This window comes from Stenella coeruleoalba (genome assembly GCF_951394435.1).
Source record: "Stenella coeruleoalba genome assembly, chromosome: 7".
Taxonomy (NCBI): domain Eukaryota; kingdom Metazoa; phylum Chordata; class Mammalia; order Artiodactyla; family Delphinidae; genus Stenella; species Stenella coeruleoalba.
In genome coordinates this window covers 53,212,732-53,355,304 of record NC_137153.1, presented here as the reverse complement: position 1 = coordinate 53,355,304, position 142,573 = coordinate 53,212,732, and the positions used below count along the sequence as shown (strand labels likewise).

Genomic DNA, 142,573 nt, shown 5'->3' with positions numbered 1-142,573 from the left:
GAAAGCTTGGCAATACCTGCCACTGAATGGGAAAGGCTTCTTGGTGCTCCTAGAAAAAGCAGTTGAGATGTAATCAGACGGGAACAATACTCTGTCTTGTATAGAAATAGATTTATACCTTGCATGTATATAGAGGATGTTAATCTCTTCAGATGACTTCTTGTGCCCAATCTGTCACCCATAGTCCCTGCTTTAGAGACACCTCATTAGCTTTATGGTGAGCTGAAAAGAGGTTCTAGGGTTATAGGGGTGTTTTATTAATAACACCAACTGTTGTTTCTCAGTCTGATTAAGAATTATAATTTCATTCATTTCAAAAATTAATCCCTGTGATGTTGAAGTTGTGAATATGAAAAGAAAAGAGCATATTAAGGCTGAGAGGATTATGCAGAACTGAATTCCCATCATATGTGTCTATAAACTGACCCCTTCTCAGTCTTAGTTCAGGCCAACATCCCCTTGTGCTCAGACCCTCAGTAGCCTCTTGACCTCCATCCCCAACCTGCTCTAATCCACCCCTTCCAGCTGTGACAGAGTCTCCTGTCTTAAAGAGATCTGACCAGGCCACTCCTCTCCTTAAACACCCGACTCCCCAGGCCCTCAGCATCTATCCCAACTTAAATTCCAGCTTCATTTCCTTCTCACTCTTACCCAATACCTGTTACACTGTCCTTCATGACATCTCCTGAACAGGCCATGTGTTTTCATGACTCTTCTTTTGTTCAGATGGCTCTTTTCTGAAATGTTCTCTCTCCCATTCTTTTCATTTTTAAATGCTACAATCTCTTCAAATCCAAGTTCAAATACTTTCTATGTGAAGGCTGCTCAAACCATCAGACAGACAAATCTGGGCTTCTATAGGAAACTGTTCATTATGTTAAAATGACATTTATCATCATGCTATCATTTTTAGTCATAGACTTATCTGTTTCTTTCCTTGAAAATGAGCTTCTTGAGGATAACATTTGTACCATGTTTGTCTATGTAAGCCCAGTGCTTAGCAGTGTCTGGTGTGGTGAGGTTGTAGGAGAGTTCATAAATCACTGACCTTGGTTAGTGTGTAAACAGCAGCTCACACAGGAAGAAAAAGGAAAAAACCAGTCAGATAAGTACCTCTCCTCACGTCTAAGGATGGGCAGATCTACCTGCAGACCTTCACGAAAGTTAGCGTGAAGGAATGTGTACAGGGGTTACTTTCAAAGGCAGGAGAGGTCAGTGAGGGAGTGGGTGGGTTTCTAGTTTATTTTCCAGTTCCCTATAACCCTATTTCAAGGCTCATATAACAAACACTTTAGAAGTTCACCTGGCTTCAGGCATGGCTGAAGCAATATATTCAGGAATGTGTCTTCATCTATCTTTCTCTTCTGCTGTCCTTTCTGGCTTTATTCCTCAGCATTTCTTCCAGTGTGGGACATGTCAGGCTCCCCAGAGAAGAGCACCATCTAAAGGTGTGCAGAACATAAGCTGTGCAGCCGGACGTGGCAGTCCTGGTTCCAAGCTTACACTGAACCAGGCACCTGCTACCACAGACAGAGACTCCTTTTTCCTCAGCGTTCCAGCCAGAGTTCTTCTTGTCACTCTCATGGCCTCTGCTTGTGTCACTCAGCTCCTCCTGACCAGTCACTGTGGCCATGGAGATACCAGTGCTCTCAGTGCCTCAGCTTGGGTCAGAGGCCCATTCGCAGAGTTGGGCATGGCCCCAATCCCACAGCTGTCAGTGGTGGTCCTAGATGCTAAGCAGACCACAACAGATGTCCAGTGTAACATATAAACAGCTGAGCACAGTTCAGGCCCATCACAGGAGATGAACAAAGACTGACTCTTCTTCCTACTCACGCTTTCCTACAATCTGTTTTACCGATCTTTTTTCTTGACATTTCAAAGATTTGCAAAACAATTGGTCTTGTTTCTTAAATAGCCTTGCAGAGGCCACTTATAGAATGTTGAAGTTGGAATTTTAGAAGTATCTTATTTACACTTTGTAATCAGAGATGCTGAATATCCTTTTCCAATATCTGTCAATATGACATTGGTAAAAATGACATTCATTTTTATCCCAAAGGACTTGCTTTGTGTATGAGATTTTGGGAAGGGCGCTCCTTAAGCTTGCTTAATTTTATGTAAGGAATTTCTACAATTTTTACTCACGTTTAATTAAGTTAAACATTGGGCATCTTCCACAGGCAAGGCCCTGTGCTAAACCAAGTCATACATTCTGGACATTAATTTCTCAAGAGTTTGAGGTATGATTATCTCCAGTTTGCATAACTTGCCCAAGATCATACAGCTAGAACGTGTCAGAACCCTCATTAGCTCTCAGGTTTATAAAACTCCATGTCCTGTGCTTTTTCCACTACAGAAAACTTTTTTTTTTTTTTTTTTAATATTTGGACTTTCAAATTCACAGATTTCCATTTCTTGCATTTCTGGATTAGTAAGTCATTTTCTGCTTTGAAAACTATTTGTTTTACCTCTGGGTTTTCATAAAAAAGAAAAGGAGCCAAGAAATTAAAAAGTGAAAGGAAAGAGAAATTTGTTGGGTATTTCCATTAAACAACACAGGCCAAAGAGGGAAGGGATATGGGAACATATGTATATGTATAACTGATTCACTTTGTTATAAAGCAGAAACTAACACACCATTGTAAAGCAATTATACTCCAATAAAGATGTTAAAACAAACAAAAAAAACACAGGCCATTTTTTGTTCTTAAACATTCCTGTGAGATAATGAAAGCAGCTGGTGTAAGACTTGAAACGGAAACTGCATACAGAGCTTTCTTGCTGGTACAAGGATAAAAACATAGTGGTCGAGAGAAGGAAATGCAGCCTTGCCAGGGAAAACTATGACTCATGGTTCAGACAATTGCCTCCTAAAACCTGAAGAGAAAATAGTCTCTGTAGAGTCTGGCGAGGGAGCAGATGGGAATTTCCTACTAATCTCCAGAGAGCAAGGGAGAGAAAGTTCTTTTATGAAAGGGTGGGGATGGAAGGGAGACAAACTTCTTGAGGGAAGAGAGCAGCCCCTTCTGCAGAAGGTCCTCATAGGCATTTGGAGCAAAGCCAGGAGCCAGAGCCACTTGGCCATAGAGCTCCTCGTGCTCTCTTTAAACCACAAGATCAGTGCTATGTTTTTGGATAAAAATAACAGTTTGGCAGGTAGTAGATGATTACAGGTAGTTGAGAGTATGGTGTCGGGTTCCAAATATGTCTCTGTACTTACCAACTGTGGACTTGGGCAAGTTACTTAAGCTTACTGAGCCTTGGTTTTCTTATGTGTAGAAAGAATACAGTAATACTTTCCTCCTAGGGAGGAATCCTCTCAGAAGGATTAAATAAGATGGTATATATTTATAACACATTTAGCAGAGTCCCTTGCAGAATGTATATCCTTAAGAAATGTAGCTATTATTGTTGTGTTTGCATTATGCTATTATAACAGATGTTTGCATCTTAAAGAGACAACTTAAATATAGTTACCTTGATGATTCCTCAAAAATTAAATATGGAATTACCATTGATACAGCAATTCCACTTCTGGTTAAACTCATGTCTTTATGTAAATTACCCCCATGCCACTTTGCTCTTGAGGTCTAAAAGGTAACTAATGCAACAAATTCAGGTTACCATGCTCAATTAGAGATTTAGAAAAAAATACAAATACCTGGGAGTCAAACGGGTATTTGTACACCCAAGTTCAAAGCAGTACTAATCAAAATAACCAAAAGGTGGAAGCAACTCAGGTGTCCATCAATGGAGGAATAGATAAACAAAATGTGGTATATACATACAATGGAATATTGTTCATCCATAAAAAGGAAGGAAATTTTGACACATGCTACAACATGGCTGAAACTTGAAGACAGTATACTAAGTGAAATAAGTCAGTCACAAATGAATAAATACTGTATGAGTCCACTTATATGAGGTACCTAGAGTAGTCAAATTCATAGAGACAGAAAATAGAATGGTGAAAAAAAAAGAAAGTAGAATGGTGATTACCAGGGGTAGGGGTAGGGGGAAATGGGGAACTAGTGTTTAATGGGTACAGAGTTTCAGTTGGAGAATATAACAAAGCTCTGGAGTTGAATGGTGGTGATGGTCGCACAACTATGTGAATGTACTTACTGCTACAAAAATGTACAGTTAGAAATGGTTAAAATGGTAAATTTTATACTATTTATAAAGTGCTCTAGGCTTTTTTTCAGAGTTTTAGCATGAGAGGATATTGACCAACTTCTTGGGCAACCTTTTAAAATATGAAAGACTATTGCAGTGTGACATAAAAGCCTCTTACAATCTAACTGCTGACAACGTTGAACTTAGACTATAAGATAATTTTTCCTTTCTGAGGGCCTATTAATTTAATCTTATCTTGGACTCTTATTAAGAGATCTTAAGCCATCAAACAAAGTATGCTGATTCTGACAAAGGGACACACGATGCGTTGGCTCCATTCTACTTTGTATTTGTTTTCTTATATATTTTTAAGAACTTTAATGAAGCGTAACTGACATCCAATAAACTGCATATTTAAAGTGAACACTTTGATTGGTTTTGACATATATGTACACTCCTGAAACCATCGACAACAACACAGAGAACGTATCCATGTCCCCCCAAAAGTTTCCTCATGTCCCTTTGTAGCAAAAGTTTCCTCATGTCCCTTTGTAGTTTCTCCCTCCATCTCGTTCCTCACTCCCACCACCCCCATCCTCAGGTAACCATTGATCTGCTTTCTGTCATTATAAACTAGTTTTACCTTCTAGAATTTTGTATGAATGGGACAATACAGAATGTACTCCTTTTTTTGGTCTGTCTTATTATACTCAGCATAATTTCGAGATTTATCCATGCCATTGTGTTTATCAAGGATTCACCCTTTTTAATTGCTAAATAGTATTCATTATCTGGATATACTACAATCATTTTATAATCATTCATTTGTGATGGGCATTTGAGTTGTTTCTAATTTGGGGATATTACAAGTAAAGCTCCTACAAACATTCATATACAAGTCTATGCATAGAAACATGCTTTCCTTTCTCTCTGGTAAATAACCGAGTGGAATGGCTGGGTCGTATGGTAGGTGTATGTTTACCTTTTTTAGAAACTGCAGAATGATTTTCCAAAGAGACTGTACAGTGTTTTATTTCCACCAGCAGTGTATGAGAGTTCCAGTTGCCCTACATCGTTACCAATTATTGATAGGGTCAGTCTTTAGCCATTCTGGTAAGTATGCAGTGGTGTCTCATTGTGGCTTTAATTTGCATTTCCTTAATGCCTAATGATGTTGATCATCTTTTCCTGTGCTATTAGTCATCTGTGTATCTTCTTTGGTGAAATGTAGTCAAGTCTTTTACTGGGTTGTTTTACCATTTTTGAGTTTTGAGAGTTCTTTATGCACAGATGTTAAGTCCTTTATCATATATGTGAACTACAAATATATTCTCCCAGTCTGTAACAGGTCTTTAATTTTCTTAAGAAGGTCTTTTGAAGGGAACTCCATTTTTTTCTTATTCCTAGGCTAATTGTTGGGGGATATAATTTAAATAATGCATTTTGAGTTTCCTAAGAACACCCTACACAGAGAATTATAAAGTAAAGCAAAAATTTTGAAACAGAATGCCAACTGAGGCCAAATTTGCTGATTTGGTGATAATTATTTGATGGGAACAAGTGTTTGGAGTACTATCCATCAAGTCAATTAACAAATTAAGTGATTAACGTGGTCCTGCTAAATTAAGAGTACACTTCTGTGCTGGCAATTCTAGTCCTATCTCAGAGTTTGATTGTTTTAAACTAACTATTCTAAGAGATTTTAGACAATTAAACTCATATTTATAAAGCAACAATTAACATTGAGAAAAAAAAGGATACATTCATAAAACAATTTCTTTTTCAGGCTCAGTAAGCACCGGTACGACAGATTTAGAGAAAATGTTTGCAATTAGCAAGACCTGGTTCTGGATGCCCTTCACCTTCCGACTCCACTACCAGCTGTTGACTCTCTGTCTCATAACTAGACTAGTCGACACAGAAGTCCGTATCAGTGAGGGCCTTGCCTTCTCTGCTGGACAGACCTCAAGTGTGTCACATACAGAACTGGACCAGGATGGCTGCTGGACATTCCTCAGGAAGGGTAGTGGCTATGGTAGGTCCTCATGTAATCAAATGGGCTCCTGTGTAATTAAAAACCATTTCACATTCATTATCTGATCTAAACCACACACATACACACAAGCACACACAAAAAAACCTATGAAGAAGGCTTGCATGTTTCCATGTACTGATTTACTATTCATCTATCTCTTTGGTACAGTATTCATTCAAATATATCACCCACTTTTATTGGGTTATTTTCTTATTGTTGAGTTTTGAGAGTATTTTTTAATATATTCTAGACACAAGTCCTTTATCAAATATGTGATTTGTAAATAGTTTCTCCCAGACTGTGGCATGTTCTTTTCATTTTCTTCAGAGCATTTTATAAACAAGGTCCTGCATCAGATATATCTCAGGGCCTAAAAGTGCCTAATGACACCCAAAATTCCTAAATACCAGCTTTGTTAAGTGCGAAAAATACCATACAAATGTACACTGATATTACCCTGTATCTACATGTCCATATGGTTAGGCAATATTTACGTAATATTTATGTTAACCAAGATGTTCACCAGGCCCTTCGAACGGCTTAAGAGTAGATAAAACTGCTCCACCCCCTAATCCATGTCCTCTCCACGATTTCCTTGGGAGGTAGATGGGTGGAGGTGGGAAGTGGCTCTGTTGTCATGGCTCTGCCTGCTGTCCCCACTGATTTGGTTCACGTATGGACATCTAGCCAACGTCTGCTTGTTTCCCCATACCATTTCAACCCTGGACACTCTATGATTTCTACAAACACGGGGACTTTGTGTGGGTAGCCACCTCTACTGAAGGTTTGAAGAAGATGGAGGACAGGATTTCATCACATCAGTGCACATAATTTCAAGTTGCCTGTGAGACATCCTTGTTCTTAAAAGTCCTTTGTTTGCCCTCATCAGAAATTTTTCACTGCTGCCTTATTCCAGGGAGCATCAGAACTCCAACACCATCGGCTGTGTTTCTCTCTCTTTCCTCCTTAAAAACAGACACCCAAAAACATGCTATTGATGTTGTGCTGTCTTTTGTGTTGCCACGTCCACAACCTCAAGATCTCACCTTGTATCTCAAGGGGCCCATTCGATATTCTCCTAAACAAGTGCTTTTCTAGGGAGGTATTCTGGTGCCAGCTAAAATAATCACTTCACTCCTCATATGTAGCTATCTATGAAGATATGTTGCCTTATATGTGGCATAGTTGTTTAACATATGCAAATACTCAAACATGAGGTTTTAGGTTAACCTCCGGCATTCTTATTAGAATTAATATTAATTGTCATTTATCCTCTACTATGATGAACATACTTTTGATATTCTGGATGGACCAGAATGCTCAGCAGTGGCACAGTTATTCACAATTCTGCAGAAGAAGCCTCTCCTCTGTCCTCTAGTCCCCTGGACACACACAGAGAAGGCCTTTCTAGGGCTGCCCCAGCCTCTCACTTTCTCGGCCAATTTAGCTGTTCGGTCCGGGTGAACTTCTTTTTTAATTTTTTAATTTTTTACTTTTTATTTTTTTAAAAATCTTTATTGGAGTATAATTGCTTTACAATGGTGTGTTAGTGTCTGCTGTATAACAAAGTGAATCAGCTATACATATACATATATCCCCATATCCCTTCCCTCTTGCGTCTCCCTCCCACCCTCCCTATCCCACCCCTCTACGTGGTCACAAAGCACTGAGCCGATCTCCCTGTGCAATGCAGCTGCTTCCCACTAGCTATTTTACATTTGGTAGTGTATATATGTCAATGCTACTCTCTCACTTCGTCCCAGCTTACCCTTCCCCCTCCCAGTGTCCTCAAGTCCATTCTCTATGTCTGTGTCTTTATTCCTGTCCTGCCCCTAGGTTCATTAGAATATTTTTTTTTTAGATTCCATATATATGTGTTAGCTTACAGTATTTGTTTGTCTCCTTCTGACTTACTTCACTCTGTATGACAGACTCTAGGTCCATTCACCTCACTACAAATAACTCAATTTCGTTTCTTTTTATGGCTGAGTAATATTCCATTGTATATATGTGCCACATCTTCTTTATCCATTCATCTGTCGATGGACACTTAGGTTGCTTCCATGTCCTGGCTATTGTAAATAGAGCTGCAATGAACATTGTGGTGCATGACTCTTTGAATTATGGTGTTCTCAGGGTATATGCCCAGTAGGGGGATTGCTGGGTCGTATGGTAGTTCTATTTTTAGCTTTTTAAAGTAACCTCTATACTGTTCTCCATAGTGGCTGTATCAATTTACATTCCCACCAACAGTGCAAGAGGGTTCCCTTTTCTCCACACCCTCTCCAGCATTTATTGTGTGTAGATTTTTTGATGATGGCCATTCTGACTGGTGTGAGGTGATACCTCATTGTGGTTTTGATTTGCATTTCTCTAATGATTAGTGGTGTTGAGCATCCTTTCATGTGTTTGTTGGCAATCTGTATATCTTTGGAGAAATGTCTATTTAGGTCTTCTCCCATTTTTGGATTGGGTTGTTTGTTTTTTTGATATTGAGCTGCATGAGCTGCTTGTATATTTTGAGGTTAATCCTTTGTCAATTGCTTCATTTGCAAATATTTTCTCCCATTCTGAGGGTTGTCTTTTGGTCTTGTTTATGGTTTCCTTTGCTATGCAAAAGCTTTTAAGTTTCATTAGGTCCCATTTGTTTATTTTTGTTTTTATTTCCCTTTCTCTAGGAGGTGGGTCAAAAGGATCTTGCTGTGATTTATGTCATAGAGTGTTCTGCCTATGTTTTTTCCTCTAAGAGTTTTGTAGTGTCTGGCCTCACACTTAGGTCTTTACTTCACTTTGAGTTTATTTTTGTGTATGGTGTTAGGGAGTGTTCTAATTTCATTCTTTTACATGTAGCTGTCCAGTTTTCCCAGCACCACTTATTGAAGAGGGTATCTTTTCTCCATTGTATATTCTTGCCTCCTTTATCAAAGATAAGGTGGGTTTATCTATGAGTTTTCTATCCTATTGATAAGATAGAAAACCCCAATATATCCATTGATCTATATTTCTGTTTTTGTGTCAGTACTGTACTGTCTTGATTACTGTAACTTTGTAGTATAGTCTGAAGTCAGGGAGCCTGATTCCTCCAGCTCCATTTTTCTTCCTCAAGATTGCTTTGGTTATTTGGGGTCTTTTGTGTTTCCATACAAATTGTGAAATTTTCTGTTCTAGTTCTGTGAAAAACGCCATTGGTAGTTTGATAGGGATTGCACTGAATCTGTAAATTGCTTTGAGTAGTATAGTCATTTTCACAATGGAGACCGGGCAAACTTCTTTAGCATCCTCTTGGCTGCTCTAGGCATGCCTTTCACTCTGCATTTTGATGTACGGATCTTGTTTTTGACTCCTAGGCAAAAGGAAGCACGGCTGTGGAAGGGCTTTTGGCAGAACTGGGGTGTGGAGTCTCAGACTGTGGGGAGTTGTGGGGAGAGGGAAAGTTATCATTTTACGGGACCTTGCCTGGCTTGGGAGGACAGCAACAGCCGCAGACCCACCAGGATGGCACTTCTCTGTCCCACAGCTGGTGTTTTACCCAACTTGACTCACAAGGGGGAGCCCCGAGCTCATTGTCTGCACGATAGTGTCTGCTCTGAAACTTTTGACTAACATTTCTTCTCAAAGCTGAATCCCTTAAAGGGAACACAGACTTCTGTGCTGCTCTAGGAGAAAGCTCGTAGATACAAATAATGTTGTATATGATTCTTACCTTTGTAATTCTTTTTTTTTTTTTTTTTTTTTGCGGTACACGGGCCTCTCACTGTTGTTGCCTTTCCCGTTGTGGAGCACAGGCTCCGGACGCGCAGGCTCAGCGGCCATGGCTCACGGGCCCAGCCGCTCCGCGGCAGGTGGGATCTTCCCAGACCGGGGCACGAACCCGCGCCCCCTACATCGGCAGGCGGACTCTCAACCACTGCGCCACCAGGGAAGCCCTGTAATTCTTTTTTAACCTCCACTCACTAGCTATATGAGCGGGGGCAGTTACTAAACCCCTTGGAGACTTGGTTTTCTGTAAAAAGCAATAACAGTATTATGCCTATCTGAGGGATGCTTTTTTTTTCTTTTCGGTTCGCGGGCCTATTAACCATTGAGGCCTCTCCCGCTGCAGAGCACAGACTCCAGACGCTCACCCAGCCGCTCCGGGGCACGAACCCATGACCCCTGCATTGGCAGGTAGATTCCCAACCACTGCGCCACCAGGGGGGGTGCTTTCGAAGAGACTAAATCCAGTTACATAGGTAGGAGCTCAGCTCAGTGCCTGGATGGTAGCTGCTAATGACAGGAACAATCAAAAATTCAGATTCCCAAAGGGTTCACTACAAAGACAGAAACCCAGCCATGCTGGCCAGGTTCCAAAGAGCTCCTAGGGAAACTTTATTTCCTCAGGGTAAGCCCTGGAATAAGTGAGTGCCCCCTGTCTCCCACCCGAATTTCCCTTTCTCCCATGCTCCCTGGTTTTTCACTTGGCCTAAAACAACTTAATCTGCTGCACCTGTCTTGGATTTGACTTTAGAGGGTATGTAGCTTCAGAGATGCAGAGCAGCAGAAAAAACAGATAGTAGTCCTGAAATTCTGTATGAACAGGGAAGGGGGAACCAGGAGCAGACTCGCTTTTCTGAAAAAAAAATGGAGAAAACCTAGCCAGACAGCAGGGGTATCAGGCAGAGTTCTTTCTCCCTCTGGTGTCTGTACCCTGGAAGTCGACAGAGACCCCAGCTCTCCTAAGACACCCATACATCTTGGCTGTACCATGAAGAGTAAAATAAAGGGACTGCTACTTAACAGTGTCACAGAAGTGCCTGGGACTTCTCACTCTTAGGCTTGGCCAGAGGAGGGGGATGGGTACATAAATATTTTAAAATCCTGTGGGGCATGGGGAGGGAAGCAGAGCACCCCACAGATAATAGGGATGAGTTTAGGACAAACACAAGAGCTGAAATATTCCCCTGGTTACCCTGACAGCCAGTCAAATTCTAACTTTAGGGCCAAAGAGCCTGGGGCACAGTGTAGAAGCAGTAGGCACCCCTGCTCCTAGTTCCACAGTCACTTACCTGGCTCTCCCATTTTAATTCTGTAGAGGCTCAGGCCACATTTCTTCTCCTAAAATCCCATCCCCTTATCATCTTTTACCTTGTATATTCCACACGGCTTCCTTGTATTTCAAATTCCTTGAAGGTAGGGCCCGGAAATTCTACTATTCTGCAGGCTTATTTTAAAAAGAACGTCTCCTAGGTGATCTGCAATTTTTAATATGATGGTTACATAAATCAAATTGAAATGAAAACTGCCATGTTGACTTTTGTTTCATAAAAACTTTATTTCCCATGGTAAAATTTAAATAAATAAATAATATATAAATTAATTTTAAAAAAGCTTAAAGTCTTTAACTGTCCTTTCAAATCCAGTGCATTGCCTGTCAGTTCCTTAAAGAACCTCCCCTGGCTGAAGAGGAGGAGCATTGTCAGCATTGTCAGCATCATTGGCAGCATTGTCCGTTCCCATAGCCACAGGGGGGAGTTCTTCAATTATGGAGGTAATCTGTAAGGCGGTTAAGGAAGAAAAAGTTCCTGAGGATTTCCACTCGCACTACTGTCCAGGCACAGTTGCTGTACTCCTTGGACTTCAGGTACTGCATGATCTGCAAGTAGTATTTCTTCAGGTGAAGAATGGTCACTACACTGGTGAAGTTTTCCTTCTCCATTATTTCCTCCAGGATTGTCTCCAGACGATCCATCTGCCCATTGACTTCCACAAGGAGGTTCTCAGTGATGGTCTCAGTCCAGCCGGTGCTAGAGAAATTTCTTCTGAGAATACCAAAGATCTGCTGGAGCATCTCATAGGTGACCAATACGGTGTCTTCCTTCCGGAACTGCTGTGGTTGCTTAATCTCCTCAGGGACCTTGAAGTCCATCCTGTCCTCGAGGCAATGTTGAGGCATTCCAGGTAACCGCCGCAGGAGTTTCTGACATGCCAAATTGCTGCTCCTTTGTTGGAATTGAAGCAATCTGTAGCTCATGGAAAGAGCTGTGGTGGAGAAGCACAACAGGAGAGCAGTTTGGAGGATGCACCTGTGGGTCATGATGAAAACAGGAACAGCGTTATCTGGTCTACTACTAGATGCTGAAGCCAAGTCTTCAGGAGTTTGCAGTGTGAATGTCCTTTCTCCATGAGTGTGGTCTACTTATATAGCATGGCCCTCCACTCTTTCTGTCGGAGAGGAATTTCCCACTTTCAGTTCTCCCTTTCAGTTTTCCTATGTCATTTAACTTATTAGTTGTCTCTAAAATTCTTTTTCTTTAAGCTCCTTGTTATTTTCTTTTATCTATATTAGGGGGGAAAAGATATACAAACAGTGAGGATTTCTAATGTTTTGTAAAGTTTCAGTGAAATGCTAAAGAAAAAAATAAGCCAAATCATTTTGAACTTGACTAGTACAAGGTTCTTTAATTTGGAAAGGATAGTTTTCTTTTTCTTTTTGCATATTTTGAGATTTGGGAGGTAGTCTTTGTTTGTGAGAGAGTTTTCTTTTTCCTAACAACTAGATTTAATTCCCAATACACTATTACAAATCAATAAATACATGCAGTTTATTATTTTTAAAAAGACACCTATTTTTCTTCTAACTAAAATAGAATGATGTCAAATTAAGTTGATCTGAATTTTTTTTGTAGGGCCTTAACCATAAGCAACGAGACAACACATAACTTTTTCATCCTTAATTTATTGCTTTATCTGGTAATCTCAGCTATCCAGAATATAACTGAAAACTAGAAATTAAGTAATATCTCTAAGCAGGCAAAATGAATGTTACATGGGCCATGCATAAAAGTCCATGGTTCCTCTTTAGGGGGCCTTTGTGACCATTATTGAGGGCCAATGTATTTTTTGTACATACTTCTAACAATCTAAGTGTCTGATTTTCCATTTGCATGAAAATCTATACCTCATATTAAAAGAAGGTCCAGAAGGAAAATGGAGGAAAACAATCAAGTAATCAGGGGATTTTACTATTGAGACAAGTGGTTCTAGCTCAATATTTCTGAGACCGTTTTTGAATTCGAGTTTAGTAACTGATTTTGATAAGAGAGGACTCAGTAAAAAGAATCAAATTATGATTTTTTGTCCTGCTTATATAGACAGGTAGATGTAGAGTACATTTTTAAAGATTTCAAGACAAAAATAAGTTCTAATAATTATGATACTTAAAGTAATAACTTTCAGTTTTCAGGAAACCTTGCATTATCTTTCAGCCTGAATTTACTAAATCCACACTGTGGGCAGCTGTAGCATGAGCTGCTGCAGATTGTAATCCTCACTCTCATGGATCATACAGTTAAGCAGGGGACAGAACATTTATCAAAGAAATACACAAAACTAAAAATGCAATGGTAACAAATGTTACAGAGGAGGGGTAAGTGATATTGTGTGTACCTATGATATAAGGGGACCTATGATATAAGGACATAATGTAGTAGAAGAAATCAGAGAAGACTGCCCTGAGGTAATGACACTGGAGCTAAAATCAGAAGGAAGATCAGATGGGACTGCATATGCAAAGGCCCTGTGGTGGGAGGATGCATGGTAAGGTAAAGGACTAGACTGAAGACCACTGTGATTTTCAAGTCAGAGATGGTCAGAGAATGTTTGTACCTGGATTTTTCCCCATGATAATAAGATAGCTATGAGAACAAAAAAATAAACTCAAAATGGATTAAAGATCTAAATGTAAGGCCAGACACTATAAAACTCTTAGAGGAAAACATAGGCAGAACACTCTATGACCATAAATCACAGCAAGATCCTTTTTGACCCACCTCCTAGAGAAATGGAAATAAAAACAAAAATAAACAAATGGGACCTAATGAAACTTCAAAGCTTTTGCACAGCAAAGGAAACCATAAACAAGACCAAAAGACAACCCTCAGAATGGGAGAAAATATTTGCAAATGAAGCAACTGACAAAGGATTAATCTCCAAAATTTACAAGCAGCTCATGCAGCTCAATATCAAAAAAACCCAAACAACCCAATCCAAAAATGGGCAGAAGACCTAAATAAACATTTCTCCAAAGAAGATATACAGATTGTCAACAAACACATGAAAGAATATTCAACATCACTAATCATTAGAGAAATGCAAATCAAAACCACAATGAGGGGCTTCCCTGGTGGCGCAGTGGTTGAGAGTCCGCCTGCCGATGCAGGGGACACGGGTTCGTGCCCTGGTCCGGGAAGATCCCACCTGCCGCGGAGCGGCTGGGCCCGTGAGTCATGGCCGCTGAGCTTGCGCGTCCGGAGCCTGTGCTCCACAACGGGAGAGGCCACAACAGTGAGAAGCCCGCGTACTGCAAAAAAAAAAACAAACAAAAAAAACAACACAATGAGGTATCACCTCACACCAGTCAGAATGGCCATCATCAAAAAATCTACAAACAATAAATGCTGGACAGGGTGTGGAGAAAAGGGAACCCTCTTGCACTGTTGGTGGGAATGTAAATTGATACAGCCACTATGGAGAATAGTATGGAGGTTCCTTAAAACACTAAAAATAGAACTATCATACCACCCAGCAATCCCACTACTGGGCATATACCCTGAGAACACCATAATTCAAAAAGAGTCATGTACCACAATGTTCACTGCAGCACTGTTTACAATAGCCAGGACATGGAAGCAACCTTAGTGTCCATCAACAGATGGATGGATAAAGAGGATGTGGCACATATATACAATGGAATATTAGCCATAAAAATAAACAAAATTGAGTTATTTGTAGTGAGGTGGATGGACCTAGAGTCTGTCATAGAGTGAAGTAAGTCAGAAAGAGAAAAACAAATACCATATACTAACACATATATACATATATATGGAATCTAAAAAAAAAATGGTTCTGAAGAATCTAGCGGCAGGACAGGAATAAAGACGCAGATGTAGAGAATGGACTTGAGGACACTGAGAGGGGGAAGGGTAAGCTGGGACGAAGTGAGAGGGTGGCACGGACTTATATATACTACTAAATGTTAAATAGATTGCTAGTGGGAAGCAGCCGCATAGCACAGGGAGATCAGCTCAGTGCTTTGTGACCACCTAGTTGGGTGGGAGAGGGAGGGTGGGAGGGAGACGCAAGAGGGAGGAGATATGGGGATATATGTGTATGTAGAGCTGATTCACTTTGTTATAAAGCAGAAACTAACACACCATTGTAAAGCAATTATACTCCAATAAAGATGTTTAAAAAACAAAAGATAGCTGGGAGACAGGATTATTAAGCATTTTCAAAATTTTGTGCACTTTGTTTGAAAGAATTTAATTAAGGTTACTTAATTTTTAGCCTTTCTTTTGTTTTATTCACGTCTAAATTTTTTTCTATAATGACCATATGTTACTTGTGCCATTAGAAAACAAAAAGCACCTAGTTATATTGAAGAGCAGGACACAAAACTGTACATACTATGTAACTATGTAGAAGTATGTACAGAAAAAAAATAAAAGGAAATATACCAACATTTTAATAGTGATTATGTTTGATTTATGAAACTAAAGGATGATTTTTTTTTTGCGTGGTTTTTCAATTTTCCACAGTGAATGTATTCTTTCATTATTGATTAATCTACAGTAAAGAAACAATAAACCCAGCATTTCTGGTTACTCTGCATCTTATGTGGGTTTCTGCGGCGAGCCGTTTCTGACCGGCAGAATAACGAGCCGCCACACGCAAGATTCTTCTCGTATCACACTTTATTGGAGCACAGCTTGGTTGAAGAAAGATGGAAGGAAGACCCCGCAATCCTATAGCAGTCTGCTTATATAGGGATTAAGAACATGCGTCGCTCTGTGATTGGCTTTCGCCGATGGTGCGATTTGTGAGCCAGCATCGGATAGGTCGCTACTTTAAAACCTCATTAGTATACTTAGCGCAAGCGCAGTGGCCACAGGAAGGATGACTCAGCTTATTTCAGCTTCCTGCCGCGTAGCAGTTAGCTGACCGCGCCCTACATCTCCCCCTTTTTTATTTATTAGAACACCAAGCAGAACATAGCCCGTACGAGGGCAGTTTTCTGTTGGCATGTCTGAGGCACCCTCCTGCGTGCAATGCCAACAAGGGCCGCAGGGTGCAAGGGCTGCCTCAGAATAATGGCTGATTCCCTATAGAGGTGCGATGGCGACAAGGCCTCTCTGTGCAAGGGCAATCAGGACAATGAATGACTCCCTATAGAGGTGCAATGGCAACAAGGCCTCTCTGTGCAAGGGCAATCAGGACAATGGATGACTCCCTATAGAGGTGCAATGGCAACAAGGCCTCTCTGTGCAAGGGCAATCAGGACAATGAATGACTCCCTATAGAGGTGCAATGGCAACAAGGCCTCTCTGTGCAAGGGCAATCAGGACAATGGATGACTCCCTATAGAGGTGCAATGGCGACAAGGCCTCTCTGTGCAAGGGCAATCATTTCGAATTATTCAGGGCGGAGAGCCAGGCTGCGGGAGAATCTCCTTCCTTAATAGCCAGAAGTGCCTGAGTGAGCAGGACCCTATCTCGATGTGCCCTGATGCGCACACGACAGACCAACCAGAGACACAGCATAATCCCAAATACACAGCAGACTCCAAAGATTCCTACCCCCACCCACTCCCCAAAGAAAGAAAAGGCAGAAGAGAGCCAAGAGGCAAAATCTCCAAAGGCAACGGGCTCCAGCCCGGCAGCACTCAGTTGCACAATTTGAATAATCCTTTGTGGAATTCCAACTAATACAAAGACTTCGATTAAGAATCATCAGGAACATCCAACTCAGCATCTTCTCTGAAGTTTTCTTCAACAATTCTCGTCAGTCTTGATGGCACCCAGATCGGATCTTGATCCTGACTGGACTACTCACCGACGGTTACCACTCCGTGTGTCGAGTTCTGAATCGGTCCTCCATGCAGGGCGCGAAGTTCCCGGGTTTCGGCACCAAATGCGGCGAGCCGTTTCCGACCAGCAGAATAACGAGCCGCCACACGCAAGATTCTTCTCGTATCACACTTTATTGGAGCACAGCTTGGTTGAAGAAAGATGGAAGGAAGACCCCGCAATCCTATAGCAGTCTGCTTATATAGGGATTAAGAACATGTGTCGCTCTGTGATTGGCTTTCGCCGATGGTGCGATTTGTGAGCCAGCATCGGATAGGTCGCTACTTTAAAACCTCATTAGTATACTTACCGCAAGCGCAGTGGCCACAGGAAGGATGACTCAGCTTATTTCAGCTTCCTGCCGCGTAGCAGTTAGCTGACCGCGCCCTACAGGTTTCATTCTTTCTGGCCTTTTAATCTTTGCATGCCATCTCTGAACAGAATGTCAACCATCTCATGAGTTCTGCACAATGGATTTTGGAGAAAGCTGTTCCACTTTTTTTTTTTTTATTTATTTATTTATTTTTGGCTGTGTTGGGTCTTCGTTACTGTGAGCGGGCTTTCTCTAGTTGCAGTGAACAGGGACTACTCTTCATTGTGGTGCACAGGCTTCTCATTGTCGTGGCTTCTCTTGTTGCAGAGCACGGGCTCTAGGTGTGCAGGCTTCAGTAGTTGTGGTATGTGGGCTCAGTAGTTGTGGCTTGCGGGCTGTAGAGCTCAGGCTCAGTAGTTGTGGCGCACCGGCTTAGTTGCTCCGTGGCATGTGGGATATTCCCGGGCCAGGGCTCAAACCCGTGTCCCCTGCATTGGCAGGTGGATTCTTAACCATTGTACCACCAGGGAAGCCCCTCAGCTGTTCCACTTTAAAATGCCCAGTTGTGTCAGTCATTGAATAATTCCTCAAGGTTTCTTCTTTTTTAAAAGGATACTTGGATTAGCCTGGAATCATCCATGGCTCACACACAAAGGCCAATGCAAGGAGTCACAGAGGTCAGTCAACCTAGAAGTGGTCCACTGCACTCAGGGAAGGGAGGTTGTCTGAGGAGTCTGGTCACTGGGGCCTGCCCCTCCAGGTTGACTTGCAAATTCATGTAGAGCTGACCTCCCCAGGTGTGACAAAGGGCCTGCTCATCCTGCCCACATCCAACAGCTTCTGATCCTCCCTGCTAAGAGAGTTCATACCCTAATGGAATAAAAATAATAGCAGTGGCATTAGTAGCAGTAGTATTAGTTACCATATACTGAACACTTACTATGTGCCATTCTCTGAATAATCCTCATAGTAAACCTTTGAGATGGGTTATTGTCATCCCCATTTTAAAAGGGCAAGACTGAGGCTCAGAGAGGCTAAGTAACGTGCCCAAGATACACACAGCTAATAAGATGGGCGGATTGCAGTCAAAGCTGTGCTCTTTCCTTATGCCACAGTTAGAATATGAAGCAGACCATGGCCAGTGCCTTCATATAGATACATGGTACAAACCGTGGTGGCAACGCTAACTCTCAAAGGAAAAAGGAATTATAGCTGATGGAGAGGATAAGGAGGCAAGCAGTGCAACTTAAGAAATGGTGGCCATGGTGCAGACAATATGGTGGAGGTCACTCTAGATCAGCGCTGCCCAGAAGAAATATAATGTGAGCCATATATGCAATTTATTTATTTATTTATTTTTGGCTGCGTTGGGTCTTCATTGCTGTGTGCGGGTTTTCTCTAGTTGTGGTGAGCGGGGGCTACTCTTCATTGTGGTGCGCGGGCTTCTCATTGCGGTGGCTTCTCTTGTTGCGGAGCATGGGCTCTAGGCACACGGGCTTCAGTAGTTGTGGCATGTGGGTTCAGTAGTTGTGGCACATGGGCTCTAGAGCTCAGGCTCCGTAGTTGTGGTGCACGGGCTTAGTTGCTCCGCGGCATGTGGGATCTTCCTGGACCAGGGCTTAAACCCATGCCTCCTACATTGGCAGGCGATTCTTCACCACTGTGCCACCAGGGAAGCCCCCATACATGCAATTTAAAATTTTCTAGTATCCACATCAAAAGAGTAAAAAGAAACAAGTGAAGTTAACTTTAACTGTATATTTTATTTATCACCATATATCCAAATATTTTCATTTCAACATGTACCAATATAAAATTATTAATGAGATAGTTACATTCTTCTTTTTCACACTGCCTTCAAAATACTTTTACAGTCATAGTACAGCTCAGTTGGGACTAGTCAAGTGCTCAGTTGGCCACATGTGGTTGATGGCTACCATGGTGGACAGCACAGCTGAAGACAGAGGGAGCAGCACGAACAGAGCCAGGAGAATGGACGAGTTTGCAGGGAGCACATAGAAGGAGCTTCAAATTGTGGACAAGCTCTGTGCTAAGAGTCAAGGGGATTGAGGGTGGAAAAATCAGCTCGAGATGTATTGTGGAGGCTCTTGAATACCAGAATGTGGCGTTTGTACTTAATTCAAGAGGTCTTCGGGCGTAGAGGGCACTATGTTTTGCTCTGGGCAGAAGAATAGGCAGAAATGTTGGAGGTGAACTGAAGCAGGGAAAAGTCCCACCCAGGGGCTCTCATGGCTGTAGAGGCTGAAAATAAAGATGATAGCTAAGGAACTGGAAGAAGGGGGTGGATACAGAATTATAAAAAAAGAATTCTTTTTTCTGGTTTCTTCCCTTTGTCGTCTTTCCAATTTCTGCTGTTGTGTTCATGAGGTGCTTCCTAATATTTCTCTTCCAATTGCCTTTATGAAGCTTCTCCTGAGGATCGGGTGATACTCACTGCAGAAGTCCACTTATGAATGGATTAAAATCTGTTCCTTTGGAAGACACCATCTTTCTGTTTGTGTTTGTTTCATTTCCCCTAATTTATTTGAGTTTTATCAAAATAATCAGGAAAATTCATATAGCCTTATCTCTGTCAGGGAGATCTATTTTTGTATACCTGCATTGCAAGAATGAATGCGCTGGCCCTTTTCTTTCATCTTGTCCTCTGTTGTTGGAAGCCATTTTTCACTTCCTCCCTCTGTGGAGACTTTTCTTTGTGCATTCTCTCCTACCAGCTTTCTGCGGTCCAGAGAACTACTTCCAGTCCCTGTATCAGTTTCTTCCGGTTAATGAGGTTTTTCAGAGAGGCAGAGTGACATTTAGAAAGTAAAACTTGAATGATGTTTCTAGCCATTTGAAATCTTTTGAATTCGGAACTGCTTTGCTATAAACCTCAGAGACAGAAAAACCTCAGAGACAGAAAGAGTTTCCTTCTCTTTTTTGATACGATTATCTATGGAGGAAAACTATGTCTCTAGAAATCAAAATTACAGTTGTCTTCTCTCTTCCTCATCTCTTCAAATATTTTTTCAACAAAAAACGGCCCTATAAAAGATGATAAATTAGACAAGATGAAGAGTTAGCAAGAAGTTCGTGAGCAGTGGCAAAATAGAAATTAAGGCAAAAAACAATCTTTCACGGATATCTTGGAAGGGGCAACAACGTGTATATTAAGAGAGTGTTTTGATACATAAGGGGAGAATTCCCCATTCCTCCTTCTGAAAAAAAAAAGTTTACATAATATACATAGGAAGTCATGCACAAATGTCAAGTATACAATCAACAAATCATAAAATATAAACTTCTGCACACCTTTGAAACCACAAACTAAGTGAAGACATAAACACTACCAACAGACAGAAACCCTACCTGGCCCTTTTCCCCTCCCCCATCACATTCCAGTGCCCCTCTCTCCTCCCCCATCACTAAGCTCCTCCCCCAGCATCACTACTGCCTTTTAACAGCCTAGATTCTGCCTGTTTTTGAACTTTGTATGAACGACTTCTTTCACTCAATAGTATGTCTGCGAGATTCATCTATGTTTTTGTGTGCAGTTATAGTCCATTAATTTGCAGGAATGTGTCATATCCATGTAGAAATGCCACAGTGTTTTATCTTTTCCACTACTGATAAACATTTGGAATTTTTTCCTCCTGATTTTGTCATTATAATTGATTTTGCTATGAAAAACCTTGTTTGTATCTTTCGGTGCACATTTGTACAGCCTTCTGTTGGCTATATGCCTAGGATGAAGTAAATGGGTCATAGAATACGCATATGTTCAGATTTAGCAGTTAATAACAAACATATTTTCCAAATGTTTGTACCAATGTATATTCTCACTATCAATGTATGGGATGTCAGTTGCATTACACTCTTGCCAACACTTGGTATTGACAGTCTGCTTAATTTTGGCCTTTCTAGTTATGCATAGTGATATCACATTACAGTTTTAATTCGTATTCCCTGATTATTAACAAGGTTCAGCACATTTTCATATGCTTATTGATCATTTGGCTATTTTCTTCGTGAGGGGCCTAGTCAAATCTCTTGCTGACTGTCTCAGATATTTTTTTCATTATCTACAGATGATGTAATTGTGTACATACAAACTACAAAAGAATACATAAACTATTAGAATTAAAAAATGAATTTACCAATGTCATTGAAAATAAGATCAATATTAAAAATCAATCACCTCTTTTTATACTAGCAATAAAAAATTGGAAAATGACATTTAAAAATGATACCGATACCGTTGATGGGGCTTTACTGGTGGCACAGTGGTTAAGAATCCGCCTGCCAATGCAGGGGACACGGGTTCGAGCCCTGGTCTGGGAAGATCCCACATGCCATGGAGCAACTAAGCCCATGCACCACAACTACTGAGATTTTGTTCTAGAGCCCACGAGCCACAACTACTGAGCCCACCTGCCACAACTACTGAAGCCTGTGCACCTAGAGCCCATGCTCCACAGCAATAGAAACCACCACAATGAGAAGCCCACGCACTGCAACGAAGAGTAGCCCTGCTTGCCACAACTAGAGAAAGCCCGCATACAGCAACGAAGATCCAATGCAGCCATAAATAAATATTAAAAAATAAAATAAAAATGTTACCATTGACAATAACATAAAACGTCTACTACTGAGAAACTGTCATAGTCAGGAGGAGCCTAAGGAGACATAGTAATTAAAGGTAATGCGGCATATTCTAAATGACATCCCAGAACAGAAAAAGAACATTAGGTAAACACTAAGGAGATCTGAATAAAGTGTGGACTTTAATCATTTAAAAAACTAGCATTGACAGGGCAAGTTATCTTCACCTTGGGCCTCTAAGTACAAGTTTATAGATGAATTTTTGATTCAAATAAGATGGCCAGAAACCAATGAAAAATATAACTTTTTTTTCTCTTACACTGAGGTTACAACTGAGGTTGTGTTTTTTTTTTTTCACCTTGACCATCAATGAGGATTAACCAACTTCTCCAACTTATTCTTTTTGTAAGTGAGCAACGGACATGTAAGCACGTGATGAGGCGGTGAGCATCAGTGAGAAGGGAAATCAGAGTCTGCGATAGGAGACTGCCAAGGCCAGCCTCCTCCTGAAAGACACACATTCATTTAGTGAACAAATATTTATTTAGCAAACATTTCTTAACCACTTCATAAAGAATAAAAAAGCAAATATTACCATTTCATTGGACTTTTAAAAATGTCTCTCAGTAAAGTTTTGCTGCTGGCTTGATTATATATCTTGCACAATATTTCTGAGGTTTATTTCAACATATTTATGCTTTATTATTGTTGCAAGTATGAATGAAATGATTTTTTCATTACATTTTCTAATTTTTAATGGACTAATGTTTCGTTACATTTTCATACACACACACACACACGAAAATAACTAATTCTGGTTTTCTATCCAGCCAACTTTGCAAACACTATGTCTAAATGTTTTTGGTTGCTTTTTCAAATTTTTAGATAAACAAATACATTGCCTGCAAGTAAAAAAATTAAAGGACTGAAAATCTCAAGTGTGATGACCATATGGAGCAACTGCTGTTTGGTGTGTAAATTTGTACAACTACTTAAAAAACATTATCAGCAAAGCTGAAAATATGCATGACCTATGACCCAGTAAGTCGACTCTTAGCACTTACCCTGGAAAAAAATCATGTAAATATGCATCAGGATATAAGTAAAGAATATTCATAGCAGCATTATTCATAATAGTCCCAAACTAGAAACAGCCCAAATATTCCTTAAAATTGTATGGATAAATATGTTGTTATCTGTGCTTATAATAGGGGTGTTAATAACAGTGAAAAGTAAGAACCGCAACTGTCTGCACAAACAGGGATAAATCTCACAAACACAGTGGTGAGTGAAAGAAACTCAACTCCAAAGCATACATATTGCATTTATATAAAATTTAAAAATAGGCAAAAGTAGACTGTATTTTAGGGTAAAATTATAAAGAAAAGTGAAGAAGTGATTACCATAAAATTCAGGATAGTGGTCACCTGCAATGAGCAGGGTAGGAGTTACGTTCATGAAGGGGTGCACAGGATTGTGATCGGTGGTGAGGCTTCCAGAATGTTGCAAAATCTGACTGTTTTTATTGGTTGGTAGTTACATGAGTATTTGCTTTAATTATTCTAAAATTTGTGCTACTGTTCTGTGCACTTTTGTGCATGATTGTTATACTTAATAATAAGAGAGGTTAGTAAACAACAATCAAAACTGTGCACGTATACTTACTCTTATCTAAATCATTTAGCTGATAATCCTGAACAATAGCAACCACAAGAGTATAATGTTTTCCCATACTTCTTACTTGTCTAAATTATAATGAAAATAAGCAGAAATGGACAATAAGAAGAAGATGAACAGAAATTCAAACTCACTCTGGGCAGTAAGTATCCTTTCAATCTGGTATGATAAATGTATATGAGTGGCTCTCAAAGTGTGGTCTGAGGACCCCAGGGGTTCCCAGATACTCTTTCTGAGGTCTTCAAGATCATCCATTTTCCAACTGCACGTCTGTGTGAGACTGGATTTCCTTCAAAGACTTGAATCAGAGCGATGCATCACAACAGATTGAATGCAGTGCAGATATGAGAACCCAGCTGCCTTCTATTAAGCCAGGCGTTCAAGAGATTTGCAAAACTTTAAGACTTTTTTGTTAATTTTTTTTTATTTTGGAAACTGTAGTTATTTTTCATAAAAGTATGTTTTTATGTTAAGCTATAATGGGTTTTTGTTATTTTTAAAAGAATAAATATTTAAAGCATTCTCAGTTTTAATTTCTAACATGGTAAATACCAATGAATATAACCTGCATAAATACAATCTCTTTGAGGTCTCAATAATTTTCAGAGTATCAGTGGGTCTTGAGACCAAAACATTTGCAAACTGCTGACGTTGATAATGTTTACAAGTACCTATTTGGGTGGTTAACTAAAGATGAGTATTATGGGTTTACAAGAACATTCATCTTTTTCTTTATTGGTTGTTGTATTCAAATCACAGGATAACAAATGTGACACTTTTTCCTGACCTTGGGTAGCAACCGTGGTGTGAAATTACATTTGGAGTAGTAAAGTCCATTAAAAAAGGCTGAGGCTGGGAGGTAACGAGGACACAGGAGAGGAGGAAGAGCTTGGTTCCAAAACAATACTCTCCACACTCATCAGTGGTAATCTTACCAAGAGTCCTAATTTCACCGGAGAAATTTTGCTCCGCGGCCTAGAGTTCCCGTGAAACTTAGGGACCACGATGGAGAAGTCCGTATCCAGCCTGAGGGAAGAGTCTGTCTTCCCAGTCTTCCACCTGCGGCCTCGCTCTCACCCTCACTCAGCACCCAAGGCTGATTCTGCCCAGGCTGGGGCTTCCCTGTATCCACAGCCAACAGCTGGTGACACACAGACCTCCACCTTCAGGCCTCCAACCTGGTGTGAAGAAGTTGAATATGCAGATAAGATCTAAGTGCCACTGGTTTCAGCCTCTTCTCTCTTCCCCTTTCTCACACCCTGGATGTCTTGTCACAGGCCTTTGACTAGACTCATTCCACAGTTTTTGTCCTGGTCACTTCAGCATGCAGCTGGGACTAGGCCACTTGGCTCGGGGCCCTGCCTAGTTCTAGCAAACTCCCCCAGCACGTGCACAACCAGAGGATCCTACACTCTGCACCCCCCGTCACCCTCAGAATGCTCCCATCAAAAGGTTCATGGCCCAGGAACACGCAGGAGCTGCCCATCCCGTGTCTCTCACTGTTTGCTGCCAGGACCCCGCTGCTGCTGGACACTCCAGATTGGCCCTCTCTGAACATGCCCCCATCTGCATCAAGCCTGGATTTACTTTTCCCTTCAAATACCAGGCCATTCTCTGAGCTGGACTTACTTAATTCTTACAATCACTCTCAGGGGTGGATTGAGCCAGGCCAGCCTAAGGTTGAGAAGAGAATTAAATGGGCAACACATTTCCAGCAGCTGCTGAACAAGCATCAGCTGCCTTCCCTCTGCTAACACGTGGGCACGTCTTACTGTATGTGTTGTGTGTGAGTTTCCTGTCTCTGAAGCAGTTTCTGAATCTTCTTTAAAGTGAAAGAGCGAAAGCAAAACCGTCTACATAGTCCAAACTTACAAGTAACTTTAGCTTTCTTTCATCTTCAGAGATTGCGTAATGAACCGAGGAATGCAAAAATAGCAACGAACTTGATGCAACAAGTGAAGGAAACTGAATGCAAGTTGCCAAACTGGATTTGGAGAATTGAGGTTGGGATTCCCATCTGACCTAGCTTCTTGGCTGAGTTGAGTGCACAGAGCAGAGGATTCCTCCGACTGCCTGCAAGATGCCTGCGTCATTCTGGTGGAAACTTTTAGCTCCTAAACTCAAGGGATAAACTTGAGTTTAAACTCAAAACTTTTAGCTCCTAAACTCAAGCAAGAAACCAGTGGAGGAAGGGGCGTCCTTGTAGACAGCTGGCGTGTGAGCCAAGTATGAATGCTTCTGTCTGGAACTCTGGGATATTTGTTGCAACGCACTTGGCCCAGTCATCCCAGTGAATGGCTATTTCTCCTCTCCCTTGTCCAGTGGTTGACCTGGCACTAAAATGCCTCCTGAACAGCTCTCTTGGAACTGCCTCATCTTCCTGACCACAGACCCAGAACATCAGGAACTAATCTTCTAACCAGGTTCAAATAGAAGAGCTAATAAGTAAGGAGCACTTAGTAACTGCCTGGTACCATTCTGAGCACCTTACATAAATTAAAGCAATTAATCCTCACCACAGTTTTATGAAGTGGTTTTATGATGATCTCAGTTTAACAGTTAAGGAAACTGGACCCAGTTCTCCCTCCCTCTGGTACGAAATTTAACAATAGCATCCTGGTCTCCAAGTTTCAGCAGGAGCATTCAAGGCCTGGTGTAACTTTCCCATCTCTCATTTCAAGATCCCTGGTAGGGAGGAAAACCTGGTCTTGCTCCTAGCCCTTATTTCTTTTTTATTTCTTATTTTCTAAAAATGTCCAATTTTGTCAACCCTTTGATTTAGCTCTTGCTTCCAAATGGCCTGCACAGTGTCTCTGGCCCTTTTCTCATTGTCCAGTTCTTTAAGTGTCTTTCTATATCCATCTATCAGTCCTAGAGTACCCATTCTTTGATAATGTCTCTCCATTTTACAATGTGGCTCCAGGCCTATGCGTTTGCCTTGCAAATACAGTGCTTCCCTTAGAACACTTATCATTCTGTTGTGTAACTGATAGCTAATTTTTGTCTCCTCCAGCAGATTAGACTTTTAAGTCTGAATTTCGTATGCCCAGTCATTAGCACAGCGCCCAGCCCATGGTAGGAATTTAAGTATTGTTGACTGAATAAATGCTATGCTAGGAATATGTGGTTTGATGAGCTTCTGACTATCAAATTGCAAGGGGTTGTCTCAGCACTGTTTGCTGAGGGTTTATTTCATAAGTTCTCCTGACAAGAATTCAAGCACCTCATATATTCCTGAGCACATTCCTAGGCAATGTAAACAAAGGGAGAAAAATAAAAATCAAAATAGAATACAGATTAGGATTGACATATATACACTAATACGTATAAAATAGATAACTAATAAGAACCTGCTGTATAAAAAATAAATAAAATAAAATTCAAAAAAGAAATAGAAAACAATTTATTTTGATAAAACTTAGATACTGTTTTAGACAAGTTTAGCTCCAGTGCATGAGGATCTTCTTAGACTCTTTTCAGCATGGTGTGCTGTCCAAAAGAAATAGAAATTCATTATCAAAAGTCTTTAAAGAACAATATAGGTCCTCACTGAAGTGTCTTGAAGAGAGAGCAAAATGGGAAATTATGTCATAAAACTATTCAGTAAAACATGTTTAGTTCCTATTTTAATAGGACATGGAAAAGATGGAAATTTGATCAATTCACTTTACAAGGCTATTATAACCTGGTTAACAAAATCAGAGGAGAAAATCATAGGACATTCATTATGGTCACCACTATATCCTGAGGGCAACATACAACCTGGCTTAGACGATGTTTATATTTACTTCTAACTAGAGTATCATAATGACTCTAACTAGTGTATCATATCATTTACATAATGATGTAAATGAATTGCACCATTCTTTAATCAGATTGCACATTCAGGTTCGGTGTTTCTTTTTTAAGAATAAACAAATATAAAAATTTTTCTATGGTGAAAATTTACTTAATGCACAAAGCAAAAAATAAATAGACTAAATACAAAGAAAGTGTTTTTTCTCTTAACCACAATTTAAAGGTGCACATAATATTATACAAACAAAAAATAAGTTAAAACTTTATAAATAGTTAAATAAATAAATTTTTAAATAGATAAATAAATCATCTGTAAGGAACTAGTGCCTGCAGAGTTGAACATGATGTTGCTTAATATTCCTGAAAACATGTGACAGATTGATTCAATTCAGGGCATGATGAGAGCAGAAATGAGAGTCTTTGACATGGCAGCACAGGTGGAAGTGTGGTCTTGTTAGTCACTGAGAATCATTTTGGTGTTGAACCAGGTGTGTGTCATTCCTTCCTCCTGAGTCTTTCTTACAAGTTCCTTGATGAAGAGAAGGATCTCATGACTTCTGCTCTGACAATCTCCCAGGCACAAGGGCTGTACTTCTTCTCTTGCAGATAGACAGTGATTCTGTGGAAGTATTTCCTCACAGCCAGGATGGAGTCCTCCTTGAGCAGGGGAGTCCCTTCCAGCCCCGCCTCCTGCATCAGACAGGCTTGCAGGTCAGTGAGCTGCTGATAAAGTGCAGTGCAGAACTTGTCCAGGAGGGTCTCATCCCAAGCGGCAGCCGAGCCCTCTGTGCTGAAGAGCTGGAAGGTCTGCTGGATCATCTCATGGACGACAGCGATGGCTTGAGCCTTCTGGAACTGGTTGCCTCCAAACGCCTCCTGGGGGAATCCAAAGTCATTTCTGTCCTTCAGGCAGGAGAAGGGGGAGATTCTCCTCATCTGTCGCAGGAGCATCAGGGCCCTCATGTTAGCCAGGCTGTGGATCTGAGGCAGGTCGCAGCCCAGAGAGCAGTTGGAGTTGCAGCTGAGCAGCACCAGGGCCAGGAGTAAGGACACGGTTGGGGCCATCGGGGACCCTGCAGATGCTGCCGGCCTGGCTGAGGTGGGGACTCTGTGAACCCTGCTCTCTAGGTTCTCTGAAGACCTTCCTTCAGGCCTGGGTCTTAAATGGGAGCGAATTGGTTTCCATTTTCTGAATGTTCCCTCTTACTTTCTACTTCTGTTTTTGCTTTTCATTTTGCACTCTCCAGATAGGTTAGGGCAGTGTTTCTCAACCACTGTTTTTCATCCTTGCCTCCCCTTCTCCTGCCCACAGAACCTTTCTAGATATTTTTTTCCATATGGCCCCCCTATGAAATTTTGATACACAGATATACTGGGTACATCAATATGTACTCCATGCATACCTCTACTTTATAAATAGAAAAAGAAAGTGAAAAGTTTTTTCTTTTTATTCGATGCAGGGGTGAGTATGACAAAAAAAATTAGGCTAAAAATTAACTGTAAAAGCTACTGCAATTAATTTAACATTTTGGTTAAGTGTGCAGAATGACTTTTAATGTAATACATTTACTTAATAAATAGGAATGTATCAAATTACATATTCAATAAAAATTTATACAAATACTTCATAAGAATACCAATGTATAGATATATTTAAAAATCTATCAAAACTGCTAAAACCATTGACAATTTAAATGATTTTCTTAACATTTATTTTTAAGTAATTCTTAGTTTTGATTCATATCATAAAATGATTTCTTACTTCGCTAGCTGCTAGATATTCCTCTAGATATTGTCAACAACTTTTTCTCTTTAGGACTAGACGTAATTATTGATCTCCTAGGTAACTTTTTTAGAATTAAATAATAAAATACAACCTATTTGTGCTTAATTCCCGATGCCCACATCACACTGAGGCTCAAACATAAGCAAAATCCACAAGACAGACAAGGACACCTCATAAGTAAGCAGAGGGCACCTCTCACATTATGACTTTGAGTTCAAGCATATGATGGAGAGAAAGTCCTCTAATGAAACATCAAGCCACCATGGCTTGTAGCACTGATCCTGCATATTGTGTATCTTCCATGCACTCAATGTCAATGCCTCTCGTCTCATACACAAGAAAACCCAAAGAGAAAAATGAATACAAAGGATAGGGTTGGATAGGGTTGAGCTTTGGAGTGCCACCCACCATTGTAGTAGCTAAGATTTGTTCGCACCCCTAACAACTACTGTTTGCACCCGTGGGAGCGATCTGCTCCCAGATGATTTAGGAATCATCATCGATTTGAATCTTTCTCTGTATTTTTGCATTGAATTTCAGATTCCCCAAAGGACTGTCAGAGGTTCCAATCCAAGCCTATTCTTTTCAAACAAAAGAAAACCATCTTTGTAATTAATTGAGAACTGGATAAATATTGATTGGGATCATGGAAAGAATTCACTTTCAACTCTGATCATGAATTCTTTTATTTTGCAGTGGATGTTCTGTGGCCTCAGCCCCCTCTAATACCGATCTTTCAATAAATAATAGGTATGTGACTATCTGTGGCAAATCAGCTCTGTAGCAACTGGACTCTGTCGTATTCTCTGTGGTATCCTCGGCACCAGGCCCAGTGTAATCACGCAACACGTACTTTTAACGAAAGCAGTTTCTCAGATGGTCTCCTCCCACTGGAAGGCAGTTACGAATGACCAAGCTATTTTCCTTTATCACGGTCGTATTTGCTGGGATTATAATAGACAGTGGCTGGTATTCCCACTCTACTCCTCCTGGTATCAGTCATGCCTACTGAGTTTGTTGCTAAAACCACTAGGATTCTCTTTCCTTTAAGGTGCCTATGGCTCTGGGGATTCAAGTTGTAAGAGCAGCACAATTTTCAGCCGTTGCCCGGCACTCTATTAAACTCAGGAGGATGGCCTCGTCGCTAATTTGTCCTCTACTAGGTCATGACAGAAAATAACCAGCTTGATGTCACATACAGAGCCATGTATCTGAACTCAAATTCTCCCTGATTCACACAGGTCACAGCAACCAGACAATTAACCACGTTACTCTTACTGAGATTCTTTGGAGACTCCTCACAAAGACTGATGAATGATCATGTTCATCCTGTGTCTTCATTCCCTTTCAAGGGACGATGGGGTCCATTTCAGTTTGATTTCCAAATTCTGACACATAATAATTAAAGCATTACTGCAGGTTGGAAATGAAGAGTTTGGATTCTGAGTCCTCGGTCTGCTCTTTTGGCCTGGTAAATGGCTCATTCTTCTTTATTTACATGAATATATTCTCTCTTCTGGATGCCAAGACATGTAGCCTTCAATGCCCTTTGTGGTCTGAATGTTTTCGTCCCCACAAAATTCGTATTTGGAAGTCCAAACCCCCAAAGTGATGGTATCAGGTGGCGGGCCCTTTGGGACTTGATTAGGGTGTGAAGATGGAGGCCTCACGATGGAATTAGTGCCCTTATCAAAGAGGTCAGAGATAAATGCCTCCCTCTCCTGCTGTATGATGATACAAGGAGAACTCTGCAGTGTGAGACCTGAAGCAGGCTCTCACCAGAACTGGACCACGCAGACACCCAGATCTTGGATTTCCAGACTCTAGAATTGTGAGCAATACATTTCTGCTCTTTACAAACTACCCAGTCTATGCTCTTTTGTTGAAGAAGCCCAAGTAGTAAGACATGACCTGACCTATTGTGTCCTTAGAATACCTCCCAGAAGTCTGTAAAATACCTAAAGCAAGAGGTACCATCTTACCCAACCCCGTTTCCTAGACAGCTAGTCCAGTCCCAGCATTTCAGGAGCTCAATCCATACTCATGAAGGGACCAGTGATGATAGTAATAGGAGAAGGAACAATACCAACATATATTAGATAGATATGGTATGAGAGGATGATAATCTACAGAGACTTTGGAAATTCTTCATGGTTCTACAAGGGAAGTGATAATGGAATATTGTGTGAGATATTTTTTTAAAGATCATTTGCAGGAATATTTTCTTCTTCAAGTTTGCATTTTCAATACTTAGAAGATCAGAATGAGAATCATGGGCCTGGACGCAAATGGAAGAGTCACTCTCCATTTTTTCCTCAGTCATCCTCAAGTACTTACAAGGAGCTGCCTGATCATACTTTTCTCGTCTCCCTCAGGCAATAAGGAAACAACTTGTGTCTACATTTGTGAATATTTTCCTCGTAGACTATGCCTTTGGGCATCAATTTGAATGCTTCTTTCCAACAGTCTATGATGCTGTGAACTCTGAGTGACATCCGTGTGATCTTCCCCAAGCTGAACTTGTGAAATAAGAATTTGGGTCTGATTGTGGGTTTGTTTCTTTTTTTAAATTTTCTTTATTTCAGCAAATGAACAATAAATATACCTGAAATCATAATACCACTGAGTCTGAGAATAAATATTCAAACTTGACTCTTTTCTTTCTTTTAAGGCAGAACTAGAGGATGAGATATTTTTTAACTTTTTATTTTATACGGGAGTATATTTGATTAACAATGCTGTGCTAGCCTCAAGTGTACAGCAAAGTGATTCAGCCACACACATTCATGCATCCATTCTTTCTCAAACTCCCCTCCCATCTAGGTTGCCACATAATATTGAGCAGAGTTCCCTGTGCTACACAGTAGGTCCCTGTTGGCCATCCATCCCAAATATAGCAGTGTGTACATGTCAATCCCAAACTCCCCAACTATCCCTCCCCCACCCTTCCCCCCTGGTAACCATAAGTTTCTTCTGTTAGTCTGTGGGTCCGTTTCTGTATTGTAACTAAGTTCATTTGTATCATTTTTTTTAGATTCCACATATAAATGATATTTCTCTTTCTCTGTGGGTCAGATTGTTTTTTAATGAAGTGTGTGCAAGCAAGAACATTAGTTGTTCCCCTCCACCCCACCCAGAACTTCATTAGGACAAATAGTGTAAAGATGAAAAGTGGTCTTATGCACTGAACTTGTCTCCTCGTCTATTAATCATCCAATAATTTCCCAACTTCCTTGCAGTGAGATTTCCACGAGGATAAATCCAGGCCCTGTAATGTGAGCAGAAGGGCTCTTGCCCTGTATAGTCCTGGCCCTTGAAAACGTCCCATGTGATGCACCGGACTTTTTCCCTTTACCACTGAGTGGAATAGACTCAAATACTGCAGAAAAATTTGCAGTCACCTGTTGATGATGGAAAAATCCACAAAACAGGGGGTACCCATGTCCCCGAATCACTCTTTGGAGAGCAACTTAGAACATCCATCTGATCAGGAATGCCTGCCTTGTGTTCTTATACCAGGGAAAGATAAGATTCTATTATGATCAAATTCCTGACAGCATTCTCTTTACCCGTTACAGCAGTCAGCATTAAGTTAACTGACAAATATCTTTAACACCACACTATCCAAAAAACCTTTCTATACTTCATGTGTTGAAAATAGCAAATACCTCTCCCAAAACTTAAAGTGATCTTTTAAATTACGTTATAAAATTATTTATACAAGAAAAGAGATTGTGTTCTGTCAAAACCTTTTTTAAAATCATGATTTTCTTTTCAGACATTTTTCAGCCTGTGAGGAAACACAAGTCGAGATTGCTTTGGACTTGAACACTAATGTAATTGAATGAGAAGTGTCACGAGTATAAACAATATTCTGTATTTGTTGACATTTCTTTGAGGATTCTTACATAAGGGAAAGGCACCTTTTAATTTCCACTCTGACAACCTCCCAGGCACAGGGGCTGTATTCCTTTGCCTTCAGATAGACATGGATTCCATGGAAATACTCCCGGGCAGCACGTCCCAAATCTCGACAATCCAGATTGTCTTTTTTCATCTGCTCCAGTCGGTGCAGCCTCAGATGAAGGCTAGAGAGAAGTTTATCGAGGAGGGTGTTGTTCCAGGCAGCACGGCTGTCCTCCGTGGTGAAGAGGTTGAAGATCTGCTGGAGCATCAGATGGTGGTGACAGGTGCCTTGAGTCACCTGGATTGGGGTGATATTCTCTCTTTTCCAAGGAAATTTGAAGTCGGTTCTGTCCTTTAGGCACCACTGAGAGGGGATCCTTTGCATCTGTTCCAAATGTTGGAAGACGTCCTTGTTTTCCTGGCTATGGCTTCTAGGCAAGTTCCAGCCAAGAGAGTAAGCAGGGATAGAGCAGAGCAGCACTCCTGCCACTAGCAAATAGATCTGGGCCATTAAGAAAGGGTGATTCACTAGACGGCCGCCAGGAGAGGCGTGGGCACCGCCAAACAATTAATGAGTGGGAAGCTTCCTTCCCTGGAACTGTGGACAGCGTCCTTCCCTAGGAGGCCGGTAGAGGGCGCAGGGTTTGTTTGGGAAACGCCGACGATTAAGTTTGCCTTCTGCAGCTGTCTCCTGCAGCTCGAGAGACAGGGCGAAAAGTAGTCCCTGAGGCTGCTTTAATAATCAGCATACGCGAAACACCTTGGTTTTCTCGGTGCTGAGCGTTGAAGAGGAAGCCTTGTCGCGGCCTCGCCAGAGACATTTTTGTGTGGCTGGGAACAAGAACCGTGCATTTTCAGGCTTCCCCTGAGTTTTGCGCTTTATTTTCTCACAGAAACTTGAGCGAGGCAATTTTTGGGAAAGAAGCCTTTTTCTGAGCGGTCTGAGGTGGGAAATCAGAGCGATTCCCAGCCGCAGAGAAAGGGGAGCCGATTTTTTAGATTCGGGCTGGTTTCTGGCGCGAGACAGCGAAGGCCCAGAGAAAGGGGAAGGCGGCGGCGGCGATGGGACGACAGGACGGTGTCGGGACGCCCTGAGGGTGAGTCGGCGCGCGGCCACCACCGGGGCCGAGGACGCGGGAGCTGAGCGCCCCTGTAGATTCTCTGGGACTTCATGGAGTCTTTCAAGGATACAGCGTTAAAGTGAGGGAGAAAGTATTGAATACCTGAAAAGTAGGAATATTAAAAAAAACTCACAGCCTTTTATTTTTTACATTTTAAAATTAATTTTATATTTAACTTAATTCATATCATATTTAAATTAAATATTTTAAATGTTTGATATTTTTATAAATTTATGTTAAAATATTTTCAATATTAAGCATAGAATATTAAAATATATTTTCATATTAAAATATAGCATTTTATTAAACTTTATTTAAACTATATTGTCTTTCTACTAAAGTAAGTATTTCATATAATTATTTGTTTATTTATTTTAGGCTGGGTTTATTTATTTTAGGCTGGGTTCAGTCTTCATTGCGGTGTGCAGGCTTCTCATTGTGGTGGCTTCTCTTGTTGAGGAGCACAGGCTCTAGGTGCGCAGGCTTCAGTGGTCGTGGCTCGCGGGTTCCAGAGCACAGGCTCAGTGGTAGCAGCACATGGACTTGGTTGCTCCACGGCATGTGGGATCTTCCTAGGCCAGGGCTCCAACCCGTGTCCCCTGAGTTGGCAGGCGGATTCTTAACCACTGCGCCACCGGCGAAGCCCCAAGTGTTTAATATAGTTTTACTTTTCTATCTTTAATGGAAGCCAACTCATTAATATTGTCAAGATTACTTTTTTGCTTGTTTTTAATTGAAGGAATTACCATGTTTGACAATTTCTAATGACCCCATGATAGTCTTAACTGATTTTCAACTCATGTTCCTGAAATGTCTTTCCCAGGACCTCACCTTGACTATAAGGTTAGAAAGAAGAGTTGGTGTGTACAAGCAATTGAGGACGTTTAGCAGGTCAGACTTTTTCATTTTTCTTTAGTAGGAATTTTATACACTAAGTGGAATTTGCCCAGATTTCATTTACATCAGGAAGGCTTACTTAGTAAGACTGTCAGGGCCATGCAAATGGAGGTCAGCTTCATTTCTTTACTTAAAATTTTTATATTTTGTTCCTCGTGCATATTTTGGTATTAATTTTCATTTTAAAATGTTGCATTAAAACATCCTTTACCTTGATGACTTAGATTTGGTGCCTTCTTACCATTCGTGCTTAAGAGAAGTACTAGCTTAACGTTGCCCTAATGCTAACCCAGGAAATAGCTTTTGAATTAGAGTATTGTGCTGTTCCATGGCTGAAAATCTAGGAATGCTTTAATTCTCATCATCTCTCCCCCATATATATATTTCTTACCATTTTCCTGGTCTCTACAACATTATTTTAATGTCTTTTTTGAAAGGAAGAAAAAACCCTTTTGACTGCCTTCATCTGATTTTCTCAACTCACACCCCCTTGGCTATGGTAACCACAAATCTGATCTTTTTCTCTGAGGTTATGTGTTTGTTTTTAAAGTATAATTTAATCTGTGTCTTAAAAATTAACACCAGAGGTGGTCTGAAACAAAATAAGGTGAGGAAAAGGACTATTTATCTCATTTATACTAGTCACAGAGCAGCCTTTTTTTTTTTATTCTTATGGGGAGGAGGTCAAAACACTTTCTTAGATGCTGCAAAGAGCCTCAGGTGCCGTAGGATTTCTCTCCTTAATGTACGGGGCACTGCTCTAAGGGTGGAGACTAGGTCTCTACTCCTTCGCAGGCCTACAGGCAATCCCTCTCCTAGAGTTTGCATTTGGGGGCCTCAACATGCAGACCCCTGAGTGTTAAGGAACCTGTATTCAGAGCTTCTCTTGGCTGGGCTGAGGGTGGACTCTAGAGGTTTCCATTTGTTATATTAATACAAAAGCCTTCTATCATTCACTCTGTTCAAATTCTCAGCCTGTACTTTGCAAACTTTATTTTATTTGATCTCGGCAATGTCTTGTGTGACCACAACTAACGGTGTCTCCATTTTTTAAAAGATGAAATGAAAATCTGATGTCATTTAAATTCAGGAGCCCCAGATTTTTGTCAGAGTGGAGCCTTCTGCTGCTCCCAGGCCCTCCTCTTCATCAGCTCTGAGCACTGGCCCTCAGCTGCACTGAGCACGTGCTGCTTCCTTCATCCTAATCCTGCCTCTAAAGTCTGTCCTCCCTGCTCCCTGGAGGGCAGTCACCATCCCTGCCTCACTTTCCTGGAATCCACATTGCCAAGCGCATTGTCACATATATACGCAGTCAGAACATTTCTGGTGACGGAATGAAGAGAACTGCATGAATTCACCCTTGCTGTTCATTTTTATGTCACCATTATCTGTAAACTTTCAGAAAATGTGAGCTATGGTCCTGTAAGGAAATGTGGAAGAATTTAAATCTGATGTATGAGTCCCTTTAGAGGAGAATGCAGAGAGGTGAGGCTAGTTGTATTTTGGTGCAATTTAAGAAGTGGCAAAACAGAGTACAGGGTCAAACCTCTAAGTATTCGTATTAGAACTGAAAAAGAGATATATTGAGACTCAGGTTTTTATTTCAACCTTGGGTCTCATTTAGATGAATACATCCTATTGGATTGATACTCTTTCATGTTCCAGGAATGTGTTTAATTTCCAGTGTAATAAAAGAATTGAAGTTGTGACATTCTATGTTGCCCATAAATGGCTTATTTAAGAATCTCCTTTGCAGGCAGGTACCCACAGCAGCTGGATACAGGCTCCCACAGCCAGACACCTGCATCACCAGGCTCACCGGGGCCTGCCACCCTCCTCACTGAGGACACCCAGGATGATGTTCTCCAGCCCTGTCTGCACCCTTAGCTGTCACCTGGCCCAGAACCACACGCTGCCAAAGCAGGAGACCCTCACAGTCCTGCTCCTAACAGGGAGAATCTTCTTTGTTTTCCTGCCTGAAGGACAAGGAGGTTTTCAGGTTCCATCAGCACCAGCTGGCTGACAGCCAGTTCCCAAACGCTCAGGCCGCCTCATTCTCCATGAGATGATACAGCACTTCTCCATCGTCTTCAGCACAAAGAGCTGAAATTCCTCAGTGGGCTTGATCAACAGTGGGCAGATCTGGAGACTAGTTTGGTGCAGGAGATGGAGAGGAAAAGACCCTGCTGGGCAATGAGGACTCCAGCCTGACTTTGAAGAACTTCCAAAGGACCAGGCTCGATCTGAAAAGAAAGTCCACAGCTGCTGTGCCCAGGACAATATGAGAGTGGAAGTTAAGGCGTGAAAATCAGAGTGTGCTTTCCCTGTATGTTCAATCTCAGAGAACCCAGGAGTGGGAAAAGGAGACCTGGACCCAATCTTCTACAATGGAGTCTTCTCTGCTTAGAGGTAGCCTCTAGTGCGTCCATATTCACTCAGTTCAATGACTTTTCTTCTGATTCAGTTGTAAATGCATCGAGTCTTCTCAGGACATTGTTCTTCAACAGTAAGTGGAACAATACTTTTGAATGGGGAGAAAATTTATTTTTAATTTGTAATAATTAGAATTTATTTCTCTATGATGATTGTTATATTTACCAAATTTATTCTTCATATTATGATATGGTCAGCTTTGTGTCTTGTTTTCCTTTGCTTTGGGGGTGCAAAAGGTGTATTTTAAGTGTTAGGTTTAACTCATACTCTTAAGGAGAATCAGAGTGTCCTTAAACCTTTAATCTGCCTTAAAATCCAACAGGAACATAAATCGTTTTATTCATTTCATTGGTTCTTAAAATATTTTGAAGTATCTCTGCTTTCAGGATTTTACTTGTGTTTTTTAATATATTGGTAGATAAAACAAAGATATTACTTTCTTAATGGAGCACTCTGTCAGAGAAGACAGGCCTTAAAGAGTAAAAAATTCGCTTGAAACCCTTTCTAGGTTATGAGGGAGATGCACAAGGCATTATGACAGGTTATAGCAGATGGAGCTATTCTCTTTTACTTGTTCTTTCTTGGAGAAAGCATGTCTAATGGTTGCTGATTCAGTTTCAGCAGTTGCATGGTCAAAAAACTGTGAAATACATTATAGAATCATGGAATTTAAACTTCAACAAAGAAGTGTGACTATCCCTTGTATTGTTGGCACTGTGGTGGGTGCCAGGTGCAATGAAAATAGTAGACACATTGCCCGCTGTCACAGAGCTTGCAGTCTGGTGGGGATATGGGTAACTAGGTGTTCAATGAAAGGAATGCTAATGCTGTGACAGGGAAAGTACAGGTTCTTGAGAGTATGTGGGCTTGCATGGATCAGGGAAAGCATCTGCAAGAGCAGTTGGTAAGCTGGCATCCCAGGGGTCTGCAGGAGTTTGCCAGGTAATTACATGCTGGTCAAGTTTGGCCATGTGTGGAGATTATCTAGGATAGCAGGTAAATATGAGGGTTTGGAGCTAATGACATTTGTTTGGAGATGTGACCCTGGGTAAAGACATGCATATGGAAGTCAACAGTCATAGAGAGGACGTTTGGAACTATTTGGGAGATTCAGACTATATGTGCAGAGAGGATGAAGTGTGGGACTAGCATAGATCGTTGAGGAACACCAATTCCCTAAGATGAGAGTGTGGAGTCAACAAAGGAAGGAGAGAAGGAGGGGCAGAAAAGCAGAGGACGGGGGTGACAGGGAGACCAGAGGAGCGTCAGAGTTTAAAATGGCGGGTATAATAACAAGTATCTGATGCTTCGGACATGTCAGCCAAGGCTGCTTCACGTTGATCTCTAACCTCAGTAAGATGTAGCTTATTGGCAATATCTTATGACCTAGTAAGTATGTTAAGAAATTAATCTCAATTTTCAAGATATTTTTTTCCTCTCATATGTTTTAAGCAAGGGTCTTAGAAGACCCTTAAGGCTTCATCGATAAAGCATTCAGCTTTATATATATAATCAGGGTTTTTCCTTGGAGAGTTTTATTCACTACTTCGAAATGTCATCTTATATGGATAAATTGCATAAAAATTTGTAATCTGCATCAAAATGCTTTTAATTTCAGCATGATGTAAATTTAAATTTAATATATTACTTTCTACTTAATATTGATAAATATCTTCTGTGCCAATGCACTGACTGCATTTTGTTTTGATGCCCACTAGAGATCCATGGGTATTTGCAATCTAGTGTTTGGTACATCTGTGAGAATATTGCATTTGCTCGTAGAATTTAAAAATGTGTTTGTATGCTTTGCACAATACTTAAAAAGATGATCCTATTTTAATTCACAGAGGTAGAATTTTTGCATAACAAAATTATGAGCTCAGTAAGGCACAAATATGGCATTATATCAATATCTTCTGGGGACTTCCCTGGCGGTCCAGTGGTTAAGACTTCTCCTTCCAATGCAGGGGGCGTGAGTTCGATCCCTCGTTGGGGAGCTAAGATCCCACATGCCTCAGGGCCACAAAACCCAAACATAAAAAAAAAACAAGCAATGTTGTAACAAATTCAAGGAAGCCTTTAAAAATTGTCCACATCAAAAAAAATCTTAAAAAAATATGTATCTTTTGAGTGGACATGAAATAATGGCTTTTACTCCTTTGTGCATACCTGTCACTATAACAACTATCATTGCTATGTTTAATATGTCCCTGGTGCTTAAAATAATCTGCTCACTTAAGATAAGTTTATGACTTGTTATATTCTCATGATATAGAGCATATAACATGCGATGGTATGTTGAATGGAATATAGTAGTCTCATTATCCCTATTCTAAAGCTGAGAAAACTGTACTGTAGGAAAAAGAAAACAATTGCCCTAATCATGCATGAAGCCGAAGGAAGACTAAGGAGATGCCGAGCTAACGAATTTACTGGTCACCTGAGAAGACAAGAGTAACCCACAAGAGAAGATGCAGCAAGACTGTCATTTTCAAACACTTTTACTGACACAACTATGTTCAGCTTATTACACTTATCGCTTTTATTAACAACTCTGAGGACCAATGATGTCCCTAACAGTGTGCAGGTTACTGGGTGGGAATAAGAAGTGTAGCTGGAGAGTGAGCTGAGTGCTACGGTACCTGATGTAGATGGAGATCTCTTTCCTAAGCCTGATAAGACTATGCAGTTCCACTCCCAGGTTTGCTACGACCCTATACTGCTCTGCCTCCCCTTTGGCCTCCTCTTGTCCCTGCTTGCTCAACCACAAACATGGCCAGGAGTTCTGCATCCCTGCTGCTACAGAGCCTGTCCCATGAGAAAGGAAAGGCGAAAAGTCCTCAGCTGTACACTTTCATTAAGGCTAAATTGAGAACTGGGGAGCTGAGCTGCTTTGCCCAGCCTTCATCAGGACGCAAGAAGGCCTTGGAGTTAGATGAAAGTTATTCTCCATCAAAATATTTGGGGTCCTCTGGTTTGTTCCATTTCCTTCTGAACTTGAGACCTCAGGAATGCCAAATTCCAGTGCTGTTTTGGGGAATATGTGAAGTTTCTTGTCTCTGTTCCTAGAGGCTGATTGGGACATTTGGGAATCTATGTGCCTGTGTAACCCGAAACATTCCAACCCACGGCTGTTTACAGATCAGTATCATGATGGAGAAGGGGAAGGACTGGGAAGTCCAGTTCCTGAGACTCGTTCTTTAATGGATTTTCTCAATTTGTAAAGCCCCTCAGCATTTGTCAAATTCCTATGCTTTTGTATTTGCTTTGTGAAGGGCTGTATTCATCATGACACAAATGAAGGTGGCTGAGATGGTAGAGGGTGTGCAAGGCCACTGTCAGACTCTCTCCCTAACCTTCCTCTGCCTCAAACACTCAAAGTCAGCTCTCAGTCAGAACTGGAGAACCTGTTCCTTTCCCTAAACCCAGTTCCTGGACTACTGCCTCCTTCCCCGAAATGCAGCGGAGACAAAAGAAAACACTCCTTTTTAGAAGAAACGATTTACTTGTGAAGAATGAACTTTGCTGTTTTTGAGAGAGACCATTTTGTTTTCAGAAGATGCCTTACCCCAAGGCTTCCTTCCATAATCTGTTCCCAGTGGGACTCCCTCGTGTCAACCTCTTGCTGGACTAGGACCCTGGAATTCCACAGGACCAGCTAGCAAGAGGGATGCCTGAGATGACAGAAGATATGAATCACCTTTCTGAAGAGAGGGTGGGGCTGGTGTCACATGAGTGCCTTTCAGGTGAGCTCTGCAAACCAAAAATAGGAGCCTGGGTGTGTCTAGGGAGAGTGGAAGCAAAGAGAGAGTGGAGCATGCTGAGCAGACTGTTCTACTGGGAAGAGATTCTTTCAAGATTAATGCCCAGGAACTAGAACTATTCGAGGTCAGAGGTTCAATGACACTAATAGTAAGGTCCATGTCTGTAGAGCGGTGTCATTTCAAAGCTCTTTCACACACATTGCCCCAGGCAATCATCACAACAATCCTGGGACTCTCCCAGACACAGACTATGAAACTTAGGGAGGTTAAGTTGTCTGAGTCATTACCCAAAATTTTGCCCCCAAAACAGTCATTGTTCCACCACGTCTCACACTGTCACTTGATGGGTAAGCGCCATGGCCCAGCTTTCACATGGACGAGCAGAGCCTGGGTTAGAAGTGTCCCAGGTCCTGACTTCTTTGCTTTCTAGCTCTGAGTCTCTCCTCTGGGGGGCCATTATTTTCTGAGAGTACAGGCTCTAGGAGGTGACATTGCCAGCAATTATAGACCTGGGACTGTATGGAGAAGAGAACTAAGATCAAACCCGGGAGAGCCCAGGATTGGAGAGCAGAACCTTACCTTTCATAGCTCCTGCTTTTTTCTTCCTGCTTCTGCGTTGCTGCTGAAAGCCCCCAAAATGAAAGAGTTCACGAGCTATTTTGTGCCTTTCTCATACTAAAGAAGCAACAAACATTATTAATGAAAAATGTGACTTTTTACATTATTTGAGGTCTCTGTTAGTTCCATATTATTCATTTTTAAAGTAGATCCAAGTATTTTCTACTGATCCTTCTTTCTCAAAGAATTTTTACTAATTCCCAGAATATCTTCCAGAAGTAGAATACACAAGGACTTCCCTGGTGGCAGAGTGGTTAAGAATCCGCCTGCCAATGCAGGGGACACGAGTTCAAGCCGTGGTCCGGGAAGATCCCACATGCCGCGGAGCAACTAAGCCAGTGTGCCACAACTACTGAAGCCCGCGCGCCTAGAGTCCATGCTTCGTGACAAGAGAAGCCACCGCAATGAGAAGCCTGAGCACCGCAAGGAAGAGTAGCCCCCACTTGCCACAACAAAGACCCAATGCAGCCAAAAATAAAATGTAAATAAATAAATAAATTTATTGTTTTGAAAAAAAAGAAGTGTAATACACAGAAATTGCAAGTATCTTCAACATACAGCACAGGGAAACTTCACACACTGAATACATTGTGAAACTAGCACCCAAGTTAAACGTAATACATTTTGCCCAGGACCTAGCATGTTTCTTATGTTGCTTTCCAGTTGCTACCTCAGAGCAGCTCTCCTTCTCCTCCCCGATGGTAGCCACTCTGTGACTCTAACAGTCCTGATTATTTCTGACAGACAGACTTTTATGCCTCTTGTGTATATTTACTCACTGTATCCTGAGAATAATCCTATGAAAAAATACTACTATTGTCCCCATATTAAAGATGAGGAAACTAGGGAGCTTAGCGATTGTGTTATTTGTCAAGGTCACACTGCTATTAATAGCAGAGCTGGGATCCAGTGCCATGAAGCCTGGCTCCTTCTCATAGAGGTTTTGAAAATCCTAGAACTCTCCTTTCACTTGTGCTCTCTTCCTGTGGCTTTCACTCTAACAGAAACCTTGAAGCTGGAAACCTGCACAGAACCAGAGCAGCTGTGTAGCTGGTCAGTGAGGTGGAGGGTCTGAAGTTATGTGTAAGGGATGAATGGTTCAGTAAAGCAGGACCGGGGAGAAGGTGAGAGGAAGGTGCCAGGATTGGCCAGTCAACACCATATGTCACCAGCTTCCCTCGAGGAGATGACTCCTTCCCACAGGTATTTGCACCGACCACTCTTTCCTGGTGGTATAAATCAGTTACACCTATGACATCAGGACTAACCATTCTCCATAATTTTCAGGACTTCCCTCAATTCCATGGAATTCCACCTTTTGACAAGCATTTCCTGAAATGAAAGTGGTAGGACTGTTCCAAAGGACAAAATGGACCAATACTAGTCTGAAATAAATTTACACTGAAAAAGATAAGAATGTAGGTTTCAGAACTTAAAAAACTCAAGAAGTTTTCTCTCATAAGAATTTAATAAATAAAACAAAATGCAAATTTAATGAAATGGAAAGGTGAATATTTTCTAAATTTTAATACAATGTAAGTATAAATATATTGATATGAAAATATAAAAATAAGATACATAAATAAATAAATAAACAAATAAACAGAATAAATAAATAACAGGGTAGTCATTGCTTAGGGACTGATCCCCTGAAGCTGAATAATTTTAACATATACTTGCTTATCACTACTGACAAAGTAGTAGCTGAATTAATACAATAAATTCTGTGATTAAAGTTGAAATAAGAGCCTTCTGAAATGACTAAAGACATGTGTGCAAGGGTGATAGGGCATCTTAGTCAATGAGAATCATTTCAAGGTGACCCCAGGTCTCCATGCATAATTCTTATCCTTTCTTGCAAGTTGGTTGATGAAGACAAGGATCTCATGATTTCCACTCTGACAATTTCCCAGGCACAGTCACTGTATTTCTTCTCTTTCAGGTAGAGGTGGATTCCCTGGAAGTACCTCTTCACGGCCAGTGTAGGGCCCGTCACTCCCAGGGCAGTTTCTTCATCTCCCATCGCCTGCACCAAGCAGGCGTCCAGGTCCTCCAGCTGCTGATGGAGTCCAGTGCGGAGTTTGTCCAGGAGGGAGGTGTCCCAGGCGGCAGGGGAGCGCTCTGTGTGGAAGAGGCGGAAGACCTGCTGGAGCATCTCGTGGAGGACAGAGGTGGCCTGGGCCTTCGGGAGCTGGCTGCCATCCACCATGTCCTGGGGGAAACCGAAGTCTTTTCTGTCCTTCAGACAGAAGCGAGGGGAGATTCTCCGCACCTGGCCCAGAAGCATGAAGTTCTTCCTGCTAATCCTCACGTGGTTCTGAGACAGGTCGCAGCCCAGAGATCCACCAGGGCCGTAGCTGAACACCACCAGGGCAGTCAGTAGAGAGAGCACGAAGGCCATGGGGCAAATGAGGCTGCTGCTGGCCTGGCTGAGACGGGCGTCCGGGGGAACCTTGGGGGTAGGTTCTGTGATGACATTCTTTCTAAGCAAGGCCATTAAATAGGGAACACAGTAATTTTCATTTTCTAAACATTTCTATACACTTTTACTTCCTTTTTTTGATTTTCACTTATATCTTCTCAGTATGGTCTATGAAGATGTCATCATTCTAAACTATTAATTTTGCAAGAAGTTTAATTTTCCCAGTAATTTCAGATGTGCCCATCCAAATGGATATTTATTAATGAAATGAGAAAAGTTTTCGTCTTAAAGTCAGAAGTGATGTAGGTTTGTAAATACGCACATTCTATATCTCTTTCATGCATAAATGTTGGTCTTCTCTGTTCCAGGAAGAAATTTTTAGCCCTGATCTTAGGTTCCATTTTTACCTCTTAGTTTACCTAGGAAGGCAGGCTCTCTCAGCCGTATGCTTTCTGTATTTGCTTAGGGATTTACCAGATCACTCTGGCATAAGCTGTTTGAAACAAAAGATGGGTTTTGTTTAGTGTTTGATTTAGAGAAGAGGCTGATTATTATGAGTCCATGAGCTTCTCCCATGTTTCCTTTCCTTCTAGAACATGTTCCTTCACATCCATGTGGTCATGCTTCAGGGGACCACGAGGTGAGGACTATTATAGATATTGTCCTTTCTTTCCACCATTTTCTTACTGGAGACCTATAGTCCTCCACAGGCTGGGCCAGTACCCCCACCAGGAATCCTGGTTCTTTTCAGGAGAATACGGGTGTGGAGATCCTAATTCCAAGACAATTGTATTTCCCCAGCAGCACCTCAGTCACAAGGGAGAGATCACATCTAGTTACACCCTCTCCTCTAGAGTGACAGAGTCCCCTTCCTAACCTGGACTCCCACCCTGAGGGCAGGCTCACCACATCCCGAGGACTTTACAATCTCCTATCTGTGGAGGGGCTTGTTTATTTGTTGGGAAAATAATTCATCTTCCAGGACCCTCACCCTTGCCCCTGGAGTGTTTGTGTGAAGGACCCTAGTCCTCAGTGGTGACCTCCTCCCCTCCTGACCCATGTCCTCAGGTATCAGAAGTGTCAGCCGCCCTCAGATGCTGAGAGCAAAAGTGTGTTTTCTCTAAGGTGGTGGAGGAGTTACCCAATTCTAATCATTTTACCCTGAGTAGACACATAATTTTTATTTTGCCAAATACAAATTTTATTATTCAACTCTTTTACTAAAACTAGTCAACACTTGTTATGCTCAAAGTTTCTGAGCTGGGGGCAGAGAATTCAGCGACGGTGTTGTCTCTCGTTAAAGCTTATGTCACAGAAACCAGTGAGGTTCAGTTGTCCATTCAGTCAGTTGATGCCAGTGGGCTTCTCCCTTCCTCTGTCTCTGTCTCCCTCTGAGAATGCAGGGCAGCGAGGCCCAGGATTAGGTCAGAGAGAAATCGCCTTCTTTCCTTTACTTGTGTGTAATTTTTCATTTAAAGTTTTTGTAACTTATATTCACTTAGTGATTTATTGGACAAGATTTGCCTCGCTGCTCCTGCATTAGTTCTAATTCATGATGAGGTAAGAACAATAAAGGGAGGTAAAGAAAGGCAAAGGGGCTCCAGTCTCTATCATTTTCAAACTTTAGATTGTTTGTTTATCACTGCAACTGTCCTAGAAAGTAAAAGTCGACAGCTGTCTTGTGGGCATAAAGAAAACAAATGTGAGTCTGAATGTCATGAATGTGAAAGAAGGGAAGTGATTTCCCCCGACACAATGCCGGATTCTAATTTAGCTAACTTGAGTGCAGCACAGTTGGAGAGGAGGCTACGTCAGAGGAGAAGGATGAGGCCAATGTGAAAAACAGAAAGACAGGAACATGGTTGCTTCTGCCAGAAGCTCAGAAAAGACCAAGTCCTGGGTCAGTTGACGGCCTGCAGCTTCGCAAGACCAGCTCCCTCATTTTTCTTTCATTTAATCCATGAAAGATCAGTTTTGAGGAGAGAAGGAAGAAGTCACACCCACCAGCTCACAAGTGACTGGCAACCAGAACCCCAATTGCTAGAACACTAACCCTGTCTGGGAGGATCAGCAAGATCCGTCTTGCTGAGCATCCGTCTAGGTGATAAATGCATTCAGGCAATGAGAAGGGTACTTTAAGAAAACTAGAATTAAAGGAAGGGAATTAGATGATTCCAAAAGATCTTGATCTTATCTGGTTAATAGGAATCGTGATATTAAAAAGTAAGAACTGAATTTTATTGCTTGCTACTAATGGACTAGCCACTTTCTAAGTTCTTTAAAATTTAGCGACTTCCCTGGCAGTCCAGTAGTTAAGACACCGAGCTTCCACTTCTGGGGGCACAGGTTCGATCCCTGGTCGGGGAACTAAGATCTCGCATGTCCCATGGCACAGCCAGAAAATAGAAAAAGAAATTAACTCAACACTCTCAATAACCCTATTGGATCCAATTCACTTATACAACTGGAGAGAAATATAAATCTGGACGAATGAACTGTTCCAAATGTACCCAAGATACAAGGGCAAACCTTAGGGTGCTTACAATGATTTGTCTGAAAGCATCCATTAAAGAAAGTGAAGACTGCACATGAACATGATATTTAGGAACCAACGAAATAAGCAGACAGAGGACAGTGAGATGACAAAGGACCCTTATTCCACTTAAGATGCCAAAGGGTTACTGTCTGTGGTTTTGTAGGGCTACATGAGGTGTGGTCTGAGTCCACTGAACAGACTTTAAGTTCTAATCAAAATAGACAAAATCACTATTAAGTAGTTAGAAGGGAATAGATTTTTCTGCCTACTGAAAAAAAAAAAAAAAGTAAGTTTCCTAGTGGCCTAGTGGTTACAATCCGGCACTCTCACTGCCGTGGCCGTGATTCAATCCCCGGTGAGGGAACTGAGATCACTCAAGCCACGCAATGCCAAGTGTAAGATTTCGTGAGTGATTTCTTCAATGAAATATGGTAAAATAACTTTATTAACTAGAAGAGCTGACCTAGAAGAGCTGACCCCTGGAATCTATGTATTTTTAACGATTGAGTTTTCTTGTGAGTTTAAGAAAAAAAAAAAAAGCACCTAACAATTTCTAGCCATGTGAGCTCTGACGTTTCTCCTTCAGGATGACAACTAAAAAGTCACTCACCATCTGGTTCTACAAGAATAAAGTCATTAGCCACAGCAGTCCCTTACCCCAACACGCCCTGACAGGAGTTCAGGAATGGGGCACTCTCTGCTCTGGGAAAACTGACAGAATAGGCCTGCAGGTAGTTAGATAATTTCCTGAGAAATTCTATGAATTCAATTTTTTGCAACTTCTCATACTTAGAAAAGCACTAAAATCATTAATAGTGACAAATGCTCCTCATGACTAGCAGCAACCTTCTCCCAAGATGTGTCCTTGATTGCACGTATCCTCTTCACCACAATCACATATATACTGACATCCCCATTCTGTCCTTGGAGCCGTTCGTCAGAGCTGACTGAGAGGCTGTCCTCCAGGCTATAGTCCTCAGTAAGTCCTCCCAAAAAACTGAACTCCCAGCTCTTATGTTGTCGTTTGTTTCCAGTCAACAAGGACCTCACTGATTTCCCAGGAGACCTCCTCAGGTCAGCCTGCTGTTCTCAATCTCAATGAAGACACCTCCATTTCTCACCTACAGTCCAGGCTGGACATCCATTTGTTTACTGGTAGAGTCCAAATAAGAATCTCTACTCTTTATTGTTCCAACTGTTGGTTAAGATGTGGGTACCGAAGACGCCTTATGTATGACCAAGACGGAAGAGCATACGCGCTTCTTAGACAGAAGCAGTGAAGGTTTTTAATGGGCTCCTTAGCAGGGAGAGTCTGGCTTGAACTCCAGAGTCACCCTCATGGCCTTGTATAGTTGTCTTTATTTAAATTTCTAGCCTCAGCCCATTAAAACATCATAATACTGAAGAATTGAAATAAAAATATTATTTAAAAAATCATTTGTTAATAAAATGATATTTTTAGCAGTAATATAGGAATGGTTTCTGCTTGTTTTAGGACCCTAATCCTTAGGAAGTTTCCCAAACCTCTAAATGTACTTTAAATGTCCTTCTGACTTTAAAACTACCTACTCAGTGCTGTATGCACCAACTGGAAAGGATAGAAAGATGATTGATCCATCAGTGTCCTCTTTCCAAAGTGCCTAAATTAAATAAATGAATTTCCACTTAGCTCTTTGTTGCTTTTAGAAATTGTGACCTTCCAGTGTGCATGTTACTGATACCTGCCCTGCTGGAAAGGCTCTACCCCAGTTGTTGCTAAATATATTAAAATCCCTGCCTGTGTCCCTTCTATTCAAGCATGTTTTATTTTGTTTGTCTTTCAAAGGGGCAAAGACATCATGATGGAATGTAAGAAATTCCTTGGATTGCATTGTCCCCAGGAATGTCCTTCCCTGCTCTGTGATTACTTGCTGGGTCCTAAGGACAAAACAAGTTTGCAGCTGGCACTGAGGTAACCCTCGTCCCTTCCAAGACTCCGCAGGCTGCTGTGGTATCAGTGCTGGGGACACTGCTAGTGGCCACATCCTTATGGGAGAACTCTGTGCTATCGCATGCACCTCATTCTTTTCTTCTCTGAAAAGGAATGTTCTGGAGAACACTTGCCTCGGTGCAGCTGATCTGTGTTCTTCCATGTCCTGAGGACCTGCCGCTGTTCCAGTGAACGCTTTAAACATCTCTGTTCTCCTTCCAAGTTCTCAAGCTGCTGCTGCCTTTCAACTCCATGTTTCCTGCGCTTTGGGCTTTTTGAGCAAATAAGAGTCCTGAACCAGGTGAGTTCCTCCTAGTGCAGTCAGCACGTGGAAGTGTGCAAATAGAGGCACAGGTGAGCTCCTGGATTCTCCACCACTGTTCAGTGTTGGGCAGGGTGCCATCTATTTACTGTGTTTCTCTGGGAGTCTGGACAGTCTGGACCTGCAGTGCTTGGCAGGCGGAGAGCGTGGAGTCATATGAGAGTTTCTGACAAACCTAGAACTTTCACTCAGCTTCTGCTTTCCATTGGTGGCTTTCTAGTCTTAAGGGGAAATTGACAGCCAGAAACCCTAATGGAGAAGGAAACAGCGGTATGAATGGGCAGTACAGCTGAATGCAGAGTGAATGGGGAAAGTACACTATGGATTTCTACACTGGGTGGAACTGAATGATTGTGATATTTTAGTGAAAGAGTGGAATCCAGGAAAGCAGAGAGGAAGGGGAATTGTGCCATGTATCAGAATCAGCAGATAGATATATGGTATATTGTATACTATGTATTCATATATATGTACCATATATGTATATTATTGTATGTAAAATTACATACAATTGATGACACACTTTCTCCCAGTTCTGTTTTTTAGGCTGTCATTGTTCTGCAGTCAGTGACAGAGAGAGGGGGAGGAGAATTCATTATTCCCATTTAGACCTATATGAAAAATATAGGAAACAACACACTACCTGTTTAGCCCTCACTCTGTGGATGATACTCTGCTAAGTGTTCTTAAATATTCTGGTTGGTCTAATATTCAATACAACTCTAGGAATATTTTCCCGACTTTATATTTGAGGAAACTGAGGCTCAGGGAAGTTAAGTGATTCCCCAGCATCACACGTGTGTCCTGGCAGAATCTAGACTCAATGCAGAAACCCATATCACATATAAATAATTATTTAACTTCCATCCTCTGTAATTCTCAAGCTCTTTGTTTTCTTCTTTGGTGTTTTCTGAAGATCATTTTCCCCTGCTTGACTCCTAAGTGCACTAGCTACTCCAGCTATGTGCCCTCCAGACTCTCCTTCTCTTTCTCACTCTTAAAAGTTGAAGGTCCTCATGAGCTTTCGGTTATCATCTCGTTCTACACTCTACTCCTAAGGAATGACATCCACATATGCTGCTTCCAATGGGAAGTCTGTCTTTAGATGTTTCTTGGCCACTTTATGGAGTCCATGTGCTTTCTCCCCTTCTTGAGATGCCTCATTCCAGATTCTGGTGAGAGAATCCCCTTTTCCCTATCTCTCATTGTAATAGGAAACTTAATTGAAATAATTTAGCATGAATACTGTGTTTATATCTTTTATCTCTTGCAAACTGAACTCTCCAGAAGAATAGGTTTGGCATTCTCTTTTTTCACCTCTGTATTCTCAGAACTATCAAATATCCGATATAGAAATATGAAGTTTTAAAATATAACCTGGAAATTCCCTGCTGGTGCAGTGGTTAAGAATCCGCCTGCCATTGCAGGGGAAACAGGTTCGATCCCTGGTCCGGGAAGATCCCACATGCCGCGGAGCCACTAAGCTTGTGGGCCACAACTACTGAGCCTGTGCTGTACAGCCCGCGAGCCACAACTACTGAGCCCACGTGCAGCAACTACTGAAACCTGCACGCGTAGAGCCCGTGCTCCACAAGAGAAGCCATCGCAATGAGAAGCCCGCGCATCACGACGAAGAGTAGCCCCTGCTCGCCACAACTAGAGAAAGCCTGCGCACAGCAACATAGACCCAGCACGGTGAACAATAAATAAAATTTAAAAAAATAAAATAAAATATAAACCACTGAAATAAATGAATGATGAGAATGATGAGTAGAATTTATCATCCATGTTTCAGTATGCCTTGCGAATTAAAGCTACTTCTTTTTGTAAGAATAAAAAAATCCAAATGTCATCTGAGGGAGAGTTTCATAAATTAAACAAGAAAATAATTTGAAACAATATAGAGGTAAGCATATTTTATTATATTGAAAACACTATAAAGGTGAACATGATATTATATGAACAAAACTATTTTAAATACCATACATAGTATGACTGAGATAAAGTAGAAGAATAAATAGATGACTACATTAGAGCCCTTTGCACTTTAATCACTATCATTTTGACTCCTGGTCTGATCATTTCTAAATCTCTACTGTATATGAGTCTAGTTGTGATACTTGCTCTATCTCTTCAAACTGTGTTTTTCACCTTTTAGTATGGTAAGTTTCTGTTGAAAGTTGAACATGATGTATGGGGTAAAAGGAACTGAGGTAAATTGGCCTTTAGGGTGAGGAGTTACATTTATCTTGCTACGAGGTTGGCTGTGTTTACTTCTAGTCCTGGGCTGTGTTTCTGCCCTCTTTATTTTCCATATCAGCGAAGCTGGCTTATCCTTTGGGATTGGTCTTCTTGAAAATAGATTTATTAGACCTGTTTGACAAGTAACCACCATAGGTGACAGGTCTATATCTTGTTCACCATTTTATCATTAGTACAGAGTTCATAATAATTATTCCAAATAATTATTAACAAAGAGTATTCTTAGATTTTCCATTAGACCTCCCATCAGAACCTTCTACTGACCTCGCGTCAGAACCTTATATTGAAGTAATTATTAAGCATCATTAGATGATTCAGTACATTTCTACTGAGCCTCTTGGTTCATCATTCTCCATCTCACAGTGAAGACATAGGGTGGTAAAAATGTAGGGCATAGGATGCTAGATAAAATTAGCCTTCTCTGCTTTCCTGGTGTCAGAGTCTTTGTAATGTTATACGTTCTTTTTCATTTAGTATTTTTCTGGGCAGGGGTTGTCTTGCTACTACTGAATTACTTCCTTTATCATCTTGAGTTGAGTATCTTAAGAGGGAAGCAGAAATGGAAACATAAAGGGCCCATACCATGATTTTCCATAATGTGCAATACATCATTGATTTGCTTCTCCATTCAACTTTCTTGGAAAGCTGTCCTCGCATTTGATGTACTTAGGTAAAAGGAAAACAAATGCAAATCTGACTATGATGAGAGTGAAAGAAGTAAAGTGACTCCCCAGGTGAAATAATGACAATGGGAGTTCTTCTCTTGTTACCCTTCCACTTGCTCCAGTATGGGTTCTGCTGATTCATTTCAGCAAATCAGCTCTCACTAAGGTCAGTTCTATCTGTTTCCCTTGTAGTGGATGGTTTCAAGCGCAGAGCAGCTTACTGACATTCAACATCATATTCATCAAAATAATGATACATTATCACTGTAAGTGATTAAATGTCAGGATTTAAAGTAAATCAAATCTTGAACATTGATACGAGTTTTCAGTACATCAAATCCATGAAATCTCTTCAGAAGCAAAAAATAGTTCAAAAAAGGAAAACAATGCAGAGAAAAAAATAATCCACATCCATTCTAGGTTCCACCCTATGTCTCTCCTCCAATTCAGACGGCAACTATCTCAAACCTATTTTCTGTATATATTGTCATTCCCTTCTATTATTCATCCTTCCACCTTCTCCACTATGGTTTCTGCTGATTAATTCTACCAAACAAGCTGTCACTAAGTGGCCAATGCCATCTCTTTCCCAATGTAGGAGAACTTTCCATCTACGTTTTCACGAATGCATTGAATCTTCTAAGCAGTTCCAGTCTTTCAGACATGGTGTTCTCACTTTTCTCTCTTGTCCTGTTAACATATGGCCATTCCCCTTGCTTTCCTTTGTAGCGTTCCCTCACTTTTAACGTTAAGGTCATAGGATTCAATTTTCAGTCCTTTTCTCATGTGATACTCTCCTCCTGTTTGATCACTTCTTCTGTTCCATGCTTTACACTTCATGGAATTGCTTATAAATTGCCATCTCCAGTATCCAATGGACATTTGCACTGAAATATCTACTAGTTAACTATAGGTAATATCTACTGCTTTAATTTCTATATCCTCGCATGACATGATCCACCTTCTGCTGGGGGAATTCCATTTTCCCACCTTCTCACTGTAGCACTAAATTTAACCGATATTAATTTCTACTACAAATTAGTACTATTTTAAAAATAATTAAATTTAATTGTGAGTTAACAGATTTTTAAAATTTATTTATTTATTTATTTGGCTGTGCCAGGTGTTAGTTGTGGTACACGGGATCTTCATTGCTGCGTGCAGGATCTTCATCGCGACATTCGGGATCTTTGGTTGCAGCATTCAGGATCTTTTAGTTGTTTGCGGCATGTGGGCTCTTACTTGTGGCATGCAGGATCTAGTTCCCTGACCAGGGATGGAATCCGGGCCCCCTGTATTGGGAGAGCAGAGTCTTAAACACTGCACCACCAAGGAAGTCCCTGTATTAACTGATTATTGTTTTTAGGTTACTTTCCTTTAAAAAAAAAATCAAAGTTACCCAAAGCAGAATTGGATTAGTTATGTTCACCTCTAGGTCCTGAGGGCAACACACGACCTGGCTAGAAGCAGTCTATTTTTATTTCTTACGTGAAAATCGTAATGATGGGTCAAGGAATTGTAACATACATTCTTTCATCAGGTTGCACATTCAGGCTTGGTGTTTCTTTCTTTTTTTTTTTTTTTGTAGTGGTACGCGGGCCTCTCACTGTTTTGGCCTCTCCCATTGCGGAGCACAGGCTCCGGACGCGCAGGCTCAGCGGCCATGGCTCACGGGCCCAGCCGCTCCGTAGCATGTGGGATCTTCCCAGACCGGGGCACGAACCTGTGTCCCCTGCATCTGCAGGCGGACTCTCAACCACTGCGCCACCAGGGAAGCCCCTTGGTGTTTCTTTTTTAAAGAAAAAAAACAAAACAGGAAGTTTTCTCTAGTAAGAATTTAATGAAGAAAGAAAACTCCTAAACTGAGTTAATACAAAGTATATATTTTTTCTCTTAACCACATTGTATACATGCACATAATATTATGTAAATAAAAATAATTTAAATCTTTATAAATAGTGAAATAAATATTAAAATAGATAAATAAATATTTAAGTAGATAAGTAAGTAGATAAATCAGCATGGGCATCTATGAGGGATGAGTGCCTGTAGAGTAGAACATCATGTTGCTTAATATTCCTGAAAACACTGGACAAATTAACTCAATTCAGGGCATGATGAGAGCAGAAATGAGAGTCTTTGACATGGCAGCACAGGTGGAAGTGTGGTCTCGTTAGTGAGAATCATTTCTCAGGTTGAACGAGGTGTGTGTCATTCCTTCCTCCTGAGTCTTTCTTACAAGTTCCTTGATGAAGAGAAGGATCTCATGACTTCTGCTCTGACAATCTCCCAGGCACAAGGGCTGTACTTCTTCTCTTGCAGATAGACAGTGATTCTGTGGAAGTATTTCCTCACAGCCAGGATGGAGTCCTCCTTGAGCAGGGGAGTCCCTTCCAGCCCCGCCTCCTGCATCAGACAGGCTTGCAGGTCAGTGAGCTGCTGATAAAGTGCAGTGCAGAACTTGTCCAGGAGGGTCTCATCCCAAGCGGCAGCCGAGCCCTCTGTGCTGAAGAGCTGGAAGGTCTGCTGGATCATCTCATGGACGACAGCGATGGCTTGAGCCTTCTGGAACTGGTTGCCTCCAAACGCCTCCTGGGGGAATCCAAAGTCATTTCTGTCCTTCAGGCAGGAGAAGGGGGAGATTCTCCTCATCTGTCGCAGGAGCATCAGGGCCCTCGTGTTAGCCAGGCTGTGGGTCTGAGGCAGGTCGCAGCCCAGAGAGCAGTTGGAGTTGCAGCTGAGCAGCACCAGGGGCAGGAGTAAGGACAAAGTTGGGGCCATCGGGGACCCTGCAGATGCTGCCGGCCTGGCTGAGGTGGGGACTCTGTGAACCCTGCTCTCTAGGTTCTCTGAAGACCTTCCTTCAGGCCTGGGTCTTAAATGGGAGCGAATTGGTTTCCATTTTCTGAATGTTCCCTCTAACTTTCTACTTCTGTTTTTGCTTTTCAGTTTGCACTCTCCAGATGGGTTAGGACAACATTTCTCAACCTTTTTTTTCCCCATTATTGCCTCTTCTCCTGCCCACAGATCCTTTTTAGATAGGTTTTTTCCTAATTGCCCCCAGCATGAAATTTTGATAACACAGATATACTGTGTGTCTAGTTTTGTACTTCATGGGTATATTTACTTTATATGTAGACAGAGAAAGTGCAAAGCTTACTGTTTGTATTCTATGCAGGGTTAAGAATGACATAAAATTGAAAGCTATAAATTAAGTGGAAAAGCTATTGAATTTTGTTATAACTTATGACTAAGTTTGCAGAATGATTTTTGAGGTAGGATATTTACTTATATAAATAGTAATATATCAAATTACATATCCATATAAGTTTTATATAAATACTTTATAATAATACCAAAGTATAGATATACTTAAAAATAATTTAAAATTGCTCAAAATCATTGAAAATCTTAAATTATTTTCTTAATATTCATTTTTCGGTAATTTAAATTTTGCTTCATATCAGAAAATAATTTTTAATTTCACTGGCTGCTAGATATTCATCAGATATTATCAACATTTTTTTTTGTTTATCACTTGCCATAATTATGGATGTGTTGAACAACTTTAGTAGAATTAAACAACAAAATATCATAGAACCTTCCCTGGAACCGGGAACAGCACGCTTCTCTACGCGGTCGCAAGAGGGCACAGGATGTCTTTTGATCGGATGTGTTAGGGAAACGCCCACGTCGGAGAGTTGCAGGTTCCGCGGTTTGGGCAGCACGAGAGGGAGTGGGTCGGGTTCTCACGGAGCAATTTTATACTGATATAGTAGTGCGAAAAACCCCCTTCATTTTCACGGTGCTGAGTGCTGCAGAGGGAACCTTAATGCGGCCTCTCCAGCGATATTTTTGTCTGGTAGCAAGCCCGGAACCTTGCATTTTCTGGGCTTCCCCTGAGTTTTGTGCTTTATTTTGGCACAGAAACTTGAGCGAGGCCATTTTTGGGAAAGAAGCCGTTTTCTGAGGGGTTTGAAGCTGGGAAGCGAGTTGGGGCCGATTTTACAGATTCGGGCTCGTTTCTGGCGCTGTGCTGCGAAGGCTCAGAGAGAGGGGAACGCGGCGGCGATGGGACGACAGGACAGTGTCGGGGACGCCTTGGGGGTGAGTCGGAGCGCGGCCACCACCGGGGCTGAGGACGCGGGAGCTGAGCGCGCCTGTAGATGCTCTGGGACTTCATGGTGTCTTTCAAGGATACAGCGTTAAAGTGGGGGAGGAAGTACTGAATAACTGAAAAGTGGGAATATTTTAAAACTCACAGTATTTTTTAATATTTTTAAATTAAATTTATATTGTTTTATTTAAATTAAATATTTTAGAATTTTTTACATTTTAATATATTTTCTGAGAATATTTTAAATATTGAAGGTAGGGTATTAAAATATATGGTTGTTAAAACACAGCATTTTATTAAACTGTTTAAACTATAGTTTCTTCATAGTAAAACAAGAATTTAATATAATTTTACTTTCCTAGCTTTAATGGAAGCAAACTCATTAATATTTTCAAGACTACTTCTTTACCTGTTTGAGAGAACTGCAGTGTTTGACAATTTCTTGTGACTCTGTGACAGTCTTAAATAATTTTTATTTAACTCGAGTTTCTGAAACACCTTTCTCAGGACCCCAGCTCGACTGTAGTGTAGAAAGAAGAGTTAGTGTCCTGTTCAAGCAGTTGAGGACATTGACCAGGTCTGAGCTTCTCATTTTCTTTGGTAAGAATTTTAGAGACTGAACAGAAATTGCCCAAATTTCACTGGCAACGTGAAGCCTTCCTCTGTAAGACTGTCAGCGTCATCCAAATGCAGGGTCATTTCTGTCTTTATTTAAAATTTTGCTATTTTCTTCAGCATGTATGTTGTGGAATTTCCATTTTTATATATTGCCTTAAAATATGATTTATCTTGATCACTTAGATTTGGTGCCTTCTTACATTCCATGCTTGAGGGAAGCCCTCGCTTTCTTTACCCACATAGCCAGGAAATAGCTTTCGAAGTAACGTTGTGACCTTCCATAGCTAAAAATATAGGAATGTCCCATTTTTCATCACCCTCTGCCCCATCTACATTTTATAACCTATATCCTGGTCTCTATAACTTTTATTTTTTTATTTCGTTTATTTATTTATTTATTTATTTTTGGCTGCGTTGGGTCTTCACTGCTGTGTGCGGGCTTTCTCTAGTTGCGGCGAGCAGGGGTTACTCTTCCTTGCGGTGCACAGGCTTCTCATTGCGGTGGCCTCTCTTGTTGCGGAGCACGGGCTCCAGGCGCGCGGGCTCAGTAGTTGTGGCACGTGGGCTTAGTTGCTCCACAGCATATGGGATCTTTCCGGACAGGGATTGAACCCGTGTCCCCTGAGTCGGCAGGTGGTTTCTTAACCACTGCGCCACCCGGGACGTCCCTCTATAGCTTTTAAAAACATCTTTGTCTTAAAATAATATCACCAGAGGTGGTCTGAGACTAACTGAGGATGAGGGAAGGGACCGTTTATCTCATTTATACTATACATTTATACAGAGCAGCCATTTTTCCTCGATGCTGGTTCTCTGCAAATGTTTCAAGTGCTGTAGGATTTCTCTCCTTAATGTACCAGACACTGCTCTAGGCCTGGAAACTTGGGCTTTGCTCCTTCACAGTCCTGCAGGCAACCCCTCTCCTAGAGTTTGCATTTGGGGCCTCAACACGCAGACCCCTGACACTGTTAAGGGAGCGGCAGTCAAAGCCTCTCTTGGCGGGGCTGATCATGAACTCTACAAGTTACTATATGTCACATTAATGCTAAAGGCAGCTATGTTCACTAAATTCAGATTCTCAGACTATAATTTGCAAACTTCATTTAATCTTTACATTTGCCTGTGTGACAACTACTTGAGTTGTCTCAGTTTTTTAGAAGAGGAAATCAAAATCTGATGTCATTTAAATTGAGGAGCCCCAGATTTTTGTCAGAGTGGAGCCTTCTGCTGCTCCCAGGCCCTCCTCTTCATCAGCTCTGAGCACTGGCCCTCAGCTGCACTGAGCACGTGGTGCTTCCCTCATCCTAATCCTGCCTCTAGTGTCTGTCCTCCCTGCTCCCTGGAGGGCAGTCACCATCCCTGCCTTACTTTCCTAACAATCCACATTGCCAAGCACATTGTTACACATATATGCAGTGAGTACACTTTTGGTGACAGAAGGAAGAGAATGGTATGAATTAGCCCTTGGTGTTAACCTTTATGCCACTCTTATCCGTAGACTATGTCTGAAAACATGAGCTATGACTCCTGTAAAGTCATGTAGAGGAATTCAAATCTAATGTCTTAACCCCTTAAAGGAGAAATGGAGAGAGGTGAGGCTAGTTGTATTTTGGTGCATTACAAAGCGTGAAAATAGAGTAAAATATCAAATCTCTAAGTACTCTTATTAGAATTCAAAAAGAGATAGATTGAGACTCAGGTTTTTATTACAACCTTGGGTCTCATTTAGATGAATACATCCATTGGATTGATACTCTTTCATGTTCCAGGAGTGTAATTTCCAGTGTAATAAAGGAATTGAAGTTGCGACATTTTATGTTGCCCATAAATGGAAGACAAATTGCAAAAACGTGGAAACAACAGTGGGATAAGTAGAGAAATGACATTCCTGGCCTATTTAAGAATCTCATTTGCAGGCAGGTAGTCAGAGCAGCTGGATACAGGCTCCCACAGCCAGACACCTGCATCACCAGGCTCACCGGGGCCTGCCACCCTCCTCACTGAGGACACCCAGGATGATGTTCTCCAGCCTTGTCTGCACCCTTAGCTGTGACCAGCCCCAAACCATGGCCGGCCAAAGCAGGAGACCTTCACAGTTCTACACCTAAGGGGGAGAATCTTCCTTGTTTTCCTGCCTGAAGGACAAGAATGTTTTCAGGTTCCCTTAGGACAAGCTGGATGACAGTTGGTTCCAAAATGCTCAGGCTGCCTCATTCTTTATGAAATAATCCAGCAGATCTTCAGTCTCTTCAGCCCAAAGAGCTGAAATTCCTATTAGGCTTGATCGCCACTGGGAAGATCTAGAGACCAGTTTGGTGCAGGAGATGGAGAGGAAAAGACTCTGTTGGGCAATGAGGACTCCAGCCAGATTTTGAAGTACTCCTTCCAAAGGACCAGGCTTGATCTGAAAAGAAAGTCCACAGCTGCTGTGACCGGGACACTATCAGACTGGAAGCTGTGAAAGTCAGTGTGTGCTTTCCTCGTATGTTCGACCTCAGAGAGAACCCAGGAGTGGGAAAGGAGATTTGGACCCAGTCTTCCACAATGGGATCTTATCTACTTATAGGTAGCCTCAAGCATGTCAATATTCACTGAGTTCAGAACTTTTTCTTTGCTTCAGTTGTTAACTGCATTGAGTCATCTCAGCAGATTGTTTTACAATAGTAAGAGGAAAGTATAGTTTTGAGTTTTTATTTGTAATAATTAGAATTTATTTCTCTATGGTATTTTTTTACTTACAAAATTTATTCTTCATATTATTATGTGGTCCTTTGTGTCTTGTTCTGCTTTGCTTTTGGGTGCAAATGGTGTATTTTATTTTACTTTTAAATTTATTTTATTGAAGTATAGTTGATTTACAGTGTTGTGTTAATTTCTACTGAACAGCAACCTGATTCTGTTATAAATATATATACATACTTATTCTTTTCCATTATGGTTTATCACAGGATATGGAATGTAGTTCCCTGTGCTACACAGTAGGACCTGTTGTTTATCCATTCTCTATATAATATTTGCATCCACTAATCCCAAACTGCCAATCCAACCCTCCCCCTCGGCAACCACAAGTCTGTCTCTATGTCTTTGAGTCTGTTTCTGTTTTGTAGATAAGTTCATTTGTGTCATATTTTAGATTCTACATATAAGTGATACCATTATGGTGTTTGTCTTTCTCTTTCTGACTTACTTGATTGAGTGTGATAATCTCTACTTCCATCCATGTTGCTGCAAATGGCATTATTTCATAGTTTTTCGTGGCTGAGTAGTATTTAAATGGTGTGTTTTATTTTTCAATTTTTTAAAATTAATTTTTATTGGAGTATGGTTGCTTTACAATGTTGTGTTAGTTTCTACTGTACAGCAAAGTGAATCAGCTATACATATACTTATAGCCCCTCTTTTTTGGATTTCCTTCCCATTTTAGGTTACCACAGAGCATCCAGTAGAGTTCCCTGTGCTATACAGTAGGTTCTCATTAGTTATCTATTTTATACATAGTATCAATAGTGTATATATGTCAATCCCAACTCCCAATTCCTCCTACTTCCCCTCCCCCCTTGGTATCCATACATTTTCTCTGCATCTGTGTCTCTACTTCTGCTTTGCAAATAAGATCATCTTTACCACAAATGGTGTGTTTTAAATGTTAGGTCTTCTCATACTCTTAAAGAGATAGGAAGTGTCCTTAAACCTTTAATCTGCCTTAAAATCCAAAAGGAATGTAAATAGTTTTGTTCGTTTCATTGATTTTGAAAATATTTTGAAGTATCTCTGCTCCCAGTAATTTTCTTGTGTTTGTGAATCTATTGGCCAATAAAAGAAAGATATTACTTTCCTAGTGGAGCATTCTGTCAGAGAAGACAGGCATTAAACAGTAAGAAATTAGGTAGGAACCCTTTTCAGGGCTGTGAAGGAGACGCATAAGGCACTATGACAGGTTATAGCAGTGGAGATTCAATTAAAGGAATGCTAATACGGTGACAGGGAGAAAATAGGATACTGGGAGCATGTGGGATTGCATGGGTCAAGGAAAGCTTCCAGAGGAAGCAGTTGGTGATCTGGCATCTCAAGGGTCTGTAGGAGTTAGCCAGGTAATTAACTAATGGTCAATTTTGGACATATTATGTGGAAATATTCTAGGGTAGCAGGTACATATAAGTGCTTGGAGAGGAACAAGTGTTTGGAGATGTGACCCTGGGGAAAGACATGCATATGGAGGTCACAATCATAGAGAGGACATTTGGAACTATTTGGGAGGTTGAGAGTGTATGTGCAGAGAGGATGAAGTGTGGGACTAGCACGGAATTTTGAGGAACACCAATTCCCTAAGATGAGAGGGAGCAGTCAACAAAGGAAGGAGAGGAGGAGGGGCAGAAAAGCAGAGGATGGTGGTGACACGGAGACCAGATGAGCATCAGACCTTAAGATGGAGGGTGTGGTAACAAGTGTCCAATGCTTCTGAGATGTCAGCTGAGGCTGCCTGACAGCGATCTCTGATCTCAGTAACATGTAGCTTATTATAAATCTTGGCTGAGCAGGAGAACAGGGAGAACAGGGAGGCTGAAGCCAAATTATAACAACTGGAAAAATGAGGTGCATGTGAAGTTAGGGACGGATATTGCAGAGAATGCTCAAGATGTTTGGATGTGAACAGAATGACAGAAGCAAGATAATAACCTACAGGTGGTTATTAAGAAATGGGCATATTTAGGATGAAGAAGATAAAAATTAAGCATATTAATATTGATCAAAACTAGACAGTAAAAAGGAAAATGTTGATACAGCAGAGAGAGGAGGTAACTGATAAAGCATAAGCATCTTATTGTACTAAGGCCTTCTCTGCTTTGCATCAAGGGAATCTCTCCCAAAAGCTAAACCTTCTGGAATTCTCACTCTGTTTGCTCTCACAGAGGTTTTTCACCCTGGTTCAGTGAACCGTGGTGAGGCTTGGGATGAGTAAGAGGTACTTTCTTTTTTCTTTTATGAAGTGATATGTGGTCTAAATGTGAGAATGGAAGTGGGAATGGAGATAGGCTAAATGTCCATCTCTCTTCTCAGGCCAATCAGTTCTATGCCAAGCATGATGGTGTTAAAAATCTGCTTAATGAAATATTTAAATAAATTTGAACACTTTTAAAAAAATATTATCTTCTGAATAATTTTTTAAAATACAGCTGTTTGATACAGGAAAAACAAAATTTTCCTTGTCATGTCAATAAGAGCATTTGGATAATTAGTAGCTAGGATTTATTATTAACACCATGAATTAATAAACTCAGAGAAACATTTTGTTTGATACTTATGACAATCATATATTGATTAAATATTATATATGTCTAAACATTTATAATAATTTTAAACTTGTATAGAAATATATTGTACTACAGATCTTCAAACCAGTATATTACAAAGTATAAAATCAAAAAATGTTTAAACATTTAATGAATTTGGATTTACCAGTAAATCCTGTCTTTCCTTATTAGCCCCTGTCTGATAGATATTACACATCCACTTTTGGATTCAATTATATATCGGTTTACTAAGAAACCAGGCAAAATGACTTCCTGCCTTAATATTTGTCCCTGAGCAGATTAAATTTTTAAAATATCTTTTTCCTGGCATATTCAAAGATAATAAGAAAATAAAAGAAAAACAATTCAGAACCTGGAAACAAGTAGGTTCTCTTCTTCATTAACAAGTTGACAGGAAAACTCAGGAATTAAAGAAAAAATATTTTGATTCTCAAGATACTGAAGTTCACTGACTTTCACTGGTACTTGAAGTTAAGCAAATTGGCTAATTTCACTGCCCCCTTTCTGACTGGTTACTAATTAAAGGAATGGTTGATGCAAATATTAAGACCAAGCCATGGTTAGGGAACAATTGGTTAAATGGTTTTAAAAAAATCCAAACTTTTTTCAAATAATAAATTACAGTAAAAATTATTTTAGATATTTATTTGGGATTATCCCTTGGGAGGAACCAGACAAAGCGTATTCTTTCTTGTAGCCTCATTTTACTTCTTGCTGTTTCCTTTCTCTCATCAATACTCCCTGTCAGGTATGATTTGAACTTGAACTATTTAGACACAATCTAACTAGTGTATTATATGAGCTAAATGACTGATGTCGTGCATCTTAGTTCAGGCTGCTCTAAAAAGGTACCAGAGACTGGGTGGCTTATAAATGGCAGAGTTTTATTTGTCAAAGTCTGTCGCCTGGAAGTCTGAGATCAGCATGCCAGCACTGTTGAGTTCTGGTGAGAGCCCTCTTCTAGGTTGCATACTGCCAGCTTCTCTTTGTATGCTCACATGGTGGAGAGCAAAGAGAGGAAGCAAACTGTCTTGTGAGTCTCATGAAGGCATTAATCCCATTCATGAGGGTTCACCCTCATAACCTCATCTACTCCTAATAACCTCCTAAATATCCCATCTCGTAATACCATCACATTGAGGGGTAGGGTTTCCGTATATGAATTTTGGATACACACACACATTCAGTCTGTAAAGCAGTGATAAGAAGATCTGAAGGTATTGTGTTTATGGCAAGGATTCATTAGAATGTATTTCATCTTGACATTTATTTGAGGATAAAGAACACCTTCCTTGATGCTGCCCTTACTTTTAATGGCACATTAAAACCTGTACTGATTATTAATTAAATGTTACAATGCTACTGTGAACATGATTACCAAGGACCTGCCAGACAAATTCTACAGACTTTCAGTCTTTATCAAAAATGATGATGACAGCAACTACAAATTCCTTAGCCCTTATAGAGGACTCACTTAATCTTTCCAACATAGTTGAAACTGAGTTGTTAATATTCTAATATTCTCGTTTCCAAGAGTCACCTGCTAAGAGTTTATGTGTATAAAACAATCTAATAAGTAAATGGTAAGTCCAGGTTTCACAACCTAGTAGGTCATATTCCAAATTCCACCTCCCTATCCACACCTTAGACATCTGTGCAAACGGCATGTATTGAACCATAACTTATCTTCGGGAAAGCCCTATACTTTTCTCATAACATTGATATTCCTTTGTCGTCTCATACTTCGCTGTTACAAATTCTCTATATTTTCATAAGTTTATCGTCCACCTACAAATTTGTAGATGCGTTGACCAAATTACAAAGTGTCCTGATTATTTTACATAATAAACAAAATGAAATTATCAACTGGTAATTATTTCTGATAGCCTTAAATGTGATCAACAAAATTAATAATTCTAATTATTTTAAAATAATCATATTTAGCACAGGGAACTCTACTCAATATTCTGTAATAACCTATATAAGAATCTGAAAAAGAATGAATATATGTACGTGTATAACTGAATCACTTTGCTCTATACCTGAAACTAACACTATATTGTAAATCAACTATAATAAAAATTTTTTTAAAAATCATATTTAATTGTCCAAGGATGATTCATATAGATTGTTCAGTTAATTCTCACCATAAATTTATGAGCTGCATGTAGACAAGACCCTTGAGAGTTTTGACCCCTGCACCAGATTGGATTACAAACATTTCAACGAGTCCTCTGTAGACAACACCAAAGCTCTAGTGGATTCAGGCAACAAATACTTAACGCTACCAACTTACATGAATATGGGAAATGATTGGAAGAATATAAGACGATGTATACTAACGGGTAAAATGTGAGGGATGGAGCAGAGCATCCCCACGGCCATCAGCAGCGAGATTAGGAGTCCAGAAATTCAGCGCTTCACCTGGACCACCGCGAAAGGGAGCTCAGGTCCTCCGCAAGGCAAAGCCCTCAAAGCTGCCTTCGCTGCGCCGCAGCGGCCGGGAGGGGGCGCCCGAACTCGCCCCAAAGGACCGACGGGCACCGCCCACCCAGCGGGACCCGCTTCCGGATCCAGCTCCGCTAACTCCGGCGCAGCGCCCGCGGGAAGAACCGGCGAGTCGCCGTCTGCAGGAGCCCCGGCCCCGGAAAGGCGCCGCCGGGGCCCAGGGAGCGCGTGGGGCCGCGAGAGCAGAGAGGAAACTTCCTTTTCGGGCCTGACTGCGGAGGGGAGCTTTGCCGCGGCTTCGCAGTCTTCATTTTCTGCACCTGCCTCTGCGTCCATCCTTCCCTTCCTGGTAGGAGCTTTTAGCCAGACCGGTTGACGCCGGTGCCCATTTATGCAGGGATTGACGGCTCGAAATCAGAGCATGTCGTGGTATGTGTTCAGATTAACACACTTTTCTAGGGAGAAAGGAAATCGGGGAAAGGGTAAACGCATCTACATTCTGGAAGGGAAGCTACTAGATATTGGGACCCTCCAGTGGGAAGACTTGGGGACAAGGCTGAGACTTAAAGGAGCCTTGTGGGAAAGGGAAAATGTGAAATTAATTAACCTTTAATGTAAATGGTTAATTTCTCGTCCAATGTTTATGTTGTTGAAAAAATATTTTTAAATTTAAAAGTATTAAACTCACACTGTCTAAATATTTTATTTATGCCAAAAGAAGACTTTATTATAAGTTCCTGGCTTCAATGGAAGCAAAATCATCAGTAATATTTTCAGAATTACTTCTTTGCTTATCTCATTTCAATTGAGAGAAGGCCGTATTTGGCAATCTCTTATGACCCAGTAACTGTCTTTAATAATTAATCTAAAGTTACAGAATCTTTTGGTCCTCTCATTTGTTTTACTTGGGGTTTTTTTGTTTGTTTCTTTTTTGTTTTTTGGCTGCATTGGGTCTTCTTGCTGTGCACAGGCTTTCTCTAGTTGCAGCGAACGGGCTTCTCATTGTGGTGGCTTCTTTTGTTGGCAGAGCACGGCTAGGTGCATAGGCTTCAGTAATTGCAGCATGCGGGCTCAGTAGTTGCCACACACGGGCCCTAAATCTAGCAGGCTTCAGTAGTTGTGGTGCGTGGGCTCAGTATTGCGGCACACAGGCTCTAGGGCTCACAGGCTTCAGTAGTTGTGGTGCATGCACGGACTTAGTTGTTCCGTGGCATGTGGGATCTTCCCGGACCAGAGATCAAACCCACGTCTCCTGCATTGGCAGGCGGATTCTTAACCACTGCACCACCAGGGAAGTCCCCTCTCATTTGTTTTAAGCAAGTGTCTTCTATTAAACATTCAGCTTTATTATAGTCACAGTTTTTCATTGTAGAATTTTATTAACTTCTTCAGAATGTCATCTCATATGGATACGTTACATAAAACTTTGTAATCTGTATCAAGATGCTTTTAATTTCGGCATAGTGTAGATTTAAACTTAATATAACATTTTCTACTAAATACATAACTTCTGTGCCAATGCACTGACTGCATTTTGTTTTGATGCCCACTAGAGATCCATAGGTATTTTTAATCGAGTGTTTGGTACAGCCATGAGGATATTTCATTTGCGAGTAGAATTTAAAAATTTGTGTGTATGCTTTGTACAATGCTAAAAAAGATAACCCTATTTTAATTCACAGAGGTAGAATTTTTGCATAACCAGGTTATGAGCTGAGCAAGGCACAAATGTGCCATAATCATCTTTTGGGTGAGCATGAAATAATGGTTTTTACACCTTGTGTACACCCGTCACAGTAACAACTATCATAACTATGTGTATATGTCTCTGATTATAAAATGTACTCAGTTATGATAACAGTTATGAGTTGTATTCTCATTAAATAGAGCATATAACATAAGATGGTACGTTCAATGGAGTATGGTATTCTCATTATCCCTATTTTAAAGCTGAGAAAAACTGTACAATAGGAAAAAGGAAACAGTTGATCTAAATCATGCAGGAAGTTGAAGGAAGACTAAGGAGATGCCTGGCTAACAAATTTACTGGTCACCTGAGAAGACAAGAGTAACCCACAAGAGAAAATGGAGGAAAACTATAGTTTTCAAACAGATTTACTGGCACAACTATGTTAAGCTTATTACATTTATCACTTTTATGAACAACCCTGAGGACCAGTAATATCCCTAACATTGTGCAGGATACTGGGTGGGAATAAGAAGTGTAGAAGTGCTTCTACTCTGGGGAGTAAATCACAAGCATTTAAGTGACTCTCAGTTACAAGGCCTTGGGTGAGTATGTGCACAGGGAAGGGTGGGGAGAGGGGTTGAAAGTAAAGGGCAAGACCTTGATCTTGAAAAGTACAGGAGCATAGGAAATTATTAGAGTAATAAAAGCTGAAATGTCTTATATGAAACATAGAAACCATGGTAGGATTTTGGGGAGTCAATTTTAATTAATTAACTCTGGCTCATTACAGTAGGGTTTGTAACCCCATGTTCAAATCTCAGCCAAACCTCAGTCTATGGTGGTAAATAAATGATGTGCTGGGATTAGATGAGATGCTTTGACACGTTGCAAATAGTCAAATATCAAGCTTCTAGCTTATATCTGCATATTGACATTTGATTTATTATGTTTGATTTATAAAATGTGAGTGACGTGCATGTAAGTGTCTTAATAGGCAAAGGAGACAGAGGAATGTAGGCTGGATTTAAAGGTAATATTTACAGAGATAAATAACCTGAAAAGGTGCAGGGAGGAGTTTTCACAATAATTAAAGGCCTTCCCACTCTTTCTTAGGGTCACTTTCAGCCTTTAGCTTTTAGAATTAGCAGGCAAATTCTTCAGGGAAGTATCTTAAAGAACTGGTAGAATAGCAAGCATGTCAGAAAACACCAATAAATGTGTTAAAATATTTTTGTCAGAAAACACCTATAAATATGTTAGAATATTTTTAACACATCATGGGATAAAGTGAAAAGTCATCCACCTTCTTTTTCAAGAGAAATAAACTCCTGGTTCAAGGATTTTAAATGGGTTCAATAAGAAAAGAAATTCAGATTAAAAAAACAACTATGGATGCATAACAAATAAAATATCAGTAAAATAAATAGGCATGTTAATGATTAATAAATCATATAAGTAGAATTTAATAATTCAAGGATGATTACAGCATAGCTATTAATATAATTCAGTAGATTGAAGAAGTCTTGTGTTCAGAATGCAGAGCTTTACCAAGTTCTTGGATGAAAAACCTCAGTGGTGTAAAACTTTGATTGCACTCAGACTGGTTGTGAGAGAGGAGCAGAGAATGATGTCATGTACTTTAACCTGAGAACCTGGAAATACAGAGTTGCCATTAACTGATTAGAGAACAATGAGAAAGGACGGGTTCTTGTTATTATTTTATTTATTTATTTTTTAAGGAGAGTTAATTTTGAATAACATAAATGTGAGATGATTACTAGATACCAGCTGTCAAATAGGCAGTTGGGTATGTCATTCCAGAACTTAGCTTTGGAAGACGTGAGTATCACGATTGTTTTTCAATCCCTGAAACTAGATTAGATCAGGACTTATTTCATGAGTTTAAACTGGAAAGAATTCTGGGCACAGAACACAGGAAAGGCACCAATGTTTGTGTCACGAATGAAACTCAGAATGGGCAGCCAGTGAGATGGGAGGAGCACAATGTGAGTGTGGCTTCTGGGATCCAGTTTAGGGCATGACAGACTATGTGTCTTCTACTTTTATAACACAAAGTTTGTATAAAAAATGAATAATGAATTTCTTTAAAGAGGTGAAAAAGTGTCAATGCAAGAGCAGTAGGTGCATTGTGTATGGATAGGAAACTCATGGGGACTTCCCTGGTGGTGCAGTGGTTAAGAATCCGCCTGCCAGTGCAGGGGACACGGGTTCAAGCCCTGGTCCGGGAAGATCCCACACGCCACGGAGCAACTAAGCCCGTGCACCACAACTACTGAGCCTGCGCTCTAGAGCCCACGAGCCACGCTACCGAGCCCATGTGCCACAACTACTGAAGCCCGCACACCAGAGCCCATGCTCTGCAACAAGAGAAGCCACTGCAAGGAGAAGCCCGCGCACCCCAACAAAGAATAGCCCCCGCTCGCCACAACTAGAGAAGGCCCACGTGCAGCAACGGAGACCCAACGCAGCCAAAAATAAATAAATAAATGAATAAAAATTTTTTTAAAAAAAGGAAATTCACGGAGGAAACTTGAATTTCCAGTGGACACTGTCACCTATCTTAGTGTGCTGGTCTTGAAGCTAAAGCCTCAGCTCCACAGCTATCCTTCTCAACTCTGCTCTGTGATGCTGGGGCTCCAGTTCTTTTGACTACATTTCTCCTTTGCCAGCAGATTTTTTTCTTCTAAAGTTCTTCCATACAAGTTGCAAGAGATGGACTAGAAGGCTGGAGGAAATTTTTCTGTTTTTCTGACTAGACTGTGACTGATAACAGCGACCATCAATTAGGAAAACGACAACTAATGGTTGCTACTAGATGCTATCTGTCACCTATCAGGTTGGCAAAAACTGAAAAGAATGATAAGATTGTGTTTTGGATAATGTGTGGGAGCACACATAAACTTATATGCTCTTGAATATGGATCAACATAGCCATTTTATCGTGGAGAATTGGCGGTATGTATTTGCAATGTGTATGTATTTTGAGCAATATAGTTGACTGATGGCACCTTCTTCAGAGAAAGACTCTTACTTGGGTATAAGACACCTGCATGACACTTGTAGAAGTCTCTCCTCTGAAAGCACTAAATCCTGGGAAGGACCGGCTCTAGGATGTGACATTGCCAGCAATTATGGACCTGGGACTTTATGGAAAAGAGACTAAGATTAAACCTGGGAGAGCCCAGGATTGGAGAGCAAAACTTTACATTTCATAACTCCTGCTTTTTTCTTCCTGCCTCTGCATTGCTGCTGAAAGACCAAAAACCAAAACCAGTTCAGAAGCTATTTTTTATCTTTCTCATACTAAAAAAGCAACAAACAGTATTAATGAAAAATGCATGTGACTATCTGCATTGATATGAGATCTCTATTGTTTCCATTTTACTCACTTTTAAGGTAAATCAAAGTATCTTCTACTGATCGTTCTTTCTTAAAAAAGGTTTACTAATTCCTAGGAAATCTTTTAGAAGTATAATACACAGAAAATGCAAGTATCTTCAGCATACAGCACAAGGAAATTTCACACACTGAATACACTGTGAAACTAGCACCCAAGTTAAAAGTAATAGATTTTGCCCAGGACCTAGCATGTTTCTTATGTTGCCTTCCAGTTGCTACCTCAGAGCAGCTCTCCTTCTCCTCCCCGATAGTAGCCACTCTGTGACTCTAACAGTCCTGATTATTTCTGACAGACACACTTTTATGCCTCTTGTGTATATTTACTCATTGAATCCTGAGAATAATCCTATGAGAAAATATTACTATTGTCCCCATATTAAAGATGAGAAAACTAGGGAGTTTAGTGTTTGTGTTATTTGTCAAGGTCACACTGCTATTAATAGAAGAGCTGGGATCCAGTGCCATGAACCCTGGCTCCTTCTCACAGACGTTTTGAAAATCCTAGAACTCTCCTTTAACTGTGCTCTCTTCCTGTGGCTTTCACTCTAACAGAAACCTTGAAGCTGGAAACCTGCACAGAACCAGAGCAGCTGTGTGGCTGGTCAGTGAGTTGGAGGGACTGAAGTTATGTATAAGGGATGAATGGTTCAGTAAAGCAGGACCGAGGAGAAGGTGGGAGGAAGGTGCCAGGATTGGCCAGTCAACACCATATGTCACCAACTTCCCTCGTGGAGATGACTCCTTCCCACAGGTATTTGCACCGACCACTCTTTCCTGGTGGTATAGATCAGTTACACCTATGACATCAGGACTAACCATTCTCCATAATTTCCAGGACTTCCCTCAATTCCATGGAATGCCACCTTTTGACAAGCATTTCCTGATAGTGGTAGGACTGTTTCAAAGGACAAAATGGACAAATACTATTTGGAGATCGATTCATATAGAAAAAATAAGGATTTAGGTTTTCAGAATAAAAAAAAAAACTCATGTTTTCTTTCATAAGAATTGAAAAAAATAAAACAAAATGCAAATTTAGTAAAATAGGTGAATATATTTTCTAAATTTTAATACAGTGTACACATAAAAATATCTTTTACATTAAAATATAAATAAGATACAAGAATAAATATATAAATATAAGTAAGTAAACAATAAATAACATCAGGGCAGTCATCTCTTAAGGACTGATGCCCTTAGGGCTTAATAATTTTAACATATACTTGTGTATTATTGCTGACAAAGTATCAGCTGAATTAATACAATAAATTCTGTGATTAAAGTTGAAATAAGAGCCTTCTGAAATGACCAAACACGTATGTGCAAGGGTGATATGGCATCTTAGCCAATGAGAAACATTTCAAGGTGACCCCAGGTCTCCATCCATAATTCTTATCCTTTCTTGCAAGTTGGTTGATGAAGACAAGGATCTCATGATTTCCACTCTGACAATTTCCCAGGCACAGTCACTGTATTTCTTCTCTTTCAGGTAGAGATGGATTCCCTGGAAGTACCTCTTCACAGCCAGTGTAGGGCCCATCACTCCCAGGGCAGTTTCTTCATCTTCCATCGCCTGCACCAAGCAGGCGTCCAGGTCCTCCAGCTGCTGATGGAGTCCATTGCAGAGTTTGTCCAGGAGGGAAGTGTCCCAGGCGGCAGAGGAGCGCTCTGTGTGGAAGAGGCGGAAGACCTGCTGGAGCATCTCGTGGAGGACAGAGGTGGCCTGGGCCTTCAGGAGCTGGCTGCCATCCACCATGTCCTGGGGGAAACCGAAGTCTTTTCTGTCCTTCAGACAGAAGCGAGGGGAGATTCTCCGCATCTGGCCCAGAAGCATGAAGTTCTTCCTGCTAATCCGCACGTGGTTCTGAGACAGGTCGCAGCCCAGAGATCCACCAGGGCCGTAGCTGAACATCACCAGGGCGGTCAGTAGAGAGAGCACGAAGGCCATGGGGCAAATGAGGCTGCTGCTGGCCTGGCTGAGACAGGCGTCTGGGGGAGCCTTGGGGGTAGGTTCTCTGGTGACATTCTTTCTAAGCAAGGCCATTAAATAGGGAACACAGTAATTTTCATTTTCTAAACATTTCTGTCACTTTTACTTCCTTTTTTGGGTTTCATTTATGTATTCTCAGTGTCTAAGATGTTATCAATCTAAACTATTAATTTTGCACTTTTCCCAATAACTTCTGATGTGCCCATCCAAATGGATATTTATTAATCAAATGAGAAATGTCTTTGTGTTAAAGTCAGAAATGCTACAGGTATGTAAGTACATTCTCTCTCTCCTTCTCATGCATAAATATTGCTTTTCTCTGTTCCAGGAACAAATTTTTAGCCATGACCTTAGTCTCCATTTTTACTGCCTTACTTTATATAGAAAGGCAGGCTTCCTCAGCCCTATGGTTTCTGTACTTTTTTAGGGATTTACTAGACCACCTCTGGCATTTAAGCTCTTTGAAGCCAAAGAGGGGTTTCATAGCAGAGGCTGATGATTATAAGTGAATGAGCTTTTTAATGTTTCTCTTCCTTCACATTCATACATGTCCATGTAGTTATGCTTCAGGGGACCACAAGGTTAGTACTAGTACCCTTTCTTTCCACCATTTTCTTACTGGAGACCTAGTCCTCCACAGGCTGGGCCAATACTCCCACCGGGAATACTGGTTCTTTTCAGAGAATATGGGTGTTGAGGTCCTAATTCCAAGAAAATTGTATTTCCCCAGCAGCACCTCAGTCACAAGGGAGAGATCACATCTAGTCACACCCTCTCCTCTAGAGTGACAGAGTCCCCTTCCTAACCTGGACTCCCTGCCTGAGGGCAGGCTCACCACATCCCGAGGACTTTAAAATCTCCTTTTTGTGGAGGGATTTGTTTATTGTTGGGAAAATAATTCATCTTCCAGGACCCTCACCCTTGCCCCTGGAGTGTTTTTGTGAAGGACCTTAGTCCTCAGTGGTGACCTCCTCTTCTCCTGACCCGTATCAGAAGTGTCAGCAGCCCTCAGATGCTAAGAGCAAAAGTGTGTTTTCTCTAAGGAGGTGGAGGAATTATCCAATTCTAATCATTTCACCCTGAGTAAACAAATAATTTTTATTTTGCCAAATACAAATTTTATTATTCAACTCTTTTACTAAAACTAGTGAACACTTGTTACATTCAGAATTTCTGAGCTGGGGGCAGAGAATTCAACGATGGTGTTGTCTCTCATTAAAGCTTATGTCACAGAAACCAGTGAGGTTCAGTTGTTCATTCAGTCAGTTGATGCCAGTGGGCTTCTCCCTTCCTCTGTCTCTGTCTCCCTCTGAGAATGCAGGGCAGCGAGGCCCAGGATTAGGTCAGAGAGAAATCGCCTTCTTTCCTCTACTTGTGTGCGATTCTACATTTAAAGTTTTAAAGTTTTTTATAAATTATATTCACTTAGTGACTTATTGGGCAAAATTTGTCTTGCTGCTCCTCGTTAGTTCTAATTCATGGTGAGGTAAGAGCAATACAGGGAAGTAAAAAAGGCAGAGGGGCTGCGGTCTCTATCATTTTCAATGCTTTAAATTTTTTGTTTCTCATTGCTACTTTCTTAGAAAGTAAAATTCCACAATTATTTTGTGGGTGAAAAGGAAACTAATGTAAGGTGAAATTCACGAATGTGAAAGAAGGGAAGTGATTTTCCACAGACACAATGACATATTCTAAGTTAGCAAAATTTAATACAGCATTGTTGGGGCAGGATAAAAGCCAATATGAATAACAGAAAGTCTGGAAAATGGCTGCTTCTGCCAGAAACTCAAAGAAGACCGAGTCCTGGGTTAACGGACTGCCTTCAGCTTTGCAAGACCAGGCACCTGATTTTTCTTTCATTTAATCGATATGTGATTATTTTTGAAGAAAGAGGGAAGAAGTCACACCGATCAGCTCACAAGCAACTGGCAACCAGAACCCAATGGCTAGAACACTAACCCTCTGTGGCAGGATCGTGGAGATCAGCCTTGCTGAGCATCTGTCTAGTTGATGAATCTATTCAGGTAATACGAAGAGTGCTTTGAGAACACTAGAATTAAAAGGAAGGGAATTAGATGATGCCAAATGATACTGATCTTAATCTGGATAGTAATCGTCATATAAAAGTAGCAACTGGGGACTTCCCTGATGGTCCAGTGGGTAAGACTCCGAGCTTCCAATGCAGGGGGCCCGGGTTCAATCCCTGATTGGGGAAGTAGATCCCACATGCATGCCACAACTAAGAGTCCACATACCACAATTAAAGATCCTGCATGCCTCAAAAAAGATCCCGCATGTTGCAACTAAGACCTGGTGCAGCCAAAATAAATAAATATTAAGAAAAAAAAAGGGAGAAACAGAGTCTTTGCTGAGAGATGTAGGGAATATGTTGGAAAAAAAAAAGTAACAACCGAATTTTATTGCTTGCTTATAAGGAACTAGCCACTTTCTAAGTTCTGTTAACTTGGTCCTCTCAGTAACCCTATTTCGATCACACTCACTTATACAGCTGGAGACAAATATCAATCTGGACGGATGAACTATTCCAAACGTACCATAGATACAAGGGCAAACCTTAGTGAGGGGCTTTTCTGTGATTTGTCTGAAAGAGCCCAGTAAAGAAAGTGAAGGGTGGAAAAGAACATGATATTTAAGAACCAACTAAATCATCAGAGGGAAGATAGCGAGATGACAAAGTACCCTTAATTCCACTTCAGATGCCAAAGGATTGCTGTCGCTTGTTTTGGAGGGCTACACAGGGTGTGGTCTGTCAACCGAGCTGACTTTAAGTTCTAAGCAAAAATAGGCAAAATCCTTATTAAACAGTTAGAAAGGAGTGGATTTTTCTGCCAATTGAAGGAACAAGTCTAAGATTTTATGAGTTATTTCTTCAACGAAATACAGTAAATAGCTTTATTAATCCAAGAACAGCAGACTTCTGGAATCTATGTATTTTTAACTCTTGAGTTTTCTTGTGAGTTTAAGAACAAAGTAAAAGCACCTAACGATTTCTATCCATATGAGCTCTGACGTTTCTTCTTCAGGATAACAACTAAAAAGTCACTCGCCATCCGGCTCTACAAGAATGAAGTCACTAGTCACTGTAGTCCCTGACCCCAGCGTGCCCTGTTAGGAGTTCAGGGTGGAGATGAAGAACGAGGCATGCTGTGCTCTGGGAAAACTGACAGAACAGGCCAGTAGGTCGTTAAATAATTTCCCAAGAAAATTTAATAAACGCAATTTCTTGCATGTTCTCCGTATGTAAAAAGCCCTAAAATCATTAACAGAGACATCTGTTCCTCATAACTAGCAGCAAACTTCTACCAAGTTGTGTCCTTGATTGCATGTACCTCCCTCACCAAAATCACCAGTATATACTGACGTCGCCCTTACGTCCTTGGGGCAGTTCGTCAGAGCTGAAAGGCTGTCCTCCAGGCTATAGTCCTCAGTAAGTCCTCCCAAAAAAATGAACTCTCAGCTCTCATGTTGTGGTTTGTTTTCAGTCGACAAGGACCTCACTGATTTCCCAGGAGACCTCTTCAGATCAGCCTGTTCTCATTCTCAATGAAGACACCTCCATTTCTCACCTACAGTCCAGGCTGGACATCCGTTTGTCTACTGATAGAGTCCAGGGAAGGATCTCTACTCTATTGTTCCAACTATTGGTTAAGATATGGGTATGACCAAGACAGAAGCGCATATGCGCTTCTTAGACAGAAGCAGTGAAGGTTTTTAATGGGCTCCTTAGCAGGGAGAGTCTGGCTTGAACTCCAGAGTCACCCTCATGGCCTTGTATAGTTGTCTTTATTTAAATTTCTAGCCTCAGCCCATTAAAACATCATAATACTGAAGAATTGAAATAAAAATATTTTAAAAATCATTTGTTAATAAAATGATATTTTTAGCAGTAATATAGGAATGGTTTCTGCTTGTTTTAGGACCCTAATCCTTAGGAAGTTTCCCAAACCTCTAAATGTCCTTCTGACTTTAGAAGTACCTACTCAGTGCTGTATGCACCAACTGGAAAGAACAGAAAGATGATCCATCAGTGTCCTCTTTCCAAAGTGCCTAAATTAAATAAATGAATTTCCACTTAGCTCTTTGTTGCTTTTAGAAATTGTGACATTCCAGTGTGCATGTTACTGATACCTGCCCTGCTGGAAAGGCTCTACCCCAGTTGTTGCTAAATATATTAAAATCCCTGCCTGTGTCCCTTCTATTCAAGCATATTTTGTTTTGTTTGTCTTTCAAAGGGGCAAAGACATCATGATGGAATGTAAGAAATTCCTTGGATTGCATTGTCCCCAGGAATATCCTTTCCTGCTCTGTGATTACTTGCTGGGTCCTAAGGACAAAACAAGTTTGCAGCTGGCACTGAGGTAACCCTCGTCCCTTCCAAGACTCCGCAGGCTGCTGTGGTATCAGTGCTAGGGACACTGCTAGTGGCCACGTCCTTGTGGGAGAACTCTGTGCTATCGCATGCACCTCAATCTTTTCTTCTCTGAAAAGGAATGTTCTGGAGAAACACTTGCCTCAGTGCATCTCATCTGTGTTCTTCCATGTCCTGAGGACCTGCCGCTGTTCCAGTGAACGCTTTAAACATCTCTGTTCTCCTTCCAAGTTCTCAAGCTGCTGCTGCCTTTCAACTCCATGTTTCCTGCGCTTTGGGCTTTTTGAGCAAATAAGAGTCCTGAACCAGGTGAGTTCCTCCTAGTGCAGTCAGCACGTGGAAGTGTGCAAATAGAGGCACAGGTGAGCTCCTGGATTCTCCACCACTGTTCAGTGTTGGGCAGGGTGCCATCTATTTACTGTGTTTCTCTGGGAGTCTGGACAGTCTGGACCTGCAGTGCTTGGCAGGTGGAGAGCGTGGAGTCATATGAGAGTTTCTGACAAACCTAGAACTTTCACTCAGCTTCTGCTTTCCATTGGTGGCTTTCTAGTCTTAAGGGGAAATTGACAGCCAGAAACCCTAATGGAGAAAGAAACAGCGGTATGAATGGGCAGTACAGCTGAATGCAGAGTGAATGGGGAGAGTACACTGGATTTCTACACTGGGAGAAAGTAAATGATTATGGTATTTGAAAAATGAAAAAATGGGATCCAGGAAAGCAGAGATGAAGGAGAGTTATGCCATGTATCAGAATCAGCGGATAGATAAATAGAATTTTATATATATCGTATACCTTATACTATATATTCATAAGTATGTAGCATAGATATGTATTATTATATTATTATGCATAAAATTACATACAATTGATGAAACAGTTTTTCCCAGTTCTGTTTTTTAGGCTGTCAGTGTTTTGCAGTCAGTGACAGAGAGAGGGAGAGGAGAATTCATTATTCCCATTTAGATCTGTATGAAAAAATAAGAAGATAGGCACTACCTGTTAGCCTTCACTCAGTGGATGATATTCTGCTAAAGGCTCTTTAATGTTCCAGTTTGTCTAATACCACAACAACTCTAGGAATATTTTCATTTACTTTATATTTGAGGAAACTGAGGCTCAGGGAAGTTACGTGATTCTCCAGGATCACACACATGTCCTGGCAGAATCTACATTCAATGCAGAATCCTATCTCACATATAAATAATTATTTAAATTTCATCCTGTTTAATTCTCAAACCCTTGGTTTCCTTCTTCAGTGTTTCCTGAAGATCGTTGTTCCCTCGCTGACTCCTAACTGCACTCGCTACTCCATCTCTGTGTCCTTGGCAGCCTCTCCTTCTCTTTCTCAGTCTTAAAAGTTGAAGGTCCTCATAAGCTTTAGGTCCTCTTCTCATTCTACATCCTACTCATAAGTAATGACATCCTTACCATATCTTGATTTTCAAATATGCAACAAACACAAATTAATATCTCCATGATGTACGTTGTTGTAGATTCCAGATCTGCATATGCATCCACCAATGGGAAATCTGTCTTTAGATGTTTGTAGAGCACTTTATAGAATACATCTGCCTTCTTGAAAAGCCTCATTCCAGATGCTAGTGAGAGAATCCCGTTTCCTTTATCTCTCATTGTAACAGGAAACTTAATTGAAATAATTTTAGCATGATTACTGTTTTTATATCTCTTTCTTTTCCAAACAGAACTCTTTGGCATTTGCTTTTTTCACCTCTTTATTCGTGGAACTATTATATATCTGATATAGAAATATGAAGTTGTAAAATATAACCTACTGAAACAAGTGAATGATGAGTAGAATTCATCATACAGGACTTCCCTGGTGGCGCAGTGGTTAAGAATCTGCCTGCCAATACAGGGGACACGGGTTTGATCCCTGGTCCAGGAAGATCCCACATGCCATGGAGCAACTAAGCCCGTGTGCCACAGCTACTGAACCTGAGTTCTAGAGCCCACAAGGCACAAATACTGAGCCTGCGAGCCACAACTACTGAAGCCTGTGCACCCTAGAACCCGCGCACCGGAACTGCGGAGCCCACTCGCTGCAACTGCTGAAGCCTGCGTGCCGAGAGCCTGTGCTCCGCAACAAGAGAAGCCACTGCAATGAGAAGCCTGCGCACCACAACGAAGGGTAGCCCCCGCTCGCCGTAACTAGAGAAAGCCTGTGCATACCAATGAAGACCCAACACAGCAAAAAAAAAAAAAAAAAATTCATCATCCATTTTTCACTATGCTTTGAGAATTTAAGCTATTTCTTTTTGTAAGAATAAACCAATGCAGGCTGTCATCTGGGGAAGATTTTCATAAATTAAACAAGAAAATAATTTGAAAAAAGATAAAGGTAAGCATATTTTATTATATTTGAATACATTATAAAGTTGAACGTGATATTATACAAGCAAAACTATTTTAAGTACCATACATAGTTTGACTGAGATAAAGTAGAAGAATAAAATAGGTGAATACATTAGAGCCTTTCGCACTTTAATCACTGTTATTTTGAACTCCTGGTCTGATAATTCCTAAATTTCTACTGTATCTGAGACTGTTTCTGATATTTGCCCTATCACTTCAAACTGTGTTTTTCACCTTTTAGTATGGTAAGTTTCTTTAAAAGTTGAACGTGATGTACAGGATAAAAGGAACTGAGGTAAATTGACCATTAGATGAGTATTTACATTTATCTTGCTAAGAGGTTGGCTGTGTTTACTTCTAGTCCTGGACTCTGTTTCTACCGTCTTTATTTTCCATATCGGCCAAGCTGGCTTATCCTTCAGGATTGGTCTTCTTTTTTTTTTTTAATTAATTTATTTATTTCTTTATGTTTGGTTGCCTTGGGTCTTCGTTGCTGTGCATGGGCTTTCTTTAGTTGCGGCGAGTGGGGGCTACTCTTCTTTGCGGTGCGCGGGCTTCTCATTGCGGTGGATTCTCTTGTTGCGTAGAACAGGCTCTAGGTGCACAGGCTTCAGTAATTGTGGCATGCAGGCTCTAGAGCACAGGCTCAGTAGTTGTGGCATACGGGCTTAGTTGCTCCGCAGCATGTGGGATCTTCCTGGACCAGGGCTTGAACCGTGTGCCCTGCATTGGCAGGCAGATTCTTAACCACTGCATCAGCAGGGCAGCCCAGGATTGGTTTTCTTGAACATAGATTTATTAGACCTGTTTGGCAAATAACCACTATAGGAGACAGGTCTGCATCTTGTTCACCATTGTATCATTAGCACAGAGTTCATAACAGTTACTCCAAATAATTATTAACAGAGTATTGGATTTTCCATCAGACCTCCCATTAGAAGCTTCTGTTGACCTCACATCAGAACCTTATATTGAAGTAATTAGTAACCATCATTAGATGACTCAGTAGATTTCTACTGAGCCTCTTGGTTCATCATTCTCCATCTCACAATGAAGATGTAGGGTGGTGAAAATTTAGGGCCTAGGATGCTAGATAAAGTTAGCCTTCTTTGCTTTCCTGGTGTCAGAGTCTTTGTAATGTTATACATTCTTTTTCAGTTCATATTTTTCTTGGCAAGGGTTGTCTTGCTACTACTGAATTACTTCCTGTTTCAACTTGAGGTTAGTTGCTTAATAGGAAAGTAAAAACGGAAACATAAACGGAAACATTATGATTTTCCATAATGTTCAATACATCACTAATTTCCTTCTCCATTCAACTTTCTTGGAAAGCGTCATTGCATTTGATGCACTGAAGTAAAGTGAAAACAGATACAAACCTGACTATGATGAGAGTGAAAGAAGTAAAGTGACTCCCCAGGTGAAACAATGACAGTGGGAGTTCTTCTCTTCTCTTGTCACTCTTCCACCTACTCCAGTATGGTTTCTGCTGATTAATCCCACCAAATCAGCTCTCAGTAAGGTCAGTGCCATCTGTTTCCCATGTAGTGGATGATTTCAATCTACAGAGCAGCTTACTGACTATCAATATAATGTTAATCCAAATGATGATAAATTATCCTTGTGAATAATTAAATATGTCATGTTTTAAAGTAAATAAAATATTAAATATGATTATGAGTTACAATACATCAAATCCATGAAATTTCTTCTGAGGCAAAAATGTTTCAGAAAGGTAAAACCATGCAGAGAATAAAATGAGCCACCTTCTACTCTAGGTCCCAGCCTTGCGTAGGACCTCCTTTCTCTCCTCCAATTCAGATGGCAAATATCTCAAACCTGTTTTCTATGTATATTGTCATTACCTTCTTTTACTCATCCTTCCACCTTCTCTTCACCTTCTGCTGATTAAGTCTACCAAACAAGCTCTCACTAAGTGGCCAATGCCATCTCTTTTCCCAATGTAGGGAGCATTTTCCATCTATGATTTCATGAATGCATTGAGTCTTCTAAGCAGTTTCAGTCTTTTCAAACACGGTCTTCTCACCATTCTCTCTTGTTAACATATGGCCATTCCATGTCCGCTTCCTTTGTGGTGTTCCCTCCCTTTTAAAGTTAAGGTCATAAGACTCAATTTTAAGTCCTTTTCTCATTCTATACTGTCCTCACATTTGATCACTTCTTCAGTTCCATGCTTTACACTTCGTGGGATTGCTTGTAAATTGCCATCTCCAGTATCCAATGGACATTTGCACTGAAATGCCTACTAGTTAACTATAGGTAATAGCTACTGCTTTTATTTTTGTATCCTCACATGGCTTGATCCACCTTCTACTGGGGGAATTCCATTTTTCTCCCTCTCATTGTAGCATTCAACCTAACTGATATTCATTTCTACTACAAATCAGAACTATTTTTAAAATAAGTAATAAAATTTAATTGAAATATGAATTAATTATTGTTTTTAGGTTACTCTCCTTAAAAAAAGTCAAAGTTATAAAAAGCAAGATTGGATTAGTTATGTTCATGTCTGTGTCCTGAGGGCAACACAAAACCTGGCTAGAGTTAGTCTATTTTTATTTCTAATGTGAGAATCATAATGATGGTCAAGGAATTGTAACACATTCTTTAATCATTTTGCACATTCAGGCTTGGTGTTTCTTTTTTAAAGAATAAACAAATGAAGTTTTCTCTAGTAAGAATTTAATGAACAAAGAAAACTCATAAACTGAGTTAATACAAAGTATATATTTCTTCTCTTAACCACAGTGTATACATGCACATAATATTATGTAAATAAAAATAATTTAAATCTTTATAAATAGTGAAATAAATATTAAAATAGATAAATAAATATTTAAGTAGATAAGTAAGTAGATAGATCAGCATGGGCATCTATGAGGGACGAGTGCCTGTAGGGTAGAACATCATGTTGCTTAATATTCCTGAAAACACTGGACAAATTAATTCAATTCAGGGCATGATGAGAGCAGAAATGAGAGTCTTTGACATGGCAGCACAGGTGGAAGTGTGGTCTTGTTAGGCAGTGAGAATCATTTCGGTGTTGAACCAGGTGTGTGTCATTCCTTCCTCCTGAGTCTTTCTTGCAAGTTTGTTGATGAAGAGAAGGATCTCATGACTTCTGCTCTGACAATCTCCCAGGCACAAGGGCTGTACTTCTTCTCTTGCAGATAGACAGTGATTCTGTGGAAGTATTTCCTCACAGCCAGGATGGAGTCCTCCTTGAGCAGGGGAGTCCCTTCCAGCCCCGCCTCCTGCATCAGACAGGCTTGCAGGTCAGTGAGCTGCTGATAAAGTGCAGTGCAGAACTTGTCCAGGAGGGTCTCATCCCAAGCGGCAGCCGAGCCCTCTGTGCTGAAGAGCTGGAAGGTCTGCTGGATCATCTCATGGACGACAGCGATGGCTTGAGCCTTCTGGAACTGGTTGCCTCCAAATGCCTCCTGGGGGAATCCAAAGTCATTTCTGTCCTTCAGGCAGGAGAAGGGGGAGATTCTCCTCATCTGTCGCAGGAGCATCAGGGCCCTCGTGTTAGCCAGGCTGTGGGTCTGAGGCAGGTCGCAGCCCAGAGAGCAGTTGGAGTTGCAGCTGAGCAGCACCAGGGCCAGGAGTAAGGACAAGGTTGGAGACATCGGGGACCCTGCAGATGCTGCTGGCCTGGCTGAGGTGGGGACTCTGTGAACCCTGCTCTCTAGGTTCTCTGAAGACCTTCCTTCAGGCCTGGGTCTTAAATGGGAGCGAATTGGTTTCCATTTTCTGAATGTTCCCTCTTACTTTCTACTTCTGTTTTTGCTTTTCATTTTGCACTCTCCAGATAGGTTAGGGCAGCGTTTCTCAAACACTGTTTTTCATCCTTGCCTCCCCTTCTCCTGCCCACAGAACCTTTCTAGATATTTTTTTTTCCATATGGCCCCCCTATGAAATTTTGATACACAGATATACTGTGTACATTGGTATGTACTCCATGCATATCTCTACTATATAAATAGAAAAAGAAAGTGAAAAGTTTTTTCTTTTTATTCAAAGCAGTGGTGAGTATGACAAAAATATTTAGGCTAAAAATTAGCTGTAAAAGCTACTGCAATTAATTTAACATTTTGGTTAAGTGTGCAGAATGACTTTTAATGTAATACATTTACTTAATAAATAGGAATGTATCAAATTACATATTCAATAAAAATTTATACAAATACTTCATAAGAATACCAATGTATAGATATATTTAAAAATCTATCAAAACTGCTAAAACCATTGAAAATTTAAATGATTTTCTTAACATTTATTTTTAAGTAATTCTTAGTTTTGATTCATATCATAAAATGATTTCTAACTTCACTAGCTGCTAGATATTCCTCTAGATATTGTCAACAACTTTTTCTCTTTAGGACTAGACGTAATTATTGATCTCCTAGATAACTTTTTTAGAATTAAATAATAAAATACAACCTATTTGTGCTTAATTCCCGATGCCCACATCACACTGAGGCTCAAACATAAGCAAAATCCACAAGACAGACAAGGACAGCTCATAAGTAAGCAGAGGGCACCTCTCACATTATGACTTTGAGTTCAATCATATGATGGAGAGAAAGTCCTGTAATGAAACATCAAGCCACCATAGCTTGTAGCACTGATCCTGCATATTGTGTATCTTCCAGGCACTCAATGTCAATGCCTCTCGTCTCATACACAAGAAAACCCAAAGAGAAAAATGAATACAAAGGATAGGGTTGGATAGGGTTGAGCTTTGGAGTGCCACCCACCATTGTAGTAGCTAAGATTTGTTCGCACCCCTAACAACTACTGTTTGCACCCGTGGGAGCGATCTGCTCCCAGATGATTTAGGAATCATCATCGATTTGAATCTTTCTCTGTATTTTTGCATTGAATTTCAGATTCCCCAAAGGACTGTCAGAGGTTCCAATCCAAGCCTATTCTTTTCAAACAAAAGAAAACCATCTTTGTAATTAATTGAGAACTGGATAAATGTTGATTGGTATCATGGAAAGAATTCACTTTCAACTCTGATCATGAATTCTTTTATTTTGCAGTGGATGTTCTGTGGCCTCAGCCCCCTCTAATACCGGTCTTTCAATAAATAATAGGTATGTGACTATCTGTGGCAAATCAGCTCTGTAGCAACTGGACTCTGTCGTATTCTCTGTGGTATCCTCGGCACCAGGCCCAGTGTAATCACGCAACAGGTAATTTTTTTTTTTTTTTTTTTTTTTTTTTGCGGTACGTGGGCCTCTCACTGTTTTGGCCTCTCACATTGCGGAGCACAGGCTCCGGACACGCAGGCTCAGCGGCCATGGCTCACGGGCCCAGCCGCTCTGCGGCATGAGGGATCTTCCCAGACCGGGGCACGAACCCGTGTCCCCTGCATCGGCAGGCGGACTGTCAACCACTGCGCCACCAGGGAAGCCCGAACAGGTACTTTTAACGAAAGCAGTTTCTCAGATGTTCTCCTCCCCCTGGAAGGCAGTTACGAATGACCAAGCTATTTTCCTTTATCACGGTCGTATTTGCTGGGATTATAATAGACAGTGGCTGGTATTCCCACTCTACTCCTACTGGTATCAGTCATGCCTACTGAGTTTGTTGCTAAAACCACTAGGATTCTCTTTCCTTTAAGGAGCCTATGGCTCTGGGGATTCAAGTTGTAAGAGCAGCACAATTTTCAGCCGTTGCCCAGCACTCTATTAAACTCAGGAGGATGGCCTCGTCGCTAATTTGTCCTCTACTAGGTCATGACAGAAAATAACCAGCTTGATGTCACATACAGAGCCACGTATCTGAACTCAAACTCTCCCTGATTCACACAGGTCACAGCAACCAGACAATTAACCACGTTACTCTTCGGTGGGTCTTTACGGATGTGGCAATGACTACCTATATCCTGAGATTCTTTGGAGACTCCTCACAAAGACTGATGAATGATCCTTTTCCTCCTGTGTCTTCATTCCCTTTCAAGGGACGATGGGGTCCATTTCAGTTTGATTTCCAAATTTTGACACATAATAATTAAAGCATTACTGCAGGTTTGAAGTCAAGAGTTTGGATTCTGAGTCCTCGGTCTGCTCTTTTGGCCTGGTAAATGGCTCATTCTTCTTTATTTACATGAATATATTCTCTCTTCTGGATGCCAAGACATGTAGCCTTCAATGCCCTTTGTGGTCTGAATGTTTCCGTCCCCACAAAATTCATATTTGGAAGTCCTAACCCCCAAAGTGATGGTATCAGGTGGCGGGCCCTTTGGGACTTGATTAGGGTGTGAAGATGGAGGCCTCACGATGGAATTAGTGCCCTTATCAACGAGGTCAGAGATAAATGCCTCCCTCTCCTGCTGTATGATGATACAAGGAGAATTCTGCAGTGTGAGACCTGAAGCAGGCTTTCACCAGAACTGGACCGTTTCTGTATTGTAAATAAGTTCATTTGTACCCTTTTTTTTAGATTCCACATATAAATGATATCTCTCTTTCTCTGTGGGTCAGATTGTTTTTTAATGAAGTGTGTGCAAGCAAGAACATTAGTTGTTCCCCTCCACCCCACCCAGAACTTCATTAGGACAAATAGTGTAAAGATGAAAAGTGGTCTTATGCACTGAACTTGTCTCCTCGTCTATTAATCATCCAATAATTTCCCAACTTCTTTGCAGTGAGATTTCCACGAGGATAAATCCAGGCCATGTAATGTGAGCAGAAGGGCTCTTGCCCTGTATAGTCCTGGCCCTTGAAAACGTCCCATGTGATGCACCGGACTTTTTCCCTTTACCACTGAGTGGAATAGACTCAAATACTGCAGAAAAATTTGCAGTCACCTGTTGATGATGGAAAAATCCACAAAACAGGGGGTACCCATGTCCCCGACTCACTCTTTGGAGAGCAACTTAGAACATCCATCTGATCAGGAATGCCTGCCTTGTGTTCTTATACCAGGGAAAGATAAGATTCTATTATGATCAAATTCCTGACAGCATTCTCTTTACCCGTTACAGCAGTCAGCATTAAGTTAACTGACAAATATCTTTAAGACCACACTATCCAAAAAACCTTTCTATACTTCATGTGTTGAAAATAGCAAATACCTCTCCCAAAACTTAAAGTGATCTTTTAAATTACGTTATAAAATTATTTATACAAGAAAAGAGATTGTGTTCTGTCAAAACCTTTTTTAAAATCATGATTTTCTTTTCAGACATTTTTTCAGCCTGTGAGGAAACACAAGTCGAGATTGCTTTGGACTTGAACACTAATGTAATTGAATGAGAAGTGTCACGAGTATAAACAATATTCTGTATTTGTTGACATTTCTTTGAGGATTCTTACATAAGGGAAAGGCACCTTTTAATTTCCACTCTGACAACCTCCCAGGCACAGGGGCTGTATTCCTTTGCCTTCAGATAGACATGGATTCCATGGAAATACTCCCGGGCAGCACGTCCCAAATCTCGACAATCCAGATTGTCTTTTTTCATCTGCTCCAGTCGGTGCAGCCTCAGATGAAGGCTAGAGAGAAGTTTATCGAGGAGGGTGTTGTTCCAGGCAGCACGGCTGTCCTCTGTGGTGAAGAGGTTGAAGATCTGCTGGAGCATCAGATGGTGGTGACAGGTGCCTTGAGTCACCTGGATTGGGGTGATATTCTCTCTTTTCCAAGGAAATTTGAAGTCGGTTCTGTCCTTTAGGCACCACTGAGAGGGGATTCTTTGCAACTGTTCCAAATGTTGGAAGACGTCCTTGTTTTCCTGGCTATGGCTTCTAGGCAAGTTCCAGCCAAGAGAGTAAGCAGGGATAGAGCAGAGCAGCACTCCTGCCACTAGCAAATAGATCTGGGCCATTAAGAAAGGGTGATTCACTGGACGGCCGCCAGGAGAGGCGTGGGCACCGCCAAACAATTAATGAGTGGGAAGCTTCCTTCCCTGGAACTGTGGACAGCGTCCTTCCCTAGGTGGCCGGTAGAGGGCGCAGGGTTTGTTTGGGAAACGCCGACTGTTGAGTTTGCCGTCTGCAGCTCGAGAGACAGGGCGAAAAGTAGTCCCTGAGGCTGCTTTAATAATCAGCATACGCGAAACACCTTGGTTTTCTCGGTGCTGAGCGTTGAAGAGGAAGCCTTGTCGCGGCCTCGCCAGAGACATTTTTGTGTGGCTGGGAACAAGAACCGTGCATTTTCAGGCTTCCCCTGAGTTTTGCGCTTTATTTTCTCACAGAAACTTGAGCGAGGCAATTTTTGGGAAAGAAGCCTTTTTCTGAGCGGTCTGAGGTGGGAAATCAGAGCGATTCCCAGCCGCAGAGAAAGGGGAGCCGATTTTTTAGATTCGGGCTGGTTTCTGGCGCGAGACAGCGAAGGCCCAGAGAAAGGGGAAGGCGGCGGCGGCGATGGGACGACAGGACGGTGTTGGGGACGCCCTGAGGGGTGAGTCGGCGCGCGGCCACCACCGGGGCCGAGGACGCGGGAGCTGAGCGCCCCTGTAGATTCTCTGGGACTTCATGGAGTCTTTCAAGGATACAGCGTTAAAGTGAGGGAGAAAGTATTGAATATCTGAAAAGTAGGAATATTAAAAAAAACTCACAGCCTTTTATTTTTTACATTTTAAAATTAATTTTATATTTAACTTAATTCATATCATATTTAAATTAAATATTTTAAATGTTTGATATTTTTATAAATTTATGTTAAAATATTTTCAATATTAAGCATAGAATATTAAAATATATTTTCATATTAAAATATAGCATTTTATTAAACTTTATTTAAACTATATTGTCTTTCTACTAAAGTAAGTATTTAATATAATTAATTATTTGTTTATTTATTTTAGGCTGGGTTTATTTATTTTAGGCTGGGTTCAGTCTTCATTGCGGTGTGCAGGCTTCTCATTGTGGTGGCTTCTCTTGTTGAGGAGCACAGGCTCTAGGTGCGCAGGCTTCAGTGGTCGTGGCTCGCGGGTTCCAGAGCACAGGCTCACTAGTAGCAGCACATGGACTTGGTTGCTCCACGGCATGTGGGATCTTCCTAGACCAGGGCTCAGAACCCGTGTCCCCTGAGTTGGCAGGCGGATTCTTAACCACTGCGCCACCGGCGAAGCCCCAAGTATTTAGTTTTACTTTTCTATCTTTAATGGAAGCCAACTCATTAATATTGTCAAGATTACTTTTTTGCTTGTTTTTAATTGAGGGAATTACCATGTTTGACAATTTCTAATGACCCCGTGATATTCTTAACTGATTTTTAACTCATGTTCCTGAAATGTCTTTCCCAGGACCTCACCTTGACTATAAGGTTAGAAAGAAGAGTTGGTGTGTACAAGCAATTGAGGACGTTTAGCAGGTCAGACTTTTTCATTTTTCTTTAGTAGGAATTTTATACACTAAGTGGAATTTGCCCAGATTTCATTTACATCATGAAGGCTTACTTAGTAAGACTGTCAGGGCCATGCAAATGGAGGTCAGCTTCATTTCTTTACTTAAAATTTTTATATTTTGTTCCTCGTGCATATTTTGGTATTAATTTTCATTTTAAAATGTTGCATTAAAACATCCTTTACCTTGATGACTTAGATTTGGTGCCTTCTTACCATTCGTGCTTAAGAGAAGTACTAGCTTAACGTTGCCCTAATGCTAACCCAGGAAATAGCTTTTGAATTAGAGTATTGTGCTGTTCCATGGCTGAAAATCTAGGAATGCTTTAATTCTCATCATCTCTCCCCCATATATATATTTCTTACCATTTTCCTGGTCTCTACAACATTATTTTAATGTCTTTTTTGAAAGGAAGAAAAAACCCTTTTGACTGCCTTCATCTGATTTTCTCAACTCACACCCCCTTGGCTATGGTAACCACAAATCTGATCTTTTTCTCTGAGGTTATGTGTTTGTTTTTAAGGTATAATTTAATCTGTGTCTTAAAAATTAACACCAGAGGTGGTCTGAAACAAAATAAGGTGAGGAAAAGGACTATTTATCTCATTTATACTAGTCACAGAGCAGGTTTTTTTTTTTTTCTTGTGGGGAGGAGGTCAAAACACTTTCTTAGATGCTGCAAAGAGCCTCAGGTGCCGTAGGATTTCTCTCCTTAATGTACGGGGCACTGCTCTAAGGGTGGAGACTAGATCTCTACTCCTTCGCAGGCCTACAGGCAATCCCTCTCCTAGAGTTTGCATTTGGGGGCCTCAACATGCAGACCCCTGAGTGTTAAGGAACCTGTATTCAGAGCTTCTCTTGGCTGGGCTGAGGGTGGACTCTAGAGGTTTCCATTTGTTATATTAATACAAAAGCCTTCTATCATTCACTCTGTTCAAATTCTCAGCCTGTACTTTGCAAACTTTATTTTATTTGATCTCGGCAATGTCTTGTGTGACCACAACTAACGGTGTCTCCATTTTTTAAAAGATGAAATGAAAATCTGATGTCATTTAAATTCAGGAGCCCCAGATTTTTGTCAGAGTGGAGCCTTCTGCTGCTCCCAGGCCCTCCTCTTCATCAGCTCTGAGCACTGGCCCTCAGCTGCACTGAGCCCGTGGTGCTTCCTTCATCCTAATCCTGCCTCTAAAGTCTGTCCTCCCTGCTCCCTGGAGGGCAGTCACCATCCCTGCCTCACTTTCCTGGAATCCACATTGCCAAGCGCATTGTCACATATATACGCAGTCAGAACATTTCTGGTGACGGAATGAAGAGAACTGCATGAATTCACCCTTGCTGTTCATTTTTATGTCACCATTATCTGTAAACTTTCAGAAAATGTGAGCTATGGTCCTGTAAGGAAATGTGGAAGAATTTAAATCTGATGTATGAGTCCCTTTAGAGGAGAATGCAGAGAGGTGAGGCTAGTTGTATTTTGGTGCAATTTAAGAAGTGGCAAAACAGAGTACAGGGTCAAACCTCTAAGTATTCGTATTAGAACTGAAAAAGAGATATATTGAGACTCAGGTTTTTATTTCAACCTTGGGTCTCATTTAGATGAATACATCCTATTGGATTGATACTCTTTCATGTTCCAGGAGTGTGTTTAATTTCCAGTGTAATAAAAGAATTGAAGTTGTGACATTCTATGTTGCCCATAAATGGCTTATTTAAGAATCTCCTTTGCAGGCAGGTACCCACAGCAGCTGGATACAGGCTCCCACAGCCAGACACCTGCATCACCAGGCTCACCGGGGCCTGCCACCCTCCTCACTGAGGACACCCAGGATGATGTTCTCCAGCCCTGTCTGCACCCTTAGCTGTCACCTGGCCCAGAACCACAGGCTGCCAAAGCAGGAGACCCTCACAGTCCTGCCCCTAACAGGGAGAATCTTCTTTGTTTTCCTGCCTGAAGGACAAGGAGGTTTTCAGGTCCCATCAGCACCAGCTGGCTGACAGCCAGTTCCCAAACGCTCAGGCCGCCTCATTCTCCATGAGACGATACAGCACTTCTCCATCGTCTTCAGCACAAAGAGCTGAAATTCCTCAGTGGGCTTGATCAACAGTGGGCAGATCTGGAGACTAGTTTGGTGCAGGAGATGGAGAGGAAAAGACCCTGCTGGGCAATGAGGACTCCAGGCTGACTTTGAAGAACTTCCAAAGGACCAGGCTCGATCTGAAAAGAAAGTCCACAGCTGCTGTGCCCAGGACAATATGAGAGTGGAAGTTAAGGCGTGAAAATCAGAGTGTGCTTTCCCTGTATGTTCAACCTCAGAGAATCCAGGAGTGGGAAAAGGAGACCTGGACCCAATCTTCTACAATGGAGTCTTCTCTGCTTAGAGGTGGCCTCTAGTGCGTCCATATTCACTCAGTTCAATGACTTTTCTTCTGATTCAGTTGTAAATGCATCGAGTCTTCTCAGCACATTGTTTTTCAACAGTAAGTGGAACAATACTTTTGAATGGGGAGAAAATTTATTTTTAATTTGTAATAATTAGAATTTATTTCTCTATGATGATTGTTATATTTACCAAATTTATTCTTCATATTATGATATGGTCAGCTTTGTGTCTTGTTTTCCTTTGCTTTGGGGGTGCAAAAGGTGTATTTTAAGTGTTAGGTTTAACTCATACTCTTAAGGAGAATCAGAGTGTCCTTAAACCTTTAATCTGCCTTAAAATCCAACAGGAACATAAATCGTTTTATTCATTTCATTGGTTCTTAAAATATTTTGAAGTATCTCTGCTTTCAGGATTTTACTTGTGTTTTTTAATATATTGGTAGATAAAAGAAAGATATTACTTTCTTAATGGAGCACTCTGTCAGAGAAGACAGGCCTTAAAGAGTAAAAAATGCGCTTGAAACCCTTTCTAGGTTATGAGGGAGATGCACAAGGCATTATGACAGGTTATAGCAGCTGGAGCTATTCTCTTTTACTTGTTCTTTCTTGGAGAAAGCATGTCTAATGGTTGCTGATTCAGTTTCAGCAGTTGCATGATCAAAAAACTGTGAAATACATTATAGAATCATGGAATTTATACTTCAACAAAGAAGTGTGACTATCCCTTGTATTGTTGGCACTGTGGTGGGTGCCAGGTACAATGAAAATAGTAGACACATTGCCCGCTGTCACAGAGCTTGCAGTCTGGTGGGGATATGGGTAACTACGTGTTCAATGAAAGGAATGCTAATGCTCTGACAGGGAAAGTACAGGTTCTTGGGAGTATGTGGGCTTTCATGGATCAGGGAAAGCATCTGCAAGAGCAGTTGGTAAGCTGGCATCCCAGGGGTCTGCAGGAGTTTGCCAGGTAATTACATGCTGGTCAAGTTTGGCCATGTGTGGAGATTATCTAGGGTAGCAGGTAAATATGAGGGTTTGGAGCTAATGACATTTGTTTGGAGATGTGACCCTGGGTAAAGACATGCATATGGAAGTCAACAGTCATAGAGAGGACGTTTGGAACTATTTGGGAGGTTGAGACTATATGCGCAGAGAGGATGAAGTGTGGGACTAGCATAGATCTTTGAGGAACACCAATTCCCTAAGATGAGAGTGTGGAGTCAACAAAGGAAGGAGAGAAGGAGGGGCAGAAAAGCAGAGGACGGTGGTGACAGGGAGAGCAGATGAGCGTCAGACTTTAAAATGGCGGGTATAATAACAAGTATCTGATGCTTCGCACATGTCAGCCAAGGCTGCTTCACGTTGATCTCTAACCTCAGTAAATTGTAGCTTATTGGCAATATCTTATGACCTAGTAAGTATCTTAAGAAATTAATCTCAATTTTCAAGATATTTTTTCCTCTCATTTGTTTTAAGCAAGGGTCTTAGAAGACCCTTAAGGCTTCATAGATAAAGCATTCAGCTTTATATATATAATCAGGGTTTTTCCTTGGAGAGTTTTATTCACTACTTCAAAATGTCATTTTATATGGATAAATTGCATAAAAATTTGTAATCTGCATCAAAACGCTTTTAATTTCAGCATGATGTAAATTTAAATTTAATATAGTACTTTCTACTTAATATTGATAAATATCTTCAGTGCCAATGCACTGACTGCATTTTGTTTTGATGTCCCCTAGAGATCCATATGTATTTGTAATCTAGTGTTTGGTACATCTGTGAGAATATTGCATTTGCTCGTAGAATTTAAAAATGTGTTTGTATGCTTTGCACAATACTTAAAAAGATGATCCTATTTTAATTCACAGAGGTAGAATTTTTGCATAACAAAATTATGAGCTCAGTAAGGCACAAATATGGCATTATATCAATATCTTCTGGGGACTTCCCTGGCGGTCCAGTGGTTAAGACTTCTCCTTTCAATGCAGGGGGCGTGAGTTCGATCTCTCATTGGGGAGCTAAAATCCCACATGCCTCAGGGCCAAAATACCAAAACATGAAAAAAAAAAACAGAAGCAATATTGTAACAAATTCAAGAAAGACTTTAAAAATGGTCCACATCAAAAAAAAATCTTAAAAAAATATGTATCTTTTGAGTGGACATGAAATAATGGCTTTTACTCCTTTGTGCATACCTGTCACAATAACAACTATCATTGCTATGTTTAATATGTCCCTGGTGCTTAAAATAATCTGCTCACTTAAGATAAGTTTATGACTTGTTATATTCTCATGATATAGAGCATATAACATGCGATGGTATGTTGAATGGAATATAGTAGTCTCATTATCCCTATTCTAAAGCTGAGAAAACTGTACTGTAGGAAAAAGAAAACAATTGCCCTAAATCATGCATGAAGCCGAAGGAAGATAAGGAGATGCCGAGCTAACAAATTTACTGGTCACGTGAGAAGACAAGAGTAACCCACAAGAGAAGATGCAGCAAGACTGTCATTTTCAAACACTTTTACTGACACAACTATGTTCAGCTTATTACACTTATCGCTTTTATTAACAACTCTGAGGACCAATGATGTCCCTAACAGTGTGCAGGTTACTGGGTGAGAATAAGAAGTGTAGCTGGAGAGTGAGCTGAGTGCTACGGTACCTGATGTAGATGGAGATCTCTTTCCTAAGCCTGATAAGACTATGCAGTTCCACTCCCAGGTTTGCTACGACCCTATACTGCTCTGCCTCTCCTTTGGCCTCCTCTTGTCCCTGCTTGCTCAACCACGAACATGGCCAGGAGTTCTGCATCCCTGCTGCTGCAGAGCCTGTCCCATGAGAAAGGAAAGGCGAAAAGTCCTCAGCTGTACACTTTCATTAAGGCTAAATTGAGAACTGGGGAGCTGAGCTGCTTTGCCCAGCCTTCATCAGGACGCAAGAAGGCCTTGGAGTTAGATGAAAGTTATTCTCCATCAAAATATTTGGGGTCCTCTGGTTTGTTCCATTTCCTTCTGAACTTGAGACCTCAGGAATGCCAAATTCCAGTGCTGTTTTGGGGAATATGTGAAGTTTCTTGTCTCTGTTCCTAGGGGCTGATTGGGACATTGGGAATCTATGTGCCTGTGTAACCCGAAACATTCCAACCCACGGCTGTTTACAGATCAGTATCATGATGGAGAAGGGGAAGGACTGGGAAGTCCAGTTCCTGAGACTCGTTCTTTAATGGATTTTCTCAATTTGTAAAGCCCCTCAGCATTTGTCAAATTCCTATGCTTTTGTATTTGCTTTGTGAAGGGCTGTATTCATCATGACACAAATGAAGGTGGCTGAGATGGTAGAGGGTGTGCAAGGCCACTGTCAGACTCTCTCCCTAACCTTCCTCTGCCTCAAACACTCAAAGTCAGCTCTCAGTCAGAACTGGAGAACCTCTTCTTTTCCCTAGACCCAGTTCCTGGGCTACTGCATCCTTCCCCCAAATGCAGCAGAGACAAAAGAAAACATTCTCTTTTAGAAGAAACGATTTACTTGTGAAGAATGAACTTTGCTGTTTTTGAGAGAGACCATTTTGTTTTCAGAAGATGCCTTACCCCAAGGCTTCCTTCCATAATCTGTTCCCAGCGGGACTCCCTCGTGTCAACCTCTTGCTGGACTAGGACCCTGGAATTCCACAGGGCCAGCTAGCAAGAGGGATGCCTGAGATGACAGAAGATATGAATCACCTTTCTGAAGAGAGGGTGGGGCTGGTGTCACATGAGTGCCTTTCAGGTGAGCTCTGCAAACCAAAAATAGGAGCCTGGGTGTGTCTAGGGAGAGTGGAAGCAAAGAGAGAGTGGAGCATGCTGAGCAGACTGTTCTACTGGGAAGAGATTCTTTCAAGATTAATGCCCAGGAACTAGAATTATTCGAGGTCAGTGGTTCAATGACACTAATAGTAAGGTCCATGTGTGTAGAGCGGTGTCATTTCAAAGCTCTTTCACACACATTGCCCCAGGCAATCATCACAACAATCCTGGGACTCTCCCAGACACAGACTATGAAACTTAGGGAGGTTAAGTTGTCTGAGTCATTATCCAAAATTTTGTCCCCAAAACAGTCATTGTTCCACCACGTCTCACACTGTCACTTGATGAGTAAGCGCCATGGCCCAGCTTTCACATGGACGAGCAGAGCCTGGGTTAGAAGTGTCCCAGGTCCTGACTTCTTTGCTTTCTAGCTCTGAGTCTCTCCTCTGGGGGGCCATTATTTTCTGAGAGTACAGGCTCTAGGAGGTGACATTGCCAGCAATTATAGACCTGGGACTGTATGGAGAAGAGAACTAAGATCAAACCCGGGAGAGCCCAGGATTGGAGAGCAGAACCTTACCTTTCATAGCTCCTGCTTTTTTCTTCCTGCTTCTGCGTTGCTGCTGAAAGCCCCCAAAATGAAAGAGTTCACAAGCTATTTTGTGCCTTTCTCATACTAAAGAAGCAACAAACGTTATCAATGAAAAATGTTTGTGACTTTTTGCATTATTTGAGGTCTCTGTTATTTCCATATTATTCATTTTTAAAGTAGATCCAAGTATTTTCTACTGATCCTTCTTTCTCAAAGAATTTTTACTAATTCCCAGAAAATCTTTCAGAAGTAGAATACACAAGGACTTCCCTGGTGGCAGAGTGGTTAAGAATCCGCCTGCCAATGCAGGGGACACGAGTTCAAGCCGTGGTCCGGGAAGATCCCACATGCCGCGGAGCAACTAAGCCTGTGTGCCACAACTACTGAAGCCCGCGTGCCAGAGTCCATGCTTCGTGACAAAAGAAGCCACCGCAATGAGAAGCCTGCGCACGGCAAGGAAGAGTAGCCCCCAAATGCCGCAACAAAGACCCAATGCAGCCAAAAATAAAATGTAAATAAATAAATAAATTTATTGTTTTGAAAAAAAAGAAGTGTAATACACAGAAATTGCAAGTATATTCAACATGCAGCACAGGGAAATTTCACACACTGAATACACTGTGAAACTAGCACCCAAGTTAAACGTAATACATTTTGCCCAGGACCTAGCATGTTTCTTATGTTGCTTTCCAGTTGCTACCTCAGAGCAGCTCTCCTTCTCCTCCCCGATAGTAGCCACTCTGTGACTCTAACAGTCCTGATTATTTCTGACAGACACACTTTTATGCCTCTTGTGTATATTTACTCATTGAATCCTGAGAATAATCCTATGAAAAAATACTACTATTGTCCCCATATTAAAGATGAGGAAACTAGGGAGCTTAGTGATTGTGTTATTTGTCAAGGTCACACTGCTATTAATAGCAGAGCTGGGATCCAGTGCCATGAAGCCTGGCTCCTTCTCATAGAGGTTTTGAAAATCCTAGAACTCTCCTTTCACTTGTGCGCTCTTCCTGTGGCTTTCACTCTAACAGAAACCTTGAAGCTGGAAACCTGCACAGAACCAGAGCAGCTGTGTAGCTGGTCAGTGAGGTGGAGGGACTGAAGTTATGTGTAAGGGATGAATGGTTCAGTAAAGCAGGACCGGGGAGAAGGTGAGAGGAAGGTGCCAGGATTGGCCAGTCAACACCATATGTCACCAGCTTCCCTCGAGGAGATGACTCCTTCCCACAGGTATTTGCACCGACCACTCTTTCCTGGTGGTATAAATCAGTTACACCTATGACATCAGGACTAACCATTCTCCATAATTTCCAGGACTTCCCTCAATTCCATGGAATTCCACCTTTTGACAAGCATTTCCTGAAATGAAAGTGGTAGGACTGTTCCAAAGGACAAAATGGACCAATACTAGTCTGAAATAAATTTACAGAGAAAAAGATAAGAATGTAGGTTTCAGAACGTAAAAAACTCAAGAAGTTTTCTCTCATAAGAATTTAATAAATAAAACAAAATGCAAATTTAATGAAATGGAAAGGTGAATATTTTCTAAATTTTAATACAATGTAAGTATAAATATATTGATATGAAAATATAAAAATAAGATACATAAATAAATAAATAAACAAATAAACAGAATAAATAAATAACAGGGTAGTCATTGCTTAGGGACTGATGCCCCTGAAGCTGAATAAATTTAACATATACTTCCTTATCACTACTGACAAAGTAGTAGCTGAATTAATACAATAAATTCTGTGATTAAAGTTGAAATAAGAGCCTTCTGAAATGACTAAAGACATGTGTGCAAGGGTGATAGGGCATCTTAGTCAATGAGAATCATTTCAAGGTGACCCCAGGTCTCCATGCATAATTCTTATCCTTTCTTGCAAGTTGGTTGATGAAGACAAGGATCTCACGATTTCCACTCTGACAATTTCCCAGGCACAGTCACTGTATTTCTTCTCTTTCAGGTAGAGGTGGATTCCCTGGAAGTACCTCTTCACGGCCAGTGTAGGGCCCGTCACTCCCAGGGCAGTTTCTTCATCTCCCATCGCCTGCACCAAGCAGGCGTCCAGGTCCTCCAGCTGCTGATGGAGTCCAGTGCGGAGTTTGTCCAGGAGGGAGGTGTCCCAGGCGGCAGAGGAGCGCTCTGTGTGGAAGAGGCGGAAGACCTGCTGGAGCATCTCGTGGAGGACAGAGGTGGCCTGGGCCTTCGGGAGCTGGCTGCCATCCACCATGTCCTGGGGGAAACCGAAGTCTTTTCTGTCCTTCAGACAGAAGCGAGGGGAGATTCTCCGCATCTGGCCCAGAAGCATGAAGTTCTTCCTGCTAATCCGCACGTGGTTCTGAGACAGGTCGCAGCCCAGAGATTCACCAGGGCCATAGCTGAACACCACCAGGGCGGTCAGTAGAGAGAGCACGAAGGCCATGGGGCAAATGAGGCTGCTGCTGGCCTGGCTGAGACGGGCGTCCGGGGGAACCTTGGCGGTAAGTTCTGTGATGACATTCTTTCTAAGCAAGGCCATTAAATAGGGAACACAGTAATTTTCATTTTCTAAACATTTCTATACACTTTTACTTCCTTTTTTTGATTTTCACTTATATCTTCTCAGTATGGTCTATGAAGATGTCATCATTCTAAACTATTAATTTTGCAAGAAGTTTAATTTTCCCAGTAATTTCAGATGTGCCCATCCAAATGGATATTTATTAATGAAATGAGAAAGGTTTTCGTCTTAAAATCAGAAGTGATGTAGGTTTGTAAATACGCACATTCTATATCTCTTTCATGCATAAATGTTGGTCTTCTCTGTTCCAGGAAGAAAGTTTTAGCCCTGATCTTAGGTTCCATTTTTACCTCTTAGTTTACCTAGGAAGGCAGGCTCTCTCAGCCGTATGCTTTCTGTAAGTGCTTAGGGATTTACCAGATCACTCTGGCATAAGCTCTTTGAAACAAAAGATGGGTTTTGTTTAGTGTTTGATTTAGAGAAGAGGCTGATTATTATGAGTCCATGAGCTTCTCCCATGTTTCCTTTCCTTCTAGAACATGTTCCTTCATGTCCATGTGGTCATGCTTCAGGGGACCACGAGGTGAGGACTATTATAGATATTGTCCTTTCTTTCCACCATTTTCTTACTGGAGACCTATAGTCCTCCACAGGCTGGGCCAGTACCCCTACCGGGAATCCTGGTTCTTTTCAGGAGAATATGGGTGTGGAGATCCTAATTCCAAGACAATTGTATTTCCCCAGCAGCACCTCAGTCACAAGGGAGAGATCACATCTAGTTACACCCTCTCCTCTAGAGTGACAGAGTCCCCTTCCTAACCTGGACTCCCACCCTGAGGGCAGGCTCACCACATCCCGAGGACTTTACAATCTCCTATCTGTGGAGGGGCTTGTTTATTTGTTGGGAAAATAATTCATCTTCCAGGACCCTCACGCTTGCCCCCGGAGTGTTTGTGTGAAGGACCCTAGTCCTCAGTGGTGACCTCCTCCCCTCCTGACCCATGTCCTCAGGTATCAGAAGTGTCAGCAGCCGTCAGATGCTGAGAGCAAAAGTGTGTTTTCTCTAAGGTGGTGGAGGAGTTACCCAATTCTAATCATTTTACCCTGAGTAGACACATAATTTTTATTTTGCCAAATACAAATTTTATTATTCAACTCTTTTACTAAAACTAGTCAACACTTGTTATGCTCAAAGTTTCTGAGCTGGGGGCAGAGAATTCAGCGACGGTGTTGTCTCTCGATAAAGCTTATGTCACAGAAACCAGTGAGGTTCAGTTGTTCATTCAGTCAGTTGATGCCAGTGGGCTTCTCCCTTCCTCTGTCTCTGTCTCCCTCTGAGAATGCAGGGCAGCGAGGCCCAGGATTAGGTCAGAGAGAAATCGCCTTCTTTCCTTTACTTGTGTGTAATTTTTCATTTAAAGTTTTTGTAACTTATATTCACTTAGTGACTTATTGGACAAGATTTGCCTCGCTGCTCCTGCATTAGTTCTAATTCATGATGAGGTAAGAACAATAAAGGGAGGTAAAGAAAGGCAAAGGGGCTCCAGTCTCTATCATTTTCAAACTTTAGATTTTTTGTTTATCACTGCAACTGTCCTAGAAAGTAAAAGTCGACAGCTGTCTTGTGGGCATAAAGAAAACAAATGTGAGTCTGAATGTCATGAATGTGAAAGAAGGGAAGTGATTTCCCCGACACATGCCGGATTCTAATTTAGCTAACTTGAGTGCAGCACAGTTGGAGAGGAGGCTACGTCAGAGGAGAAGGATGAGGCCAATGTGAAAAACAGAAAGACAGGAACATGGTTGCTTCTGCCAGAAGCTCAGAAAAGACCAAGTCCTGGGTCAGTTGACGGCCTGCAGCTTCGCAAGACCAGCTCCCTCATTTTTCTTTCATTTAATCCATGAATGATCAGTTTTGAGGAGAGAAGGAAGAAGTCACACCCACCAGCTCACAAGTGACTGGCAACCAGAACCCCAATTGCTAGAACACTAACCCTGTCTGGGAGGATCAGCAAGATCAGTCTTGCTGAGCATCCGTCTAGGTGATAAATGCATTCAGGCAATGAGAAGGGTACTTTAAGAAAACTAGAATTAAAGGAAGGGAATTAGATGATTCCAAAAGATCCTGATCTTATCTGGTTAATAGGAATCGTGATATTAAAAAGTAAGAACTGAATTTTATTGCTTGCTACTAACGGACTAGCCACTTTCTAAGTTCTTTAAAATTTAGGGACTTCCCTGGCAGTCCAGTAGTTAAGACACCGAGCTTCCACTTCTGGGGGCACAGGTTCGATCCCTGGTCGGGGAACTAAGATCTCGCATGTGCCGTGGCGCAGCCAAAACATAGAAAAAAAATTAACTCAACACTCTCAATAACCCTATTGGATCCAACTCACTTATACAACTGGAGAGAAATATAAATCTGGACGAATGAACTGAACCAAATGTACCAAAGGTACAAGGGCAAACCTTAGGGTGGTTACAATGATTTGTCTGAAAGCACCCATTAAAGAAAGTGAAGACTGCACATGAACATGATATTTAGGAACCAACAAAATAAGCAGACAGAGGATACTGAGATGACAAAGGACCCTTATTCCACTTAAGATGCCAAAGGGTTACTGTCTATGGTTTTGTAGGGCTACATGAGGTGTGGTCTGAGTCAACTGAACTGACTTTAAGCTCTAATCAAAATAGACAAAATCACTATTAAGTAGTTAGAAGGGAATAGATTTTTCTGCCTACTGAAAAAAAAAAAAAAAGTAAGTTTCCTAGTGGCCTAGTGGTTACGATCCGGCACTCTCACTGCCGTGGCCGTGATTCAATCCCCGGTGAGGGAACTGAGATCACTCAAGCCACGCAATGCCAAGTGTAAGATTTCGTGAGTGATTTCTTCAATGAAATATGGTAAAATAACTTTATTAACCCTAGAAGAGCTGACCCCTGGAATCTATGTATTTTTAACGCTTGCATTTTCTTGTGAGTTTAAGAGAAAAAAAAAAAGCACCTAACAATTTCTAGCCATGTGAGCTCTGACGTTTCTCCTTCAGGATGACAACTAAAAAGTCACTCACCATCTGGTTCTACAAGAATAAAGTCATTAGCCACAGCAGTCCCTTACCCCAACACGCCCTGACAGGAGTTCAGGAATGGGGCACTCTCTGCTCTGGGAAAACTGACAGAATAGGCCTGCAGGTAGTTAGATAATTTCCTGAGAAAATTCTATGAATTCAATTTTTTGCAACTTCTCATACTTAGAAAAGCACTAAAATCATTAATAGTGACAAATGCTCCTCATGACTAGCAGCAACCTTCTCCCAAGATGTGTCCTTGATTGCACGTATCCTCTTCACCACAATCACATATATACTGACATCCCCATTCTGTCCTTGGAGCCGTTCGTCAGAGCTGACTGAGAGGCTGTCCTCCAGGCTATAGTCCTCAGTAAGTCCTCCCAAAAAACTGAACTCCCAGCTCTTATGTTGTCGTTTGTTTCCAGTCAACAAGGACCTCACTGATTTCCCAGGAGACCTCCTCAGGTCAGCCTGCTGTTCTCAATCTCAATGAAGACACCTCCATTTCTCACCTACAGTCCAGGCTGGACATCCATTTGTTTACTGGTAGAGTCCAAATAAGAATCTCTACTCTTTATTGTTCCAACTGTTGGTTAAGATGTGGGTACCGAAGAGGCCTTATGTATGACCAAGACGCAAGAGCATACGCGCTTCTTAGACAGAAGCAGTGAAGGTTTTTAATGGGCTCCTTAGCAGGGAGAGTCTGGCTTGAACTCCAGAGTCACCCTCATGGCCTTGTATAGTTGTCTTTATTTAAATTTCTAGCCTCAGCCCATTAAAACATCATAATACTGAAGAATTGAAATAAAAATATTATTTAAAAAATCATTTGTTAATAAAATGATATTTTTAGCAGTAATATAGGAATGGTTTCTGCTTGTTTTAGGACCCTAATCCTTAGGAAGTTTCCCAAACCTCTAAATGTACTTTAAATGTCCTTCTGACTTTAAAACTACCTACTCAGTGCTGTATGCACCAACTGGAAAGGATAGAAAGATGATTGATCCATCAGTGTCCTCTTTCCAAAGTGCCTAAATTAAATAAATGAATTTCCACTTAGCTCTTTGTTGCTTTTAGAAATTGTGACCTTCCAGTGTGCATGTTACTGATACCTGCCCTGCTGGAAAGGCTCTATCCCAGTTGTTGCTAAATATATTAAAATCCCTGCCTGTGTCCCTTCTATTCAAGCATGTTTTATTTTGTTTGTCTTTCAAAGGGGCAAAGACATCATGATGGAATGTAAGAAATTCCTTGGATTGCATTGTCCCCAGGAATATCCTTCCCTGCTCTGTGATTACTTGCTGGGTCCTAAGGACAAAACAAGTTTGCAGCTGGCACTGAGGTAACCCTCGTCCCTTCCAAGACTCCGCAGGCTGCTGTGGTATCAGTGCTGGGGACACTGCTAGTGGCCACATCCTTATGGGAGAACTCTGTGCTATCGCATGCACCTCATTCTTTTCTTCTCTGAAAAGGAATGTTCTGGAGAACACTTGCCTCAGTGCAGCTCATCTGTGTTCTTCCATGTCCTGAGGACCTGCCGCTGTTCCAGTGAACGCTTTAAACATCTCTGTTCTCCTTCCAAGTTCTCAAGCTGCTGCTGCCTTTCAACTCCATGTTTCCTGCGCTTTGGGCTTTTTGAGCAAATAAGAGTCCTGAACCAGGTGAGTTCCTCCTAGTGCAGTCAGCACGTGGAAGTGTGCAAATAGAGGCACAGGTGAGCTCCTGGATTCTCCACCACTGTTCAGTGTTGGGCAGGGTGCCATCTATTTACTGTGTTTCTCTGGGAGTCTGGACAGTCTGGACCTGCAGTGCTTGGCAGGCGGAGAGCGTGGAGTCATATGAGAGTTTCTGACAAACCTAGAACTTTCACTCAGCTTCTGCTTTCCATTGGTGGCTTTCTAGTCTTAAGGGGAAATTGACAGCCAGAAACCCTAATGGAGAAGGAAACAGCGGTATGAATGGGCAGTACAGCTGAATGCAGAGTGAATGGGGAAAGTACACTATGGATTTCTACACTGGGTGGAACTGAATGATTGTGATATTTTAGTGAAAGAATGGGATCCAGGAAAACAGAGGGGAAGGGGAATTGTGCCATGCATCAGAATCAGCAGATAGATATATGGTATATTTTATACTATGTATTCATATATATGTACCATATATGTATATTATTGTATGTAAAATTACATACAATTGATGACACACTTTCTCCCAGTTCTGTTTTTTAGGCTGTCATTGTTCTGCAGTCAGTGACAGAGAGAGGGGGAGGAGAATTCATTATTCCCATTTAGACCTATATGAAAAATATAGGAAACAACACACTACCTGTTTAGCCCTCACTCTGTGGATGATACTCTGCTAAGTGCTCTTAAATGTTCTGGTTGGTCTAATATTCAATACAACTCTAGGAATATTTTCCGTACTTTATATTTGAGGAAACTGAGGCTCAGGGAAGTTAAGTGATTCCCCAGCATCACACGTGTGTCCTGGCAGAATCTAGACTCAATGCAGAAACCCATATCACATATAAATAATTATTTAACTTCCATCCTCTGTAATTCTCAAGCTCTTTGTTTGCTTCTTTGGTGCTTTCTGAAGATCATTTTTCCCTGCTTGACTCCTAAGTGCACTGGCTACTCCAGCTTTGTGCCCTCTTCAGACTCTCCTTCTCTTTCTCACTCCTAAAAGTTGAAGGTCCTCATGAGCTTTCGGTCATCATCTCGTTCTACACTCTACTCCTAAGGAACGACATCCACATATGCTGCTTCCAATGGGAAGTGTGTCTTTAGATGTTTCTTGGCCACTTTATGGAGTCCATGTGCTTTCTCCCCTTCTTGAGATGCCTCATTCCAGATTCTGGTGAGAGAATCCCCTTTTCCCTATCTCTCATTGTAATAGGAAACTTAATTGAAATAATTTAGCATGATTACTGTGTTTATATCTTTTATCTCTTCCAAACTGAACTCTCCAGAAGAATAGGTTTGGCATTCTCTTTTTTCACCTCTGTATTCTCAGAACTATCAAATATCCGATATAGAAATATGAAGTTTTAAAATATAACCTGGGACTTCCCTGCTGGTGCAGTGGTTAAGAATCCGCCTGCCATTGCAGGGGAAACGGGTTCGATCCCTGGTCCGGGAAGATCCCACATGCCGCGGAGCCACTAAGCTTGTGGGTCACAACTACTGAGCCTGTACTCTACAGCCCGTGAGCCACAACTACTGAGCCCACGTGCAGCAACTACTGAAACCCGCACGCGTAGAGCCCGTGCTCCACAAGAGAAGCCATCGCAATGAGAAGCCCGCGCATCACAACGAAGAGTAGCCCCTGCTCGCCACAACTAGAGAAAGCCTGCGCACAGCAACAAAGACCCAGCACTGTGAACAATAAATAAAATTTAAAAAAATAAAATAAAATATAAACCACTGAAATAAATGAATGATGAGAATTATGAGTAGAATTTATCATCCATGTTTCAGTATGCCTTGCAAATTAAAGCTACTTCTTTTTGTAAGAAAAAAAAAATCCAAATGTCATCTGGCGGAGAGTTTCATAAATTAAACAAGAAAATAATTTGAAACAATATAGAGGTAAGCATATTTTATTATACTGAATACACTATAAAGTTGAACATGGTATTATATGAACAAAACTATTTTAAATACCATACATAGTATGATTGAGATTAAGTAGAAGAATAAATAGATGACTTCATGAGAGCCCTTTGCACTTTAATCACTATCATTTTGACTCCTGGTCTGATCATTTCTAAATCTCTACTGTATATGAGTCTAGTTGTGATACTTGCTCTGTCTCTTCAAACTGTGTTTTTCACCTTTTAGTATGGTAAGTTTCTGTTGAAAGTTGAACATGATGTATGGGGTAAAAGGAACTGAGGTAAATTGGCCTTTAGGGTGAGGAGTTACATTTATCTTGCTTAGAGGTTGGCTGTGTTTACTTCTAGTCCTGGGCTGTGTTTCTGCCCTCTTTATTTTCCATATCAGCGAAGCTGGCTTATCCTTTGGGATTGGTCTTCTTGAAAATAGATTTATTAGACCTGTTTGACAAGTAACCACCATAGGTGACAGGTCTATATCTTGTTCACCATTTTATCATTAGTACAGAGTTCATAATAATTATTCCAAATAATTATTAACAAAGAGTATTCTTAGATTTTCCATTAGACCTCCCATCAGAAGCTTCTACTGACCTCGCGTCAGAGCCTTATATTGAAGTAATTATTAAGCATCATTAGATGATTCAGTACATTTCTACTGAGCCTCTTGGTTCATCATTCTCCATCTCACAGTGAAGACGTAGGGTGGTAAAAATGTAGGGCATAGGATGCTAGATACAATTAGCCTTCTCTGCTTTCCTGGTGTCAGAGTCTTTGTAATGTTATACGTTCTTTTTCATTTAGTATTTTCTGGGCAGGGGTTGTCTTGCTACTACTGAATTACTTCCTTTATCATCTTGAGTTGAGTATCTTAAGAGGGAAGCAAAAATGGAAACATAAAGGGCCCATACCATGATTTTCCATAATGTGCAATACATCATTGATTTGCTTCTCCATTCAACTTTCTTGGAAAGCTGTCCTTGCATTTGATGTACTGAGGTAAAAGGAAAACAAATGCAAATCTGACTATGATGAGAGTGAAAGAAGTAAAGTGACTCCCCAGGTGAAATAATGACAATGGGAGTTCTTCTCTTGTTACCCTTCCACTTGCTCCAGAATGGGTTCTGCTGATTAATTTCAGCAAATCAGCTCTCACTAAGGTCAGTTCTATCTGTTTCCCTTGTAGTGGATGGTTTCAAGCGCAGAGCAGCTTACTGACATTCAACATCATATTCATCAAAATAATGATACATTATCACTGTAAGTGATTAAATGTCAGGATTTAAAGTAAATCAAATCTTGAACATTGATATGAGTTTTCAGTACATCAAATCCATGAAATCTCTTCAAAAGCAAAAAATAGTTCAAAAAAGGAAAACAATGCAGAGAAAAAAATAATCCACATCCATTCTAGGTTCCACCCTATGTCTCTCCTCCAATTCAGACGGCAACTATCTCAAACCTATTTTCTGTATATATTGTCATTCCCTTCTCTTATTCATCCTTCCACCTTCTCCACTATGGTTTCTGCTGATTAATTCTACCAAACAAGCTGTCACTAAGTGGCCAATGCCATCTCTTTTCCCAATGTAGGAGCACTTTCCATCTACGTTTTCACGAATGCATTGAATCTTCTAAGCAGTTCCAGTCTTTCAGACATGGTGTTCTCACTTTTCTCTCTTGTCCTGTTAACATATGGCCATTCCCCTTGCTTTCCTTTGTAGCATTCCCTCACTTTTAACGTTAAGGTCATAGGATTCAATTTTCAGTCCTTTTCTCATTTGATACTCTCCTCCTGTTTGATCACTTCTTCTGTTCCATGCTTTACACTTCATGGAATTGCTTATAAATTGCCATCTCCAGTATCCAATGGACATTTGCACTGAAATATCTACTAGTTAACTATAGGTAATATCTACTGCTTTAATTTCTATATCCTCGCATGACATGATCCACCTTCTGCTGGGGAAATTCCATTTTCCCACCTTCTCACTGTAGCACTAAATTTAACCGATATTAATTTCTACTACAAATTAGTACTATTTTAAAAATAATTAAATTTAATTGTGAGTTAACTGATTTTTTAAATTTATTTATTTATTTATTTGGCTGTGCCAGGTGTTAGTTGTGGCACATGGGATCTTCATTGCTGCGTGCAGGATCTTCATCACGGCATTCGGGATCTTTGGTTGCAGCATTCAGGATCTTTTAGTTGCTTGCGGCATGTGGGCTCTTACTTGTGGCATGCAGGATCTAGTTCCCTGACCAGGGATGGAATCCGGGCCCCCTGTATTGGGAGAGCAGAGTCTTAAACACTGCACCACCAAGGAAGTCCCTGTATTACCTGATTATTGTTTTTCGGTTACTTTCCTTTAAAAAAAAAATCAAAGTTACCCAAAGCAGAATTGGATTAGTTATGTTCACCTCTAGGTCCTGAGGGCAACACACGACCTGGCTATAAGCAGTCTATTTTTATTTCTAACGTGAAAATCGTAATGATGGGTCAAGGAATTGTAACATACATGCTTTCATCAGGTTGCACATTCAGGCTTGGTGTTTCTTTCTCTTTTTTTTTTTTGTAGTGGTACACGGGCCTCTCACTGTTTTGGCCTCTCCCATTGCGGAGCACAGGCTCCGGACGCGCAGGCTCAGCGGCCATGGCTCACGGGCCCAGCCGCTCCGTACCATGTGGGATCTTCCCAGACCGGGGCACGAACCTGTGTCCCCTGCATTGGCAGGCGGACTCTCAACCACTGCGCCACCAGGGAAGCCCCTTGGTGTTTCTTTTTTAAAGAAAAAAAAACAAAACAGGAAGTTTTCTCTAGTAAGAATTTAATGAACAAAGAAAACTCCTAAACTGAGTTAATACAAAGTATATATTTATTCTCTTAACCACAATGTATACATGCACATAATATTATGTAAATAAAAATAATTTAAATCTTTATAAATAGTGAAATAAATATTAAAATAGATAAATAAATATTTAAGTAGATAAGTAAGTAGATAGATCAGCATGGGCATCTATGAGGGACGAGTGCCTGTAGAGTAGAACATCATGTTGCTTAATATTCCTGAAAACACTTGACAAATTAATTCAATTCAGGGCATGATGAGAGCAGAAATGAGAGTCTTTGACATGGCAGCACAGGTGGAAGTGTGGTCTTGTTAGTGAGAATCATTTCGGTGTTGAACCAGGTGTGTGTCATTCCTTCCTCCTGAGTCTTTCTTACAAGTTCCTTGATGAAGAGAAGGATCTCATGACTTCTGCTCTGACAATCTCCCAGGCACAAGGGCTGTACTTCTTCTCTTGCAGATAGACAGTGATTCTGTGGAAGTATTTCCTCACAGCCAGGATGGAGTCCTCCTTGAGCAGGGGAGTCCCTTCCAGCCCCGCCTCCTGCATCAGACAGGCTTGCAGGTCAGTGAGCTGCTGATAAAGTGCAGTGCAGAACTTGTCCAGGAGGGTCTCATCCCAAGCGGCAGCCGAGCCCTCTGTGCTGAAGAGCTGGAAGGTCTGCTGGATCATCTCATGGACGACAGCGATGGCTTGAGCCTTCTGGAACTGGTTGCCTCCAAACGCCTCCTGGGGGAATCCAAAGTCATTTCTGTCCTTCAGGCAGGAGAAGGGGGAGATTCTCCTCATCTGTCGCAGGAGCATCAGGGCCCTCGTGTTAGCCAGGCTGTGGGTCTGAGGCAGGTCGCAGCCCAGAGAGCAGTTGGAGTTGCAGCTGAGCAGCACCAGGGCCAGGAGTAAGGACACGGTTGGGGCCATCGGGGACCCTGCAGATGCTGCCGGCCTGGCTGAGGTGGGGACTCTGTGAACCCTGCTCTCTAGGTTCTCTGAAGACCTTCCTTCAGGCCTGGGTCTTAAATGGGAGCGAATTGGTTTCCATTTTCTGAATGTTCCCTCTAACTTTCTACTTCTGTTTTTGCTTTTCATTTTGCACTCTCCAGACAGGTTAGGGCAGCGTTTCTCAAACACTGTTTTTCATCCTTGCCTCCCCTTCTCCTGCCCACAGAACCTTTCTAGATATTTTTTTTCCATATGGCCCCCCTATGAAATTTTGATACACAGATATACTGGGTACATCAGTATGTACTCCATGCGTATCTCTACTTTATAAATAGAAAAAGAAAGTGAAAAGTTTTTTCTTTTTATTCAAAGCAGTGGTGAGTATGACAAAAATATTTAGGCTAAAAATTAGCTGTAAAAGCTACTGCAATTAATTTAACATTTTGGTTAAGTGTGCAGAATGACTTTTAATGTAATACATTTACTTAATAAATAGGAATGTATCAAACTACATATTCAATAAAAATTTATACAAATACTTCATAAGAATACCAATGTATAGATATATTTAAAAATCTATCAAAACTGCTAAAACCATTGAAAATTTAAATGATTGTCTTAACATTTATTTTTAAGTAATTCTTAGTTTTGATTCATATCATAAAATGATTTCTTACTTCGCTAGCTGCTAGATATTCCTCTAGATATTGTCAACAACTTTTTCTCTTTAGGACTAGACGTAATTATTGATCTCCTAGATAACTTTTTTAGAATTAAATAATAAAATACAACCTATTTGTGCTTAATTCCCGATGCCCACATCACACTGAGGCTCAAACATAAGCAAAATCCACAAGACAGACAAGGACACCTCATAAGTAAGCAGAGGGCACCTCTCACATTATGACTTTGAGTTCAATCATATGATGGAGAGAAAGTCCTCTAATGAAACATCAAGCCACCATAGCTTGTAGCACGGATCCTGCATATTGTGTATCTTCCATGCACTCAATGTCAATGCCTCTCGTCTCATACACAAGAAAACCCAAAGAGAAAAATGAATACAAAGGATCGGGTTGGATAGGGTTGAGCTTTGGAGTGCCACCCACCATTGTAGTAGCTAAGATTTGTTCGCACCCCTAACAACTACTGTTTGCACCCGTGGGAGCGATCTGCTCCCAGATGATTTAGGAATCATCATCGATTTGAATCTTTCTCTGTATTTTTGCATTGAATTTCAGATTCCCCAAAGGACTGTCAGAGGTTCCAATCCAAGCCTATTCTTTTCAAACAAAAGAAAACCATCTTTGTAATTAATTGAGAACTGGATAAATGTTGATTGGTATCATGGAAAGAATTCACTTTCAACTCTGATCATGAATTCTTTTATTTTGCAGTGGATGTTCTGTGGCCTCAGCCCCCTCTAATACCGATCTTTCAATAAATAATAGGTATGTGACTATCTGTGGCAAATCAGCTCTGTAGCAACTGGACTCTGTCGTATTCTCTGTGGTATCCTCGGCACCAAGCCCAGTGTAATCACGCAACAGGTAATTTTTTTTTTTTTTTTTTTTTTTTTTTGCGGTACGTGGGCCTCTCACTGTTTTGGCCTCTCACATTGCGGAGCACAGGCTCCGGACACGCAGGCTCAGCGGCCATGGCTCACGGGCCCAGCCACTCTGCGGCATGAGGGATCTTCCCAGACCGGGGCACGAACCCGTGTCCCCTGCATCGGCAGGCGGACTCTCAACCACTGCGCCACCAGGGAAGCCCGAACAGGTACTTTTAACGAAAGCAGTTTCTCAGATGTTCTATTCCCTCTGGAAGGCAGTTACGAAGGACCAAGCTATTTTCCTTTATCACGGTCGTATTTGCTGGGATTATAATAGACAGTGGCTGGTATTCCCACTCTACTCCTACTGGTATCAGTCATGCCTACTGAGTTTGTTGCTAAAACCACTAGGATTCTCTTTCCTTTAAGGAGCCTATGGCTCTGGGGATTCAAGTTGTAAGAGCAGCACAATTTTCAGCCGTTGCCCGGCACTCTATTAAACTCAGGAGGATGGCCTCGTCGCTAATTTGTCCTCTACTAGGTCATGACAGAAAATAACCAGCTTGATGTCACATACAGAGCCACGTATCTGAACTCAAACTCTCCCTGATTCACACAGGTCACAGCAACCAGACAATTAACCACGTTACTCTTCGGTGGGTCTTTACGGATGTGGCAATGACTACCTATATCCTGAGATTCTTTGGAGACTCCTCACAAAGACTGATGAATGATCCTTTTCCTCCTGTGTCTTCATTCCCTTTCAAGGGACGATAGGGTCCATTTCAGTTTGATTTCCAAATTTTGACACATAATAATTAAAGCATTACTGCAGGTTTGAAGTCAAGAGTTTGGATTGAGTCCTCGGTCTGCTCTTTTGGCCTGGTAAATGGCTCATTCTTCTTTATTTACATGAATATATTCTTTCTTCTGGATGCCAAGACATGTAGCCTTCAATGCCCTTTGTGGTCTGAATGTTTCCGTCCCCACAAAATTCATATTTGGAAGTCCTAACCCCCAAAGTGATGGTATCAGGTGGCGGGCCCTTTGGGACTTGATTAGGGTGTGAAGATGGAGGCCGCACGATGGAATTAGTGCCCTTATCAACGAGGTCAGAGATAAATGCCTCCCTCTCCTGCTGTATGATGATACAAGGAGAATTCTGCAGTGTGGGACCTGAAGCAGGCTTTCACCAGAACTGGACCGTTTCTGTATTGTAAATAAGTTCATTTGTACCCTTTTTTTTAGATTCCACATATAAATGATATCTCTCTTTCTCTGTGATTCAGATTGTTTTTTAATGAAGTGTGTGCAAGCAAGAACATTAGTTGTTCCCCTCCACCCCACCCAGAACTTCATTAGGACAAATAGTGTAAAGATGAAAAGTGGTCTTATGCACTGAACTTGTCTCCTCGTCTATTAATCATCCAATAATTTCCCAACTTCTTTGCAGTGAGATTTCCACGAGGATAAATCCAGGCCATGTAATGTGAGCAGAAGGGCTCTTGCCCTGTATAGTCCTGGCCCTTGAAAACGTCCCATGTGATGCACCGGACTTTTTCCCTTTACCACTGAGTGGAATAGACTCAAATACTGCAGAAAAATTTGCAGTCACCTGTTGATGATGGAAAAATCCACAAAACAGGGGGTACCCATGTCCCCGACTCACTCTTTGGAGAGCAACTTAGAACATCCATCTGATCAGGAATGCCTGCCTTGTGTTCTTATACCAGGGAAAGATAAGATTCTATTATGATCAAATTCCTGACAGCATTCTCTTTACCCGTTACAGCAGTCAGCATTAAGTTAACTGACAAATATCTTTAAGACCACACTATCCAAAAAACCTTTCTATACTTCATGTGTTGAAAATAGCAAATACCTCTCCCAAAACTTAAAGTGATCTTTTAAATTACGTTATAAAATTATTTATACAAGAAAAGAGATTGTGTTCTGTCAAAACCTTTTTTAAAATCATGATTTTCTTTTCAGACATTTTTTCAGCCTGTGAGGAAACACAAGTCGAGATTGCTTTGGACTTGAACACTAATGTAATTGAATGAGAAGTGTCACGAGTATAAACAATATTCTGTATTTGTTGACATTTCTTTGAGGATTCTTACATAAGGGAAAGGCACCTTTTAATTTCCACTCTGACAACCTCCCAGGCACAGGGGCTGTATTCCTTTGCCTTCAGATAGACATGGATTCCATGGAAATACTCCTGGGCAGCACGTCCCAAATCTCGACAATCCAGATTGTCTTTTTTCATCTGCTCCAGTCGGTGCAGCCTCAGATGAAGGCTAGAGAGAAGTTTATCGAGGAGGGTGTTGTTCCAGGCAGCACGGCTGTCCTCTGTGGTGAAGAGGTTGAAGATCTGCTGGAGCATCAGATGGTGGTGACAGGTGCCTTGAGTCACCTGGATTGGGGTGATATTCTCTCTTTTCCAAGGAAATTTGAAGTCGGTTCTGTCCTTTAGGCACCACTGAGAGGGGATTCTTTGCAACTGTTCCAAATGTTGGAAGACGTCCTTGTTTTCCTGGCTATGGCTTCTAGGCAAGTTCCAGCCAAGAGAGTAAGCAGGGATAGAGCAGAGCAGCACTCCTGCCACTAGCAAATAGATCTGGGCCATTAAGAAAGGGTGATTCACTAGACGGCCGCCAGGAGAGGCGTGGGCACCGCCAAACAATTAATGAGTGGGAAGCTTCCTTCCCTGGAACTGTGGACAGCGTCCTTCCCTAGGAGGCCGGTAGAGGGCGCAGGGTTTGTTTGGGAAACGCCGACTGTTGAGTTTGCCGTCTGCAGCTCGAGAGACAGGGCGAAAAGTAGTCCCTGAGGCTGCTTTAATAATCAGCATACGCGAAACACCTTGGTTTTCTCGGTGCTGAGCGTTGAAGAGGAAGCCTTGTCGCGGCCTCGCCAGAGACATTTTTGTGTGGCTGGGAACAAGAACCGTGCATTTTCAGGCTTCCCCTGAGTTTTGCGCTTTATTTTCTCACAGAAACTTGAGCGAGGCAATTTTTGGGAAAGAAGCCTTTTTCTGAGCGGTCTGAGGTGGGAAATCAGAGCGATTCCCAGCCGCAGAGAAAGGGGAGCCGATTTTTTAGATTCGGGCTGGTTTCTGGCGCGAGACAGCGAAGGCCCAGAGAAAGGGGAAGGCGGCGGCGGCGATGGGACGACAGGACGGTGTTGGGGACGCCCTGAGGGGTGAGTCGGCGCGCGGCCACCACCGGGACCGAGGACGCGGGAGCTGAGCGCCCCTGTAGATTCTCTGGGACTTCATGGAGTCTTTCAAGGATACAGCGTTAAAGTGAGGGAGAAAGTATTGAATATCTGAAAAGTAGGAATATTAAAAAAAACTCACAGCCTTTTATTTTTTACATTTTAAAATTAATTTTATATTTAACTTAATTCATATCATATTTAAATTAAATATTTTAAATGTTTTTATAAATTTATGTTAAAATATTTTCAATATTAAGCGTAGAATATTAAAATATATTTTCATATTAAAATATAGCATTTTATTAAACTTTATTTAAACTATATTGTCTTTCTACTAAAGTAAGTATTTCATATAATTATTTGTTTATTTATTTTAGGCTGGGTTCAGTCTTCATTGCGGTGTGCAGGCTTCTCATTGTGGTGGCTTGTCTTGTTGAGGAGCACAGGCTCTAGGTGCGCAGGCTTCAGTAGTCGTGGCTCGCGGGTTCCAGAGCACAGGCTCAGTGGTAGCAGCACATGGACTTGGTTGCTCCACGGCATGTGGGATCTTCCTAGACCAGGGCTCGAACCCGTGTCCCCTGAGTTGGCAGGCGGATTCTTAACCACTGCGCCACCGGCGAAGCCCCAAGTGTTTAATATAGTTTTACTTTTCTATCTTTAATGGGAGCCAACTCATTAATATTGTCAAGATTACTTTTTTGCTTGTTTTTAATTGAAGGAATTACCATGTTTGACAATTTCTAATGACCCCATGATAGTCTTAACTGATTTTCAACTCATGTTCCTGAAATGTCTTTCCCAGGACCTCACCTTGACTATAAGGTTAGAAAGAAGAGTTGGTGTGTACAAGCAATTGAGGACGTTTAGCAGGTCAGACTTTTTCATTTTTCTTTAGTAGGAATTTTATACACTAAGTGGAATTTGCCCAGATTTCATTTACATCACGAAGGCTTACTTTGTAAGACTGTCAGGGCCATGCAAATGGAGGTCAGCTTCATTTCTTTACTTAAAATTTTTATATTTTGTTCCTCGTGCATATTTTGGTATTAATTTTCATTTTAAAATGTTGCATTAAAACATCCTTTACCTTGATGACTTAGATTTGGTGCCTTCTTACCATTCGTGCTTAAGAGAAGTACTAGCTTAACGTTGCCCTAATGCTAACCCAGGAAATAGCTTTTGAATTAGAGTATTGTGCTGTTCCATGGCTGAAAATCTAGGAATGCTTTAATTCTCATCATCTCTCCCCCATATATATATTTCTTACCATTTTCCTGGTCTCTACAACATTATTTTAATGTCTTTTTTGAAAGGAAGAAAAAACCCTTTTGACTGCCTTCATCTGATTTTCTCAACTCACACCCCCTTGGCTATGGTAACCACAAATCTGATCTTTTTCTCTGAGGTTATGTGTTTGTTTTTAAGGTATAATTTAATCTGTGTCTTAAAAATTAACACCAGAGGTGGTCTGAAACAAAATAAGGTGAGGAAAAGGACTATTTATCTCATTTATACTAGTCACAGAGCAGGTTTTTTTTTTTTTCTTGTGGGGAGGAGGTCAAAACACTTTCTTAGATGCTGCAAAGAGCCTCAGGTGCCGTAGGATTTCTCTCCTTAATGTACGGGGCACTGCTCTAAGGGTGGAGACTAGATCTCTACTCCTTCGCAGGCCTACAGGCAATCCCTCTCCTAGAGTTTGCATTTGGGGGCCTCAACATGCAGACCCCTGAGTGTTAAGGAACCTGTATTCAGAGCTTCTCTTGGCTGGGCTGAGGGTGGACTCTAGAGGTTTCCATTTGTTATATTAATACAAAAGCCTTCTATCATTCACTCTGTTCAAATTCTCAGCCTGTACTTTGCAAACTTTATTTTATTTGATCTCGGCAATGTCTTGTGTGACCACAACTAACGGTGTCTCCATTTTTTAAAAGATGAAATGAAAATCTGATGTCATTTAAATTCAGGAGCCCCAGATTTTTGTCAGAGTGGAGCCTTCTGCTGCTCCCAGGCCCTCCTCTTCATCAGCTCTGAGCACTGGCCCTCAGCTGCACTGAGCACGTGCTGCTTCCTTCATCCTAATCCTGCCTCTAAAGTCTGTCCTCCCTGCTCCCTGGAGGGCAGTCACCATCCCTGCCTCACTTTCCTGGAATCCACATTGCCAAGCGCATTGTCACATATATACGCAGTCAGAACATTTCTGGTGACGGAATGAAGAGAACTGCATGAATTCACCCTTGCTGTTCATTTTTATGTCACCATTATCTGTAAACTTTCAGAAAATGTGAGCTATGGTCCTGTAAGGAAATGTGGAAGAATTTAAATCTGATGTATGAGTCCCTTTAGAGGAGAATGCAGAGAGGTGAGGCTAGTTGTATTTTGGTGCAATTTAAGAAGTGGCAAAACAGAGTACAGGGTCAAACCTCTAAGTATTCGTATTAGAACTGAAAAAGAGATATATTGAGACTCAGGTTTTTATTTCAACCTTGGGTCTCATTTAGATGAATACATCCTATTGGATTGATACTCTTTCATGTTCCAGGAATGTGTTTAATTTCCAGTGTAATAAAAGAATTGAAGTTGTGACATTCTATGTTGCCCATAAATGGCTTATTTAAGAATCTCCTTTGCAGGCAGGTACCCACAGCAGCTGGATACAGGCTCCCACAGCCAGACACCTGCATCACCAGGCTCACCGGGGCCTGCCACCCTCCTCACTGAGGACACCCAGGATGATGTTCTCCAGCCCTGTCTGCACCCTTAGCTGTCACCTGGCCCAGAACCACAGACTGCCAAAGCAGGAGACCCTCACAGTCCTGCCCCTAACAGGGAGAATCTTCTTTGTTTTCCTGCCTGAAGGACAAGGAGGTTTTCAGGTCCCATCAGCACCAGCTGGCTGACAGCCAGTTCCCAAACGCTCAGGCCGCCTCATTCTCCATGAGACGATACAGCACTTCTCCATCGTCTTCAGCACAAAGAGCTGAAATTCCTCAGTGGGCTTGATCAACAGTGGGCAGATCTGGAGACTAGTTTGGTGCAGGAGATGGAGAGGAAAAGACCCTGCTGGGCAATGAGGACTCCAGGCTGACTTTGAAGAACTTCCAAAGGACCAGGCTCGATCTGAAAAGAAAGTCCACAGCTGCTGTGCCCAGGACAATATGAGAGTGGAAGTTAAGGCATGAAAATCAGAGTGTGCTTTCCCTGTATGTTTAACCTCAGAGAATCCAGGAGTGGGAAAAGGAGACCTGGACCCAATCTTCTACAATGGAGTCTTCTCTGCTTAGAGGTGGCCTCTAGTGCGTCCATATTCACTCAGTTCAATGACTTTTCTTCTGATTCAGTTGTAAATGCATCGAGTCTTCTCAGCACATTGTTTTTCAACAGTAAGTGGAACAATACTTTTGAATGGGGAGAAAATTTATTTTTAATTTGTAATAATTAGAATTTATTTCTCTATGATTATTGTTATATTTACCAAATTTATTCTTCATATTATGATATGGTCAGCTTTGTGTCTTGTTTTCCTTTGCTTTGGGGGTGCAAAAGGTGTATTTTAAGTGTTAGGTTTAACTCATACTCTTAAGGAGAATCAGAGTGTCCTTAAACCTTTAATCTGCCTTAAAATCCAACAGGAACATAAATCGTTTTATTCATTTCATTGGTTCTTAAAATATTTTGAAGTATCTCTGCTTTCAGGATTTTACTTGTGTTTTTTAATATATTGGTAGATAAAAGAAAGATATTACTTTCTTAATGGAGCACTCTGTCAGAGAAGACAGGCCTTAAAGAGTAAAAAATGCGCTTGAAACCCTTTCTAGGTTATGAGGGAGATGCACAAGGCATTATGACAGGTTATAGCAGCTGGAGCTATTCTCTTTTACTTGTTCTTTCTTGGAGAAAGCATGTCTAATGGTTGCTGATTCAGTTTCAGCAGTTGCATGATCAAAAAACTGTGAAATACATTATAGAATCATGGAATTTATACTTCAACAAAGAAGTGTGACTATCCCTTGTATTGTTGGCACTGTGGTGGGTGCCAGGTGCAATGAAAATAGTAGACACATTGCCTGCTGTCACAGAGCTTGCAGTCTGGTGGGGATATGGGTAACTAGGTGTTCAATGAAAGGAATGCTAATGCTGTGACAGGGAAAGTACAGGTTCTTGAGAGTATGTGGGCTTGCATGGATCAGGGAAAGCATCTGCAAGAGTAGTTGGTAAGCTGGCATCCCAGGGGTCTGCAGGAGTTTGCCAGGTAATTACATGCTGGTCAAGTTTGGCCATGTGTGGAGATTATCTAGGGTAGCAGGTAAATATGAGGGTTTGGAGCTAATGACATTTGTTTGGAGATGTGACCCTGGGTAAAGACATGCATATGGAAGTCAACAGTCATAGAGAGGACGTTTGGAACTATTTGGGAGGTTGAGACTATATGTGCAGAGAGGATGAAGTGTGGGACTAGCATAGATCGTTGAGGAACACCAATTCCCTAAGATGGGAGTGTGGAGTCAACAAAGGAAGGAGAGAAGGAGGGGCAGAAAAGCAGAGGACGGGGGTGACAGGGAGACCAGATGAGCATCAGACTTTAAAATGGCGGGTATAATAACAAGTATCTGATGCTTCGGACATGTCAGCCAAGGCTGCTTCACGTTGATCTCTAACCTCAGTAAGATGTAGCTTATTGGCAATATCTTATGACCTAGTAAGTATGTTAAGAAATTAATCTCAATTTTCAAGATATTTTTTTCCTCTCATATGTTTTAAGCAAGGGTCTTAGAAGACCCTTAAGGCTTCATCGATAAAGCATTCAGCTTTATATATATAACCAGGGTTTTTCATTGGAGAGTTTTATTCACTACTTCGAAATGTCATCTTATATGGATAAATTGCATAAAAATTTGTAATCTGCATCAAAATGCTTTTAATTTCAGCATGATGTAAATTTAAATTTAATATATTACTTTCTACTTAATATTGATAAATATCTTCTGTGCCAATGCACTGACTGCATTTTGTTTTGATGCCCAGTAGAGATCCATGGGTATTTGCAATCTAGTGTTTAGTACATCTGTGAGAATATTGCATTTGCTCGTAGAATTTAAAAATGTGTTTGTATGCTTTGCACAATACTTAAAAAGATGATCCTATTTTAATTCACAGAGGTAGAATTTTTGCATAACAAAATTATGAGCTCAGTAAGGCACAAATATGGCATTATATCAATATCTTCTGGGGACTTCCCTGGCGGTCCAGTGGTTAAGACTTCTCCTTCCAATGCAGGGGGCGTGAGTTCGATCCCTCGTTGGGGAGCTAAGATCCCACATGCCTCAGGGCCACAAAACCCAAACATAAAAAAAAAACAAGCAATGTTGTAACAAATTCAAGGAAGACTTTAAAAATTGTCCACATCAAAAAAAATCTTAAAAAAATATGTATCTTTTGAGTGAACATGAAATAATGGCTTTTACTCCTTTGTGCATACCTGTCACTATAACAACTATCATTGCTATGTTTAATATGTCCCTGGTGCTTAAAATAATCTGCTCACTTAAGATAAGTTTATGACTTGTTATATTCTCATGATATAGAGCATATAACATGCGATGGTATGTTGAATGGAATATAGTAGTCTCATTATCCCTATTCTAAAGCTGAGAAAACTGTACTGTAGGAAAAAGAAAACAATTGCCCTAAATCATGCATGAAGCCAAAGGAAGACTAAGGAGATGCCGAGCTAACGAATTTACTGGTCACGTGAGAAGACAAGAGTAACCCACAAGAGAAGATGCAGCAAGACTGTCATTTTCAAACACTTTTACTGACACAACTATGTTCAGCTTATTACACTTATTGCTTTTATTAACAACTCTGAGGACCAATGATGTCCCTAACAGTGTGCAGGTTACTGGGTGGGAATAAGAAGTGTAGCTGGAGAGTAGGCTGAGTGCTACGGTACCTGATGTAGATGGAGATCTCTTTCCTAAGCCTGATAAGACTATGCAGTTCCACTCCCAGGTTTGCTACGACCCTATACTGCTCTGCCTCCCCTTTGGCCTCCTCTTGTCCCTGCTTGCTCAACCACAAACATGGCCAGGAGTTCTGCATCCCTGCTGCTCCAGGGCCTGTCCCATGAGAAAGGAAAGGCGAAAAGTCCTCAGCTGTACACTTTCATTAAGGCTAAATTGAGAACTGGGGAGCTGAGCTGCTTTGCCCAGCCTTCATCAGGACTCAAGAAGGCCTTGGAGTTAGATGAAAGTTATTCTCCATCAAAATATTTGGGGTCCTCTGGTTTGTTCCATTTCCTTCTGAACTTGAGACCTCAGGAATGCCAAATTCCAGTGCTGTTTTGGGGAATATGTGAAGTTTCTTGTCTCTGTTCCTAGGGGCTGATTGGGACATTTGGGAATCTATGTGCCTGTGTAACCCGAAACATTCCAACCCACGGCTGTTTACAGATCAGTATCATGATGGAGAAGGGGAAGGACTGGGAAGTCCAGTTCCTGAGACTGGTTCTTTAATGGATTTTCTCAATTTGTAAAGCCCCTCAGCATTTGTCAAATTCCTATGCTTTTGTATTTGCTTTGTGAAGGGCTGTATTCATCATGACACAAATGAAGGTGGCTGAGATGGTAGAGGGTGTGCAAGGCCACTGTCAGACTCTCTCCCTAACCTTCCTCTGCCTCAAACACTCAAAGTCAGCTCTCAATCAGAACTGGAGAACCTGTTCCTTTCCCTAGACCCTGTTCCTGGACTACTGCATCCTTCCTCGAAATGCAGCAGAGACAAAAGAAAACACTCCTTTTTAGAAGAAACGATTTACTTGTGAAGAATGAACTTTGCTGTTTTTGAGAGAGACCATTTTGTTTTCAGAAGATGCCTTACCCCAAGGCTTCCTTCCATAATCTGTTCCCAGTGGGACTCCCTCGTGTCAACCTCTTGCTGGACTAGGACCCTGGAATTCCACAGGGCCAGCTAGCAAGAGGGATGCCTGAGATGACAGAAGATATGAATCACCTTTCTGAAGAGAGGGTGGGGCTGGTGTCACATGAGTGCCTTTCAGGTGAGCTCTGCAAACCAAAAATAGGAGCCTGGGTGTGTCTAGCGAGAGTGGAAGCAAAGAGAGAGTGGAGCATGCTGAGCAGACTGTTCTACTGGGAAGAGATTCTTTCAAGATTAATGCCCAGGAACTAGAATTATTCGAGGTCAGTGGTTCAATGACACTAATAGTAAGGTCCATGTGTGTAGAGCGGTGTCATTTCAAAGCTCTTTCACACACATTGCCCCAGGCAATCATCACAACAATCCTGGGACTCTCCCAGACACAGACTATGAAACTTAGGGAGGTTAAGTTGTCTGAGTCATTACCCAAAATTTTGTCCCCAAAACAGTCATTGTTCCACCACGTCTCACAGTGTCACTTGATGGGTAAGCGCCATGGCCCAGCTTTCACATGGACGAGCAGAGCCTGGGTTAGAAGTGTCCCAGGTCCTGACTTCTTTGCTTTCTAGCTCTGAGTCTCTCCTCTGGGGGGCCATTATTTTCTGAGAGTACAGGCTCTAGGAGGTGACATTGCCAGCAATTATAGACCTGGGACTGTATGGAGAAGAGAACTAAGATCAAACCCGGGAGAGCCCAGGATTGGAGAGCAGAACCTTACCTTTCATAGCTCCTGCTTTTTTCTTCCTGCTTCTGCGTTGCTGCTGAAAGCCCCCAAAATGAAAGAGTTCACAAGCTATTTTGTGCCTTTCTCATACTAAAGAAGCAACAAACGTTATCAATGAAAAATGTTTGTGACTTTTTGCATTATTTGAGGTCTCTGTTATTTCCATATTATTCATTTTTAAAGTAGATCCAAGTATTTTCTACTGATCCTTCTTTCTCAAAGAATTTTTACTAATTCCCAGAAAATCTTTCAGAAGTAGAATACACAAGTACTTCCCTGGTGGCAGAGTGGTTAAGAATCCGCCTGCCAATGCAGGGGACACGAGTTCAAGCCGTGGTCCGGGAAGATCCCACATGCCGCGGAGCAACTAAGCCAGTGTGCCACAACTACTGAAGCCCGCGTGCCTAGAGTCCATGCTTCGTGACAAAAGAAGCCACCGCAATGAGAAGCCTGCGCACGGCAAGGAAGAGTAGCCCCCAAATGCCGCAACAAAGACCCAATGCAGCCAAAACTAAAATGTAAATAAATAAATTGTTTTGAAAAAAAAGAAGTATAATACACAGAAATTGCAAGTATCTTCAACATGCAGCACAGGGAAATTTCACACACTGAATACACTGTGAAACTAGCACCCAAGTTAAACGTAATACATTTTGCCCAGGACCTAGCATGTTTCTTATGTTGCTTTCCAGTTGCTACCTCAGAGCAGCTCTCCTTCTCCTCCCCGATAGTAGCCACTCTGTGACTCTAACAGTCCTGATTATTTCTGACAGACACACTTTTATGCCTCTTGTGTATATTTACTCATTGAATCCTGAGAATAATCCTATGAAAAAATACTACTATTGTCCCCATATTAAAGATGAGGAAACTAGGGAGCTTAGTGATTGTGTTATTTGTCAAGGTCACACTGCTATTAATAGCAGAGCTGGGATCCAGTGCCATGAAGCCTGGCTCCTTCTCATAGAGGTTTTGAAAATCCTAGAACTCTCCTTTCACTTGTGCGCTCTTCCTGTGGCTTTCACTCTAACAGAAACCTTGAAGCTGGAAACCTGCACAGAACCAGAGCAGCTGTGTAGCTGGTCAGTGAGGTGGAGGGACTGAAGTTATGTGTAAGGGATGAATGGTTCAGTAAAGCAGGACCGGGGAGAAGGTGAGAGGAAGGTGCCAGGATTGGCCAGTCAACACCATATGTCACCAGCTTCCCTCGAGGAGATGACTCCTTCCCACAGGTATTTGCACCGACCACTCTTTCCTGGTGGTATAAATCAGTTACACCTATGACATCAGGACTAACCATTCTCCATAATTTCCAGGACTTCCCTCAATTCCATGGAATTCCACCTTTTGACAAGCATTTCCTGAAATGAAAGTGGTAGGACTGTTCCAAAGGACAAAATGGACCAATACTAGTCTGAAATAAATTTACAGAGAAAAAGATAAGAATGTAGGTTTCAGAACGTAAAAAACTCAAGAAGTTTTCTCTCATAAGAATTTAATAAATAAAACAAAATGCAAATTTAATGAAATGGAAAGGTGAATATTTTCTAAATTTTAATACAATGTAAGTATAAATATATTGATATGAAAATATAAAAATAAGATACATAAATAAATAAATAAACAAATAAACAGAATAAATAAATAACAGGGTAGTCATTGCTTAGGGACTGATGCCCCTGAAGCTGAATAAATTTAACATATACTTGCTTATCACTACTGACAAAGTAGTAGCTGAATTAATACAATAAATTCTGTGATTAAAGTTGAAATAAGAGCCTTCTGAAATGACTAAAGACATGTGTGCAAGGGTGATAGGGCATCTTAGTCAATGAGAATCATTTCAAGGTGACCCCAGGTCTCCATGCATAATTCTTATCCTTTCTTGCAAGTTGGTTGATGAAGACAAGGATCTCACGATTTCCACTCTGACAATTTCCCAGGCACAGTCACTGTATTTCTTCTCTTTCAGGTAGAGGTGGATTCCCTGGAAGTACCTCTTCACGGCCAGTGTAGGGCCCGTCACTCCCAGGGCAGTTTCTTCATCTCCCATCGCCTGCACCAAGCAGGCGTCCAGGTCCTCCAGCTGCTGATGGAGTCCAGTGCGGAGTTTGTCCAGGAGGGAGGTGTCCCAGGCAGCAGGGGAGCGCTCTGTGTGGAAGAGGCGGAAGACCTGCTGAAGCATCTCGTGGAGGACAGAGGTGGCCTGGGCCTTCGGGAGCTGGCTGCCATCCACCATGTCCTGGGGGAAACCGAAGTCTTTTCTGTCCTTCAGACAGAAGCGAGGGGAGATTCTCCGCATCTGGCCCAGAAGCATGAAGTTCTTCCTGCTAATCCGCACGTGGTTCTGAGACAGGTCGCAGCCCAGAGATTCACCAGGGCCATAGCTGAACACCACCAGGGCGGTCAGTAGAGAGAGCACGAAGGCCATGGGGCAAATGAGGCTGCTGCTGGCCTGGCTGAGACGGGCGTCCGGGGGAACCTTGGCGGTAAGTTCTGTGATGACATTCTTTCTAAGCAAGGCCATTAAATAGGGAACACAGTAATTTTCATTTTCTAAACATTTCTATACACTTTTACTTCCTTTTTTTGATTTTCACTTATATCTTCTCAGTATGGTCTATGAAGATGTCATCATTCTAAACTATTAATTTTGCAAGAAGTTTAATTTTCCCAGTAATTTCAGATGTGCCCATCCAAATGGATATTTATTAATGAAATGAGAAAGGTTTTCGTCTTAAAATCAGAAGTGATGTAGGTTTGTAAATACGCACATTCTATATCTCTTTCATGCATAAATGTTGGTCTTCTCTGTTCCAGGAAGAAATTTTTAGCCCTGATCTTAGGTTCCATTTTTACCTCTTAGTTTACCTAGGAAGGCAGGCTCTCTCAGCCGTATGCTTTCTGTATTTGCTTAGGGATTTACCAGATCACTCTGGCATAAGCTCTTTGAAACAAAAGATGGGTTTTGTTTAGTGTTTGATTTAGAGAAGAGGCTGATTATTATGAGTCCATGAGCTTCTCCCATGTTTCCTTTCCTTCTAGAACATGTTCCTTCACATCCATGTGGTCATGCTTCAGGGGACCACGAGGTGAGGACTATTATAGATATTGTCCTTTCTTTCCACCATTTTCTTACTGGAGACCTATAGTCCTCCAATGGCTGGGCCAGTACCCCTACTGGGAATCCTGGTTCTTTTCAGGAGAATACGGGTGTGGAGATCCTAATTCCAAGACAATTGTATTTCCCCAGCAGCACCTCAGTCACAAGGGAGAGATCACATCTAGTTACACCCTCTCCTCTAGAGTGGCAGAGTCCCCTTCCTAACCTGGACTCCCACCCTGAGGGCAGGCTCACCACATCCCGAGGACTTTACAATCTCCTATCTGTGGAGGGGCTTGTTTATTTGTTGGGAAAATAATTCATCTTCCAGGACCCTCACACTTGCCCCCGGAGTGTTTGTGTGAAGGACCCTAGTCCTCAGTGGTGACCTCCTCCCCTCCTGACCCATGTCCTCAGGTATCAGAAGTGTCAGCAGCCCTCAGATGCTGAGAGCAAAAGTGTGTTTTCTCTAAGGTGGTGGAGGAGTTACCCAATTCTAATCATTTTACCCTGAGTAGACACATAATTTTTATTTTGCCAAATACAAATTTTATTATTCAACTCTTTTACTAAAACTAGTCAACACTTGTTATGCTCAAAGTTTCTGAGCTGGGGGCAGAGAATTCAGCGACGGTGTTGTCTCTCGATAAAGCTTATGTCACAGAAACCAGTGAGGTTCAGTTGTTCATTCAGTCAGTTGATGCCAGTGGGCTTCTCCCTTCCTCTGTCTCTGTCTCCCTCTGAGAATGCAGGGCAGCGAGGCCCAGGATTAGGTCAGAGAGAAATCGCCTTCTTTCCTTTACTTGTGTGTAATTTTTCATTTAAAGTTTTTGTCACTTATATTCACTTAGTGACTTATTGGACAAGATTTGCCTCGCTGCTCCTGCATTAGTTCTAATTCATGATGAGGTAAGAACAATAAAGGGAGGTAAAGAAAGGCAAAGGGGCTCCAGTCTCTATCATTTTCAAACTTTAGATTTTTTGTTTATCACTGCAACTGTCCTAGAAAGTAAAAGTCGACAGCTGTCTTGTGGGCATAAAGAAAACAAATGTGAGTCTGAATGTCATGAATGTGAAAGAAGGGAAGTGATTTCCCCCGACACATGCCGGATTCTAATATAACTAACTTGAGTGCAGCACAGTTGGAGAGGAGGCTACGTCAGAGGAGAAGGATGAGGCCAATGTGAAAAACAGAAAGACAGGAACATGGTTGCTTCTGCCAGAAGCTCAGAAAAGACCAAGTCCTGGGTCAGTTGACGGCCTGCAGCTTCGCAAGACCAGCTCCCTCATTTTTCTTTCATTTAATCCATGAATGATCAGTTTTGAGGAGAGAAGGAAGAAGTCACACCCACCAGCTCACAAGTGACTGGCAACCAGAATCCCAGTTGCTAGAACACTAACCCTGTCTGGGAGGATCAGCAAGATCAGTCTTGCTGAGCATCCGTCTAGGTGATAAATGCATTCAGGCAATGAGAAGGGTACTTTAAGAAAACTAGAATTAAAGGAAGGGAATTAGATGATTCCAAAAGATCCTCATCTTATCTGGTTAATAGGAATCGTGATATTAAAAAGTAAGAACTGAATTTTATTGCTTGCTACTAACGGACTAGCCACTTTCTAAGTTCTTTAAAATTTAGGGACTTCCCTGGCAGTCCAGTAGTTAAGACACCGAGCTTCCACTTCTGGGGGCACAGGTTCGATCCCTGGTCGGGGAACTAAGATCTCGCATGTGCCGTGGCGCAGCCAAAACATAGAAAAAAAAATTAACTCAACACTCTCAATAACCCTATTGGATCCAACTCACTTATACAACTGGAGAGAAATATAAATCTGGACGAATGAACTGTTCCAAATGTACCAAAGGTACAAGGGCAAACCTTAGGGTGCTTACAATGATTTGTCTGAAAGCACCCATTAAAGAAAGTGAAGACTGCACATGAACATGATATTTAGGAACCAACAAAATAAGCAGACAGAGGATACTGAGATGACAAAGGACCCTTATTCCACTTAAGATGCCAAAGGGTTACTGTCTATGGTTTTGTAGGGCTACATGAGGTGTGGTCTGAGTCAACTGAACTGACTTTAAGCTCTAATCAAAATAGACAAAATCACTATTAAGTAGTTAGAAGGGAATAGATTTTTCTGCCTACTGAAAAAAAAAAAAAAAGTAAGTTTCCTAGTGGCCTAGTGGTTACGATCCGGCACTCTCACTGCCGTGGCCGTGATTCAATCCCCGGTGAGGGAACTGAGATCACTCAAGCCACGCAATGCCAAGTGTAAGATTTCGTGAGTGATTTCTTCAATGAAATATGGTAAAATAACTTTATTAACCCTAGAAGAGCTGACCCCTGGAATCTATGTATTTTTAACGCTTGCATTTTCTTGTGAGTTTAAGAGAAAAAAAAAAAGCACCTAACAATTTCTAGCCATGTGAGCTCTGACGTTTCTCCTTCAGGATGACAACTAAAAAGTCACTCACCATCTGGTTCTACAAGAATAAAGTCATTAGCCACAGCAGTCCCTTACCCCAACACGCCCTGACAGGAGTTCAGGGTAGAGATCAGGAATGGGGCACTCTCTGCTCTGGGAAAACTGACAGAATAGGCCTGCAGGTAGTTAGATAATTTCCTGAGAAATTCTATGAATTCAATTTTTTGCAACTTCTCATACTTAGAAAAGCACTAAAATCATTAATAGTGACAAATGCTCCTCATGACTAGCAGCAACCTTCTCCCAAGATGTGTCCTTGATTGCACGTATCCTCTTCACCACAATCACATATATACTGACATCCCCATTCTGTCCTGGAGCCGTTCGTCAGAGCTGACTGAGAGGCTATCCTCCAGGCTATAGTCCTCAGTAAGTCCTCCCAAAAAACTGAACTCCCAGCTCTTATGTTGTCGTTTGTTTCCAGTCAACAAGGACCTCACTGATTTCCCAGGAGACCTCCTCAGGTCAGCCTGCTGTTCTCAATCTCAATGAAGACACCTCCATTTCTCACCTACAGTCCAGGCTGGACATCCATTTGTTTACTGGTAGAGTCCAAATAAGAATCTCTACTCTTTATTGTTCCAACTGTTGGTTAAGATGTGGGTACCGAAGAGGCCTTATGTATGACCAAGACGGAAGAGCATACGCGCTTCTTAGACAGAAGCAGTGAAGGTTTTTAATGGGCTCCTTAGCAGGGAGAGTCTGGCTTGAACTCCAGAGTCACCCTCATGGCCTTGTATAGTTGTCTTTATTTAAATTTCTAGCCTCAGCCCATTAAAACATCATAATACTGAAGAATTGAAATAAAAATATTATTTAAAAAATCATTTGTTAATAAAATGATATTTTTAGCAGTAATATAGGAATGGTTTCTGCTTGTTTTAGGACCCTAATCCTTAGGAAGGTTTCCAAACCTCTAAATGTACTTTAAATGTCCTTCTGACTTTAAAAGTACCTACTCAGTGCTGTATGCACCAACTGGAAAGAATAGAAAGATGATTGATCCATCAGTGTCCTCTTTCCAAAGTGCCTAAATTCAATAAATGAATTTCCACTTAGCTCTTTGTTGCTTTTAGAAATTGTGACCTTCCAGTGTGCATGTTACTGATACCTGCCCTGCTGGAAAGGCTCTACCCCAGTTGTTGCTAAATATATTAAAATCCCTGCCTGTGTCCCTTCTATTCAAGCATGTTTTATTTTGTTTGTCTTTCAAAGGGGCAAAGACATCATGATGGAATGTAAGAAATTCCTTGGATTGCATTGTCCCCAGGAATGTCCTTCCCTGCTCTGTGATTACTTGCTGGGTCCTAAGGACAAAACAAGTTTGCAGCTGGCACTGAGGTTACCCTCGTCCCTTCCAAGACTCCGCAGGCTGCTGTGGTATCAGTGCTGGGGACACTGCTAGTGGCCACATCCTTATGGGAGAACTCTGTGCTATCGCATGCACCTCATTCTTTTCTTCTCTGAAAAGGAATGTTCTGGAGAACACTTGCCTCGGTGCAGCTCATCTGTGTTCTTCCATGTCCTGAGGACCTGCCGCTGTTCCAGTGAACGCTTTAAACATCTCTGTTCTCCTTCCAAGTTCTCAAGCTGCTGCTGCCTTTCAACTCCATGTTTCCTGCGCTTTGGGCTTTTTGAGCAAATAAGAGTCCTGAACCAGGTGAGTTCCTCCTAGTGCAGTCAGCACGTGGAAGTGTGCAAATAGAGGCACAGGTGAGCTCCTGGATTCTCCACCACTGTTCAGTGTTGGGCAGGGTGCCATCTATTTACTGTGTTTCTCTGGGAGTCTGGACAGTCTGGACCTGCAGTGCTTGGCAGGCGGAGAGCGTGGAGTCATATGAGAGTTTCTGACAAACCTAGAACTTTCACTCAGCTTCTGCTTTCCATTGGTGGCTTTCTAGTCTTTAGGGGAAATTGACAGCCAGAAACCCTAATGGAGAAGGAAACAGCGGTATGAATGGGCAGTACAGCTGAATGCAGAGTGAATGGGGAAAGTACACTATGGATTTCTACACTGGGTGGAACTGAATGATTGTGATATTTTAGTGAAAGAATGGGATCCAGGAAAACAGAGGGGAAGGGGAATTGTGCCATTCATCAGAATCAGCAGATAGATATATGGTATATTTTATACTATGTATTCATATATATGTACCATATATGTATATTATTGTATGTAAAATTACATACAATTGATGACACACTTTCTCCCAGTTCTGTTTTTTAGGCTGTCATTGTTCTGCAGTCAGTGACAGAGAGAGGGGGAGGAGAATTCATTATTCCCATTTAGACCTATATGAAAAATATAGGAAACAACACACTACCTGTTTAGCCCTCACTCTGTGGATGATACTCTGCTAAGTGCTCTTAAATGTTCTGGTTGGTCTAATATTCAATACAACTCTAGGAATATTTTCCGTACTTTATATTTGAGGAAACTGAGGCTCAGGGAAGTTAAGTGATTCCCCAGCATCACACGTGTGTCCTGGCAGAATCTAGACTCAATGCAGAAACCCATATCACATATAAATAATTATTTAACTTCCATCCTCTGTAATTCTCAAGCTCTTTGTTTGCTTCTTTGGTGCTTTCTGAGGATCATTTTTCCCTGCTTGACTCCTAAGTGCACTGGCTACTCCAGCTTTGTGCCCTCTTCAGACTCTCCTTCTCTTTCTCACTCCTAAAAGTTGAAGGTCCTCATGAGCTTTCGGTCGTCATCTCGTTCTACACTCTACTCCTAAGGAACGACATCCACATATGCTGCTTCCAATGGGAAGTCTGTCTTTAGATGTTTCTTGGCCACTTTATGGAGTCCATGTGCTTCCTCCCCTTCTTGAGATGCCTCATTCCAGATTCTGGTGAGAGAATCCCCTTTTCCCTATCTCTCATTGTAATAGGAAACTTAATTGAAATAATTTAGCATGATTACTGTGTTTATATCTTTTATCTCTTCCAAACTGAACTCTCCAGAAGAATAGGTTTGGCATTCTCTTTTTTCACCTCTGTATTCTCAGAACTATGATATATCCAATATAGAAATATGAAGTTTTAAAATATAACCTGGAACTTCCCTGCTGGTGCAGTGGTTAAGAATCCGCCTGCCATTGCAGGGGAAACGGGTTCGATCCCTGGTCCGGGAAGATCCCACATGCCGCGGAGCCACTAAGCTTGTGGGTCACAACTACTGAGCCTGTGCTCTACAGCCCGTGAGCCACAACTACTGAGCCTGCGAGCCACAACTACTGAGCCTGTGCACCACAAATACTGAGCCCACGTGCCGCAACTACTGAAACCCGCACGCCTAGAGCCCGTGCTCCACAAGAGAAGCCATCGCAATGAGAAGCCCGCGCATCACAACGAAGAGTAGCCCCTGCTAGCAACAACTAGAGAAAGCCTGCGCACAGCAACAAAGACCCAGCACGGCGAAAAATCAACAAAATTTTAAAAAATCAAATAAAATATAAACCACTGAAATAAATGAATGATGAGAATGATGAGTAGAATTTATCATCCATGTTTCAGTATGCCTTGCAAATTAAAGCTACATCTTTTTGTAAGAATAAAAAAACCCAAGATGTCATCTGGGGGAGAGTTTCATAAATTAAACAAGAAAATAATTTGAAACAATATAGAGGTAAGCATATTTTATTATATTGAAAACACTATAAAGGTGAACATGATATTATATGAACAAAACTATTTTAAATACCATACATAGTATGACTGAGATAAAGTAGAAGAATAAATAGATGACTACATTAGAGCCCTTTGCACTTTAATCACTATCATTTTGACTCCTGGTCTGATCATTTCTAAATCTCTACTGTATATGAGTCTAGTTCTGATACTTGCTCTATCTCTTCAAACTGTGTTTTTCACCTTTTAGTATGGTAAGTTTCTGTTGAAAGTTGAACATGATGTATGGGGTAAAAGGAACTGAGGTAAATTGGCCTTTAGGGTGAGGATTTACAATTCTCTTGCTTAGAGGTTGACTATGTTTACTTCAAGTCCTGGGCTCTGTTTCTGCCCTCTTTATTTTCCATATCAGCGAAGCTGGCTTATCCTTTGGGATTGGTCTTCTTGAAAATAGATTTATTAGACCTGTTTGACAAGTAACCACCATAGGTGACAGGTCTATATCTTGTTCACCATTTTATCATTAGTACAGAGTTCATAATAATTACTCCAAATAATTATTAACAAAGAGTATTCTTAGATTTTCCATTAGACCTCCCATCAGAAGCTTCTACTGACCTCGCGTCAGAGCCTTATATTGAAGTAATTATTAAGCATCATTAGATGATTCAGTACATTTCTACTGAGCCTCTTGGTTCATCATTCTCCATCTCACAGTGAAGACGTAGGGTGGTGAAAATGTAGGGCATAGGATGCTAGATAAAATTAGCCTTCTCTGCTTTCCTGGTGTCAGAGTCTTTGTAATGTTATACGTTCTTTTTCATTTAGTATTTTTCTGGGCAGGGGTTGTCTTGCTACTACTGATTTACTTCCTTTTTCATCTTGAGTTGAGTATCTTAAGAGGGAAGCAAAAATGGAAACATAAAGGGCCCATACCATGATTTTCCATAATGTGCAATACATCATTGATTTGCTTCTCCATTCAACTTTCTTGGAAAGCTGTCCTCGCATTTGATGTACTTAGGTAAAAGGAAAACAAATGCAAATCTGACTATGATGAGAGTGAAAGAAGTAAAGTGACTCCCCAGGTGAAATAATGACAATGGGAGTTCTTCTCTTGTTACCCTTCCACTTGCTCCAGTATGGGTTCTGCTGATTAATTTCAGCAAATCAGCTCTCACTAAGGTCAGTTCTATCTGTTTCCCTTGTAGTGGATGGTTTCAAGCGCAGAGCAGCTTACTGACATTCAACATCATATTCATCAAAATAATGATACATTATCACTGTAAGTGATTAAATGTCAGGATTTAAAGTAAATCAAATCTTGAACATTGATACGAGTTTTCAGTACATCAAATCCATGAAATCTCTTCAGAAGCAAAAAATAGTTCAAAAAAGGAAAACAATGCAGAGAAAAAAATAATCCACATCCATTCTAGGTTCCACCCTATGTCTCTCCTCCAATTCAGATGGCAACTATCTCAAACCTATTTTCTGTATATATTGTCATTCCCTTCTATTATTCATCCTTCCACCTTCTCCACTATGGTTTCTGCTGATTAATTCTACCAAACAAGCTGTCACTAAGTGGCCAATGCCATCTCTTTCCCAATGTAGGAGAACTTTCCATCTACATTTTCACGAATGCATTGAATCTTCTAAGCAGTTCCAGTCTTTCAGACATGGTGTTCTCACTTTTCTCTCTTGTCCTGTTAACATATGGCCATTCCCCTTGCTTTCCTTTGTAGCGTTCCCTCACTTTTAACGTTAAGGTCATAGGATTCAATTTTCAGTCCTTTTCTCGTGTGATACACTCCTCCTGTTTGATCACTTCTTCTGCTTTACACTTCATGGAATTGCTTATAAATTGCCATGTCCAGTATCCAGTGGACATTTGCACTAAAATGTCTACTAGTTAACTATAGGTAATATCTACTGCTTTAATTTCTATATCCTCGCATGACGTGATCCACCTTCTGCTGGGGAAATTCCATTTTCCCACCTTCTCACTGTAGCACTAAATTTAACCGATATTAATTTCTACTACAAATTAGTACTATTTTAAAAATAATTAAATTTAATTGTGAGTTAACGGATTTTAAATATTTATTTATTTATTTATTTGGCTGTGCCAGGTGTTAGTTGTGGTACACGGGATCTTCATTGCTGCGTGCAGGATCTTCATCGTGGCATTCGGGATTTGGTTGCAGCATTCAGGATCTTTTAGTTGTTTGCGGCATGTGGGCTCTTACTTGTGGCATGCAGGATCTAGTTCCCTGACCAGGGATGGAATCCGGGCCACCTGTATTGGGAGACCAGAGTCTTAAACACTGTACCACCAAGGAAGTCCCTGTATTAACTGATTATTGTTTTTCGGTTACTTTCCTTTAAAAAAAAAAAAAATCAAAGTTACCCAAAGCAGAATTGGATTAGTTATGTTCACCTCTAGGTCCTGAGGGCAACACACGACCTGGCTGGAAGCAGTCTATTTTTATTTCTAACGTGAAAATCGTAATGATGGGTCAAGGAATTGTAACATACATTCTTTAATCAGGTTGCACATTCAGGCTTGGTGTTTCTTTCTCTTCTTTTTTTTTTTAGTGGTACGCAGGCCTCTCACTGTTTTCGCCTCTCCCATTGCGGAGCACAGGCTCCGGACGCGCAGGCTCAGCGGCCATGGCTCACGGGCCCAGCCGCTCCGCGGCATGTGTGAACTTCCCGGACCGGGGCACGAACCTGTGTCCCCTGCATCGGCAGGCGGACTCTCAACCACTGCGCCACCAGGGAAGGCCCTTGGTGTTTCTTTTTTAAAGAAAAAAAACAAAACAGGAAGTTTTCTCTAGTAAGAATTTAATGCACAAAGAAAACTCCTAAACTGAGTTAATACAAAGTATATATTTATTCTCTTAACCACAATGTATACATGCACATAATATTATGTAAATAAAAATAATTTAAATCTTTATAAATAGTGAAATAAATATTAAAATAGATAAATAAATGTTTAGGTAGATAAGTAAGTAGGTAGATCAACATGGGCATCTATGAGGGACGAGTGCCTGTAGAGTAGAACATCATGTTTCTTAATATTCCTGAAAACACTTGATAAATTAATTCAATTCAGGGCATGATGAGAGCAGAAATGAGAGTCTTTGACATGGCAGCACAGGTGGAAGTGTGGTCTCGTTAGTGAGAATCATTTCTCAAGTTGAACCAGGTGTGTGTCATTCCTTCCTCCTGAGTCTTTCTTACAAGTTCCTTGATGAAGAGAAGGATCTCATGACTTCTGCTCTGACAATCTCCCAGGCACAAGGGCTGTACTTCTTCTCTTGCAGATAGACAGTGATTCTGTGGAAGTATTTCCTCACAGCCAGGATGGAGTCCTCCTTGAGCAGGGGAGTCCCTTCCAGCCCCGCCTCCTGCATCAGACAGGCTTGCAGGTCAGTGAGCTGCTGATAAAGTGCAGTGCAGAACTTGTCCAGGAGGGTCTCATCCCAAGCGGCAGCCGAGCCCTCTGTGCTGAAGAGCTGGAAGGTCTGCTGGATCATCTCATGGACGACAGCGATGGCTTGAGCCTTCTGGAACTGGTTGCCTCCAAACGCCTCCTGGGGGAATCCAAAGTCATTTCTGTCCTTCAGGCAGGAGAAGGGGGAGATTCTCCTCATCTGTCGCAGGAGCATCAGGGCCCTCGTGTTAGCCAGGCTGTGGGTCTGAGGCAGGTCGCAGCCCAGAGAGCAGTTGGAGTTGCAGCTGAGCAGCACCAGGGCCAGGAGTAAAGACAAGGTTGGGGACATCGGGGACCCTGCAGATGCTGCTGGCCTGGCTGAGGTGGGGACTCTGTGAACCCTGCTCTCTAGGTTCTCTGAAGACCTTCCTTCAGGCCTGGGTCTTAAATGGGAGCGAATTGGTTTCCATTTTCTGAATGTTCCCTCTTACTTTCTACTTCTGTTTTTGCTTTTCATTTTGCACTCTCCAGATAGGTTAGGGCAGCGTTTCTCAAACACTGTTTTTCATCCTTGCCTCCCCTTCTCCTGCCCACAGAACCTTTCTAGATATTTTTTTTCCATATGGCTCCCCTATGAAATTTTGATACACAGATATACTGTGTACATTAGTATGTACTCCATGCATATCTCTACTTTATAAATAGAAAAAGAAAGTGAAAAGTTTTTTCTTTTTATTCAAAGCAGTGGTGAGTATGACAAAAATATTTAGGCTAAAAATTAGCTGTAAAAGCTACTGCAATTAATTTAACATTTTGGTTAAGTGTGCAGAATGACTTTTAATGTAATACATTTACTTAATAAATAGGAATGTATCAAATTACATATTCAATAAAAATTTATACAAATACTTCATAAGAATACTAATGTATAGATATATTTAAAATCTATCAAAACTGCTAAAACCATTGAAAATTTAAATGATTTTCTTAACATTTATTTTTAAGTAATTCTTAGTTTTGATTCATACCATAAAATGATTTCTAACTTCACTAGCTGCTAGATATTCCTCTAGATATTGTCAACAACTTTTTCTCTTTAGGACTATACATAATTATTGATCTCCTAGATAACTTTTTTAGAATTAAATAATAAAATACAACCTATTTGTGCTTAATTCCCGATGCCCACATCACACTGAGGCTCAAACATAAGCAAAATCCACAAGACAGACAAGGACACCTCATAAGTAAGCAGAGGGCACCTCTCACATTATGACTTTGAGTTCAATCATATGATGGAGAGAAAGTCCTGTAATGAAACATCAAGCCACCATAGCTTGTAGCACTGATCCTGCATATTGTGTATCTTCCAGGCACTCAATGTCAATGCCTCTCGTCTCATACACAAGAAAACCCAAAGAGAAAAATGAATACAAAGGATAGGGTTGGATAGGGTTGAGCTTTGGAGTGCCACCCACCATTGTAGTAGCTAAGATTTGTTCGCACCCCTAACAACTACTGTTTGCACCCGTGGGAGCGATCTGCTCCCAGATGATTTAGGAATCATCATCGATTTGAATCTTTCTCTGTATTTTTGCATTGAATTTCAGATTCCCCAAAGGACTGTCAGAGGTTCCAATCCAAGCCTATTCTTTTCAAACAAAAGAAAACCATCTTTGTAATTAATTGAGAACTGGATAAATGTTGATTGGTATCATGGAAAGAATTCACTTTCAACTCTGATCATGAATTCTTTTATTTTGCAGTGGATGTTCTGTGGCCTCAGCCCCCTCTAATACCGATCTTTCAATAAATAATAGGTATGTGACTATCTGTGGCAAATCAGCTCTGTAGCAACTGGACTCTGTCGTATTCTCTGTGGTATCCTCGGCACCAGGCCCAGTGTAATCACGCAACAGGTAATTTTTTTTTTTTTTTTTTTTTTTTGCGGTACGTGGGCCTCTCACTGTTTTGGCCTCTCACATTGCGGAGCACAGGCTCCGGACGCACAGGCTCAGCGGCCATGGCTCACGGGCCCAGCCGCTCTGCGGCATGAGGGATCTTCCCAGACCGGGGCACGAACCCGTGTCCCCTGCATCGGCAGGCGGACTCTCAACCACTGCGCCACCAGGGAAGCCCGAACAGGTACTTTTAACTAAAGCAGTTTCTCAGATGGTCTCCTCCCACTGGAAGGCAGTTACGAAGGACCAAGCTATTTTCCTTTATCACGGTCGTATTTGCTGCGATTATAATAGACAGTGGCTGGTATTCCCATTCTACTCCTACTGGTATCAGTCATGCCTACTGAGTTTGTTGCTAAAACCACTAGGATTCTCTTTCCTTTAAGGTGCCTGTGGCTCTGGGGATTCAAGTTGTAAGAGCAGCACAATTTTCAGCCGTTGCCCGGCACTCTATTAAACTCAGGAGGATGGCCTCGTCGCTAATTTGTCCTCTACTAGGTCATGACAGAAAATAACCAGCTTGATGTCACATACAGAGCCACGTATCTGAACTCAAACTCTCCCTGATTCACACAGGTCACAGCAACCAGACAATTAACCACGTTACTCTTCGGTGGGTCTTTACGGATGTGGCAATGACTACCTATATCCTGAGATTCTTTGGAGACTCCTCACAAAGACTGATGAATGATCCTTTTCCTCCTGTGTCTTCATTCCCTTTCAAGGGACGATGGGGTCCATTTCAGTTTGATTTCCAAATTTTGACACATAATAATTGAAGCATTACTGCAGGTTGGAAATGAAGAGTTTGGATTCTGAGTCCTCGGTCTGCTCTTTTGGCCTGGTAAATGGCTCATTCTTCTTTATTTACATGAATATATTCTCTCTTCTGGATGCCAAGACATGTAGCCTTCAATGCCCTTTGTGGTCTGAATGTTTCCGTCCCCACAAAATTCATATTTGGAAGTCCTAACCCCCAAAGTGATGGTATCAGGTGGCGGGCCCTTTGGGACTTGATTAGGGTGTGAAGATGGAGGCCTCACGATGGAATTAGTGCCCTTATCAACGAGGTCAGAGATAAATGCCTCCCTCTCCTGCTGTATGATGATACAAGGAGAATTCTGCAGTGTGAGACCTGAAGCAGGCTTTCACCAGAACTGGACCGTTTCTGTATTGTAAATAAGTTCATTTGTACCCTTTTTTTTAGATTCCACATATAAATGATATCTCTCTTTCTCTGTGGGTCAGATTGTTTTTTAATGAAGTGTGTGCAAGCAAGAACATTAGTTGTTCCCCTCCACCCCACCCAGAACTTCATTAGGACAAATAGTGTAAAGATGAAAAGTGGTCTTATGCACTGAACTTGTCTCCTCGTCTATTAATCATCCAATAATTTCCCAACTTCTTTGCAGTGAGATTTCCACGAGGATAAATCCAGGCCATGTAATGTGAGCAGAAGGGCTCTTGCCCTGTATAGTCCTGGCCCTTGAAAACGTCCCATGTGATGCACCAGACTTTTTCCCTTTACCACTGAGTGGAATAGACTCAAATACTGCAGAAAAATTTGCAGTCACCTGTTGATGATGGAAAAATCCACAAAACAGGGGGTACCCATGTCCCCGACTCACTCTTTGGAGAGCAACTTAGAACATCCATCTGATCAGGAATGCCTGCCTTGTGTTCTTATACCAGGGAAAGATAAGATTCTATTATGATCAAATTCCTGACAGCATTCTCTTTACCCGTTACAGCAGTCAGCATTAAGTTAACTGACAAATATCTTTAAGACCACACTATCCAAAAAACCTTTCTATACTTCATGTGTTGAAAATAGCAAATACCTCTCCCAAAACTTAAAGTGATCTTTTAAATTACGTTATAAAATTATTTATACAAGAAAAGAGATTGTGTTCTGTCAAAACCTTTTTTAAAATCATGATTTTCTTTTCAGACATTTTTTCAGCCTGTGAGGAAACACAAGTCGAGATTGCTTTGGACTTGAACACTAATGTAATTGAATGAGAAGTGTCACGAGTATAAAAAATATTCTGTATTTGTTGACATTTCTTTGAGGATTCTTACATAAGGGAAAGGCACCTTTTAATTTCCACTCTGACAACCTCCCAGGCACAGGGGCTGTATTCCTTTGCCTTCAGATAGACATGGATTCCATGGAAATACTCCCGGGCAGCACGTCCCAAATCTCGACAATCCAGATTGTCTTTTTTCATCTGCTCCAGTCGGTGCAGCCTCAGATGAAGGCTAGAGAGAAGTTTATCGAGGAGGGTGTTGTTCCAGGCAGCACGGCTGTCCTCTGTGGTGAAGAGGTTGAAGATCTGCTGGAGCATCAGATGGTGGTGACAGGTGCCTTGAGTCACCTGGATTGGGGTGATATTCTCTCTTTTCCAAGGAAATTTGAAGTCGGTTCTGTCCTTTAGGCACCACTGAGAGGGGATTCTTTGCAACTGTTCCAAATGTTGGAAGACGTCCTTGTTTTCCTGGCTATGGCTTCTAGGCAAGTTCCAGCCAAGAGAGTAAGCAGGGATAGAGCAGAGCAGCACTCCTGCCACTAGCAAATAGATCTGGGCCATTAAGAAAGGGTGATTCACTAGACGGCCGCCAGGAGAGGCGTGGGCACCGCCAAACAATTAATGAGTGGGAAGCTTCCTTCCCTGGAACTGTGGACAGCGTCCTTCCCTAGGAGGCCGGTAGAGGGCGCAGGGTTTGTTTGGGAAACGCCGACTGTTGAGTTTGCCGTCTGCAGCTCGAGAGACAGGGCGAAAAGTAGTCCCTGAGGCTGCTTTAATAATCAGCATACGCGAAACACCTTGGTTTTCTCGGTGCTGAGCGTTGAAGAGGAAGCCTTGTCGCGGCCTCGCCAGAGACATTTTTGTGTGGCTGGGAACAAGAACCGTGCATTTTCAGGCTTCCCCTGAGTTTTGCGCTTTATTTTCTCACAGAAACTTGAGCGAGGCAATTTTTGGGAAAGAAGCCTTTTTCTGAGCGGTCTGAGGTGGGAAATCAGAGCGATTCCCAGCCGCAGAGAAAGGGGAGCCGATTTTTTAGATTCGGGCTGGTTTCTGGCGCGAGACAGCGAAGGCCCAGAGAAAGGGGAAGGCGGCGGCGGCGATGGGACGACAGGACGGTGTTGGGGACGCCCTGAGGGGTGAGTCGGCGCGCGGCCACCACCGGGGCCGAGGACGCGGGAACTGAGCGCCCCTGTAGATTCTCTGGGACTTCATGGAGTCTTTCAAGGATACAGCGTTAAAGTGAGGGAGAAAGTATTGAATATCTGAAAAGTAGGAATATTAAAAAAAACTCACAGCCTTTTATATTTTACATTTTAAAATTAATTTTATATTTAACTTAATTCATATCATATTTAAATTAAATATTTTAAATGTTTGATATTTTTATAAATTTATGTTAAAATATTTTCAATATTAAGCATAGAATATTAAAATATATTTTCATATTAAAATATAGCATTTTATTAAACTTTATTTAAACTATATTGTCTTTCTACTAAAGTAAGTATTTCATATAATTATTTGTTTATTTATTTTAGGCTGGGTTTATTTATTTTAGGCTGGGTTCAGTCTTCATTGCGGTGTGCAGGCTTCTCACTGTGGTGGCTTCTCTTGTTGCGGAGCACAGGCTCTAGGTGCGCAGGCTTCAGTGGTCGTGGCTCGCGGGTTCCAGAGCACAGGCTCAGTAGTAGCAGCACATGGACTTAGTTGCCCCACGGCATGTGGGATCTTCCTAGACCAGGGCTCGAACCCGTGTCCCCTGAGTTGGCAGGCGGATTCTTAACCACTGCGCCACCTGCGAAGCCCCCAGTGTTTAATATAGTTTTACTTTTCTATCTTTAATGGAAGCCAACTCATTAGTATTGTCAAGATTACTTTTTTGCTTGTTTTTAATTGAGGGAATTACCATGTTTGACAATTTCTAATGACCCCGTGATAGTCTTAACTGATTTTAACTCATGTTCCTGAAATGTCTTTCCCAGGACCTCACCTTGACTATAAGGTTAGAAAGAAGAGTTGGTGTGTACAAGCAATTGAGGACGTTTAGCAGGTCAGACTTTTTCATTTTTCTTTAGTAGGAATTTTATACACTAAGTGGAATTTGCCCAGATTTCATTTACATCACGAAGGCTTACTTTGTAAGACTGTCAGGGCCATGCAAATGGAGGTCAGCTTCATTTCTTTACTTAAAATTTTTATATTTTGTTCCTCGTGCATATTTTGGTATTAATTTTCATTTTAAAATGTTGCATTAAAACATCCTTTATCTTGATGACTTAGATTTGGTGCCTTCTTACCATTCGTGCTTAAGAGAAGTACTAGCTTAACGTTGCCCTAATGCTAACCCAGGAAATAGCTTTTGAATTAGAGTATTGTGCTGTTCCATGGCTGAAAATCTAGGAATGCTTTAATTCTCATCATCTCTCCCCCATATATATATTTCTTACCATTTTCCTGGTCTCTACAACATTATTTTAATGTCTTTTTTGAAAGGAAGAAAAAACCCTTTTGACTGCCTTCATCTGATTTTCTCAACTCACACCCCCTTGGCTATGGTAACCACAAATCTGATCTTTTTCTCTGAGGTTATGTGTTTGTTTTTAAAGTATAATTTAATCTGTGTCTTAAAAATTAACACCAGAGGTGGTCTGAAACAAAATAAGGTGAGGAAAAGGACTATTTATCTCATTTATACTAGTCACAGAGCAGCCTTTTTTTTTTTTTTATTCTTATGGGGAGGAGGTCAAAACACTTTCTTAGATGCTGCAAAGAGCCTCAGGTGCCGTAGGATTTCTCTCCTTAATGTACGGGGCACTGCTCTAAGGGTGGAGACTAGGTCTCTACTCCTTCGCAGGCCTACAGGCAATCCCTCTCCTAGAGTTTGCATTTGGGGGCCTCAACATGCAGACCCCTGAGTGTTAAGGAACCTGTAGTCAGAGCTTCTCTTGGCTGGGCTGAGGGTGGACTCTAGAGGTTTCCATTTGTTATATTAATACAAAAGCCTTCTATCATTCACTCTGTTCAAATTCTCAGCCTGTACTTTGCAAACTTTATTTTATTTGATCTCGGCAATGTCTTGTGTGACCACAACTAACGGTGTCTCCATTTTTTAAAAGATGAAATGAAAATCTGATGTCATTTAAATTCAGGAGCCCCAGATTTTTGTCAGAGTGGAGCCTTCTGCTGCTCCCAGGCCCTCCTCTTCATCAGCTCTGAGCACTGGCCCTCAGCTGCACTGAGCCCGTGGTGCTTCCTTCATCCTAATCCTGCCTCTAAAGTCTGTCCTCCCTGCTCCCTGGAGGGCAGTCACCATCCCTGCCTCACTTTCCTGGAATCCACATTGCCAAGCGCATTGTCACATATATACGCAGTCAGAACATTTCTGGTGACGGAATGAAGAGAACTGCATGAATTCACCCTTGCTGTTCATTTTTATGTCACCATTATCTGTAAACTTTCAGAAAATGTGAGCTATGGTCCTGTAAGGAAATGTGGAAGAATTTAAATCTGATGTATGAGTCCCTTTAGAGGAGAATGCAGAGAGGTGAGGCTAGTTGTATTTTGGTGCAATTTAAGAAGTGGCAAAACAGAGTACAGGGTCAAACCTCTAAGTATTCGTATTAGAACTGAAAAAGAGATATATTGAGACTCAGGTTTTTATTTCAACCTTGGGTCTCATTTAGATGAATACATCCTATTGGATTGATACTCTTTCATGTTCCAGGAGTGTGTTTAATTTCCAGTGTAATAAAAGAATTGAAGTTGTGACATTCTATGTTGCCCATAAATGGCTTATTTAAGAATCTCCTTTGCAGGCAGGTACCCACAGCAGCTGGATACAGGCTCCCACAGCCAGACACCTGCATCACCAGGCTCACCGGGGCCTGCCACCCTCCTCACTGAGGACACCCAGGATGATGTTCTCCAGCCCTGTCTGCACCCTTAGCTGTCACCTGGCCCAGAACCACAGGCTGCCAAAGCAGGAGACACTCACAGTCCTGCCCCTAACAGGGAGAATCTTCTTTGTTTTCCTGCCTGAAGGACAAGGAGGTTTTCAGGTCCCATCAGCACCAGCTGGCTGACAGCCAGTTCCCAAACGCTCAGGCCGCCTCATTCTCCATGAGACGATACAGCACTTCTCCATCGTCTTCAGCACAAAGAGCTGAAATTCCTCAGTGGGCTTGATCAACAGTGGGCAGATCTGGAGACTAGTTTGGTGCAGGAGATGGAGAGGAAAAGACCCTGCTGGGCAATGAGGACTCCAGGCTGACTTTGAAGAACTTCCAAAGGACCAGGCTCGATCTGAAAAGAAAGTCCACAGCTGCTGTGCCCAGGACAATATGAGAGTGGAAGTTAAGGCGTGAAAATCAGAGTGTGCTTTCCCTGTATGTTCAACCTCAGAGAATCCAGGAGTGGGAAAAGGAGACCTGGACCCAATCTTCTACAATGGAGTCTTCTCTGCTTAGAGGTGGCCTCTAGTGCGTCCATATTCACTCAGTTCAATGACTTTTCTTCTGATTCAGTTGTAAATGCATCGAGTCACCTCAGCACATTGTTCTTCAACAGTAAGTGGAACAATACTTTTGAATGGGGAGAAAATTTATTTTTAATTTGTAATAATTAGAATTTATTTCTCTATGATGATTGTTATATTTACCAAATTTATTCTTCATATTATGATATGGTCAGCTTTGTGTCTTGTTTTCCTTTGCTTTGGGGGTGCAAAAGGTGTATTTTAAGTGTTAGGTTTAACTCATACTCTTAAGGAGAATCAGAGTGTCCTTAAACCTTTAATCTGCCTTAAAATCCAACAGGAACATAAATCGTTTTATTCATTTCATTGGTTCTTAAAATATTTTGAAGTATCTCTGCTTTCAGGATTTTACTTGTGTTTTTTAATATATTGGTAGATAAAAGAAAGATATTACTTTCTTAATGGAGCACTCTGTCAGAGAAGACAGGCCTTAAAGAGTAAAAAATGCGCTTGAAACCCTTTCTAGGTTATGAGGGAGATGCACAAGGCATTATGACAGGTTATAGCAGCTGGAGCTATTCTCTTTTACTTGTTCTTTCTTGGAGAAAGCATGTCTAATGCTTGCTGATTCTGTTTCAGCAGTTGAATGATCAATAAACTGTGAAATACATTATAGAATCATGGAATTTAAACTTCAACAAAGAAATGTGACTATCCCTTGTATTGTTGGCACTGTGGTGGGTGCCAGGTGCAATGAAAATAGTAGACACATTGCCTGCTGTCACAGAGCTTGCAGTCTGGTGGGGATATGGGTAACTAGATGTTCAATAAAAGGAATGCTAATGCTGTGACAGGGAAAGTACAGGTTCTTGAGAGTATGTGGGCTTGCATGGATCAGGGAAAGCATCTGCAAGAGCAGTTGGTAAGCTGGCATCCCAGGGGTCTGCAGGAGTTTGCCAGGTAATTACATGCTGGTCAAGTTTGGCCATGTGTGGAGATTATCTAGGGTAGCAGGTAAATATGAGGGTTTGGAGCTAATGACATTTGTTTGGAGATGTGACCCTGGGTAAAGACATGCATATGGAAGTCAACAGTCATAGAGAGGACGTTTGGAACTATTTGGGAGGTTGAGACTATATGTGCAGAGAGGATGAAGTGTGGGACTAGCATAGATCTTTGAGGAACACCAATTCCCTAAGATGAGAGTGTGGAGTCAACAAAGGAAGGAGAGAAGGAGGGGCAGAAAAGCAGAGGATGCTGGTGACAGGGAGACCAGAGGAGCGTCAGACTTTAAAATGGCGGGTATAATAACAAGTATCTGATGCTTCGCACATGTCAGCCAAGGCTGCTTCACGTTGATCTCTAACCTCA

The 142,573-nt window shown here is 41.3% G+C and overlaps 15 protein-coding genes across 21 annotated transcripts; 1 reads left to right on the top strand and 14 right to left on the bottom strand.

Moving 5' to 3' along the window:
- Positions 1 to 11,669: 11,669 nt before the first annotated feature.
- On the bottom strand, positions 11,670 to 12,230 carry IFNB1 (interferon beta 1; the record flags this gene model as incomplete). The annotated part of the gene is made up of 1 exon (XM_079926505.1): positions 11,670 to 12,230. Exon 1 carries the CDS (start codon positions 12,225 to 12,227, stop codon positions 11,670 to 11,672), a length of 558 nt encoding a protein of 185 aa, XP_079782631.1. The 5' UTR covers positions 12,228 to 12,230.
- A 15,648-nt stretch (positions 12,231 to 27,878) lies between these two features.
- On the bottom strand, positions 27,879 to 28,492 carry LOC307189660 (interferon alpha-1-like; the record flags this gene model as incomplete). Its single annotated transcript, XM_079927954.1, has 1 exon — positions 27,879 to 28,492. One exon carries the CDS (start codon positions 28,490 to 28,492, stop codon positions 27,947 to 27,949), a length of 546 nt encoding a protein of 181 aa, XP_079784080.1. The 3' UTR covers positions 27,879 to 27,946.
- Positions 28,493 to 33,117: 4,625 nt separating this feature from the next.
- On the bottom strand, positions 33,118 to 34,186 carry LOC307189661 (interferon alpha-13-like; the record flags this gene model as incomplete). The annotated part of the gene is made up of 1 exon (XM_079927955.1): positions 33,118 to 34,186. Exon 1 carries the CDS (start codon positions 33,628 to 33,630, stop codon positions 33,118 to 33,120), a length of 513 nt encoding a protein of 170 aa, XP_079784081.1. The 5' UTR covers positions 33,631 to 34,186.
- Positions 34,187 to 43,179: 8,993 nt separating this feature from the next.
- On the bottom strand, positions 43,180 to 45,958 carry LOC307189659 (interferon omega-1-like). The gene has a single exon (XM_079927953.1). It carries the CDS (start codon positions 44,447 to 44,449, stop codon positions 43,766 to 43,768), a length of 684 nt encoding a protein of 227 aa, XP_079784079.1. The 5' UTR covers positions 44,450 to 45,958; the 3' UTR covers positions 43,180 to 43,765.
- Positions 45,959 to 54,363: 8,405 nt separating this feature from the next.
- LOC307188825 (interferon alpha-1-like) lies at positions 54,364 to 54,909 on the bottom strand (the record flags this gene model as incomplete). The annotated part of the gene is made up of 1 exon (XM_079926485.1): positions 54,364 to 54,909. The coding sequence occupies one exon, from the start codon at positions 54,907 to 54,909 to the stop codon at positions 54,364 to 54,366; it is 546 nt and encodes a 181-aa protein (XP_079782611.1).
- A 9,707-nt stretch (positions 54,910 to 64,616) lies between these two features.
- On the top strand, positions 64,617 to 141,749 carry LOC307188699 (uncharacterized protein). 7 transcript variants are annotated; one of them, XM_079926179.1, is made up of 7 exons: positions 71,790 to 73,747; positions 74,768 to 76,102; positions 76,233 to 76,422; positions 87,768 to 87,835; positions 88,279 to 88,340; positions 89,596 to 90,345; positions 113,206 to 113,274. In XM_079926179.1, exons 2-5 carry the CDS (start codon positions 75,990 to 75,992, stop codon positions 88,295 to 88,297), a joined length of 390 nt encoding a protein of 129 aa, XP_079782305.1. In that variant the 5' UTR covers positions 71,790 to 73,747; positions 74,768 to 75,989; the 3' UTR covers positions 88,298 to 88,340; positions 89,596 to 90,345; positions 113,206 to 113,274. The 7 variants fall into 7 exon arrangements, 2 of the variants coding, with proteins under 2 accessions (XP_079782304.1, XP_079782305.1); XM_079926178.1 differs by lacking the exons at positions 71,790 to 73,747; positions 88,279 to 88,340 and adding an exon at positions 64,617 to 64,972; XR_013829045.1 differs by lacking the exons at positions 71,790 to 73,747; positions 74,768 to 76,102; positions 76,233 to 76,422; positions 113,206 to 113,274 and adding an exon at positions 86,785 to 86,920 and having other exon boundaries at positions 89,596 to 90,620.
- LOC307188703 (interferon omega-1-like) lies at positions 71,074 to 71,756 on the bottom strand. The gene has a single exon (XM_079926185.1). It carries the CDS (start codon positions 71,679 to 71,681, stop codon positions 71,094 to 71,096), a length of 588 nt encoding a protein of 195 aa, XP_079782311.1. The 5' UTR covers positions 71,682 to 71,756; the 3' UTR covers positions 71,074 to 71,093.
- Positions 81,021 to 82,397, bottom strand: LOC307188693 (interferon alpha-1-like). The gene has a single exon (XM_079926174.1). The coding sequence runs from the start codon at positions 82,135 to 82,137 to the stop codon at positions 81,568 to 81,570; it is 570 nt and encodes a 189-aa protein (XP_079782300.1). The 5' UTR covers positions 82,138 to 82,397; the 3' UTR covers positions 81,021 to 81,567.
- On the bottom strand, positions 83,732 to 86,354 carry LOC307188697 (interferon alpha-13-like). The gene has a single exon (XM_079926176.1). It carries the CDS (start codon positions 86,343 to 86,345, stop codon positions 85,833 to 85,835), a length of 513 nt encoding a protein of 170 aa, XP_079782302.1. The 5' UTR covers positions 86,346 to 86,354; the 3' UTR covers positions 83,732 to 85,832.
- Positions 96,427 to 97,400, bottom strand: LOC307188689 (interferon omega-1-like). The gene has a single exon (XM_079926171.1). It carries the CDS (start codon positions 97,156 to 97,158, stop codon positions 96,475 to 96,477), a length of 684 nt encoding a protein of 227 aa, XP_079782297.1. The 5' UTR covers positions 97,159 to 97,400; the 3' UTR covers positions 96,427 to 96,474.
- Positions 105,281 to 108,431, bottom strand: LOC307188688 (interferon alpha-1-like). The gene has a single exon (XM_079926170.1). It carries the CDS (start codon positions 107,771 to 107,773, stop codon positions 107,060 to 107,062), a length of 714 nt encoding a protein of 237 aa, XP_079782296.1. The 5' UTR covers positions 107,774 to 108,431; the 3' UTR covers positions 105,281 to 107,059.
- On the bottom strand, positions 111,298 to 111,821 carry LOC307189165 (interferon alpha-13-like; the record flags this gene model as incomplete). The annotated part of the gene is made up of 1 exon (XM_079926961.1): positions 111,298 to 111,821. The coding sequence occupies exon 1, from the start codon at positions 111,808 to 111,810 to the stop codon at positions 111,298 to 111,300; it is 513 nt and encodes a 170-aa protein (XP_079783087.1). The 5' UTR covers positions 111,811 to 111,821.
- On the bottom strand, positions 121,799 to 122,829 carry LOC307188691 (interferon omega-1-like). The gene has a single exon (XM_079926173.1). It carries the CDS (start codon positions 122,585 to 122,587, stop codon positions 121,904 to 121,906), a length of 684 nt encoding a protein of 227 aa, XP_079782299.1. The 5' UTR covers positions 122,588 to 122,829; the 3' UTR covers positions 121,799 to 121,903.
- LOC307188695 (interferon alpha-1-like) lies at positions 132,462 to 133,293 on the bottom strand. The gene has a single exon (XM_079926175.1). It carries the CDS (start codon positions 133,084 to 133,086, stop codon positions 132,541 to 132,543), a length of 546 nt encoding a protein of 181 aa, XP_079782301.1. The 5' UTR covers positions 133,087 to 133,293; the 3' UTR covers positions 132,462 to 132,540.
- On the bottom strand, positions 134,671 to 137,300 carry LOC307188698 (interferon alpha-13-like). The gene has a single exon (XM_079926177.1). It carries the CDS (start codon positions 137,287 to 137,289, stop codon positions 136,777 to 136,779), a length of 513 nt encoding a protein of 170 aa, XP_079782303.1. The 5' UTR covers positions 137,290 to 137,300; the 3' UTR covers positions 134,671 to 136,776.
- Positions 141,750 to 142,573: the final 824 nt, after the last annotated feature.

Excerpts from the sequence above, each read along its gene's own strand:
- LOC307188698 (XM_079926177.1), bottom strand. The coding sequence starts at position 137,289 with ATGGCCCAGATCTATTTGCTAGTGGCAGGAGTGCTGCTCTGCTCTATC.
- LOC307188689 (XM_079926171.1), bottom strand. The coding sequence starts at position 97,158 with ATGGCCTTGCTTAGAAAGAATGTCATCACAGAACTTACCGCCAAGGTT.
- LOC307188688 (XM_079926170.1), bottom strand. The coding sequence starts at position 107,773 with ATGAAAAGCAAAAACAGAAGTAGAAAGTTAGAGGGAACATTCAGAAAA.
- LOC307188697 (XM_079926176.1), bottom strand. The coding sequence starts at position 86,345 with ATGGCCCAGATCTATTTGCTAGTGGCAGGAGTGCTGCTCTGCTCTATC.
- LOC307188691 (XM_079926173.1), bottom strand. The coding sequence starts at position 122,587 with ATGGCCTTGCTTAGAAAGAATGTCATCACAGAACTTACCGCCAAGGTT.
- LOC307188695 (XM_079926175.1), bottom strand. The coding sequence starts at position 133,086 with ATGTCCCCAACCTTGTCTTTACTCCTGGCCCTGGTGCTGCTCAGCTGC.
- LOC307189659 (XM_079927953.1), bottom strand. The coding sequence starts at position 44,449 with ATGGCCTTGCTTAGAAAGAATGTCATCACAGAACCTACCCCCAAGGTT.
- LOC307188699 (XM_079926178.1), top strand. The coding sequence starts at position 75,990 with ATGATGGAATGTAAGAAATTCCTTGGATTGCATTGTCCCCAGGAATAT. Across the intron at positions 76,423-87,767 it reads AAATAAGAGTCCTGAACCAG|GACCTCACCTTGACTATAAG; the intron begins GTGAGTTCCTCC and ends TGTCTTTCCCAG. Across the intron at positions 87,836-89,595 it reads CAATTGAGGACGTTTAGCAG|GCAGGTACCCACAGCAGCTG; the intron begins GTCAGACTTTTT and ends TCTCCTTTGCAG.
- LOC307188703 (XM_079926185.1), bottom strand. The coding sequence starts at position 71,681 with ATGGCCTTCGTGCTCTCTCTACTGACCGCCCTGGTGATGTTCAGCTAC.
- LOC307188693 (XM_079926174.1), bottom strand. The coding sequence starts at position 82,137 with ATGTCTCCAACCTTGTCCTTACTCCTGGCCCTGGTGCTGCTCAGCTGC.